We start from the raw sequence: 137,243 nt of genomic DNA on the forward strand, positions 1-137,243 counted from the left end.
TTCAATATTCAGAAAAGAAAAAGGAAATGGAGAACAGATATATTTTGGTAAATTTTCTAGAATGAAAAAGAACAGGTTATTTTTGAATTGTGAGTAATTTCAAGTTATATGTTACTGTTGGATTGTTCCTCTTCAGTTGCATGACACGATAATGTTATTGGATGTCATCTTACCTCGTGGAATTAATATAAGCGTTAACTGCTTCTGCATCATCGTAAGAGATTTCCAAAGCAGGAAGAACATGAGCATCACTGATAACTTCATCCAAGCCCTTGTAATCGGCAAGAACCAATCCTACAGCACCAGCCATAGCAGCAGTTACGCCCTTGTCCAGCCTTCCAATTCCCCCACCTCGCAGGCAAACCAAGATCTTTCCCTTTGCTAGAGTAGGATCCAGTGCTCCATCCTTACATATATCACTGCAAGAAAAGGGAAATATCAAATATATTGCAGGTTATGAGGGAATCAAATCACATTTAGGAGTCCTAACAGATTCAAAAGCTTACGCGTCTAGATCTGATGCATTGGCAGCTTTAACAGATCTGGCAGGAACAATTGGAAAGAACGTGTTGTTTGGTAATACTTTATCCGAGAAGCTTTCTCCCTGTAGAGGATAATTTCTGATCAACGAATGCATCATGCAAACTAATGCCTATAAAGATTACTGACAGTTACAAAAGAACAGAAAAGAGAAAAAGAAAAAAAAACACTAACTCTGATTCGCAAGTTGTTGCCAAGGACAAGATAACTAGGAAACTGTCGATCCATGGTGCTTGCCCCAACTGTGATTTGCCAGGGTGCATCATTGTCTAGTGTATCAGGATTAGGACCATCATTACCGGCTGCAGCAACAACTACAATGCCACGCTTAACAGCATGAAGCGAGGCAATCGCAATGCCTCTAGTATAATCAGAGATTATTCCCCCTCCAACTGACAGTGAAATCACATCAACACCATCGTCGATAGCCATGTCGAAAGCAGCCAAAATATCTGCCATTTGGCAGCCTTCACCTTGGCAAGCCCTGTAAGCTGCTACTCGAGCTCTTGGTGATCCACCTTTTGCTGTTCCATTTCCTAACCCAAATAAATTTGCTCCGGCTACAAAATTACCACCAGCTGTGGATAAGGTATGGGTTCCATGGCCTGCAACGTCTCGTGGTGAGTTAAAAACACTTCTATTTGCATTTGGTGTCAGCATGCTAAAAAATCCTTCGCTGAAGTATCTTGCTCCGATGAGTTTCCTTCATACATAGTTGGCAACAAAGTCAACCAGAGCATATTATGTGGAAGTTAATTTTGACTTCAAGTAGGCTGAGGCCTATGAGATTGGCTTTCGTGAAAGCAGAAAAAGTTTTATTAAAGTAGAATGCGTTATTTCTTAACTCCGAACTTCTTTTAGTTGTTTGAGTCCGATATGGAAGTTCAGTCCCCAAATTTTAGTGCAAAGAAAGGAAACCAATTCCTTTGAAGAAAACCAGAATATTTACATTGGCAATTCCTTGAATCTTCACTAATTGTGCATGATAAAAATAGGTAATGGTCAAATTTTGAGGTACCAGTTGTCTGATACAGAAAAAACAAATATTTAGATTTTTAAGCAATCTTAGTGGAGGATCCTTTTAGGAATTATCTGTTTAGGAGGAAACCATATGGTTCAACTTGAAGATGACTTTCGGTAAGAGTAGAGACTAACTGACTTTACAATTTACTATGATTTCTGTTAAAGGTTGAAACTTTTTTATGTTCTTGTAGTAATTATTTCAATTAATCGAGACCAAAACACATTGTCATTCAAGTATAAGCATCATACAGAAGTATAGATATCGAGACTTCAGGCAATAAAGTTACTCCTTTTCAAGTGAAGGATCAATTGTAGTTCAAACCAAGAGTCTTCTAGGACTCAGAGAAAATCTAGTTCTCTTCAACTTCCTATAATGTGTTTTACATAGGATCTGCAACTAATAAGAAATGAAAACCTTTTTAAATTTTCAAAGGATATGAAATAAATAATTTCTCTGGATCTTTAAAGGAAAAAGAATTGTACTGTGATGCTTTGATAGATACAAAGTAATTAATGAAAGTTAACAGATAAAGAGATCAAGGTGAAAAGAGAAATCTGACCTATTGCACTTAAAGGTTGAATCATTCTCATTTTGACAAATTCCTCTCCACCTTGCTGGAATCGGTCCGTATCCTTCATCACTGAAGCTTTCTGATTCTGGCCAGACACCTGTTTGAATCCCGTAAAAGGAAGAATAAGGGTGGACAAAGCCAGTAAGAGACAGCAATTGCTAAACGGAAATGAAGAAAAAAGTAAGAAGAAAGAAGTCTGATCCTTCTTTCTGGTTTGGCTCTATCGCCAATTAAGTTATCTTTGATTTCATCCCATCTTGTTGAGGCCTGTGAGCTAATGTCTTGTACTCTTGCCATTTTTCAACTTATGAGCATATTAATCCAGCCAATTAGCTATGCAAATGCACAAATGCGGATGCTATGATCCATCAAAAGGTTTGTTTGAGATGAAACTTTAGACTTTGTGACCTGCAGGTACCGTTCCAAACTGAAAATGTTGCATCTGAGGAAGTCAAATTGTTTTCTGCCCAAGTACGAGGATGACAGAACAATGCGCCGAGCCAGTTACAGATGCACATGCTGGATACTCTTTTATTTTTAGATATTTTCAATGTTCAACTCTGATGGCCTCAACTATTTACACTTCACACCAAATTATTAAGGGTACAAAAAACTAGGTAGGGAAATCTGAACCAGTCACAGCTAAACAACCAGGCTACTTCTGCTACGAGCTTCCAAATTGTCACTGCCAAATCTCCTCCTGTTTTGTCCCTATGGTAATGCAGAATGCGACTTCAATTTTTAGAAGGGGTTACAGTGCCAATTGCATTTCTCAAACAAGCAAATTTGTAGTGACTGCACAGTCAACCATGCTTGACGATGACTACCTAGATTAGATGGTAGGTCATTCCAGCACCATAAACAAGATTTAGAAAAACGAAAATCATATACTGTTGATGATTATTATGAGTAACCTTTTTGCGTGCATCTTTGGCAAAAATGAGATGAACGTAAGAAGTAATTCTGTTGTATAATCAAGTCAATGTTCTACGTGCAAGTTATTAGTTGCATACTCTGATTGCACAAGGAAAAAGACAACACAAGAATCTTGAGAAAAATTTCTGCCTATTAACTACACATCAGGCTGCTGATTTGGATACATCTATTGATCAATTGGTAAGATACATGACTTGCATTATTCCAGAACTAGATGGTTTTTCCATTTTAGTATTCCCAGATGAATTATGAATAAACTCAGGTTCAATGACGAAGTCATCAAGAATGCATTTTGCTGAAACAAATTTTTAATAAATCCAAGGGAGCTAATCAACTCACCAGAGTCAATATTGGCAATGATGGTGTCTTCACCAAATCTTGCCTGAGCCCATGATGGCTGGATTTGGCCATTTTGCTCAAGCCCCAGAAACTCCCATGACCTGGTTGTGTATAATTTGATTTGTTCGCTCAAGAAAACTGATAGAACATCCGGATGTTCTGAATTGTCATGAAAGCCAAGTCAACCTTTATGCACAAAAAGTAGAATAAAAACAGCTATCCAATAAACAATAGCATAAGAAGAAGCACTTCCAAATTTCGTACTTGATATCTCAGCAGCTTCTGCCTCATCAAGTATTGCAGCAAAGCCATTAATATGTCTTGTATAAGAGTAGAAAATTGCGTCTTTTGCCTTTTCGCTGCTGTTATTAGTGGAAGTTAAAACATAAAAAGCAGCACATTAGACATTGAATTAAGGGGAAAAAAAGAAAAACAAAGGACTTCAGCTTCTTCATGAGAAATACACACTTCCATACCTCCCCAAGAATGATCCAAGAAGCGAATAATGGGATTCTCTTGTTCTATCATATTCAACAGCTGAGACTTCTACATTTTGATCACGTGAATGAGATCCCAAGTAGACTATGTAAGGCTGCGAAACATAAATTAAAAAGAAGAAAATTATTTTGTTCAACAAAATAATTCTAACTGAGTTATATATTTAAGGCAAACAAATTTTGATTTTTTTATTTACCTTTTTTGTAGCAAAAGAGGGACTGAATAATGCTGAAAAAAGAAGGGGAAGTAAGAAAAGGGTTGAAGCAATAGTTCTCATTGCTTCCTTTTCTTGGAAACCTTAATTTCCTCCTCCTTTTAGTGCTCCCACAAGAAAGAATTGTTCAGGGATGCTCCAGTCCAGACATATGTAGCTATTTATAGTTTTTCAGTTATTATGTGGCAGTTATTATAGTTATTTGTTTTATAGAGAAAACGGAGGAGGAAACAATCGATTATAACTGTCCTGTCCTGATCTCTATATCTTCGTAAGAGAAAATGAAGGAGAAATCAACCAATTAGGATTCTCCTACTTGTGTAATATCTTCGAAGACAGAGTTGTTTATTTTTCCCCATTTCCTGATAATTAAGAAATGGAATCTTATTTAGCATGCAACTTTCAAGCTCGAATTTTCGCATTGTAAAGTATATATGGTGGTCCATCAGTCTTATCCATCTAATTTCCAAATTTATCTAAACTACGAACAACTCATTGCTTCACGCTTAACCCTGCCAAGATTTACACTGCTGAAAGATCCAAAACAAGATTTCAAGGTCTTCGAAATTAGGCCCCGTAGAAGAACAGTCTCATTCAAGTGTCCTGAAACAACTTTGTCACTAAATCCAGAAGTGTAGTACTTGTTCAAAATGAAGCATCATGATTTGAAATGCCCCTGGACACACACAGGCTGCAATATTGACTCAATGAATCTTTTCCTCATCTCAATTTTACCGGTTGATTACAGCAATACACGAACTGAAATGGCAACAAGTAAATGTGGTGTAGATAGAGAAAAAAATCTGGTGCCAATTTTGTAATTGTTTCTGCGTCAAAATTGTTATTTTATCGGAGAGATATGCAAAAGATTCTTGCTTGTATCGATTGCAATATGCAAGTGATTAAAATAATGAGAAAATGCAACTTAATTGGAACTGTGATTTTTATACATCTTATTTACAGACACTATTTATAACCCATAATATTACAAACCTATGTGACAGTAACAAGTCAATCACAGGGAAACAAATACAAGACTCCAAATAGAGATAAAACTAAAAAAAAAAAAAAAACAGAAGAGGTTTAGGGGTCTATCTTGATCATCAAATTGCATCTTCCTGTGTTTTTGTGATAAGATTAGCAGCTAACTTTCTATCTATGGAAAGAATGTATTGTTTGGCAATTTTTTATCTGAAAAACTCCCTCCCTGTAGGGAAGAAATATCTAATCAGGAAAAGCATCTTGTAGAATATGCAAGGAAATTAAACTCAGAACACAAAACTTAAAGATAGAAAACAAACTGTTGTGCTCATATTGTTGCCAAGGATAAGATTAGCAGCAAACTTTCTATCTATGGTGCTTGCCCCAACTGTGATCTGTCAAGATGCAGCATTGGAAACAGTAGCAGGATCAGGTCCTTCATTTCCTGCTGAGCAGACCACTACAATTCCATGCTTAACGGCATCAAATGAGCCAATTGCAATACTATCTTCATAATATTTGCGAGCATCTCCTTCAAGTGATACTGAAATTACATCAACTCCATCAAAGATAGCCATATCAAAGCCAGCCAAAATATTAGCATCAAAGCATGAGCCTCCATTCGGTATTCTAGGCCCACAGACCTTGTAAGCTGCAACTCGAGCTTTTGATGATCCACCTTTTGCAGTTCCATTTCCTGATCCAAATAAACTTGCCCCAGGCACAAAATTACCCGCAGCTGTTGATAAGGTACGGGATCCATGCCCTTCATAGTCTCGCGGTAAGTGGGTTAAACTCATACTCACAGGATCTCCACTTCCAGCTAATTATCCTTTGTTGAAGTATCTTGCTCCAATGAGTTTTCTTCATATGCAGTTGGTAATTATGTCAACGAAAGCACATGAGTTCTTAATTTCCTATAAGTCTATAACTTGTTACTGAGAATTTTCAACTTCTCCATGTTTATGAAAAATATCTCTAGATCTTGAAGGGAAAAGGAATATATAAAAGCTGTTGGATGAGATGAAAAAAATGGACAGAAATATGACCCGTTGCATTTAAAAGACGGATCATAGTCATTTTGACAGATTCCTTTCCACTTTGCTGGAACTTGTCCGACCCTTCCACTGAAGCTTCTTGATTCTGGCCAGACACCTGATTGAATCCCATAAAGCAACAAATGTGGCTGATGCTACTCTTATAGTCATTTTCCAGCTTCTATGCATTTTATTGCAGCCAGTTGGATATAGACGTGCATGCTATCGTTGTTACAATCATCAAAGTATCTAGTTTGGATGGTTAGAGGATGTGGCATGTACCATTGTACTAGTAATTTCCTGTGCTGGCGTGACCTTTTAACGGTTTGTTTTTCTCTTTTGAGAAAATATATACTTCTAAAACCTCTTGCATTATGATTCAGAAACTAATGATTTCAATCTCCCTATGTAACTGAAATACATTCCTCTGCGTGCAATTGCTGGCATGGAAGCTAGAGCAGTTTCCGACCAAAGAAGATACTATCTGACAGGCTTTAGTGGACTAGAAGACCTTTTCAGAGTTAAATCTATAAGTTTTCAAGGATCCAAGATGATTACATAACTATGTGCTTGTATATGCCTTTCTGTGACGCAAATGTTAAAAACTGAATTGCAAATCCCAATTTCAGCATTTTAATGATAATAATAATTGACTCAAGTCCAACGCTGAATTCACCAATATTGCATTTTTCCAAGAAGGATGCCTAATAAATTTAAGGGACCCAAGAAAACTCACCGGAGTCAAGGTTGGCAATGATGGTGTCTTCACCAAATCTGGCTTTAGTCCATGATGACCCGACTTGGCCATCATGTTCAAGTCCAAGAAAGTCCCATGACCTGGTTGTGTGTAACTTTCTTGGTTTGTTAAGAACACTGATAAAACATCCGGATGTTCTGAATTGGAATGAAAATATTAAATCCAGAGTTGCGCACATTATTGAATTTAAAAAGCAGCCCACACAGAAGACAAGATGCAGCACTGCAAACTGCTCACTAGATATCTGGTCAACTTCTGCCTCATCAAGCCATCAATATGTCTTGTTAATTGCTTCTTTAAGAACATGGACTTAAGAAACGTACCTTCCCAAGAATGATCCAAGAAGCACGTAATGGGAATCTCTTGCTTTCTCATAGTATTCAATAGCTGAGACTTCTAATGGTGAATCACGGGCATCAGATCCTAAGTACACCACATAAGACTAGTACACATAAACAGCCACATCATTTAACTTAGCAAATCATCTTTGATCAATTTGCTAAAGCAGTTGTTGAAGGCAGACAAAGTAACAAGAATACAAAAGTATCTATGATCACCTGCTTCTTAGCATAAGTGGGACTAAGTAATAATGATGCTAGAAGGAAGACGAAGCAAATGACTGAAGCACTAGTTTTCATGGTATCTCCTTTTGGTATTTGCTCCTTTTCTTGGAAAAAGGAACTCCTTGCTTCCCTCCCCTTCTTCCGAGTTCTCTCACACCCAAAAAAAAAAAAGAATGATTTTTAGAAAAATATAGGATTCTCCCATGCAGACTTAACATTTTAATTAATGGTAACTTTGTTTCGAAAGAATATGAAGGGGGAACGATGACTTATAACTGTCCACAGTATCTATCTTTATCTTTCAAAGTTAAAAGGGCAAATTACATTTTAGCCCCTTGTGGTTTTCGCAAAAACCACATAACCCCCCATCGTTCAAAAAGCTATACATAAACCCCCTGTGGTTTGGGTTGAACTGGCAAATAGACGGAAAGCACCCACCGTAACGATTCGTGGGCAAAACGCGCCTGTTCTTCTGGTAGCAGTAGGAAACATACCCATATTACCCCTGACCAATTTGACGTACCCAATAAAGCCTAGATGGGTGCTCCTCATCTCTTTCCATCTTCCGAAATACTTTATTGCTGACTTTGCACTGAAAGTTGGTGAAGGAACCCAAGATAGAGAACAAAAGAAAAATAAGAAGAAATGCCGTGAAGATAGAAGCTGAACAAACCTGCAATTTTCGTTCAACTGGTGAGGCAGTGATGATAAGGTTTTATAAATGACTATTTTATAAATGACTGTTAAGGTTTTATAAATGACTGTTTTAGTTCTTGGATTGCACCTTACCTCCAAAATTTGGGAATTTACCCAAATTTTCCATTTTCTAATATTCCTACAAATATGCAAAATTATGCATATCCCTCAAATCTACCCAATATTAATGTTTTGTTAAACTCTAAATAACAAAAATATGAAATATATTATTTAAATATATTTTAGTTACACACAAGTTGGACGGGTAACTAGTGTGTCAGAGAGTTGACATAATCTCCTTAAACCCGCATGCGGGTTTAAAGAGTATTCGGATATTCTCATATGCACCTATGCAAATCGAACCAACCGGATATCTTATCCGTATCCCATTTTTTAAAATAAAAATCTTATAAATTTGAAAAATAAAATCAAATTTAGATGTATTAGGGTTTTAAAAATATTATATAAGTGATAAAAATTTTATAAATTGTAAAAATAAAATCAAATTTAAATAATTAAATGTTATATTTGCATAAGAAATAATACAATAATCATAATAATGATAATACAATAATATTGGTGTAATAAAACTGCCATTAATTTAAATATTTACTTATAATGCCCAAAGAGCCTAATTACCAATTTTTTCTTCTCGCGCTCAAATATAACATTAACCCGCATGCGAGCTAACCTTGAAATAGAAAAAACACAGAATCCCGCTTGCGGGTTTCAACGTTATTATGCAGGCGGGATTTTCTTTACTCCCGAATGCAATTTTCTTTACCCTAATCTTAATGCATAAATTCAATTCTAGTCGATAAAATATTCTATGCTTAAATATGATAATACAGATTGTCCCAAAGCAGCAAAATTTTAAATTAATCAACGCTTAAGCAAAATAATCACTGATTTATTAACTTTCCAATGCCCGATAGTTTCTGTTCAAAAACCATGCAAGTGCATCTTATATGCTAAAATGATGTCAAAAAACTTACCAGATGCAACAACAGCTTTCGTGATGCTCTTTCACAGCTACTTTTTGGTCTTCAATGGTAGATCTTTGTGGGTTAAATTTCTCTCCTTCATTCGGTGGTCATGTTTTTCTCTCCTTTTCTCACGACAAAGACAGAACAAGGAAGAATCTGACTCATCTGCTTCCTTTTTGTATTTATATTAGGGTAATTTGGACATTTTGCCCACGAATCGTTACGGTGGGTGCTTTCCGTCTATTTGCCAGTTCAACCCAAACCACAGGGGGTTTATGTATAGCTTTTTGAACGATGGGGGGTTATGTGGTTTTTGCGAAAAGCACAAGGGGCTAAAATGTAATTTGCCCAAGTTAAAATGAAGGAGTTGAGCAATGGTATTCGTCCTCCTGATTGAACTTTTAGGACTTTACATATGTGTAGAAGTAGAACACGCCCTTTAATTATGTCGCAATTTTGTCCTAGAGGACTCCCCAGTCCAAGATGTAACCAGGATTTCCTTACAGGCGAACAAACTAATGAATATGGACAGGAACATATTGTTAATGTCGGTTTGAAGTGGTCTAGATTTTCCTTGAAAAAGGAACCTGATTACTCTAAAGAATCTTGCTGGAAATGGCCGAACTAGAATCTTTTTGAACATATTGTCTAAACATTCAGGTCTTAGCATCTATTACATGTCTAAGAGGAATATGATCTAACTAGTGCTAATTGGTATTAGAATGTAGTAATTAAAGAAAATGTAAATTATCTTTTAGCTCAATCATGCTTTAGCATTTTTTCACTCAATTCTCTTGTACATTCAATAAAAACGGCACTAAAAAATTAAAAATAGCGCCCCCTTCTTTGGACTAAAGTTGCACTGTTATTTTTCTGATAAAATTAACAATAAAGGTAGATTTGGTATTTGATTTTTTTCCCCTTTTTTGACTTTTAAAATTTGTTTTGTACATGTTTTCTCAAGTCAAATTGCTAGATTTTTACAAAAAAAAAAAATGAATGGGTCAGTTAGATTCTTCAAAAGTTACCGGGTCAAGGTGATACCTTTCAACAACTTCCGTCTCGTCTCACCCAAGCTCCCCTCGTTCTCTCTCTTCACCTTCCTCATCTATTTTTCTCTGAATTCTTCACTTGCTTTTCACCCTCTCTCCTACCTTATCAAGAATATTAATTGATGGTCAGATACCAATATTGGTAAGGATAGAGTGACATTACTCTGAAAGGAATATAATGTGTGGGATTGAGGGAAAGGATGGAAAACAAAGGATTTGATCAGGGGAAAGAGTTCATAGATCAATTTTCTGGGAATTTTTCAAGGAAAGAAAGGAAGGCAAATGGGAAAATCTTAAATACAACATTTGTCCCTTAAACATATTTCGAAAAGATTAAAAAAAAAAAAAAAAGGAAAGGACACATAAAGTCCAACATCAATGACATTTTCTATCCGCAAAACACTTGAGAAAACTTGGAGAGAATCCCTCCTATCCTTATCATTTACAAAGGAATGTATAGTAACGATGATATTCCATAATCTAGGCATCATTACCTCATTCCTGTAAAATAATGATTTCTGATAGTCTCAACTCTTAATCATTGTTCTTGTAATGGGATTCTTTTTCCTTACTGGACTTGTGATGAATCTGCAAAAGTTTTTGTTGAATTCAACAGCATAGAAGCTTAATTAGGGTACACGTTGGAGGTCTTTCCTCATCCTGGATATTTGCCCAAATTCATATCACAAGCGGGATCATAGATTATCTTGTGTTCGGTTGTCCATGTTTTGAACTTCTAAACGTTGAAGTAGATTTACAAGTCTCTTTGTAAAAGAGCCCCGCCTATTCGTGTTACGACCTCCAAAACGGTTCATGGTTTTACGTAAGAAAAAGACTTGCTCAGGGTCGATGCATGAAACACCTTAACTTACTAGCTAGCACCTCCCAATTCCCAAAAGGCCCAACTTTCATATCAAGAATTAAACAAGCTCATCGTTAACGATGGGAGATCGGTCACCTTAAGCGAGACCTCCTAAAACACCAAAAGTAATGCTACAGAACAAACTCTTTTTTTTTTTTTTTTTGTTCACACAGAAAAGAATATTTGAGCAATGAAGAGCGAATATAGACAGAATTTTCCCATTAAAGACTGAGCTTTCACTGAGGACTATGCTCCGAATTTAATGTTGCTGTTTAATTTCGAAGCTTGACAAATTTACGCTTCTTTTATTGGTGGCCTTAGAGACTGCTATTGTCCACCAGTTTTACTATCAATTGGTTCTTCCTTCTGATCAAACCTTGTCATAAAATATCTCAAGTATCCATTGCTGAGTTACGCTATATGTGCCACTAGTGCCAGGATATGACAATAACCCCTGAAGACTAAGAAGTAGTTTAAGATTTGTGGAGTAGATATTGTTGCAATGAAAGAAGATGCAATTTCTTAGAAAATGTAGCTGCCCTTTTCAGAAGAATATTCAAACCGGCCAAGAGAAGCAACTGTGTAGTTTATCCATGCTTACAATATCATAAACCAAAAGATTACGTCCATGCTTACAATATCATAAACCAAAAGATTACGTCCATGCTTACAATATCATAAACCAAAAGATTACGTTTCTTACAAGCAAAGTTGACTCTTCATAACTGACAGTGAAAACAAAGGCTCACTTTGACATAGTATATAAGGATGCATATTTTAGTTGTTTCACGGGATAAACAAAGAAACATAGAAAGATTCAAAATGGCTAGACACTTGTTTATGACTAGTATTGGCAGTGCAGCTAGTCAAGTTGCTCTGATGCAGCATGAGGGTTCAGGGCTCATGGTCATGCTCGGCATGATTGTTATGTCTGTTTCAATTATGTCTTTGATCATCTTTGGTTGTGGAGATTGCGCAGACGGTAAGCCAAGACGACATTATGGTGGCTCTGGATGTGGTTCTGCTTGTGGTGGAGGTGGCGGTTGTGGTGGCGGGGGAGGAAGCGGCGGTTGTTAAATGATCATTTACTAACTTGGATTCGGAGTACTTCTTTGGAGTGTGAAGGCGTATTTTGCTTCATTAATCAGTAAGAGTTGTAAAACCATCTATGTTGTTTATTAATCTTAGTTTATTGTCTAGTAATAAAGGCATTACGTAATACTAATATATAGTGTAATTCCTGTGTACAAACTGCTTGTTCTATATTCCCAGAAACACGCATCTACATGGTTTCATCATTTTGTGTCTTACTTTCAAGAACATCCAACTATCTAAACGTGCAATCAAGCACATCAACAAAACTCACACGAAACCCTGTTTTGTTGTGATTTATATGAAGCAGTGATGCGATCAAGATAGTCTAAATAAGGAGTCAACTTTTTCCATGAGCTCATAAGTAACTTAAATGAAGAGTTTGACAATTTATACACCAGCTGCAGTGTCCTTTCAAAATGAAAAAAATAGTCTGGTATATACTAGTTTAAAATTTGTCACCCTTTGAACCCAAAAGAAAAAGAATAAAAAAAATAATAATGTGCTGCACAAAGACAGTTGCTGGTCCGGATATGAACACGATAATTTTCCTGTAAGTCCTTGCCTACACTATTTAATTGTCCTTTTGCAACAACTACAAGGAAAAGTTAGGTACAGGATGGGTCTCAAGACTCAGGGCCAAGGAGATAATATAGAAAGAATGTCAGATGAGTTGAACTGTGGGGATGTTCAATTGCAGGCTTGACAGTATTACACTTCTAATTTTGGCCGTAGACATTACTGTTCCACCAGTTTAGCCAGTTCTTCATTATTGATTATTCCTTCCAATGGAACCTTATCTCCAAACCCCGGAAAAATTCGTTGCTTAGATACAGGGTATCATACTACTAGACAAAAATGACAACCTCCAGCTAAGTCTAAAATTTGAAATAGTAGAAATAGTAAAACAAACGATGCATTTCCTTGCTACTTGTCAAAAGGTGTGCCTTCGAAGAATTGACCATGAAGAGCAACTATATTTTTTCATCACAAACTAAAGTGGTAATAGTTCTTTACAAGCAATGGTTAGCCAACTTAGCCGAGTCCGATACGATTCGATTAACTCATAATTGAAATGAAAGATACTGATATCCGAATCATGAATAATTTTATATTAACAGTAATTTATTCTGACTCAGTTAATATTGACTTATTTGAATCTGTGATACATAGAATTTACCAAACTCGAATATTTTTTTCTATTTTTAGTAATTTTTTTAGATTTTTTGAAAATTTTTATGTGCAATATGCATATCACTCAATATCTAACCGATATGCCGGTGGAACAACCATGACGGCAAATAAGACTGTCATAACTGAGACACATGAACCGAGGTTTTTACAAATTAATTATATAAGGATACATTTGCACGGCAAACTAGTGGAACAGAGAGATTGCAAAATGGGTAGATATTTAGTTATGAAAGGTGTTGGCAGTGCAATAAGTGAAGCAGATATTATGCAGCAGCATAAATGTTCAGGGCCAATTTTCATGCTTGGCATGATTGTTATACCTGTCTCAATCATTTCTCTGATCATGTTTGGCTGTGCAGACGGGGCTGGTAAGCCTCGCAAGGTTGACAAGCCGCAAAAGACCAAGGAAAAGTGCAGAAAGAGCACCAACCGTGGTGGCGTATATGATGGTGGGATGCCAGCTGCGGGTGTTTATGCTTCTGCTTGTGGTGGTAGCAGCACTGCTGGTGGTGGTGGCTGTGCATGTGGCGGAGGAGGCGGAGGTGGTTGTGGTGGCGGAGGCGGAGGTGGTTGCTAAATCAGTTGATTACTTGGAGTTGGGAAGAGATCACTTCACTAGAAAAACCATCATAATATCTGCACGTTTATATAGTTGGAAGTTATTATCAGCTTTCAATAGCAAGAAAAATCCTAGTACTAGCCTAAGTAAATACTAGGCTATTAGCTCCATATGTGATGATCCATGTGTGGATGGGGTTCCACAAGTTCCCTGTATTTATATGATCCGAGTGTATACAACTATACATGATCAACTACATAACATAGCTCTATCTTTACTAGTACAATTGAGTCTATTCAGCAATCGGCAGTGATCCTTAGCATGCAAGCATTACTTGTGCACTTGAGTTGTCAAAGAATCTTGGAAGGACGCCTTTTCTTTTTGGTTGTTGGGGGGGGGGGGGGGGGCGCATATTGGCTTCAGTTGCTGGAGTTTAGTAATATTCTTCCTTATACAGTACTATTTGTCTTGGCAATTTAGACCTGCTTCGTTTTTGTTTTTAGATGTAGAAAAAAGTCTCCAAACATTAATAATTGTGGATAAATAAAAGATCTAGCAAAATTTTCTGAATCTAATTAACTCTTGTAAATTTAAAATTTTGATTGACTTTGGTTCTCCAATCTGATACCTTAAGGGTAAAGGGTAATTTAACCTACTACTAATTACTAATCTAACTATCTCGAATATGAACAAGATATTTTTCTTGGCATGCTAGGAAAAGTAAGTCGACGGATCTGGGGCTGGACTTGGGATAGAACCTACATAGAATGTTCCCAGCAATTACTCATGAGGTTGACCATTTTAAACCGACGAGTCTACGAAAATTCTTGAAGTTTGAACACGGTAGAGATGATAATCGGACAAATGCATTTTCCTAACATATACGACTGTTTCTCAAACGAAAATTCAAGTTGACCAAGATGTCGAATAATCGATCAACTACAATTATTCACACGGAAGCAGATTAGCAGAAACGTCCCTCGCAAGTAACGAAGTTGACCGTGACAACGATTGTTTCTAACATATATATAGTATATAAGGATGCATATGTTCATTCGCAGTGCAAACAATTGAGCAGCATACAGGAAATATAAAATGGCTAGATTCTCATTAATGACCGCTGTTGGCAGTGCAGCAAGTGAAAAAGGTTTCATGCATGAAGGTTCTGGGGTGATGTTGATTCTGGGCATGATTGTTATGTCTGTCTCGATCATGTCCTTGATCATTTTTGGCTGTGCTGACAAGCCCCGAAAGAGTGGCGGCCGTGGCCGTGGCCACGGTAGATACAGTGGTGGGGTATTTTATGGCGGAGCAGCTGGCGGTAATGGTGGTTGTGCTTGTGGTGGTGGTGGTCATGGTGGTGGTGGTCATGGTGGTGGTGGTGGTTGTGGTGGTGGAGGTGGAGGTGGAGGTGGAGGTGGCTGTGGTGGTGGGGGTGGTTGCTAAATGAGTTTACATAGCGAATATATGTAAAAGGGTAAATTATTTATAATCCCTGCTTTTGCATGACACCGTATTACCCTCTGAAGTTGCTTTCCCTGCATTTTTCCACTTTACATAAAATTAGAGGAGGAAGGTGATGTTCATATTATGCAAAAGCAATGGGGAACTATGAGTAATTTACCCTATGTAAAATATGCAGAATACAGCATATTACGCTTAAGTATTAGCTAGAATGCTTAAGCAATCAGCAGTTACCTATTTGATGATACATTTATATGTGGCAATCATGTAACACATAAATTGTTTGATTTTTAACCATTTGTACGCTTTAATCATGTTTTGCTTACAATAAAGAGCCTTGGAGGGCAGCCTAGATTTTGGAGGCATGGCATCATTTTGTTGTACGTGCGATTTCTTATAATCTCATTGTATCAGTTCAAACTCTTTCTTGTTTTACATATTTATAATTTGTAGAATTACAAGTGTCTATGATCCCACGAGAGTACTGATGGTTCAGAATATTCGTTTAGCTTGTGATGGAAACGGCCTTGGTATGATTCATCTGTTACATTGTTCTTATCATATATACTACTACGTATTTTTCCGGACAGATAAGTACTTGCTGTGTTGGATTGAAGTGACCCCTCAGTCGTCAAGATCAGATTAGTGATGAGTACTTGAATTTGGATAGAAAGGGCCCTCAAAATTCAATTCTCCGGATGGGATGAGATAGCCAGGGGGCGGTTGATGATGTCCTGCTAGTCATATGTACTGATAATTTCTAGGAAGTTACATGACAATAGTGCCCAAGATGCGACACCGTCATACAATTAACAAATTAATCTACAAATGATGGAAATTACAATTATCATAATTCTATAACGCTACGATCAAATCCAAAGTAGGAGAATAAACTCACTTGAATGCAGGACTAGGATCTCAACCTTAACCACTATTTTCTAAAAGAAAAACAAGGTTTATTCCTTTTTCATATCAAGACGTGCTAAACCACTGGCATACAAGTTGAACACATTAAATTAAATGTGGTGTATATTTTGAAATTTGAACGCCTTCTTTCTTGTATGAATTTTAATAACTGAAAAGACCATATGTATTAAGAGGGGGGGGGCAAAAATATCCACTCATTCGAAAATCTGCCATATCCGATCTGATCGAATTTGAAAATTAGAATATCTGATCCGTACAATTTGACCGGATCAAAAGAGGGCCAGGTACTCATTTAGATGCGAAACGGGTTAGGGTCACATAATTAAAAATTCATAGATATCCGACCCGCACCTGTATATATATATATATATATATATATATATATATATTTTTAAATTTTTATACACATACTATAAAATAATATTTTAGATTTAAGTAAAAAATTTCATTGAACAAATTGCATCACAAATATGGGAGACTATAGTTACAAGATTCATCTGTAGAAGTCATGATCTTATGTTTTTTAGAAAAGAGTTTAATTTATAGTATACCTATTGATATACGGGCGAATAAATGTCTAAAAATGATGGAGCCAATGGTGCACGAGGCAGGTACCCAATTCATGCCCACCCCTAACGTGCATAGAAATTTATTGGAAAATCATCTTCTTGTTATGAATTACAATCAACAGATATGGGAATTCATTGTTTGCATCTCCAAACTAATGATTGGGCCCTGATAGTTTGGAGGGTAAATTACTTATAACCTCGCATGATTTTATACATCCTTGTTTGCATCTCCAAACTAATGATTGGGCCCTGATAGTTTGGAGGGTAAATTACTTATAACCTCGCATGATTTTATACATCCTTGTTTGCATCTCCAAACTAATGATTGGCCCCGACAGTTTGGAGGGTAAATTACTTATAATCTCGTGTGATTTTATATAATGGTAGATGATCTTTCTAAAGTTTCAAAATAGCTACACAATTCTCAAAATAGTATTTAAGTAAGGATACTATTGATATTTCAATTAACAGCACGTAGACTATTTTTCATCAAATTTTCATTTTATATAAAACTATAAAAGATGAAGTGGATATTTTAAAACGTTAGCAATAGACGAAACGACAGGGGTTATACGTAATTTACCCTACTTTGGGATGACCTTTGCAAATAAATTGGTATTTGTACTTGATTTGAATCAGACAATAATGATGCTATAGCATCTTAATTTGATTAAGGAGATTGTTATTTTTCAAATTCATTTCACCTTGAAAAAATGAGACATAACTCTTTTTTTTTTTCCCTTTTTGCTTTTCATAATTTATCGTTCAACCCATGATCCAACAGGCAAGGAAAAACAAAAAATCCCCTCCAACTTGGCTCGAATCCGTACATTCATTTCTTAATTCAAGCGCGCCCAGTCAGCACAAAAAACAAAAGGGAAAATGGCCAATTTAGTCCCTATACTTTTTTCTAATGTCAATTTAGTCCTTATATAATTTTTTTGGCCAATTTAAACCCTACACTTATTTTTCAGTTCCAATTAAGGATCTCCGCGGCCGCGCCACCTTGTAATTGCGGTGCAACGTCTAATTGACCACTTATGCGGGGGCATTTCTGGTACTTCACTGTTGGGGCTCCTCTTCAGAATTAAGAATCAAAACCAAAAAGTTACCGGTGTAAAATTATATCACCACTGACAAAAATCCAAACCTGAAACCTCAACTTTATCTTGCAAAAACCGACCGAAATCGACTGAAATGGTGATGAATAAGGAAATGTAGTGGCGCAGGAAGTCGAAGGAATCTGAAAAGGGAGCAAGTGACGAAAGGCGCGAAAGAAGAAATTTTGAAAAACAGGGCCAACAAAAATGGGTAAGTTTAGCCACTTAAATCTGTCTAATTTGTTGTGGTAATAGCTTAATGAAGTTGGGTGTGGGTTTGTCTTGCCCTAAACATCAAGTATTGTACTTTAATAGCAAGATGGATTGAAATGTGGTTGGAAAAGGGCTCTGTTTTCTGTTCTTCCTTTTTTTTTTCCTGAAAAGGGGTTGCATGGCTGTAAATCTAATTTATTATCTTCGGTGTGGGTTTGTGTTGTTGTGAACAGCAAATATTGTACTTTAATAGCAAGATCGATTGAAATGTGGTTGGAAAAGGGCTCTGTTTTCTGTTCTTCCTTTTTTTTTTCCTGAAAAGGGGTTGCATGGCTGTAAATCTAATTTATTATCTTCGGTGTGGGTTTGTGTTGTTGTGAACAACAAATATTGTACTTTAATAGCAAGATCGATTGAAATGTGGTTGGAAAAAGGGCTGTGTTTTCTGTTTTCATTTTTTTTTCTGAAAAGGGGTTCATGTGGTCCATGGCTATAAATTTAATTTGTCATGTTGCTTTCATGTCCCTCAAAAAGCAGACAATGACTGTAAATTACAAATTATGGTAGTAATTTTTTAATTTGTTTGGAAAATAAAATAGGTGATGACTCAGATGTATTCACTCTATATATCTACTCTGGTGGGGCATACATTGAAGAACCAGAGCCAAAATATGTGGGGGGTAACATGGAGCATTTTGATGGGGTTCTAGCCTCCAAGATTAACGTAGCTTTTGTGTTAAGCTTTGGTCATTTACTTGGATGTGATGAAAACGCCAGCTATAGATATAGGATCCCTACCATAGATGGGAGCCTGAGAGTTAGACAAATAGACAGTGAAGAGGACGTCATGGACATGGCTGCTATAGGTATACAAACTGGAAAAGTTGAACTATACATTGTCCAAGAGTTTCATGTTAGATCCATAGAACCTACCAACAACATGGCAGTTTTTGAGAGAGACAGTGAGAATGAGGAAAAAAATCTACTGTATGTGGACATCACATTTGATGAATTCTGTGGGAATGAAGAAGTTGCAGAACTTCCAGTTGATGTAACTAAAGTAGATTGGGGGAAAACAAAAAAGGGTAAACAGAGAGGTGCTAATGTGATTGAAAAAGATGAAGGTGCAGATAATGAAACTGAACCAGAATTAGAGGAAACGGATGGTGGTGAAAGTTTTCATGATAGTGACTATGATTTTAGGGAAGACGAAGATGACATAATATACAAGAATTGTGCAAATACTGCTGATATCGAAATTGATGGTCAGAGGAGTGTATATGATGCTAGTTATGGAGGGGAAAATGCCACTGGTGAAGAGAAGAAAGGTTCAGATCAGCCACAAAAAGCCAAAGCACAACCAAAAGGAAAAGGAAGTGTTGCTGCTGACCATGACTGTGATATTTATGATGGTGACCAGATTCCTATCCAAGAGGAATCTGATTCCATAAACACAGAGGAGTTTAGTAGCTGCTCTAGTAGCTCGGATGAAAATACCTCAAGCAAGAAACCGAAATATACAAGGTTCAAGCCAGATGTGGATATGAAGGACCCCAAATTATATGTTGGTTTATTGTTTGACACTAAGAAGATGTTTAGAAGAGCTGTTGAGTATTATTCTGTGCAGTGGGGCAAAGAGCATGGTTGGCAAAAGAATGATAAGAACAGGATCAGAGCAAAATGCAAGAAAGAGAAATGCAACTGGTTTGTTTATGCTACAAAAGAACCAGATTGTGATGCATTCGTGATAAGAACGATGGGGCCACAACATCAATGTGGTAGAACTTTCTATCACAAGCATGCAAATTCTGGTTTTTTGGCTAGGCATTACATGGAGTTCCTGCGGATGAATAAAAAGGTTACAGTTGGTGCATTTAAGGACAAAGTGCATCAAGAACTGAATGTGAACATCACAAAAGATCAGGCTTATAAGACATTTGGGAAAGCCAAAATTCTGATCCAAGGAAAATATAAGCAGCAATACACAAGAATTTGGGACTATTGTGAGGAATTGTTGAGCTCAAATCCTGGTTCCACAGTGCATGTAGAGACGGAGGCTGATGAATTTAGCGGAAAAGAGAGATTCAGAAGACTATACATTTGTTTTGCAGCCTTGAAAAAAGGTTTTAAAGAAGGATGTCGGCCTGTACTTGGTGTGGATGGGTGCCATCTAAGAGGACCACATCCGGGAGTGCTTTTGACAGCTGTAGGGATAGATGCTAATGATTGCATCTATCCTGTTGCATATGCAGTGGTTGAGACCGAGAACAAGAGTTCTTGGACATGGTTCATTGAATTCTTAAAATTTGATCTCACAATCCAAGACCAGAGACAATGGACATTTATCAGTGATAGGCAAAAGGTATGGCTAAGTAACATAGAAATTTGAAACTGATTTTTTGTTGGAAAACTACTTTATAGAAATGACTGATTTCTGAATTTTTTTGTTTTTTTATATAACAGGGTTTGGGTTCCGCCATCCAAGATATTCTTCCTGGAGTGGAGCATAGACACTGTGTTAGGCATTTACACAACAATTTCAAAAAGGTCCATCCTGGAGAAACACTCAAGGGTATGTTTTGGGCTTGTGCAAGATCCTCGTATGTCAATAAATTTGAAACTGAAATGGATATGTTGAGGCAGTATGATGAGAAAGCACACAAATGGCTAGTGGACAACACATCACCATGCCATTGGTCCAGATCACATTTTAGGATCACGGCTAAATGTGATATTCTTCTCAATAATGTGTGTGAGAGCTTTAATTCTGTTATATTAGATGCAAGAGAAAAGTCCATCCTTGGTATGCTTGAAAACATTAGGATATATCTAATGGAAAGACTTAGGACAAAGAGGGAATGGATGAGAAAAAGAAGTGATATTATTTGTCCAAAAGTTCAAAAAAAAATTGAAAAGGCAAAGGATGATGCTAGATCAAATATTGCCAGGTGGTCTGATGATGACAGATTTGAGGTGACACATATGTATGGGGCCAAGTTTGTTGTTGACTTAAAGGCGAAGACATGTACATGTAGAAAATGGGAACTCACTGGTTTACCGTGTTCTCATGCTATAGGCTGCATTGCTTTGACCGGAGCCGAGCCTGAAAGTCTAGTGCATCCATATTACTCAAGGGATTCATATCTAAAGGCTTACGAGCCAGCTATTAGTCCAATTAATGGACCTAATAACTGGAAAAGGTGTAAGAGGGCCCCTATGTATGCACCTAAGAAAGTAAAACTTCCCGGTAGGCCTAAGAAAGTAAGGAGGAGAGAGCCGGATGAGCCACGACGTGACATGGCTGGATGCACAAGACTGTCCAGAAAGGGTACTACACGTATGACTTGCTCTCTTTGTCATCAAAAGGGCCACACTAAAAGAAAATGTCACCTCAACATGGAAGGAATGGACAGCAATGAAAGAATACCACCTGTAAATAGTAATAGGTGTGGAAAATGTAAGAAACTTGGACACAATGCAAGAACTTGTCCATTGGATGCCAAGGGAAAAGACGGAACTGTCGGTGAAATTGGTATGACTGAACTCATATTTTGTTTCATGTTGCATTATTTTATCTAGCGGCTGCTAATCTGTTTTAATTGTTGCAGCTCATTCTGTGGATGGTAATGAGACATTTGAGGACTGTAATGAGACATTTCAAGACTGTGATGAGACATTTCAAGACTCTCCTACATTGCAAGAAGCTGAAACACATCTGATATGTTACTATATTTTAAGTTTTTTAACTACTATTCTAATTGTTGTTCAAATCCTGTTTACTGTTTGATGAACGCATCTGATATTTGTCATGTTTTTATAATGCAAGTTGATCAAGCTCCTGAAGAAATTGATGTTCAACCTACTGCTCCAACTGAAAGCTCTCAGAAGCTCAAAAGGACCATGTGTTGTTTTTATTGTCATGCCTCGGGCCAGTCCAAAAGAACTTGCACTTGCTGCCAAGCACAAGCGTGGAGAAACAGGATGGGTACTGTGAAAAGAAGAAAAGAAAAGGTAACTTTTTTGAGGCCACAAAATCGTATATAAATTATTGATTTTAATTTACTCTTGGAGATTCTCACTATGTATGTATTTGCAGTGTCATAGGATAGTCGATGAACTGGATGATCAGTGAAAATGATAATATTTAGATGATGACATTGCTGATGAAGTTGTTTTTGAATTGACTATTTTTGGGCTGATGAAGCTGGCTAATGAAGTTGCTAGATGAAGCTGGCTGATGAAGTTGCTAGATGAAGCTGGCTGATGATGTTGCTAGATGAAGCTGGCTGATGATGTTGCTAGATGAAGCTGGCTGATGAAGTTGCTAGATGAAGCTGGCTTACTGTTTTTTTGCTGATTAAGTTGCTGGAAGACCTTTATGTCATGGGATTCACTTTCTTTTGTAATGAATCGAGCTATTGAATGTTTTTTTACTGTTAAGACTGCTAATCTAATGAATTCTGGATTCTGGACATTCTCCTGTGTGTTGTGTTGTGGTGTTGATTCTAATCTAATGGATCGGTTCTAACATTTGAGATGTTGATTAGTAGTATGATTTTTGGAAAAGTTGATTCTGCAGCATATGTGCTACTGGTGTTGTCTTTTGTTTATTTGGTAATTAAAGACTAGTGAACTATTGTTCCCAACTCGTGAAGGTTGCAGGTGCCCTATATTTCATCTTTAAGATTTGCTGGGGGCTTTTTGCACTTGTCTGGGAGCTAAGTTTTTAGCTCATCTAAATGTCTATTGCATGATCAGAAAATTTTCCCCTGCCTAGCTGAAGGAATTGGGATTGAGTTCGATTAATCAATTGACTCGTTGATTGCTCAATTTGGACAGAGTATATGTTGGTAGATTTAGGAAAGGAACTGATGGCATTAGCTCCATTTAAGATGCAGTGTTTGGAACAAGGAATGAACATGTAGATTGATGTGGGGATAAGGGAAGACAGAGTCAAGTCACAGTTCATATTGTGTGTAGTAACAAGTCACAAGCCACAGTTTGATTTCTGAGTACATCACCAAAAACTCACTAGAGACTTAAGAAAGCTGCTCTCTTTGATATTCAACCCCAAATTTGTAAACATACAACTAGGAACTCAAAACTATTACAAATTCATAACAATCCATATCCAAAAGTATTACATGAAACCTCTGCAATTACTTCATTCCAAGAGGGCAGCATTACATGGTCAAACAGAGCAAGAATAATGAACTTTCATACAATGTCCAGAACTACTGCAACATCTTCAATTCACTGAAGCTACCATTTTGCCTTTGAGTGCACCCGAGTATAGCAACAACTAAAATGCAGCAACAAGTACAAGCCAAGAACAATACTTTCACTTTTGCCTTCAATTTGCTGATTTCAATCTTCAGTGCTACATTCTCCCTCTCGGTACTTCTCAGTTCCCTCAAAATTGCAGCTAGTGTGTTCTTCATTTTTTGGGGTATGGGTGGATCATACCACAAAAAAAATTTACAAGCCCCACGTTTCTGCATTCACATATGTTTCATAGTCAAAATTCAAGCAATAACTCAACAAAATCTAACATTTAGCACACAAAATTACCCCATAATTTCTGCAACCATGAAATCTTCTTGCTGGGTTTGCCTCCGTCCATGCTGTCACGATTCTGCATTGTTCACGGCAGTGGCATTGCACCATTTTGTCTCCATTGTAATATTCATCATTTCCTTCGTAAATCAGCCTTTCACTATCTGCACCATGAAACCCGACACCGACGTTCTTCAGTACTCCATCACTACTTCGTGAGCTTGACCTTGAGGATGCTTTGTCCCAATTCCTACTTGGATGCATTTTGCTGCAGTAATTTCGTCCAGCGCCACCGACCAGATCACATCTCCAGAGTCACTGAGCTTTATCTTCAGTGGTGATATAATTTGGGAAATTTTACACCGGTAACTTTTTGGTTTTGATTCTTAATTCTGAAGAGGAGCCCCAACAGTGAAGTACCAGAAATGCCCCCGCATAAGTGGTCAATTAGACGTTGCACCGCAATTACAAGGTGGCGCGGCCGCGGTGATCCTTAATTGGAACCGAAAAATAAGTGTAGGGTTTAAATTGGCCAAAAAAATTATATAAGGACTAAATTGACATTAGAAAAAAGTATAGGGACTAAATTGGCCATTTTCCCTAAACAAAATGGCTGTTTACAAAGTAGCTAGGTGGTTACGTCTACGGTGGAAAGTTCACTTTTCTGCCCATGGTAAGCAGAAGCAATGCAAGGAGGCCATATGGGGGAGCACAAGGACAAACAGCCAAAAAATGCACCGTGCACCGGAGAAAGCCGGTTTTGAGTGGATGAAATAATGTAATATATTTTAAAATTATAATAAAAATCCTCTTATTCATCATCTAATCTAATGCTCAATGCTTAGTAAATATTTTGTGAACACTCTAGCCGAAAATGCGGGTTCCAATGAAAGGAGAAGAACAAAAAAGTGAATGTCAAAGAAACATGGAACAAAAGACACGGAAATGTGGACAAGATTATTGTAATTGAAAATTGGTGAAATTTTTAACATTAGTTAATGAGTTTTCTACATGTAAAAGCAAATGTTGTGGTAGTTTTTCTTTTTCAATTGAGTTTGATATTTGAAATAATTGAAGTGTAAATATAAAAGGAAGAGTTGGAAACTCAAACATGATTAAAATAAAGGGATATGTGTAATTTTGATCCCCTAATGTTTGGTCTATGAGTTAAATTAGTCCCTGATATTTCGACTCAAATAAATATGGTCCCAAATTTTATTTTAGGTAAATTTAGGACAACTAATAGAAAACTACAATATCTAATGGTTAAAATCAAATTATAATTATATTTTTTGGTCCCTAATATTTGAAAATTTAATCAATATGGCCCCTTATATTTTAAATAATTATATTTCAAATGAAATAAAATGTGAATTAGATTAAATGCATTAAAAATGTGTTCTCAAATCTCATAAAAATCCTTAAAAGTACTCCACGTTATCAAAACACTATCATTTAGTCTCAAGAGCATCTCTTCGTTAAATTAATTACAAACAAATGACAACACATGAATCACATATAAAAAAAATTAGTGGAAAAAAGAGAATTTTTATTTGAGTATATAGTAACTTTAATTCTAAACAGTATAACACAAACTGTTGTATGGTCAGACATTATGATTACATTAACAAGTAAATGTGATTACCAATATGAATGACTCATATGAATTTTTAAAACATTTATTGCTATTTCTTATTTTCTTTCCTTCATATTAAATCAAATATTTTAATAATACAATTTAATTTATTTATATTTACATTCATTTGAAATTGATAATTTTGTTGACAATTATAAAATCTTTCTTTCAATTGAAACTTAATTGACAACTAGTTGAAATGCCAAAAAAATTATTCAACCAATTCAATGACATATAGTTATCATATTATAATAGAATATTTAATTAACTATTTTAATTTATCAAATATAAATATTGGGCATTAGATGATGAACAAATTTTTAAGAGAGCTTTTATTGTGATTTCAAAATGTATTGCATTATTTCACCCCGTACAACTGGCCAGTGCCCGGTACATCCTTTTGCTGTTTGTCTCTGTGCGTCCCCACATAACACAGTTGGCCCTCCTTGCAGTGCTGCTGCCCACCGTGGGCAGAAAAGGGACATTTCCACCGTAGACGTGGCCTCTGCATATTCTGATATAAATGATTTAATCTCATACTTTAAGGAGCTGACTATATATTTTGTATATCGTCAATGTAATTAAACTGATTTTATGGCTAATTATCTCAATAGGGTGGATAAAGTTATTTTTGAATTAAATTTTTTTCCTGATTTTTTAGAATTGTAAAGACAGATAAGACGAAAAAGTTGACAATTAAAGTGTAAATTTTTTTTTATTATATAAAACTCGCCAATTCTTAAAAAAAAAAAAGAGTTCCACGAAAAGGAATGAAGGTGACACTTAATATGGAAACCCATAGGAAACCCAATATTGGCAGTCAATTTTCATAAAAGAGTTTGTGTTTGTGAACACTTTTAGTTTGACTATTTGTGTAAGAATCAAAGGCAAGCACGCACATTTGGAGTTGAACAGTGAAGAAGGACTTCAATTGGGGCACCAAGGAAGAAAGAAGCCATTAGCCATGGTTGAAGTTGAAGAAACTGAAGAACTAGCCTCTCCTTTGCTCGCAGATGTTCCATCATCATCATCTCGAAAATCCCATAGATCCTTTAAGAGAACTGGTTAGTTGAAGAGTCATTCACCTTTACTGAATTTTCCATACTATGCATATCAGTTTTTCTTGTCTTTTTTCCTGCTACTATGAAGTACCAGACTCGTCAAATTGATTTTGTTCTTTTCAATCAAGAAGGCCTTGGAATTAACAGACAGTTTCTATTTTCAGTTGAGTTTATGCTGCCTAATATGTGGTTGATGTTGCAGTACAGAACATTACTTGTACTTTGGAGCATTGTCCTTGTTTTAGTTTTCTTGCTTTTCCTTGTAACTCTAAAATTTTGGTGTCCTCTTTTTTTTTCCCCTCAAAGGGACTGTATGGACAGCAATAGCCCATATAATAACTGGAGTTATTGGGTCTGGAGTGCTGTCCCTGGCATGGAGTATGGCTCAGCTGGGATGGATTGCAGGTCCTCTAGGCATTCTGGTGTTTGGAGTCATCTCCATTATTTCTTCTTTGCTTCTCTGTGATTGCTACAGATATCCTAATCCTGAAGTTGGCCACATCAGAAATAGGTCATATTCTCAAGCTGTTAGGTCCTACCTAGGTGAGCAATGTGCCGTTTTATTGAGGGTTATTCAGAGTAGTATTGATATTTTTATTCTGAGGTTTTACAGGATATTGATAGTGTCATTTGGTTTCCACGAAAGTCTCGGGGATGGGATGATAATATTCCTATATCCGTCCGATCTGCTACAAGGATTCATCTAGTTTACAGTAATGAATTTCCAAATACTTATCTTTTAAAAATGTTTCTATTGGAATTTATTACGTTAAATGGTTATATAAGAAAGTTTAATACAGGTTAGAAAGGCATTCTTTTGGCTTCAATTTAGGTCTTCTAACTTCTAAGGCACAATACATGAATTGGACGACTTTGATCATAGCAAAGAGCATATCATATTTGAGCTTCAGTGCCAGTTTGTTAAATGAATGTTGCAGGAAAGAAGAGTATGTATGTGTGTGAAATTTTTGTTCAGGAAAGCTACTATGGATATGGGATTGCCTACACCATAACATCAGCAATCAGTATGAGGTACACTGTTTTAAATCCCTGTGCGCTTTTAGTACTGATAAAGTTTAATGCTCTAGTGCTTAAAGCACTTCTTTTGTGCACAATACCAAAATATCCATGATGATGGCTGTCTCTAGCTCTTCTCATCTCAATCTTGACACTGTCTTGCTGCTCATCTGTTTCTGAAACTTGATATTACCCCTGCTCCATATGTTATAGAAATTCCTTCTTTGTCATATGCTAGAATCTTCTTCTTTTCTTTTCTGTTTTCCTTTTCTTTTTTCAGAAAGGAGATTTTAGGTTCAACTCATGTAAGTTTTGATCTTATAGGGCAATCCAGAGATCTAACTGTTTCCACAACAAAGGCCACGATGCTCCTTGTGAATTTGGAGATAACTTGTATATTCTGCTATTTGGAGTAATTCAGATTCCGTTCTCTCAAATACCCAACTTTCACGAGATGGAGTGGCTCTCAATATTTGCGGCAATAATGTCTTTTGCATACACCTTCATTGGGACAGCACTTGGTTTGGCAAAAGTAATAGGTATGTTCAAATTTTGCATGCATGTTTTGCTCAGGTCTCACGGAACAATTTGGAATTTTATTAGGAAGAGCACGACCTTCTGTATCTTTGTCTTCAAATAGTTTAAGAAGATTAATTAATGGAAGGAAACTAATCCCCTGTGTTAGCGAAACCACATAACAGCTCCTCTCTAACTTGAACGCCACTATCATTGCTCATCTGCCTCCACCCTGAACCCCTGAGATAATAGTGGTTATATTAATTGGAAGAGGGGCTACAGAAGAAATTGAGATAAAGTGGATTTTGTTAAGATTGAAAAGTGAAACTTTAACTCTTTAGAGTTGCCAATGAATTTTCCTACCTGAGTGAAGTATTTAGTTCAGGAAATCAAACAAGAGGTCCTGTATTGGGTTGTACTGGCAGCCAGTTTTCATCTAAGGTAAGAAGTGAATCTGTATGCTGCCCATTGGATAAAATAGATTCTATAGGCATGACCAAAGTAACATGTTGACTTGTAGGATTAACAGGAAAATTGTTTTGACCACCGCGTCTTTGCAAAGAATATATGAGAAAAGTTTAAAATGATGCTGTACAAATAATGTTGGATTACCTTTTATCATAGACAAAATTTGATCAGTTATGAGCATGTCTTGCTTTTACTTATTCCTATGAGTGTTCTGAAACTGAAATTGTAGGAGATCGAAGAATCAGAGGAGACATTACTGGTGTTTCTACAACCAATGTAGCAGAAAAAGTGTGGTTGACCTCGCAAGCAGTTGGGGACATTGCTTTTGCTTACACATACAACATAATCCTATTGGAAATAGAGGTGCAAGACTGATGCTTTATATCTAGATAACATGCTTCTGATGAATGCCCTGACAATTTCATGTTTAATACTTCAAAATTTTCTATCTAAATTTGCGAACATGAAATTTGTGCTTTAAGGATACTCTGAAGGATCCGCCACCACAAAACAGGACAATGAAGAAAGCATCAACGGCAGCCGTCCTTCTGATCACTTTCTTCTTTCTTTGCTGCGGATGTTTTGGATATGCTGCTTTTGGTAACCAGGCTCCTGGAAATATTCTCACTGGCTTTGGGTTTTATGAACCATACTGGCTTATTGACTTTGCTAATGTCTGCATAGTTCTCCATCTTGTTGGAGGATATCAGGTAGATGTATTCTCTCAATAAACTGGCTGAATATTCTGAAACTTTATTATAAGTTCGTAAACTTCTTCATGGTTGTCATGCTGTCCGCTAACACTGTATGCAACTATTTTGTAGGTTTACAGTCAGCCATTATTTGCTGCTGCTGAAAGGTGGATAGCTAAGAAACTCCCCAACAGTGAAGTGATCAACAAGAACTACACCTTGAAGCTCCCAGTGCTGCCAGAACTACGGTTGAATGTCCTACGGCTGTGCTTTAGAACTGCTTATGTTGCATCTACAACAGCACTTGCCATGCTCTTTCCTTATTTCAATCAGGTTTTAGGTGTGCTTGGTGCTTTCAACTTTTGGCCTCTGGCAATATATTTTCCTGTGGAGATGTATCTGGTGCAGAATAATGTAAGAGCTTGGACAAGACTCTGGGTGGTTCTTCAGACTTTCAGAGTACTTTGCTTGGTTTGCACCATTTTCGCCTTTATTGGATCGCTTGAAGGGCTCATAAACAGCAAACTAACCTAGAGAATGTTGGTTTCACTGCATTCTTTGAACAAAACATTTGTAGAAGACTAAAAAATTCAAGTAAAAGAGTTTCTTTGGAAGTGTGAAGTTTCAAATATCTGAAACTCAGGAGCATCCTTCCTTAATGCCTTCAAAGGCTGAAGGCATTGTGCTATTCTGTGAAAGGTTAATGGTAGCAAATCTACTTTCGCTCAGATTTTCATGCAGTAAATAATTACTCCATCTTCTATTGACGTAAATTTTGTGTCATAGAAGGATTTTGTTGTATTCGCAGCATAAAATAATTTGGTGTTCAGGACACACAGAGGTTTATGTATATTTAGCATTAATTAATGATCTAAAATTCTTCCACTGATAAATATTAAGGTTACATCACAAAGGGGGCAAAAATTTGTGACCGAAGACAAAATGTTGAAGGTACAACTATGAGATGGAGACGGAAAGTTCCAGCGCCCTTGTTTGGATTGTCATTTTTTTTTTCAAGAAAATTTTACTTTTTCTGTGAATGTATTTTTTAATTATTTTTTTTTACCTCGCATTAGCAATCCAAATATCTTACATCAAATGTTATAGTATATTTTTCTAAAAAACTCTAAAAAATAGTAATCCAAACGAGGTTAAGCATTGACATTTTGACATTATTAAAATTTTGAAATCCAATTAGTTATACACATTTTATTTATCATCCGTTAGTGTGGGAGAATTGGATGATAAGATTATAAAACAATCAACAGGAGTTGGTTTAGGGATAAAATAACCAAGATTAACACTTCAAAAATTAGGTATATAAGGTCAAACTCTACAATGCAATGTTGTATTAGTTTTCATTCCACCATTTGTGGGTAAATAGTTAAAATTTTCATCTTTATACTTGTTACAGGTAACTAGATGTGAATCTTATCCAGACTAAAAGTGGTAAGAAACAGAATAGAGATTAGTCTACTTTCCATTCGATTAAACGTATCATAAAGCTCTTTAATACCATTTTTATGTAAATGTCTCTTTGAATCTTTTTCTAAACTATGCACACTACAAATATGAACGCTAACATTATTATTATTCCAATATTGCATAACAAGTTACAATAATTAGAAGAACATTAATTGTTTACCTAAATTGAATGTTATTCACACAAATACTTAGTCAGGAAGAAAAAAGTATTTAGAATATTTGATTGACGAGATATAGGAATGATATTGTGAGATATGATTTTTTTTTTTTTATCTAAGTGTCTCAATTTGACCTACAATACAAACACTAAATAAATCATTCACTAATGCAGCCTGTACTTTTTTTTTTTTTTTTGGCTAGATATACACCATCATAATTTGATTTTGCTATAATAAGGGTTCATTTAAACAACATCCCATCATTTAAAAAATAAATTTTGTTTGATTAGAAACATGTTTTTTAGTCATTTCTTTTTGCCAATCATTTTTTATTATTTTAAGATATTTTTCTAAATAATATTCTATCCAAACATAGATATTTTTTCAATCATTTTTAAATAATTTTCTATTTTTTATAAATAAAATTTCCAATCATTTTTTATTATTTTAAGATATTTTTATTATTTCTAAATAAATTTCTATCTTGGTCACCTGTGCGGAAAACTTCTCAGCCAAATAGGACGCTGGTTTTTAAGCCAATGCCAACTCATCAAGTGGCCACGTGGCACATCAACCAAGTACTAATAGGCTGATAGTCACCGCTTCGGATTCTCTGCTTCTGTACTTCACTCCAGCAAAGCCAAGCCCTATTACCAATCCCCAATTCCCAATTCCAAAACCCTAATAACTTGTGTGCCCCTTTCCAATCTCAAATTTTATCCAATTATCGCTCTCTCCTTAACTTCTCGCAATGACTTTTAGTTTTAATTTGACCAATTTTCGCCTCTGCTTCATGTGTGTACATATATAGGTTGAAGTGAACATATGTAGTAGTACTCAAAACGCGGCGCTTTTGGTGCATTAATATCTGAAAACTTGAAATTTTGCTGCGATTTGAAGTGGGGTTTCAGTCATCTGACAATGGTTAGTTCTCGTCTTAGTCCAATTTTAAATCTCTTGTTTTGTAAATTTACCATTTTTTCTGTCCAAATTGTTGTATTTCTTTTCTTGTTTGAAAATTTATTATCTTTTATTGTGTTTCTTGGGAAAAAAGGCCTTTTTGTTATCACTCTGAAAAATTTTTCTGGGCTGTTGAATTGGGCAATTTTTTTTGCAGTTTACCTTTTACAGTTTGTGTTTTTCAAAAATTTTCTCGTCGATTGTGCTGAAAGAACGATAGCTGCTTAGGAGCTTACTATTTGGAATTAGAAGACTGTAACTGAGGTGTTTTGGTTGGCTTTGTATTTACAATTGGAAAGAGTTGCAGTCAAGTATTAATTGAGTTCAGAATTCTAATTTGGTACGCACGCAGGTGACTTCAAGTAAAATTTGTACTTTCTAAGCTTTTCAGTGTATATGAAGATAAAAACCTAAGCTCATCTTTATCACCGAATATGGTAATCAAAAAAGGAATCCAGGATAGAGAGCGATAGAGCGTGTAGTGGAAAAGCTGATATATTTGCTGAAAAGATTGAAAATACTGTTTCCTTTCAGTGTTTTCTTTCTAAGGTTCATGAAATCTTTTATTTTGCCAAGTTAATGAGCTGACATCCATGATGTGTATACATATGTGTTTAACCAATGGGTAAAAGTCTTCTATTTCTTGGGGACTGGGAAAGGGGTCATGGTACACAGATAGAGCGCCTTAAAAGTTTGGGGGGTGCTTTTGTGTGATCTTTTAAATTATGTGAGATGTGGATGTTTCTTTTGCAGAGTGGCAGAGGAGGGAGGGACAGATTTCGTAGGGAACATCCTTTGAGATCTGAAGAGAAAAGCCATCATGGTCGCAGTAATCCTCCATCAAGACATCTTTGGGTTGGAAATCTTTCGCACAACCTGGACGAGAGTTCTTTGACCCATCACTTCTTACAGTTTGGTGAGCTTGAAAGTGTTGCATTTCAACCTGGTCGAAGCTATGCCTTCATTAATTTAAAAAATGAGGAAGATGCCTTTGCTGCCATGAGAGAACTCCAAGGTTTTAGTGTTGCTGGCAATCCACTTAGAATTGAGTTTACAAAGGCGGTTAGTTTTGTCAACCTTTGTCTGATTTCCTTTATGGTGCTCCTGTATAAAGTCCACAGTAAGACATGTTCGTATATAATATCAGATTTTAACAGATTCCCTCCAAAATTTGAGAGTTTCCCTGCTATCCAAAATTCATATGAATTGGCCATATTCAGTCTATAACAAATTCAGGAAAATTACCTAGATGATGCAGGACCGTACCTTAAGCATGTGCAGATATAGCATCATATATTTCAATCTTATGAATTATCTTCCCTTACATTTCGTTTGCAATCTGCTTCCACTCCATAAGCAGGAGCTGCATACTTTGGTCGAACAGTAATTTGGGTTAATATCATGAAAGGACTCCAAGACTTAAAAGAAAAGAAAGAAAAGAAACTAAAATGTTTCCAGAATTCATTTGATTAGTTTCTTCAAGTGTGGCTATCTTGAGGAACAGAAAACTCAGAAAAGGAAATAAAGTTATGATGGTTTAAATGTTGCACACCTTCTATCATCCATATTAACTACGTTCTACTTTAAACATACATTCCATTTCCAAGCAAAGGATCCTATACTATCATTGTCAACGCTAGTAGGAGTTCTCCAATCATGAGTGACAAGTTGCACCAATACTTTATCGCTACCAAAGAACTAAGATAATTTGAAGGAAGAATATCTGGAATCAAAAGCAAAATTCCTTCATTTTCCATCAAATGTTTCACTCAACTGTATCAGAAACAACTACTTGTTATCTGATTATTTTTGTGAATTTTTGTAATTGTGTTATCAATTGTTAAAAATTTGAATGTGGAGCTTTATCACGTTTGAAGCATCATTGACACGTAATTTCTCTTTGGATCATCTGAAATGGTGACCATCTTCAACATGAAATTAAGTCTCAGTTAGTAACAAGTGGAAAGGTAAAAAGAGCAAGTGAAAAATTTTACTTGCACTGCTCTTTGTAAAGAATTGCACTCACCAACACCTCCCAATTCAACATCAGCGGCATGATTGTCAACATTAGTCTCATTGTTATGCCTCGTGATCCATTTGGTCTTTGCAGCTGATGGTTTACAGGTTTAGTTTGTTTGTTTCATTTGGTCTTTGCCGGTGGAGGCATTGCTATGTCTGTATATCCTTTGCAACATATACCAGTTCATTGGTTTGCTCTTCAGCACTGAATCTCAACTGTCTTTCTATAGCATAATAAATTAATGTAATCCTCAGTGATATAAGATTTGTGCTGTGCAATGGAATTTTGAATTGTAATTGAGCACCAGTCTAAGTTTAATATCAAGCTTTTTGCTTTCAATGTTCCACTCTCATTGTAGGTTTAGTTGTATTTGGTCTCAGATTAATCTCTATTTCGCATGCAAGTTGGTTAAGGTTCCCGACGTTTTTCGGTTCACTGAATCACTTTTAGTTTAGTTTCTTGGAGAAGAATAACTTAAATAAGATTTAGAATTCTCGTTTAGGTTTAGAATTTTTGTTCACCAGTCTAGTGCCATTTACTTTCCAACAGCTAACAAAAATGGTTTCTTCCATAAATTCTCATAAAACTGGATATCTGATTTAAAATCAGCCCTTATTCAAGGTGTTTTTCTCAGTTTTCACCCAGAACCCTGATGTATGTAGTAAGTCTCTACTTTTTACACTTTCACATGTGTCAGGTTTTTTTTGACAACTCTGCCAGTACGGAGCTTGTGATCTGTTTTGGGTGTAACTTGTCCTTCTGCTTGTTGACTAATTTCTTGAACAAATGTAAATATCGACCAACAGATTCTTCCATTTTTGTTATGAGAGTAGCAATTGCATCATTTCTGAGTGTCTGACAAACATTAGAAGTAACCAACAATATGAGCTGTATTTCTTTACAGCAGGATTTCATAGTATTTTAGTCGATTCTAGTTCCCTTGTTCTGGTGTATTGGGTGCCATTGCCTGCAAATGCGATTTGATGGGTTTAGTGCTGTTAAGTGCAGAGGGATGATATCAAAAGCTTGTATTTGCTTATATGTTCCACGTCATTTTGCTATTCATTCAAGTGATATTTCGGGAAGTACATCTGACTTTAATCCAGTTAAGAGTGACTATATTAGATATTTGTACAGGTTCTACTTTTAAGTCTTTGATCTCGAAGGCACAATATCAATAGCAGTCTCAGAAAACTGTCTTTGTGATGATTAAGTTTAAAATGAGATTCACTTCTACTGAAAAGCAGCCAAAACATTTTAATTTACCAGAGTATGCAAATAATGTACTTTGGGAGGCCCAAATACCATTATATGTGCAACAAAAGGAGCTGTTTCATTATTTTGACAGATTATCTCCTTAAATGGAGGACAACGACAACCAGGCGTATGCAGTTTCATGTGAATGAAATTTTGTTGCTCTTCTTGTTATGTGAAATAGCCCCAAGTACAGCGGTCGCTTCACAGATATTATTCATCGATCTATAAGCTTATAGTCCAAAATGAAAATTGCAAACAGCTTCAGTCCTATAAGTGATGCAAAGAATTTGTAAGACATGATACATTAGACGGAAACCACCTTGGTCGATGAAGAGGAAGAAGAGAGTAGAGAACTGTGGGTAGTTTGAGTGATTTAAGCAAGTCTGCTGTTCCATTTCCAAATATAGTCCTTACAAGCTTCAGAACTTCCACATTTTGAATAACCAAGATGTACACTCAGTGGGAAATATCATTTGAATTTGAAATGATGAGGCATGCATGAACTTGCAAGTTGGTTGTCTTAGTTAAAAGTTGATGCCCTGTTACACGTATCTGCTGCTGATATATTTTCAAGGAAATTAAAAGGAGCTGTAATGACCTCTGAAGATCTAGATCCAAATATAGGTAGGCTATACAGGATGGTGGACTTCGGTGTCTGTACTTCCTTTGTCCTTGGATATTTCTGATGTCCTTCACGATTCAACAATTTGGACAATTGCTCGTTTATCATGATTTAGTGGAAGTTAGCTGCCTTACACATCACATTTTTGTTGCTTAATGTATGGGTGACTTTGTTTTCTTCCCAGAGGGCTCAGCTGGTAAGAGACTTGCTTCCGTGACAACTACGCAATTTCAAGTCTCTGACCATTGGCCTTTGGCGTAGTTGTGAATATATGAACCCAAGACCGTGGGGTACATGGCTCAATTGCCATGCAGGGTATCACAATCAACCAATTACCACATCCCTGTTTGTAACATAACAAGACATCCTTTCATGATGACTGGTGCCTTCTCAGTGGGAAATCTCAGTCAGTTCTCGCTAAATTGTGGTTAGAGAATGATTGGCTTTATAAGTCAAACCATCCAAATCAACAGTGGCAAAGTTTGTTGCTATAATGCTGCTTTGAAATGGGAACCTTCTAGTTGCTTCTAGAGTAGGCGTACTAATATCAATTAAATGGTACAATGTATCAACCTGTTCAGATATTTTGAATGCAAGGTAGAATACTTCTACCTTGTTCTTTGCATAATATTGAGGCTTGGGTAGTAAATTCGGCAGTTGCATTGTTCTATTTTCTGGTTATTAGATAGCAAACCCTAACAGTGGGGTAGACTGTGGCTAATGAAAGCATAAATTGGTTACTACCAAACTTTAATCCAGATATCAGCATCATTTCTTTCTTGGAAAAGGAGAGATACTCTGTGCTGCATAGAACACGCAGTTTGAAAGTAGAAAAGATCAACAGCTCTCTCTCTCTCTCTCTCGTGGGGTGGAGGACTGTAGGCAACTGGTGGGCAGGTGTTGCAAACAGATAGGCACAGATATTCTTGGATTGTCTAGTAGCTTATTTGATGCTTATGTTGAAACAAAATGCTTGTATAAGATTTCGACCAATGCTTTATCATTTTCCAGTATTATTCTTTCTGGAGTGTGCTTGGCCTTTTTCCCACATTTTGGGAGTTAGACATCCATGCAAGGGGAAGGAGATTTAGAGATTCTGTTCTATAGATTGATAGTGACATTGTAAAGGCAGATGGTGTAGCTTTAGTAATGATCTTAACGTTCTAAAAGCAGGATAGCCATTTTGTGTTCAACTTCATATCTTTATCTGAAGCTTGCTTTTGACTGTGGAAAATCTGGAAATTCTAATCTCCACGCCTACAATTGAGATTGTACATGCTTTCTTTTATAAGTTATCCTACCATGTGAAGTAAGCATATGTTTGTTTTTTGTATTGGTGTTTTGTTGAGCTATATAATTCAGGTACTGTAGGTTGATGTTGCTTATGAGTTACTTACCTTCAGAAATAATAGCTTCTTAATTGATGGTTTAAAGCATAAGTATGTGATGGATCAACCTTATTGGCACTTTGTACTTCCTACTATCAGCATCATGTAATTTATGAAGCATTGGATCATTCAGGTTACATTGTGGTAGTTGCTTAGAAGTGAGATAAGAATATGTCGGATTTATACTACATGTATCCTCTCTGGTTAAGCAACATCCAGGAAAAGGGTTCTTATGGACTGTAGGTAGGACAATAAGAAGTTTTTCTTGAGTTGAATTGCTTGTCGAGTAACTACTTGGCTCTTGAACGATCTTTACCTTTTTTGGTTGGGTAGGTAGTTTAGTATTTTTTGCTTATCCTTGGATTTGTGAACTAGTTCTGCATGGAGATGGATCTTATGGTTAATTGTTTCTATGTTCTATATTGGTTGTCTTCCATATCTACCAGTCAGCTTCAGTTATTGAACCATCAAGTTGTAAGGTGCATCAGACTATCTGGAGTTTGCCCTAACCTTTAGAAGATAAGGTCTAAGGCGTATAGCTATTTCAGAACTGACTGTGGGGTAGTTATGCTTTCACCTAGAATGAAATAAAACTTAGAATATGTAGATTGTGGTGACTGATAAAAGATTTTGAAGGAAAAGAGACCCTTGTCCAAGGAGATGCAACAAAGATGGTGAAAAGAAGGGAGGTTTGAGCTCTCTATCATATGGTTGAAACTTTTTGCTCCAGATCGTGACTTAAAATTGAGCTAGTATGTTTTATGAAGTCCCTGTTGTCCTTAACGTTCATCAAGAGCAAAAAAGAATCCACTCTGTGGCTATAGTCAGAGGTTAGCAATAGCCCTTTGGTTATCCAAATACCCCTTCTATAACTGCTATTCTGGTAGCCAAAAATCTGAGTTTGCAATGACTATTGTGCTTCTGCCAGATTCATCTTGAATATTATGGAAAGGATGATTATTGTGAGGATGTTCGAAGGTGCAATCATGTCAAGGACAGTTTCTGCTCCTTGTAGAGAATATTGGTGCCTTCTATAACTGCTACTCTGGTAGCCAAAAATCTGAGTTTGCAATGACTATTGTGCTTCTGCCAGATTCATCTTGAATATTACGGAAAGGATGATTATTGTGAGGATGTTCGAAGGTGCAATCATGTCAAGGACAGTTTCTGCTCTTAGTAGAGAATATTGGTGACATTTATATCTTATTTAAGGTTAACCAACTACGAAGAGAAACACTAAATTTACATGTGCTTTATTGGTTAGCCACTATTTGAAAGTTCTTTGGGCAATAGTAGTGTGTTGCATATATTGTCCGGTCATATGGATGCTTGAGAAATAAAGAAATGTTGTATGACCCAACATTTAAGTCCAAAAATGAAATCAATCTTTGCCCATTGATTAGGAGGAGTGCATTCTTGAAACTTCTTCCCAGATGTGACGTCAGAAAATGGAACCATGGGATGGTCTTTAATGACATGTTCTAATGCACTTTGGAAATACTTTACCAACTTGTTTCTATTTGTCAACAGAACATGTTTCTCAATAAACCTTTCTTCATTTTTTTAAATTGTCATGAGATGGCAAAATATTTCTCTCTAACCTGATGATAGGCAACTAAAAAGAGAATTTAACCTTTGAAAAAAAAAATCCATTACATTCCTATCTTCAAAGTGTGTAAGATTCGAATAAATGTTAAATTTCACCAATGTAAAATGGTTTTGTAATCTATTTGGAGTAATCCTTTAATCCCAGACTCTGTTTATGATGGTTTGAGAATTTAATCTAGAATGACTCCTTAATCCTAGGATGCCTGTCTAGCAATCCAATTGCTAGTGGCAGATTGATTCATGTGTTTATGTTCCAGTTTACATCTGTTCTCTGCTCCTTAGATCCAAATATGACAAATATTATGTTTAGGATGGCAAAGCAGATCACTTTGTTTGGCGAGGAGAAAATGCTCAGTAGATGATTCTCAATCTTGTTTCTAAGTAGTCATATTCAAAAAGGAGAAACCAAAGCATTGCAAATAATGAGGTGTTGTTGGTGGGGTGGAGAAAAAGTTTGAACTTGCAGAGTGGTGGAGCGTTCCTGCTAAAGTTTGTATGTCCTAGTATTTGGAGTAACTCCTTAATCTTTGGTTCTGTTTATGATGGTTTTAGAATCTAATGTTGAATGACTCCTTAATCCTAGGATGCCCTTTTAGCAATCCAAATGCTAATGGCAGATTGATGCCATGTGTTTATATTCCATTTTACATCTGCGCTGCAGTCCTTGTATCCAAATATGACCAGTATTACGTTTTGGATGGCAAAGCAGATCACTTTGTTTGATGAAGAGAAAATGCCCACTAGATGATTCTCAATGTTGTCTCTAAGTAGTCATATTGAAAAGGAGAACACCAAAGCATTGCAAATTATGAGGTCTTGTTGGTGGGGTGGAGAAAAAGATTGAACTCGCATAGGGGTGTATCCTGCCTGCTAAATCTCGTATATCTATTTTTTTAAGATGGTAGCCACATTTTAATATTGGTGGCAACATTTTGGGCTTTATCAACACTAATGCTTAACATTTGTTCGGTAGCTTGAAGATCATCATGATGTTCATATCTAACGTTCATTTGGTTGCATGAAGAGTATTCTGTGTGTTCAATATTATTGGACTTATAACTGTAAAATTTTTTTGTATTGTCTGGATTCTTTTACGTGACTTGCATTTGTCCTCAACAAATCATGCTTCTGCAGTTTTATCTCATTTTTCTAGTGGTTGGTAGTGCACCTAGTCATTTATTATCAGCCTATTTGACATATGAATTCCTTCAGCAGCCTTTTCAGTTTATTCAAGAAGTGTAGATGGATTTGTTTTAAATTGGTTCTTCTTTACAGGAAAAATCAACCCCACAGCGTGATGACAACTACTCACAACGTAGGGATGAGCAGCGTACAGCAGTGAGAGGTTCCCCTTTTTCACAGAGGGACTCAAGAGTACGTCATTCTAGTCCTGATTTTCCTTATCCAGACAAATCTAAAGTGCATGATAAGAACGTGGAACCCAGTGAGGTGTTATGGATTGGCTTTCCCGCTCAACTGAAAGTTGATGAGTTCATTTTGAGGAAAGCATTTGCTCCATTTGGAGAGATAGAGAAGATTACAGCATTTCCTGGCCGTACTTATGCTTTTGTTCGTTTCAGAAGTGTTAAGGCCGCCTGTCGGGCAAAAGATACTCTTCATGGGAAATTATTTGGCAATCCCCGTGTACATTTATGTTTTGCCAAAAGCGAATCTGGAACATCAAATAGAGAAAGGAACTCAATTAATGCTCCCCAGTCTCCACAATTCAGGTCTCATGGACATGCCTCTGACAGCAGCCGTAAGGACAGGGATTTTGGTGGCTTAACGGGAGATCTCAATGTCAGATCTCCTAGGTTTATGTCAAATTTTGAGCCCGGTGACCCAGATATAATGAGTTTTGGCAGTAAGAACGATGCATGGGCCGGTGGGAATGGTGCTTTTGAGCAGAGGTTCTACGACTTGAGCTCTGAGCAAGGAATACCAGGAAATGCCTATGAGCACCGTAGTAGTCCTCCAGGGAGCAGGGGTCCACACTTTCGTGAGTTTTCTCCTCTGGAATTTCCTAGACAAGGTCCATATGATGATGATCCTTTTGATTTGCCTGAAGATTCCTTGCTTTTTCCTGGAGCTAAAAAACTGAAAACCAGCTCCTTTGCTCCAGAAAATGAGTTGCCAGAGTATCCTTTTTCTGATTCAGCAAAAGCAAAACGTGTTCCTTCTGGAGTCTATATGGATTTCCAGCCTGATGCTTATGAAAAAAGCAGTGATTCTGAACCTTTTGGTTATAAGCAGATTCAAGATCACCCTGTAAAGTCAACTCAAAATTATGATGTTAGAAATGATCATTGGAGTGCACCTTATGATGGTTTTCAAATGGTCTCTGCTCCATTACCTTCATACCCCGAACGGACAAGATTGGCACCTGAATCTCAGCAGTTATATGTTAATAAAGAGTGGAAATGGGAAGGGACAATAGCTAAAGGTGGAACTCCTGTGTGTCGTGCTCGCTGCTTTCCTGTGGGTAAACTTATGGATATGGTGCTGTAAGTATTAAACTCGTCTTTCCATATTTTTGTGGCTTTATTGTTGTCAATAGACCTTCAGATTCAGAGCTCATTGAATTATATCTTCCAGCCTGGTCTTCAACTTATATTGCGTCCCATATCAATGCTCCTGCACTTGCTGGGGTGTGTTTTACCTGCTATAGTTTGTCTGCATCAAACAATTGCTGCTTGTTTTTCTGGCATTGAAGATTTGATTGTTAAATTCAGGAAATGAAATCAGTGATGTATTTTCATCTTGAAGATCAAATGAAATTTCAGAAAAATGAAATTAGTGATTTTGAAGTTAAAAAGAACTGATTATTGTTGAAACTGACAACTTGATCAGTGTAAGAAGAGGACACTTTCAAGGAATGGTGCACACCTGTAATATTTCTACTTGTGCATATCAGTTCATTTTAGTTGCTTTTTCCATCAAATTCTAGAAGTTTAACAGTCTGGATAATGGCAATTGTGCAAGGCATAATTGAATGTTGGTTCTGTAAGAATTGTGCATGTGTTTCCTTCTTTTCCACATGCTGGATTCGTATAACATTCTCATCTGATATCATTGTCTCAGGATTTTGTATATAAACACGTCAGTTGCTTTTTCTGGATAATGGTAATTGTGCAAGGCATAATGAATGTTGAGCTCTGTGACAATTGTGCAGATATTTCCTTCTTTACCACATATTCGACTCGCAGTATAACATTTCTTATCTGATATCCTTGTCTCAGGCCTGAAATCTTAGACTGCACAGCAAGGACTAGCTTGGATATGCTTGCAAAGCATTACTACCAAGCTGCTGGTGCTTGGGTGGTTTTCTTTGTTCCTGCAAGTGATCCTGACATAGCTTTGTATAATGAATTCATGAATTACTTGGGGGAGAAGCAGAGAGCAGCTGTTGCCAAATTAGATGATAAGAACACGTTGTTTCTTGTTCCTCCTTCAGACTTCTCAGAGAAAGTACTGAAAGTACCAGGTAAATTGAGCATCTCTGGTGTTGTTCTGAGATTAGAGCATCCTGGTCCCAGTTATGGATCTATCCATCAGCAAGAGAAGAAAGAGGCGAACTTTACATCTTTACATGGTAGCACATCCGTTGTGAAGCCAATATCACCCTCAGGGTTGTATCCTAGTATGCCAACTTTACCAGACATTGATAGACCTCCAGTAAGAAATACATCTTTTACTGAGAATTTCTCTTCAGGACCTCTACCTGCATCATTTTCAAGATCTGATGTAAGAAATACATCTGGCAACTTGTCAGACTCCATTGGTGACACCAGGCATGTTAATGCATTTCCACAGCACAAAACTATGGTAGGTCCAAAATGGTCTCCTCATGACATGCAAAATTTAAGTTCAAACATCCGGAATATTCGATCACAGACAAATAGCATGGTTAATTCCATCACTGAGGGGTATAACCCACAACCTGTGAGCAGAATTGGCAACCAAGCCCTTCAAGAAAACTTTCCCGCTCTTTCATCAATGCCTCCCACCGCTCTCCAGCCTGAGCAACTTGTGCAGTTGGCTACTACTATTCTTGGACAGCAGAGGCACTCTGGGGCTGTATCTACAGGCTCAGACTGGGCACAGCAAAACAATGCACTACCAAATTATCAAGTTGGTCCTGAGACTTCATTGTCACAATATGGACAAATACAGCAACTGCAGCAGCAGATTCCAAATTTGCCTGCAATGCCTCAAAGAGAGCTTCAGCCTGGTTCTCTGGTGAATCAACAGCAACAAAATGCTGGACAGGGGGAAGGTGACACAGAGAAACGCTTGCAGGCAACTTTGCAGTTGGCAGCTGCTCTTCTACAGCAAATTCAACAGGGCAAGGGGACCTGACAAAGTAGCATCTGTATTAGGGAAAGTGTTGAATGATATATATCAACTGGAAGTATATAGTGAAAGTATTTCAGCTTGAATTAACCTATAGAAATCGAACCAGCCAGATTTAAAGGCTATGTTGATATTACAAGTTTTGACATTTTCAGGTCATATTCTGGTTTAGCCTTTCTGTGTATATGCCAAGTGTGGTTCTTGTCTACAGGTGCAGTTGCCTTGCTAAGGGCTGACCCAAGGAATGTGATTTTCTTTATTGGTTCTTGTTCACAGGTGCAGTTGCCATGTTAGGGGCTGGCCCAAGGAATGTGATTTTCTTTACTTATTTTCTTGTCCACCTATTATTTATCGGACAAATGTGGAGATCTAACAAATACTGTCGAAGTTACGTAGCTTTTACTGAAATGCTTCTTGAAATTCGGTGAAGCTTCGTTAAGACAGGTACACAGTACTACAAACGTAAACTGCATTATGTTTGAATATACTGGACCAGAATGCATTATTCTTAAAGTAAGGTACAAGGTAGAAGTTGTGCTAGCTCTGTGTCAAAAAGAACAGAATTTTAGTTTGTGATTCCAAGATAGAGAACTGTCACATAAACTGCAACCAGGCATTTTCCTCAGAATGGAGCAAGGATAAATTTATGGTGATTAAATTCGTTGTTTAAGTAATGTAGATGAAAAAAGAAAAGGGTTTCTTGACTTGTAGTTTAAATTTAGCCACTTAAGATTTGTTTTGCCAAAATTTGATGGAAAAGGATCTGGGAACCCTTATCCTCCTCCAAAGGAGATATAATAAAAGAGTGAGAGAGAGAGAGAGATTTTTACTACACTTTTGTTACCACTATAGACGGCAAAAAGAGAGGGTCATATTGCAGAATGTAGACAAAGGAAAACTTTTTGCTGATTTTTTCGTTGTTCAACATTGCTTTACAAAAGAATCAACAGTTTACCTACAAAAAATTGTTAACAATAACAGAATTGTCTTTTGACTCGTATTCAGGTAGTGGTATGCTACAAAAACTCTGGGTTACCAATTATGGTCGGTATAGCTTGAAGTCTGTAAAGAGGCATAAAGTGAAAATGTACATCTGGAAGTACAAATACGTGGACGAGTCCATCCCATTTGCTGTGTCTCGTGAAAGAATTGATCGAGCTTCAGTTATGGAGCGAGGGGGATCAAGATCTTTCTCTTGCAAAGCATTTCCTTGCAATCTTTGCATTTGGGAAGCAAATATATCATCAAGAACCTAAAAGATAAATGCAAAAGAAAAATGGATCACTCTTCTGATTATTCCAATCATTGGACAACAAGACAGTCGTCCAATCAGACCATTCTAAAGGCCTGAAGGAAGATGAATTGACATTGTAGATTTGAAGACCTAAAATTTTTGAGTTTGGGAAAGGGAATTGTTGTCTCATGAAGGATTTCTGCTTACCCCAAGAGCATGATAGGATCCACTGTACCAGACTCGATTTTCTTTCCTCCCCTCCAAAAATTTCACTACAATCTAAAGAAACAGAAAGTTCCAATAAGTAATTAGAAGCGAGAAGATTCTTAAAGGGTAGAAAGTCAGAGGATTGTTGAATTCACCTGTCCCATTTTATCCCAAAATCCACGACAAATTGCAACAAATATTCGACTAGTGAACACCTCGTGCAAGTTGGATATGGACTCTGAGAGTTGTGAGCTCAACACTTGCATTCTTTCACGAATTTCGGCTTCTCCATCTGTTACTTTTGTTTCCTCTAAGATCCTTTGCAGCCTTGTGTTCCGACTAGATTGCATCTGAAATAATCATTGATTTGCATAGTTTCAACATTTGCATATGTTTTTCAAGTCTAAAACTATAACAAACAACCTCTGTGATTCTACGAAATTTTAGTATGATCACCAAATTCTGAAGTACTGTGTAGGGCACCAGAACAAAATTATGCCAATCAACCCATTACTGATCCTCCCCCAACCAAAGAAGACCAGAAAGAGAATCTTATTTATCCATTCTGGAAAAGTTCCCTGATTGTTTTTTGTTGTCCTTGTATGTTAGATATCCACCATAGACTTAAAAAACTTCAAGGTGAACCTATACTGCCAGCTGCAGGCACATTTGAAGACAAAAACTCTTTCCCTTCTTCCCAGTTACAATTTGATGACGGGGTTTCAGTTCCACAATATAGGACATAATAGCTAACTCTTGAAGAAGTAAACTGCAAGCCTAGTAATAAAGTATCATGCATTTCATGTTGAGTTGTTCTTTGTGATTTTGCTTTCTACTCTCATTCATTTCTTATGTTTATGGTTAAGTGGATGACTATCATTCACGTTGTTCAAAAAGAAGTATTCACCACGATCTCTGTTGAAGAGAAAAGTAGGCATATTGTGCTTACATTGCTTGCGAGCTTCACCACAATTGCTTGCATGTAATTCTTGTATTTAGTTCTGAGCAACACAGTAACACCATTCATTTGTTCTCCAAAACTTGACTTCTTCTCGCCGTTGACAGGAAGATAGGACGCCCATGCCTTGAGGATATCTTCAGTGCTAGGGTGTAGGACATCTAAAACTCTCTTAAGCGTGTTTAGAAAGGTACCCAACTACCAAGAGAGAGAAAGAGAGAGATGTTATTTTAAATACAAGTCTTGTCCATGACCAAAATTTTGTTAGTTGTTGCAAAGATATCAATTCAAACTAAACCGTGATAACTAGTCGTGAGTGATGGTTCTAATTTATAGCAGCTAAAACAAACCAGCCTAGTTTCAGCATCTGGTATTAACCTTAGTAGAGATGCTATGATTACTAATATACTTCATTTAAAAGTTTAGGAACTTTTGGAACCTCTAGCTGCATTTTAGTTAGCCAAGTATGAAAAATATTGCAAAATGACTATGTTATTAGAAGACTAGGCATCAGTGTGCACTAACTTGCAGTGGGGCAGAATAAAGTGCAGTGGATTGCCTTCTTGCTAATTTCTGAACTTGCATCCCAAGCTTTTTGGGAACACTATCCTTCAAAGGAGTCAAGATATCATTGTACTGCTTTTCCAGTGCTTTTATAATTGCTCTTTCGATATTGGCAACGGCCTGTGGAAGTATGAAAAATGAATGTTAGCAAATACTAGGAAGCTAGTAAGTCAATTTGTTATTACTTTTTAACAGTTCACAGTTTAGACTTAGTGATATAAATGCATTAAATAGCGGATCATTTGGTTACAACACAAACAGATGCATGCAGTTGTGATATTAGCAATTGTTTGATTCCAGAAACAAAACAATAAGTATAACTTACGCTCTCCAAAACCATTGTGTACTCAGGCCATCTGTTGATGACTACTTCATACTCATGTAACATAACTTTGAGTTTCTCAAACATTTCCTCAGCAAAGGGAGAAGTAGAATAATTTGTAATTACGCCAGACCAAGGCACCTGCCAAATAGATGTCAAGTTATTGAAATCACATTTTTACAATCCAAAAAGAATCATTGCTTGCAGTAGCATTATTTACCCTCAATAACTCAACTGCACCACATGAAAGTTAAACAGCACTTAGGAAAATTACCTTTTCTGCTTTGCATTGATCAAGGAGGCTAAGTTGCATTTCTTGTATCCAGACCATTATATAGTTATGGTACAGATCTCTTGAGTCCACACCACCCCGAACTGCACTGTCAAAATCAAAACACACAACTTCAGGATGAAATTGCATCTTTTACCAATGAAAACTAAGTACACCTACCAACTCAGCTGGCAACTTGAATCCAAAAGGCATTATGTACTTAAATAATATCAAGGAATGTGGAATATATGTACCTGATGTTCCATGACTCAAGATTTCTCTCAAAATCAGCAGTTGCAATCAAAAGTCCATTAACATATGGCATGGGACTTGAAGGAGGCCATGCAGAAAGAAAAGCTCTAAGCCTTGAACACAGCTCGGTACTGTAAACTGTGGCAGTGATATTTGCCAGGTCAATTGAACTAATAAAAAGGAAAAGATATCAGATATGTGCTTGTTAGAGCTGCTAAATGCCCACAGATCAGAAAAAGAAAATTCTACCAGTGTTTATCAAATATCCATGAGAAAATAATATAAGTTAGGAAGGTAACAGGTAGTTGTTACTGAATAACGACCTAGTTGCAAGAATTTCTTGAAGCTATTGCCATTCCATAGGCATAATCAGTCTAAGAATTTATAATATCTGATACATAATCCTGAACTTGTAAACCATTGACAAACTTGATGAAAAGTAGAGGATCTTGTACCTTGGGAGTATGTGCTGATTGTGGATCTTAAGATCAGCCTGAATCTCACTGCTTATTTTGAAGCAGAGATTTTTTATCTTCAAATATGCTGTGGTCATAGTCATGGAATCTATGACAAAACCCTCAGAGTTACTTGACAGAAATTCATCTGTCTCCAACATGTGTTTTCGGCACCTTTTCATTGCTGCTGTCTGTTAGAAGGTGACATTCAATCTATTGTTCAGTCTTAATAATCAAATGAACTGAAGCAAGACAACCTACTGTCCATTTACTATCCATAGGTGTCATACCAGGGGAATTCATTGTATAAACAGATGTGGGTGGTGCATTATTCAACTTATGATTCATTGAGCATAATAAACCTATCTCAGTCTAAATGGTAATATATAAAATACTGATTGATTTTAGAGGTACATAAGACTCACTTGTAAATAGTTTCTTAAGATTGTCTGAGAATCTTCAGCCAGTATATCATGAAGAAGTTTGTATACTTGCACAGCAGGAGCTAGAGATGGGGCTGCAGATTCTAATATTGGAGCTGACATGTCTGCTATACCCGTTGGAGATTTTTCATCTAATGACTTGTAGTTCTGGAACACATCTGCTAGGAGACCCTCAACTTGGGTCTCACAGTTGAGCAACATACTTTTCTGCAGCAGAAGAAATTATTACTGTCAACAGAAAAGTAACATCGGAATCTACTTATCACATTAGTATGCATGTATGGTTACACCTCCTTGTACTTCAGTAATGCACTTTAGCAAATGCATATCAATGAGTCCTCAAACTTGATGTAAACATGAATATTATGCTTCACATTTTGTTAAACTTTACAAATTTAAGGTTAAGCCAACCTAGTTGTGATTATTTTAGAAACAGTCTCCTTCACTGACCCACAGAAAAGATATCAAACTGGAGAAATCTAAAAAGCTTGAACATTTAACTCTGAATAAAGCTCTAGAAAGGTGGTGTAGATCAACTCTTATAAACTTTTTAAGACTGCTAACTACTGCTATCTTGGAGGATGGCACATGCAAACCCTGATATGCAAAAACAGTTTTTGGTGATTACCTCCTGTCTAGTCAAACTTTTCTCATTTCGAGCCTTGATAACAGGCGAAAGCAACTCATATACAAGCTCTATACAATCTTTGGTTGGAGTTGCAACATTCATCACGCATGAAAGATACCTGTAAATATTTGATAGTAAGTCTTGGGGAAAGTAATCACAACTGACAAGGAAGTCCATTGGAGGTTTAAAGTTTAAGCACCTGAGTTTGGTATATGAATTTGAAACTCCATAATACTCAGAAAACTCAATGAGTAGCCATTTCCAGGGTCCATCTAGATGTAAATTACGAGCATGAAATTTTTGTGCAAGCATGGCAGCCTCCATCAGTAGATCATATGCAAGGGTTTCCACAATAGGTCCATTCTGTTGCACAAAGGTGAACTTAAGGTGATTTCAACTTTTAAAAAATATCTTTTTAAATGAAAGGAATATGCAACAGTAATTAAACAATATTTCAAATCAATAAGCAATTGATTTCATTTAAAGATTCTTTTTTAAGAAGTTGATCTTACATATTGATTTGCAATATGTATTCAGCAGGCAACAAGCTTTTGATTTCAGCATATACTTATCCCATTTGTTGAATCTGAATTTCTTAATTTACAAGCAACAAACAAGATTTCACCATGAGATTCTATACTGCCCCAATACGGTAGTTGATAATCACATACCTTTAACTGAGTTGTTTCATCGTACGTAAAGGCACACGTAATAGAAAGCTGAACCTTCCCAATGCACTCGTGATCATCATGGTAAATAGGCCACCATCGAATTTTGTCAGTCTGCATGTTCAAGAAAGATTAAAGGATGTATTGATTGAAAACCAAATGATGTATAGGTGTCTCTCCTATAAGATAAAGGTACATACTGGATTGTCTGTCATTGATGAAACTGGAATTGTAGCTTGACCTTGAATGTTTTTTTTCAAATCCTGGACTTCAAGTAGAATAGAATCTCCTTGGTGTTCTGGAAAACTGAAACAGAGGTTTACATGAACGCATCAACATTAAATGGGAAAGATGTAAGATCCCCATAAAGGTCATTATTATTTCCCAGTATGGCAGACCACTATAGGTGAACAGAGCATCAACAGTCAATAAAACATAAGACAGATTCAACACAATTCAGCTATTTTACATAGCACAGGAGGTCTAGGAATTATTTTTTGTACAGAGAAACCACAACTTTTATATATAAAATGATAAATGGGAAGAAAGTTAGAAAATGTCATATGTACAATCTTAGTTTTCTTTGTGGAAAGAGAGGAAAGTTTTCTCATTTGTCTTAGTAAATCTGCCACAAAACATACTCTTTCTAGAACCTAGAGTAATAATAAACACAACTACAAAGACCTTTGATTCTTTCTACTAAGACAGATAATAGTCATTAGGTATTTGGCCTTCTCTTTTCATCATAGAGAGCCATTGGTACCCACTTTAAGCTAGCTACATATGCTTCTGAAAGATATATACTCTACAAACATATTGAAGTTGTAAATGCCATAAACAGAATCCCCAGATAAGCTGAATATACACATCAGTAACTTACAAATCATGGTAATCACCAGTTCCGGGCTGCAATGAAATGGTGGAACCTGTTTCATCTTGATTTTCTTCCAGAGAACTTTTCAACTTAAGTAAGCATGATAGTGATTCTGCAAACAGTGAAGCAATCAGTTAAACTAAGTACCTCAGAGAAAATATTAGTTTAAGGAAAGCAAATAGATGTTGTCAATTATATTGCAAATGATAAAAGCTGCATAAGGCTTTACAATTGATTCCAAACTTTTCATGGAGAGCTGATGTTAGTTTTTTTTTTTTTTTTTTCTAGTATTAGCTTTGGAATTAATTGTCTTCCAAAACTAGTAGAAAGACTTGATTTCATGACAAACCTTCAGTTGGCAAAGAAAATGAAGCAAGTCTCAAAGAATTCATGCCACTCTTTACTAGTGATGAAACATGCCGGACATACTCAGCTCCCACTTGCATGTACATTGCACCTCTCAATGAGTTTGTGCTTTTAAGCCTCCTCCTTGGTATTATTCGGAGTTTTTTTACTGCCAGAAAACAATTACCCATATCACAAGAGAATTTTCATCAGTGAGTTCTCAGACAAAATAAATAACATTGTCCCTAGATATTACGCTGCATGACAAGGTAAATTTCATCTTTCAGTAGAATTAGTTGGCCCATATCACCAAATATTGAGAATAAAATTTACCAAAAGATCCAGAGATATTTAACTGATTATTCACAAGTAGCATGACATGTACTTATTATGAAACAATTGATTTAGAGCAGGTAAACATGAGTATATCCTATTATTAAATTTGTTTGATGATTAATTTCTGTAAGGAGTTGGTGAAAGGAGCCTGTCCAACATAAGAAGCAAGGTTTTCTTCTTTCCTTGCTCAATGCTAACTTCAATCACCTACCAGTAGGGATCGCTCCCAGAAAGCACATAAAGCAAGACTTTGTTGCAACAATCTGAGTATAAAAATTACTGAAGAAACTAGCAGTTTAACTTAGAATGATGAAATATTGCCAATCGAATCTGTTCGGAAAAACCAACACACGGTTTGAGGTTCTTCAAAGTGAGATGCATCTGCTTTGCAAATAATTAGCTGAAAAAATCATTGTTCTGCTCATTAATTAGAAGAGGTCAGAGTATAAAAATTACTGAAGAAACTAGCAGTTTAACTTAGAATGATGAAATATTGCAAATCAAATCTGTTCTGAAAAACCAACACACGGTTTGAGGTTCTTCAAAGTGAGATGCATCTGCTTTGCAAATAATTAGCTGAAAAAATCATTGTTCTGCTCATTAATTAGAAGAGGTCAGAGGTACCTATCTCATTATCCATGAAATTATAATACTAATAAAATCAAATCAACCAAAATTCTTTTAGTCAGTGTGCACCAGATACAGACCAAGTCTACAATAGCAAACCTGACTCTGTCGTCCATCATTATCTCAGCTAAAAGAGAACAAATTGACCCTCAATCTATCAAGCTAATGGATAAACCTTATAAAAAGTATAGATGCCATACCTTCCACACGAATCTTTCCAGCAATCTTTTTTGGTTTCAACGGCAAAGCTTGTTCTATTTTCTTTCTTGTACTTTCTACTGATTGTGTGCCTTGGGGTTGTAAAAGGAACTTGTGCAGACTAGGAATAAGAAAAAAGCAGAAACTCATCTTTTAGAAACAACAAGTGACATGGATTTTCTTTATTCTAGTGACATAATATGGTGAATGTGGGATTGACGGAATGCATACATACCCAAACGCATTGCGTAGAAGCAGACACTCATCTTTTAGAAATTCTGGTGCTTCTGCACAACCTCTTGCCCATGCATTTAAGCATAAGCGAATGCATGCATCATAAGCTATCAGAATTTGCCAGGCATTTTGATCACTGTAGCCAAAGGTTTGATTTTTATTAGATATATAATTGGTTAGTGAGCTTATTAAGCAAAGCCCCCAGTATTCAGAACTTATAAGAATGTGCAAAACATGCAGCCTACTGCTATATGCATAATAATTAGATAATCAGTAGTGAATCAACAGCTTAAGTGCACTTCATTGCCAAAAGATGTGATATGTGCTAGTGATACAAAATTGTCCTCTATCTACAAATTTGTTCAAGCTGCATCAGGTTGCCCATTTACAATAACTGTACTGATCATAAAATTTCTCGACATCTATTTGCATACTTAGAAGTTGCTACTGATGCAAACATCCAACAACAAAAAAAAAAAGAAAAGGAAACATATAAATTTCACTTGTAGGAATCAGGTATGAAAGTTATTAGTATCATTTACTAGCCTCATCTACTACGCAGTAGTAAAATATTGAACTAGTACAATTGGTTGAGGTGATATTAATTGACTATTACCTTGCATCATAATATGGAGAGCAATTCCTTGGCTTTGTTTCCCAAGTACCCTTCAATGCTTCCATTTCCGCTGGTGTCATCCCATTCTTGTCCCTGCAGCTAAGACAAATATTAGGTTTACTTGAAGTATCATAGAGGCAACAATTTCAAGCTGCTCTTTCATCAGAAAATTGGTGGTTACTGACCAAAGTACGTTACCTTTCCCCAACTTCATGTTCAAAAGATTCTTCATTTTGATCTGGAAAGACATCTTTAATACCAGCATGCTGCTTTGCTGATTGTGTAGACACCTTTGAATCCTCATTTGTCTGATCAAATTCTCGCACGGTACCTGAGCTTTCACTACATTCACTTACAACCTCAGAGCTCTGCCCATCTCTTCTAATCTCCATAATAGGTGGAGCACTAGGAGTTCCTAAGTCCACCACATTACTTAACTTGCCAACTGGTGTAGCCTGCATCCTCAAATAAACAACAATCGCTATTAGCAATAGAATCATTATCAAACAATCAACAACAAAGAGAATCTTCCAACTCTAACAATTATTTCAGTTCAAAGGATTATCCAGTCTTACATATGTGCTGTGAGGTTGAACTACTACTTTTCGCAAATGACAACTTCCACTGGAAGCTGCATTTCTTCGGCCACATCCATCAAAACCCAACTCAGTATCAGTATATCTTCTAGTATTTTCTGGCACTTCAATCCGAAGACTTTGTTTCGACAATCCTCTGTTCAACATAGCCCTATATCGGACCCCTGTTTGTGTTCCTCTAATATGATCCGAAGTTGTATTTCTTTGCACAGTGAACATTTCTTCATTACACTGCAGTGGAATTGGCTTATCAAATTCTTCTTCATCAGAACAAATTCCATCAAACTCGTCAGGCACAGATGCCACACTTTCGCTGTCAACATCACCATATTCATCTTCACTACTATCCAAACTTAGTGCCACAGGCTTGTGGGGCCCCAGAAGGCCAGAATGGAACTTCAAAGGGGGCAGTGCGTGAGAACTACCAGAACTGTATCCCAATGGAGATCTGGGAATTGGGTATGTTTTGTCATACTTTTCAGTTAATGGTGATCTCATCTGAGATTTTTCAGCATCTGATCCCTGCAGACACAGTTCTTAATCTTGAATTGCAGTTGAAACCAATACGCAAGTATACACCACCTCGTGTTGGGAAAAGAAGAATTATAAAATATTGGAAAATGGACAGTACAGGATAATATTTATAGGAAAGATAAAGACAGAAGCAACAAAAAGGGAACGAAATTTCTCGTGTGTATCAAATAAAAATGAAGAAAAGCAGCAACCTTTCTGCAACTATTCCGTTTAAAATTTGCATAGTTCAGAAAAAAAAAAAAAAAGGCAAAGTTCAACTTCGTGCTAATTAAGTTAAGAACTTGAGGAAAAAATGAACTCTAGTTAGCGGTGCATTGGCAAAAGAAAAGAGAAAAGGACCAAACTTTACACTATTCTGACAACGCATAAAATAGTTTACGTTCTCACAAGATAATCAGCAAATTTAATTCTGTCAGTGGCTAATTCAAGAAATTGAAAAAAAGAAGAAGAAGAATCTGGATTCTGTTTAGCTGGGGGCATTTTACCTGCTTGATCCAGTTGATTGCAGATTCATCCAACCCTTCAGTAAACATCATTTCAACTGAAATACACACAGACACGCACTGAAGCTGATGAAAAGCAAGATTGACGAAATGGGATTCTGGAAAATGGTGAAATTAAGCGAGCGATAAATGATATACTGATAGTTTATAAGCTTTTGGTGGCTGAGAAATGCAGACAAGGAGGAAGGAGCGCTGTTTTCAGGTGGACGAGGCCAGCAGCACTTTCATAACGGCTAGTTTTGACGAAATGTAGGAAGGCACGATTTGATCAAAGGTCCGAAATCCAAAACATAATACGGGTTGTCTAGAATGCCCGAACCGTAATCCAAACCCAAGTCGATCTTTGATAGTAAAAATAAATAAATAAAATAAAATCGTCATATATTATTCATCATGTTACGTGACATGATTTAAATCTGTTAGTCGTAAAGAAAATGAAAATTGTACGCTGATAGTATATAAAAAAATAAATTATAATTTGATATTTTTCAACATTTTGTTGCTAGTACTACAAGATGAGCCATTGAGCTAAGATTTCTAAACTTGAATTGCTAACTTTTGCCTACATTTATCATTATATATATTATTCACGCCCCACTAATTTTCTACAAATGCATTTCGGGAGAGTTTTAGGCATTCAAACATTTAAAATTTGTCTAGCTGTGTTTTGATCAAGGGGTTTGTTTGAATTACTCGGGAGATATTTTGGTTTGTAATCCATTAACTATTTGATACATTCAAAACCTAAAATAATTAGAGGAGTACAAATCCAAACATATATCTTCCAAATTATCTACACAATTTAGAGAGATTTGAAATTTTTGGTCAAATTTCTCAATCCAAAACACAGCTAGCATAAAGTAAAATATCTTTAGCTATTTTTTTTTTGGGTGCGATTAATTTAGCTAATAAAACGTTAAACAGGGTGGCAAATCTAATTTCGCTATATTAAAACTCTCTGTATGTTTTTAAAAACATATAAGTTGAGCTTCTAATCATTTGACATTACCAAGTATTAACTTTCGTGGGTTAAAGCTATGAAATATTTTGAGAAGAACCTAGCTATCTGGATCTTTTCATTATTATTATCTTCTTCTTCTTCTTTTTTTTTTAAGTTTTGACTCTTTCATTTTTAAAGTGTTTAACCTAGCTATAAAAAAAATTTTTTTGAAAGAGCAGGAAAGACTAAACAGAGAATTGTACTATAGGTTAGAGGAAGGTTGGGTTGGATGGTGAAGTGGGAGGAGTGGTAAGTAGAACGTTCTGATTCAATCCTTCTACTTAAAAAAAAAGACAATTTCGTATGCATTTCATGAATTAGAACATTAGTAGTGTGTGTAGTTTTTTCGATGAGTTAAGAGAAAGGTAATTAATGCATAAAATCTTGGCAACTTATTAGTGAGAAGAAAACGAAATTTACATAATTAAGCAGACCATCAAGATTAAACCCTAGACGAAAATTGATTACCTTCACTTCAACATCATCAGATCAGTAGTTGCAGACATGCAGTTGCTGTATATTGTAGATAACATGTTTGATAACTAATGTGAAACTCCAATTTTTGGTACTGAAAGATTTCTTTCGTTCCATATCTTTAATTTGTTGTATTTAAAAGCTAATAAGCTTCATCTAATGTTATTTTCTTGCTTTTCCTTCAACCCCAAGAAAAAAGGAAAGAAAGAAAGAAAGAAATAAGAAGCTATATATGTTTTTGAATTTTCAACTGTCTTCAAAACTCACAAAGCTTGCACGGAGAAAATCTTTATGAACTTCTTTGGACTAGATGATCATCATTGCAGCTACTCCAGGAAGGATTTAGACAAATCATATATCATTAAAAGTAATTAAGTAATCATCGTCCGGATTAATGATATATATATGCATAGGATGGATTTTTCATACCACATCAAATTTGATGAATAGGTATAAACAGAGGAGAGAGCCATTTCACCTTGCTGAAAGAAGTCGAATAGCTCATTCCTTGACGCCCATAGGTCATACGTACAACGAGATAGCATGAAGGGCATCTTTCATGGTTGATTGCTACGTCAACCTTCGTGGTACTTCCCCAATAAATTATTTTCTTGTGCCCTCCCATCTTTTAATCCCGATTATTCAAGCATTGGTCATAGAATTAATTTGTATTACAATTTTTTTTTTTTTTTTTGAAAAAAAAACCCGCTAGTTGCACGTGGAGATTAATTGTATAGGCTAAACATTGTGAAGCCAATATGGAATTTTTTGAGATCTTTCTTTCAACAATTGCAATTGAGCATTTGACCTTCAAATAAGTTGTCATTTTCTTGTACTTACATTTTTAATGTGAAGTAGTATTCGACGAAATAAAGAGCATACTTTTAAAAGTTTATAGTGATAAAATGTGACGGTCCAAGAAATCACGACACAAAATGTGATTAACCTAGCTATAAAAAATTTTTTTTTTGAAAGAGCAGGAAAGACTAAACAGAGAGTTGTACTATAGGTTAGAGGAGGATTGGGTTGGATGGTGAAGTGGGAGGAGTGATAAGTAGAACGTTCTAATTCAATACCTTCCACTTAAAAAAAAAAATTTGTACTATAGGATGATTTTGTATGTCTCTTATTCCTTAGTGGGAAAGCTATAAGTATCCCCAAAAAATTGGACGTTCAAAATGATAAAAAGCACCTTTTTTTCTGCTCTTATAAAAAAAAATCTCCAATTCTCAAGAAAAACAAGTTAAAACGGCTAGAGGTCAAACAACAAATTATATTGCATGTCGATCTAGGCGGAGGAGGAAAACAAAGGTACTCTTGCAAAAGTAGATAAATTTTTTTTTTTCCAAGGACCTGCAAGAGTATATTTGAAACCATTTGTGAGATGCATGCCATCATTAATTAGGTTAGTCGGCAATAAGCTTGGATACCTTGCATTTTGCGCAAAGACACAGGATCTGATATGACCTTCTCAGAAAATGGTACGCATCTCGAGATAATATCCTAGACCGTCTCGTCTCGTCTCGGTTCCTCTAGTCGACTCTAGTCACGCCATTGGAGGCATACAATTTCAGCCATGCAAAATTTTCGTCAAAAAACAATTAAGTGAATACAAAATTAAATGCCATAATTTACTAACACTTTCGTGCCCGCGCACAATTGAACTGCCAATTTAACAAAAAGGTGCCATTTACAGGAAGTCACGAATGCTTTGAAGATTGCTGCTTCATCCCTTTCAACAGTTGCAGATAGATTCAAACGACTTCGGTTACTTTTACAGCACAAATGAGAGGACATCAATATACGATCAAAATGGGAAGATCCAAAAAGGACTACAAGGGGTGGGGAATAAGTAGGGCAATTAACAGACATTGGCAGTACATATGAGAATGAAAAATCTAAATCACAAATTTGATACTTCCGAAACCCTAGCCTCAACAAGCACGTGAAAAAGTTATACGCCTTCAAGGCACTATAATGACAACATGAGAGCCTCCTGGTATACAGTATGGTGCAGAAAGATTTTGTAGAAAGAAATACAATGAAAAAAGTCGAACTTCCTCCAGCTACAGTACTACTACAGGCCACTGTTCTCCAGCTGCTAGCAAATGATGATCGCTCCAAGGTACCTCTTCAATCAATCTTCACTGATGAGAAGAGATAATGGACAAAATAAAATGATGTGAGGAAACCAATTGTACCAGTAGCCAGCATGACTGCAATTGCCATGATAAGGGAATAGCCAAGATAAAGTATTGCTGATACTGGTCCACTTAAACTCTTCAGGTCAAAGACCAAGTAATTGATGGAGTACAAGAACACGTACAGGGCAACAGAACCTGAGGCATAGAATGCTTTCCACCACCACATCCAGTCCTCGACACAGAGATGCATATAAGTGAGTACCACTGAAACTTCAGCACAAACAACTACTAGCAGCAGTAGAACAATTAGGAGAAAACCAAAGACGTAATAGAACCGTCCAAGCCAGATGCTAGAGAGAATGAAGAAAAGTTCAATAAAGAGAGTTCCAAATGGAAGAGTTCCAGCACCAAGAACCAGAAGCCAAGATGGGTATTTGCGAGCAGGGATTTCCCTAGGAATCTGGTTAGTTCGCACTGGGTATTGGATGGGCTCAGCTCTAGTACCCAGGAAACCTCCCAAAAGGGTGAGGGGGACTGAAATGCAGAACCAGAGTGACAAAAGAACAAAATACAAGGAAATTGGAATAGCACCAGTACTATTACTTCCCCAGAGGATGAAATTCAGAGCAGTGAGAATAACAAAAACAATCCCAGGGAAGAAGCAAGCAATTGACCAAGAAACCGACCTCCACCCTTCTGAGGTACCCTTAATAGTTCTCCAGAGACGTACACCAGCATACCCAGCAGCAATTCCCAGGAAAAGATACAGAAGTATCATTCCTGTCAGCAGCATACCTCGTGAAGCTGGTGACATAAACCCAAAGGCTGCAAAGACAATAGTAACAACTGCCATTCCTAGAATCTGAACCCCATCTCCAACCATCACAGAGAGTAGTTTGGAGTGATTTGGTTCCCTGAACACATCACCCACCACAAGTTTCCATCCAGAAAGCTCTTCATTCATTTGAGCCTGAGTTTCTTTATCCAATTCCTCATACCTGGTCAGATCCCTCCTAACAGTCCTCAAGAAGATAACAAAAACAATACCAGCCAAGAAGAAGATGACCATCAATGAGTTAAGGATTGAAAACCAGTGAACACGGGCTCCTTCCATCTTCAAATAAGCATCCCATCGAGAAGGCCATCTAGTATTGCTTTTCTCAAATTCGACCTCATAAGTAAATGAAACCCTTTCTTGCTGCCTTATTATTTGAGCCTTATCAAGCTCTGATGGACAACTTGTAGGTTCTATACTGTCATACATATGAAGCTTTTCCATCTTATCAGGATCATACTTAATACTGCAGGGAATAACCTCAAAACCAACAATCTCATACCCAGAGGCCTTCTTTTTATCTGCCTCAGAAATGACGCCCATACCTTCTTCCCCAGTACCAATTATCTGCACACCAGCTCCTTCATATTCATGAATGAAAACCTTAAACTTGAGATGATTGATGATGTAATCATTTTCACTACCTAGTGGCGTGTAGCCAACTGGAAATCCTGTCCACTGGATTCTAACTCCATTTTGGGTGGCATATCTCAGAGCAGGTAAATTGTCCAGAATAACATTCACTTGATATAGATCACGAGTTCTCTGTTTCAAAAGCTTGACCTCATGCTCGCTCAGCGGGGGCGTAGTGCAGAGGTAAAGAGATTCATTAACGCTCATCTTGAAACGGTAGGGAGAATTATCAATCTGGTCTCCCAGAAGTAGTTCACCAAGATTCTCGGCACTTTTCTTAATTCCACCTTGAGGAGGGCAATAAGGAAGACTATAATAGCTGAAAGGAAGCTCAGTCTCAATTGAAGTCAATGAATTAACCTTGACATATAATACTTCTCCAGTTGTATATGTATGCATGTAGGTACCCGGCAGATAAAACCCATTACAGATATTTGATACCAGAACCAAGTAAACGAAAGCAGCCCAATACTTCCTTTTAAAGATCGATGGCAATGCCATTGTTCAATAAAAGGAAAAGGAAGTGGAATCCTTCAAGTTGCACCTGTTCTAATCCACAATAAATGGATTAGAAAGCATCAACCCCTACATGCACAAAAACTTATTTGAGTTAGCTTTTGCTGCCATATCTTCCAACTTCAGGATTCATCTGACTGACTTGCAAGGCAACCAGTTTGGCCAGATTCTTCGATGAACAGGTAAGCACAATCAGGTTCATCAATTCAAATTCTTCCAGCTCAAAGACCAATCAACAAACTAAGTCTGCCTAATGAAGCAATAAAAGAAGATGCTAAAGTTTCACAGTTAAAAAAAAAATCAATAATTCCGTTTTTCTCAATTAACCCTCTTCTTGTCCAATATACGCAGCTAAGAACTCGCCTGCTACCATCGATACAAATCCACATTTGCTTTGCAGCTCAACAGCTTCAGATCTATCTCTTATCTGCAACAACACTACGCAGACATGCAAATAAATGTACCTCCTAATTGCTACCCTGCCTATTGATCATCCATCCACATACCGCTACAACCAACTAAAGCTTTTCCATTGAAATAGTAGAAAAGTAAAATTAACCACGTCGCCAGCCGCATTAATCCAGATTTCAATTTTTTTCAACAAGTTAAATTTTACACACAGCTATAGCTAACTAACACTATGCAGGGCAGACAAAAATCAGTCATAATCGAATAAACATGATCACAAGATCGATAGACTGAATCAGTCAAACTTCACATACTCTGATAAATCGGAAACAAACTAAACAAACGTTCTAAAATGTAAACTTGACATAGATCTATCCATTCAACCAAAACAAGAACTTCCAAGCTAACAAAAACACAAATAGTTTTATCTACCGAAGGTCAAGCCACATCTTCCTAAAACGAACAACTGTAAAAATTATCCATTGAAACAACATTAATTTTTAAAGGAGACAAAATAAATAGTACTAACGAACGACTGAGCAAAAAAACCTTGTCACAAATCAATCAGGAATTAACACAGATCTGATACTCAAATTTACATGCATACCAGTGGCGGATCTGGAAATGAGACGAGGAAGTTTGAGCGAGTTGAGCCGGAACGAGTGGCGAGTTGGATCGGGAGTTAGGGTTAGCCAAGGGAAATGGACTGGTAACTAAATTGGAGCAAAAGAAGAAAGGAGTTGAGTCGGTACATTGGGATGGGCGTAGGCGTATATCTATATGTTGCGTCGAGTCGATGAAAGGCTGGTGGTGGGTTTAGTATTCTTTAGATTTAGATCTCAATCGGGAAATCCTTTTAGGCTCTTTTTTTTTTTTTTTATAAGAATTGCACCCTTGTGCTACAAACTAGAAAAAGAAAAATGGTGCCGGTTAGAGCTATTAATAAACCGAGCAATTCGGGAATATGTTCATTTGAGTTTGAAAAAAAAGATCAATCATTTAAAAATGAATAAGTACGATTACAATATTAGACTCATTTAATAATAGAGTTGAGCATTAACATATTTGAGAACTAGTCGAATAGTTAGTGAACACATTTATAATTATAAAAATAAACGAACATAAATATAAATACATTTACTATTATGAAATATATATTATATTTTACTAAAAAATGTAATTAGACATAAATTAGTATTATTTATTTTTTTAAAACCAAGAAAATAGAATTACACCTATTCTAAATAATATATTATTTATTAAAAATATAATTAAATCATCTTTAAATTCGACTTCGAATTCAACTTTAGCTCATTAAATTACAAATAAACGAATAAAATTCAAACAATACTTAAAGCTCGTTTACTTAAATTCAACTGAAACGTCAAGTATTCGATTTGAGAGCTTTACTATTTACTTTTTTACTCTCTCTTTTTCCTAGGTGGAAATTAAGTTGGATTTAGGCATTAGAGCCGGAGTCTCTTCAAATAGTTTTTCTTTTTCACATTTCTTTTTGAGAGCTTTTTCCCTTTTCTGTTTTAACAAATAAGTTTCATGTAAACTTAAATATTACTACATGTTCTCCATTGATTATTTGAACTGATGTTAGGTTTAAATTGTGACGTCAAATAATCCTTTTTTTATAATGTTCTCATTTGCTTTTTGCATGTAGATATGAAAGTTTTTAGATATTAAAAAAAAAACTAAATTCTAGAACTTACTCAAGAGTAGTTTTAATTGATTCTGATTTTTATTCTATATTCACTTCTGCAAAATTTAAGAATATTTCGCGTATTGTTCAAGTAGGGTAAAAAGGTACTTTACAATTAAGGAACGTGATCACAAACAACGTGAAAAATTTTCTGCCGAAAACACAATCCAAACAAGGCCTTGGGGACTTTCTGGCATTTGGGGCTTATTTGGGGTTTTAGCTCTTCACACTCGCACCATCGCTTCTCTCCCCAAGTATTTTAGTCTTTCTGCTACACTTTTCTCATTCTCTTCCATTTTGTCTTTCTGCTAAAGTCAGGTTTCTTACTCTCTCCTTTCTCGTCTCTCTCTCTCTCTCTCTCGCACACAACATCCACTCACTCAAGCACGCCAGGCTCATAAAAACAGAATAACTAGTCCACTCAGGCTGTGTTGACCCTAAATAATTTATAAGGCAAGCATCAACTTTTCTGATATGTATTCTTCCATTTAAATGATTCTGTATACGTGTATTTGTAATTCTGTTTCTCTTACCCTCCATTAAATGTATATATGTCTACAATATGATTTGCTCATGAATATTCTGGCTTTGGATTTGCATTTGCTGAAACTAGCTCCATGAAGTTTACAGCTTTTTTGTTTTAGGGAATTAAGAAGCTGTGTTCTGTTAGTATAATGGCTCAATTAGAAATACTGAAGGCAAATATTTACTTTTTCTTTGTTTTATTGTCTTAAAGAAAAAAATGGACTTGTGGATTGAGGGATGAAATGGAAGGGGGGAAGGGGGGGGGGCGCGGGGGAAGGTGTAGTTTTGGTTATCTTAATTTAGTTCTCCATTTAGTAGATTTGTAAGTCTCATTTTTTTTATTTATCAAGGAAAAGAAATGAGGAGGAAATCATATGCCCATTTTATTTATCCTTGTTTATTTTTTCTATTTGAAAACCAAATACGCACTAAGCAGTTTGTTGTATTGCTACAAGATTCAGGTAGTGGTAAAGCGCATTTTCTATTGTAATGGCTTTTGTTCGTGGTTTGAAACGTCCCATTGAGATCTTCTGTAAGAGGAGGATGAATACCCCTGTTCATTCTGGACTTGGCTACTCTGCTATGGCATGTAAAGGGGCTTACTTTGCTGATTTTAGAGAGAATAAATGCCCATTTGGTTGTAATTGTGCCAATGCATTTTGCAGTCACTGCATTTCTGCTAGAAGATACTCTACTGAAGTATCTCCTTCAGAACAAATGAATCTTATAAAGCAGTTGAGAGAAAGAACAAGTGCTCCCATTAAAGAAGTCAAGTCAGCTTTGGTTGATTCCAACTGGCATATTGGCAAGTTTATCACAGAACTCTTCTTTTCAATTTTCCTCTTGTTTGGTTTAGCTAGAATTCTCCATGTTCATTGACAAAAGATGGTGGAAATATGCAGAGTCTGCCCAAAAGGAACTGAGGAAAAGAGGGATTGTTCTTGCATCCAAAAAGGCTTCTCGAACTGCTGCCGAGGGTTTGCTGGCACTGGCACAGAATGACAGGAAGGCTGCTGTGATTGAACTTAATTGTGAGACAGATTTTGTTGCCAGGAATGAAATTTTTCAATACTTGGTCAGTCTGATAAGTCTACTATTTTTCCTTTTATTAATTTAGGTGCCTTTTTTTCATTATTTTATGTACAGTTTTGAAAAGCTTTTGAAAATCTAAGTTGCAGATATTCCAGTTGTGAAACAGATTTGTGATTGTTCCCGAGCGAAATAGATGTTTTCAAGTTCTGACAATTTTGGAACCTCTTTTTTAAGCTCCTACTATCTTGCCCTGCTCTTGCTAGTCATTATATTCTTCCCTAACTTGTGGTTTTCTGCAGGCCCTATCTTTGGCAAAGGTAGCTTTGTTGGTCGATGGTACATGGCAGCCTTCTGGTGCTCTTCATGTTGGACCTGAACTTTTTGAGGTGCTTAGTCTTTTCAGTTTGTATTATGCAGAGAACTAAATTTAACTTTTGCTATTTTGAACTTTTCAACTGCTCTTGGTTCCCCAACCAAGTTAATCATTTGAGATTATCATTCAGGTTTATATGTTTCATAATTTTAAGGTGTAACACTATGGGTAGTTCTATATTACTGATTTATCTTTACAAATTTGATAATGTTATGCAGCATGATAGCCTCATTGACAGTACTATTTTCCCCCAGTTACTAGAAGTTAACTACTTATATTACTTCTTCTGTACAATTGTAGTATAGATTCTTTATTTGTTAGTTGATCTTTCTTTGAGAAGCTGATGTTATGTCTCGTGATCCTATCACTAATTGAACTACTCCTTGGTTTGAAATCCCAATATTGATGCTGAAGTACATGCTGAAACTCCACTTGGACTGGGGAAAGGTGATAGTGATGGTTCAATTTTGTTGTGGCTGCATGCTGTAAAATCTTTGTAGCAGCGATGAACTAGTTCATTTATGCTGTCATGCATCTTGAAATCTATTTCCTTCTAAATCCTGTGTGTGGAACTTGTTTGTCTGTCTAAATAGAACTTGTTTGTGGAGCTTGTAATCGATTTATGTACACATGTTGCTCCACTAAGAATTCAGATTATGCCAACTACCTTATTTATTTTGCAATTTCTTCACAGGAGTTGAAGATAAACTTTCACCATCCCAAATTAAGTGGAGAGAGAACTGTTCAAAATGCAATTACAGAGGTTGCTGCAATGATGGGAGAGAATGTCAAGCTTAGAAGGGGTTTTGCAATGTCTGCACCTTCATATGGCATCCTGTCTACCTATCTACATACAAGCCCACAACCAGGTAGAGTTAGTTTCACGTTCACGACTTTAGTGTATTGGAGAGAGAAGGGTAATGGTTGCGCATGATAATTGCATCTTTGCTTATCATGTATGTTTATCTTTAAAATAGTAGCAAGTTTCTGAGAGATGTTCTGTTATTTTCTTGGGCTAGCATTTGTCTGGCAAAGAAAATAGCGCCTAGAGCTATATCTTGATGTTAACCATTAAGCAGGTGTGGGCCGGATTGCTGGGCTTTTGTCCCTTGAAGTGGAGGATCAGAATGCTTCAGTGGATGCTCTTCAGCATGTTGGATCAGAACTAGCAATGCATGTGGTGGCAGCAAAGCCTTTGTTCTTAACAAAGGATGATGTATCTACCGAAGCAATGGAGAGCGAACGTGAGATTCTCAAATCTCAGGTACTCTTTAATGCCATTAAAGCACCCCCTTTCGCTACTGAAAGAGATCCAGATAAAGCTATAAAGGCAGCCTGGCTGCATAAGTCACTTTTTAATTTATTTGTGCGAACTTCCTTTTAATTTGTCGATCCTTATCACGTCCTTAACAAATGGTAGATTATATGATTTAGATCATATTTTTCCACTGTACCAGAGAGAGCCCAAATGATGGTTGGGAATAGGGATATAATCTGTGGTTATGTTTGTCAAATGGTAGATCTTCTATGTGCTAATTTGAAATATAGCTTTCATAACTCCAGATTAATTTATTGATCTAGTTATCCGTTGTCTTCTTTAGGCAGAAAGTACAGGGAAGCCTCAGATGGCTGTAGAGAAGATGGTTGAAGGACGCCTACGCAAGTATTTCGAGGAAGTAGTTCTAATGGAACAAAAGTTCATTGTCAATGATACTCTAAACGTAAAGGTATAAGAGTGTCTTTCCTTTTAGGCTCCGAATTTTCTTACTCTTTTCTCTCAACTTCTAATCAATCTACTGTCTTAGGTGGTCCTCAAGTTGTTTGTTATAAGATTATATTTCTATCTTCTTATACCTGTCAGGCTACTTTCTTGTCTCAGGGTAGTCCATGCTCCTACCAATATTTATTGTCATTTCTCCGCATCTTCATTCTATGATCATCATCTTCTACTTTTCATCTCGTAATTGTCTTCTGAATTTGAAAATGTTAGTTACTAAAGTTTGTGAGAGGTTCTGCAAAACACCACAAGCCCTTTATTATGCTCGTATCCATCAGAGAACTTAAAGTTATCTTTTCCAGTAATCTTGATGGTTTCTAGACAATAGAATTGTAATCAAGCATATACCTATGGGACTAGGGATTAAACTTCTCGTCTTGGTGCCACTCAAGGTTGTGCAACATTTAGTGTATCCGAGAATAGTCATGGGTAGGATTATGTGCTTGGTGTTTTCTCATGATAAGCGACAATATGTTGTGCAACAATATTTCAACCACCTGAACCTATGTAGTTGCGTAAATTCTGCTAATGTTAAGTGGGTTTAGGTTCATTAGTTTTTGCTATGGCTTTAAAATAGACATGGAGACTCTGCAATAACTTTTGCATATAGAAGCTATAGCACTTCCTCAGCCCAAAGTTGTAATTTAGATGTGTAGTTAATACTTGGATGTGGTGGTATATATTTCAGCTTTATTTAACTGAAATGAAGCAGCTCCTGAAATAACTTCTACCATTTTATACATGCTCATGCAGACTTTATTGAATAACCTGTCAAAGGAAGTGGGCTCACCTGTGAAGGTTGGAAGCTTTTTAAGAGTGGAAGTTGGAGAAGGCCTTCAAAGGTAAATGCTATGAAGATATTTACCAACCTATGTTATAGTTATTCTATCTGCTGATACTTTTGCTTCAAGTAATAATTTGTGTGGACTCTTCTATGAGCCACGTTCTTGTACTAGTACTTGAGAGACCCCTTTTGTAATGGTTTAATGGATTTTAGAGCACTGAGAAACGTTGTTAAACACTACAAGCTGTTTTAGTAAAGAATGACATTCCTCTTCCTTGTTTTGGGTTGCTTGTTGGATAAACAGACTTTCTAGTTTCCCACGTGGCAAGGTAATTGATATCCTTGTTGCTGTGGCTAGATTGTTTGTGGGTTCAGAATCAGGATGATACCTGTTTGATCATTTATAGGATTTTTTGTTGTGTGGAAATTTATCAAAGATCAGTTATTTCTCAGAATGAGGTACTGTAAGAATAAATTATAGTCTTTTTGAAATTCAGAACAGCGGGTGAAAGGTTAAAACATTAATAGTGAGTGTTTGGATCACTTAAGTTAATATTATCTTGCTCATAAGTAATTATTTCTTCCCTGAGGCTATGGGAGTTGCATTAATAGTTCAAAACTTTGGATATGTTGCTTGTTCGTCCCATCTCCTACCACCAAAGGAGCTAAATAACAACTAGGGGAAACCAAAGCTAGTCTACTGGAGAAAGCATTGCATGCACAGTTAACCAAGGGTGCTGCGGAGATTAATTTGGCTTGTTTGATGTTATTATGACCTTCAACAAGAAAAAAAGTTGTGTTAATAGTTTTGAAGTCAATGCGAGTTTCCAACAGCACTCAAGTAATTATCTAATTAATGTGTCTCATAGCCCTAATGCAAGATTGTTGTTCCTATGTGTTCTGATATGAAGGATCAGTGATACTATTCGTGAACAAAGGAGTGAAATCATGAAATTCCTGATACTCAATACTTCATTAGAGTGCGAATCTTCAAAGACAGGTCCAACGAAGAGCGAACATTTATGGGGAGGGGCATGTGAATTGAGTTTCTTGACGGTTTCCCATTTCAATTTTTTTTGTTGAATTTGGTGTATTGCCGTGAATGTGCTTGTACTTTATTTTTTCTCATCTCTTTTTTGTCAGTGCTTTTGATTTCCCCTTGTTTTTCCAAAATTAATCGATGTTGTGCTGGTACCTGGACAACACTATTGCTTGCTTTATTATTTGTAGTGAGTACTTCATGTTAATACTTGTATTTTCTAATTTCTCGTTGCTTGCAGGCTTGAATCATCCAACGCTGGTGAACCGTTGGCTCAGGCTGCTTAGTTTGGCAAGTTGCTTTGCAGGCTTGAATTATCCAGTGCTACTGAATTTTTGGCTCAGGGTGCTTAATTGGGCAATGTTGCGCAATCTTAGGAAGCCACCATTAACACAACGAGTATATATTGAATTGAGTTTTTGCTTTTCACCGGCTAGATGATCAATTGTCTGTTCCTTTATGTCTTTCAATGTGGAATTTTGTAAAATTCCCTTATTAGGAATGGAAACTAATTTTCATTGCATATACTTCAGCAAAGAAAAGAGGCATTGTAGCTTCAAAATAATAAGCATGAACTTCTTGATGTCCAACTGTATGCTGTGTTGTCATATTCTCTGCAGTCAGTCAGAATGTGGGATATAAAAGTAACAACTCTACATACAAATTAGGATCCTCAATACTGGTTATTCTATTCTATTGAAAGCTGGATTACCTCTTCTTTTTTTTTGTTCTTTTAAAATGGTTCTTCTTTTATTTTTTATTTTAAGCTACTATTAGCTTGGATTTGCAGATACGGTCTTATTTATTTGTTTAATTAATCAGAACTCGCCATGTAAATAAAACATTTGGTTATCATTTTGCAGCAGTATTGCTATGCTAAAAATTTCTGGGAAAAAAAAAGGTAAAGGATTATATATTGTTTGCTTCGGACTCCAGGAAAGAGAGAAGATATCAACCTTCCCAGTTCCCATGCCTTGTGATGCCTGTAGCGAATGAATGAAAATTCCTCTTTTTTAAGGACTTGTATGAGGTTTATCGTGTGGTGGCCTGCACATGCATTTAGCTACTCTAAAACAGGCTTTCGAACCAATTGAAGTTTCTCTGAGCTCAATGGTTTGGTTTCAAGGTTTTCAACATGTACTCGGTACAGATTACAGATGATATGCTAAATACTTTCTGCACATGAAGTTACAACTCTGATAATATAGTAGAAAAGGTTGTTTGGTGTTTGGGGGTTTTGGGGGGGGGGGGGGGGGGGGGGGGGGGGGGGGGAGAGAATAGAGGAGAAATGGGAGCAGATGAGACTCTAGTGGAACTTGAGATTGGTCAATACATTGTTGTTCACGGGGTCAGACAAATGATCAAGAAGGTTTTGGTATGGTCCTACTCCTGTGACGAGACCTTGAACGAAGTAACCCACTATTGCCAACATGGCCAATCTTCCGTTCTTAATCTCCTTCAGCTTTAAGTCCCTCAAGGATTTCTCATCTTTTCCGAGCCCAAGAGGGTTGAAGAGGGGGCCACCAGGGTATGGAGGATCACCGGAGCCTCCCAAGTATTTCTCGAAACCTAAGAAGTACTGCTTGCCCAAACACCCTGGCTTACACCAGTCCTGGAATCTCCTGTGCTCAGCGAATCCCATGAGTGCCAGCTCAAAGACAAATAAGGTGTAGGGATCTGCCCAGTAGTCATATGTACCAGCAGGAGGAATCACTCCAGTTTTGAACCAAGGAAGAGCTGTTTCAGGTGGAATGAGACCAGCTTTTCCGAGGATCTCAGGTGCAATTGCTCCCACTGCTCCCAACATGGCATATCGTCCGTTAATGACTTCTCCATATGCGAGCCATCCTGGCTCAATGAAGCCTCCAGGACCATCGGGATCTGAGAGTCCCAGCGGATCAAATCCGTAGTCTCCAGGAAGACTGCAAAAAGTCAAGAATCCATCAGCTATTACGTCCACTTCTTTGTATCTAGTTTTGTGTGTGTGTGTGTGTAGAAACTGCGCAGGCAAGCGCCTTAAAAAGGAGATATTGGGATCGAGAACATTATTGAACCCCATAATCTGCTAGTGGTGAACTATGTGTATCAGATTGCTCTGAAGCTTTAGTATTCACTACTGCTACAATCCTTGGATTCTTTACCTGCCATCCAAGTAAGAAAGGCTCTGTTTGGAGGCAAACCACAGCTGTCTGTCTGCTCCTTGCTGAAAGATAACATAAATTCAGTAAGCGTGCATGGAGGACTAAGAAATTGAACTCCTCAGAATGGTATATATAGAAAATGAATGTGTACTCATATAATATGTCCTTATTATGACTAACGTTCTTTGTCAGGTTGAAATATAGACTGCTGAGGATGATATACAACTGCAGAGAATAAGGGTTTTTGTGCTGGGTGGGGGGGGGGGGGGGGGAGGGGTGTTGGAAGAGAGATATGTACCTTAGCAGGGGGAGTAGCTTCAGCCCTTACAGCAAAGGACACCTTCCTTGGAGATGAGTGGAGCGACCTTCCTCCTAGAATCTGCCTAGCAGCCTCTGCTGAAGCAGTAATAGATGAAGAGGAGACCAAAGCTTGTGTTGCCATTTTGATGGTGGAAATGTGGATGGTCTGCAGCTTGGCTACTCTGAATAAGAATAGCCTCCAAGATCAGACCTGAGTATGAATAAACAGAAGCCTGGGAAGTAAGGTGCAAGCTAGACCACTGAGCTTCTTGTGGGGCCTTGTGAAATGCATCGAATTTGTGGTGGAGATCAAGAATGCTGAGTTTCCTGATAGAATTCGTATCTTCATACCAAATAAAAATGGCACAAGTGGCATGGTTACTTGGATAAGAGATACTATTGGCTTGGTGGAAGTAAAATCTAAGATACACCATTGCCATCTGGAAACTGCCTCCAACATTTGATGCCACGAGGCCAATAACAACAGAACAGTGGAACTTGATCTGATGCCGAAAAAGTATATATATATATAAATTTGTTTTGTTTTTTTTTAAAAAAAAAAGAAATTTGCACTGACGGATTAATCATAAACTGATATATAGTAGTGTTAATGATGGCAATTTTTAAATCTGGTAATTTTCCTGTTGAGATGAAGAGCATGGTAAAACACAGTAGAAAATAGTAGTAGTATTTAATCAATAAAGAAGTTGTTTTCCTTTTCCTCTCCTTTTCTTTTGACCTTTCTTTTATTTTTAATAAAATAAGTGTCCACTAAACACAGTGCAACCCGAATTTACCATCCGGGTCTGCTCATATCCGTCGAAGTTTATTCCAAAATTCAACAGAGATCTCTCGATTCTTCGTCCAAAACTTAAATATTTGTATTTTATACAGTTTGCCCAAAAAAAAAAAAAAACTACTAAAAAATGCAAAGGCTGATAAAGTCTAAAGCGGGTCTTTCAAGCGGGCTGACCCGCCGATGGCTGACCACCACCACCACCACCAGCGGTGGAACCAAAACGACTGTAATGTGCTTTGGAGACGGAAGCCACGGGGCGTTGGGCCTGAACTCGTCCGTTATGGGCCTGGGCTCCGACGCCTACGAACCCACTCCAATTCAAGGTCTTCCGGATAATATCTCAAGCATCGCCGCCGGCCATTACCATTCCCTCGCCGTCACCTCCGATGGCCATGTCTGGTCTTGGGGCCGTAACCACGAATCCCAACTCGGCCGCAGCCCTCTTTCTTCCAGGTTCTCCAAATACCCCCTGCCCCCCAACTCCATCCTCTTTACTATTCCTGTAACAAGATTCGATCTTTTTTATGCTACTTAGTATTTTTCTGCATCATCATTTCTTGTATCATCAGAATACGTGTCTTTTTTAAAATTTTCAAATATTTTGTTCTTTTCTTAGGCTTTCATACTATGTATTAATCCATTTGGGAAATAGGAATCAAAATATGGGCATTCTATTAAACTTAAATGATAAAAATTTACTAAGATTTTCTCTAGAATGGTGCTTATTTATTGCATTAGACTATGACTGCGTAGTTTAATAACTCTTTAAAATTGAGTATTTAGATTTTTTTTTTGGGGGTATGATGAGCTATTCAAAGAATTCTTTTTTTTTTTTTTTTTGCCTTTTAACTGGACTTATATGTTCCTTTAATACTCGTACTCAACGATACATTAATATAGAGCTCATACTCTTATCATAACCATGCAGAGATTTTATGCATCGAATATATAAAAAGCTTGAGTTTAACTTGAGGTCCTTATGCATTTTCTGTCTGCTCAATAGTGAGCTTTTTCTTGCCCCTTCCTCGTATAATATGTTGAAAATTTTGTAGAGAGACGTGGAACGAACCTAAGAAAGTAGAAGGGTTGGATCAAGTTAGGATTGAAGCCACATTTGCGTCTGGAGTCATTTCTGCAGCTATTGGAGAAGATGGTTCACTATGGGTCTGGGGGAAGTCCAAGCGCGGGCAGCTTGGCTTAGGAGGAGGAGTTATTGATGCTGTTTTACCTACTAGAGTTGAAGCACTTGCTGGAGAAGATGTTGTTAAGGTGGTCTCATCATTGTGCTTAAGGTAGAAGGATAGTGATTCTTAACACTCAAATAATATTCTAGACCGGTTGTAATCTCATGACTCTCCAGGTTGAACGAAGTAGCTTGATTTGTCTTCTGCAGATTTCATTCTAATTATTTGCCTTATGGGAAAAGTTACTTATTGACTGTCATATTCTATTTGCAGGTCTCACTAGGTTGGGGACATGCACTTGCACTTACTCAACATGGAAAGTTGTTTGGATGGGGTTACTATGCTGATGGAAGATTAGGGAGAATTGGGAAGTCATTTGAGTCCTCTCCATTGGATTCAGTTACTGGTAAATTTCGACCTTCGAAAGAAATTTCAAATCCAATGCTTGAAGCTGCTGAGAAGCTGGTCTTGGAAGGTATTGAGAAAGAAAAGGACATGCCAATCATTTGGGAACCCAGTTTAATTGAAGAACTACGTGATGTTGAAGTTGTAGATGTGTCATGTGGGCTTGACCATTCCCTGGTTCTTTGTGGTAAGTCATACAAATTATTTGTACATTGGTGAATATTTGATGCTACCTACAAAATAATAATAATAATAAGAATATCTGATGCTGATATATATTGATCATGTAACATGCTTTTGCAGGGGATGGAACTCTTTTAAGTAGTGGGAGCAATGTGTATGGCCAGTTGGGTAGAGTAAACCAAGATTCAGGGATGCATCCAGTTGACATAAAGTTCCGTCCTCTTTCTATAGCATCGGGTATGGGGCATTCTTTTGCAGTCTGTCAGAATCACGCATCAGACGTTACTGAAGATTCACCAATCGTTGTTTCATGGGGATGGAACCACAATTCTCAACTTGGGAGAAATGGTCCAGCAAATATCCCGCTGGTGGTTGAAGCACTTTCTAGCGAGACACCTATTACAGTATCAGGGGGGCGGGCTCATTCAATGGCTATCACAGCTAGGAAAGAACTTTGGACTTGGGGCTGTGGTAGAAATGGTAGACTTGGCTTGGGCAGCTCGGCTGATGAACCAGAACCTATGGTAGTTGAAGATCTGGAAGGTTGTGAAGTAATGGAAGCTGTTGCAGGTTTTGATCATAGTCTTGTTCTCATTGGGGAATGAGGTGTGTTGAGAATGATTTCAACTGATTCTTGCTAGTGCTCTTATTGTACTAGATCTTCCACTGATAAATTGTGGAATTTCCTCATTCCCATTTCAAAAGTCAGAAGTTATTTGCTACTAACAAGATCTTTTTTGATTGTCCAGTGAGTTTTGTTTCCCTTGGCAAGAGTTAACAAATCAACTTTCGTGTAGCGTTAAGTCTGCAAACCCATCACTTCAAGAAGATCCATCCATTAACATACACAATTACACACAAATGTATGCAGGGGTGCATTTGGAAAGTTTCACATTAAGGTGGCTTAGACCTGTCAGCGTGCAGGAGACAGGAGGGTTTGCCGGTTGAAGCGATCTTCTTGAGCCTGCTGTTTTGCAACATGAACATATGAACATTAACATGTTACTCTGTGCTGGGGATTACAAGGAGGTGATTCTGAGTTAAGCTTTGTTTCTTTTGAAGAGAAAGATCTGGTGTAGAAAGACAAATGCAATATTCTGTCTCATGACATACCATGTTTGCTGGAGTTCAGTCAATGTTAGAGTTCCAAAAAAGTTTCTTGTATCCGGGCCATGCTTTCAAACCTCATAAGTTATAGATTTCTCATGGTTTATGGTATATTCGAGTGTAATGATAACTTCTAATTTTTGTTTTATGGGAATACGCTATATTTTCTTGGGAAAATGTGTATTTTTGCCAAGATCCTGTACAAATCTGAAACTGAAAATTAATTTGTTGGCTTCTGTCGTTGAAATGGAGCTCAGGAACCTTGTTGGCTTGGCAGTCCTATGTGAAACTTGGACAAGAAAGTTAGAAAATAGTCGGTGCTCAGTTATAACCTTGAAAAGAGCATTTGAACCCTATGAAGCTATTGCAAATCAAACAATCATTCACTCTGTATCAGTGAGAAAATACATGTCCAAGATTTTGCAGATGTAAAAGACCAAGAGCTAAAGACATTCAAATAGCGGCAACGGGCGTGTCAGAAATTTTCAGGGCTATCATCCAACTGCTTCTCATCTTCTATGTCTACCTCCAAAATTTCCTGAGAGCAAACATTTTTATAAATTCAGACTCAGTTAAGCTTATGGGCAATGAGTAGCATATATTACTGATTCAGTATACCCAATGGAAGTGAGATAATCCCAGAAAGAACGAGGAAATATTGACTTACAGGAATCCTCTGTTTCAAGTAATTCCCCAGTCTAGCTAAAACGGTGGAACGTTTGTGCCAAAATTTGCCCCTAAGACTAATCTTCACGTATGGTCCATCCAGGTCTGTTAATTCTGCTTGTCCTGCATATACATCTACTTGGTATCAGAGTATTACTACAGACTCAATATTTCATCGGGAAGGGATGCATTAACAAAAATAACCTGTCATTCCAACAGAATCGTCAAATAGTTGTCCCAGCTGCAGAAGCACACACACACGCACAATCTCAATTAACTGAGCACAAGAAACTAAGCAAGCACGATAGTAGGAAAACAAATAGCAGAATAAGTAGGAACAATGCCTCGACTCTTGCATCAGCCAAGACTTGCTTGATATTATCCTCAGTCAAATCCAATGGCGAAAGTGATGCTGAAACTGAATTGTACTTTGAACTGTTGAGAAATAATGGCAGCGTCCTCCTCCTCCGACTTTTTAACGCCACATTTGGACTTTCTTTGAGCTTTAATGCAGAGACTGCTCGGAAATTTTTGAAGGGGTGATGTAGAATTTGAGGGACTGAATGTTGGTGATGATGAGTATGAACATGAAAGTTCATCGTTCCTGTTTTCTTTTGTGGGGAAGAGTCGGAACTGCTGTGGCTGATATCCCGCTTCCTACAGTTGATGAGTGGAATATGTATGTGGTTGGTGGCAATGGTGTTCCATTCGGATTGAACCGGTCGGTCCAACTGATTTTCTTGAAGAGAGAATTGCGCGAAATGTCACTAAACTATTTCAAAGTGCCGGTTCTGGTCACTAAACTTTTTTATTAGCGCGAAATGTCACTGAACTAGTAAATCTGTACCGTTTTGATCACTCCGTGTATTTGTGCCGTCAGGAGAGACGGAAATCAACTTTTTGAGGGGCAAATTCATCTGCACAGTCTTTTCTCAAAATGTTGAGGGGTAAAATGTTGGTAAACCACCCTTTCTCAAAATTTTTTATCAAATCCAATCCTGGGGTACCCATAAAAAATGGGGAATCAAATTTATTCTTCATTTTCTTCCATTTCTTCTCCTGTTCTTCCATTACCTTACTTTTCAGCCCCATCTTTTCTCTCTCGGCTTCCCTAGCTTTTTCCTTAGGCTTCAAGAATCTAATTGGGGAAGTCGAAGCCAAGCACTCGTCGACCAATTCATCAAATTCGGATTTTCTTCTGGGCCCACCATCTTTCTGATTCGAATCACCCGACCCAGTTCCTTTCTTGGTTGTTACCTACGATCTCTTCAATGGCTGTGCTCCTTTGATTTTAGATTTCCCTTTTGCAGTTCCGCTGACTAAGCATCTTTGCAGAAATTGATAACTCAAAGACTCCAGACAAGCGTATGATGAGCCCAAAGATCTCATTTTTCTAGCCTCAGCTATTCGCATCATCCTTTTGCAGTTACAAAAGGTCCAATTTTCTGGCTCTAACGGCGGCGAAGGGGATGAGGAACGGCGATTTAGTTACCCGAGTCGAGGTTCTCTGAGGCAGCCGAAACCCCTTCCCATTCGGCAAAAAGTTTGCCGCTTCATAAAACCCCTCGCTTCAGTCCCTTCAAGCTTCAAAAACCCCTTGCTATTGAGGACCGAATATTTTAGGAATTCTGTAAATGCCCCAGTGCAAATACCTTCCTTCGCTTCAGCATACACAAAATTCCCTAATGTTAAAAAAAAAAGTGTGCCGTTTACAAAGCATAATTTATATTTCTCACGGAAATATAAGAGAGCAGAAGTGTTAGCAAAATAGTCTGGAGACTAAAAATATGTTAATTTCTTGAACTATCAATCTAAACATGAAAATAGTTGGTTTGATACGTGAACTTATTTTCACGGAAATCAACCTGTGAAATTGCTGGATAAAACCACCCTTTCTCAAAATTTTACCAACATTCCAAAGCCCCACACTTAAACCTTTCACTTACCAGATGAAACTCTTCCCACTAAGGCTGTGCAGACGAATTTGCCCCTCAAAAAGTTGATTTCCGTCTTTCCTGACGGCACAAATACACGGAGTGACCAAAACGGTACAGATTTATTAGTTCAGTGACATTTCGCGCTAATAAAAAAGTTTAGTGACCAGAACCGGCACTTTGAAATAGTTTAGTGGCATTTCGCGCAATTCGCTCTTTCATGAAAGTTGGCAGCTCTTTTTTTTTTTTCACAAAAGACAAAATGTCAAAAAAAAAAGAAGATAAAAGCTCCCTGTAATTTCAATGATCCCTGTAGTAATACCCTGATGTAAATTTGGCCCAACAGTGTTTTTATGAGTGTTTTCCTCCATTTTACTAATCTCTTTCACCTGGAACTATTATTTTGTTATAGGGATTCTGCATTTCAGTCCGGGAAAATAGTCAATTTCATCCTCCAACTTTTCACTAGTGTTGATTTAGTCCCTAACTTTTATTCCTAACCAATTTGATATGTGAACTTATTTTACAGTTCCAATTAAGGACTTCCGTGGCGGCTTCACCACCTAAAACTAATCTGGCTCTTAATTAACCTACTAAACAATGGTATTTTAAGAACATCACTTATGGGGCTATAATAAATCAAATAAATTGTGTAAAAAATTACAATATTAAACTTTAAAAAAGTTTTACCTGATGATTTTTTATACGATTTAAAAGTTTTATTTGGTGATTTTTTATACGATTTACTTGTTTTATTACAGTCTCATGATAATACCCCTGTTTAATTAGTCAATTAGGAACTAGTTCAATTTTAGGTAGTGGTGCCACTGCGAAGGTTCTTAATTGGAACTGGGAAATAAGCTCAAGTATCAAATTAGTTAGAAATAAAAGTTAGAGACTAAATCAGTACTAACAAAAAATTTAAGGACGAAATTGACCATTTTTCCTTTCGGTCCCTATGTATTATTTCTTGGGTAATAACATGATGCTGATGATGGGGTGTTGCAGAACCAAAGAGAAGACCCTAGAGATGGACCAACTCCTAATCCAACCATTTCCCCCATCAAGAATCTAACCATTGGAATTCTTTAAAGTAGAAAAAGCTGTTTTTCCTTGTTTGTCTCTTCAGGCCAACTATTGTATGATTATCTCCCCAAGTACTTGAAGATTTGAATGCTCAACTAAAAGGGTAGGTACCATGTCACAACCACACCAAGACAATTATAATGCTTTTCTTCTCAAAAAAAAATGTGTGCCACATTTCCTGATCAATCTGCTAGATAAATTTAGTCCACACCTCAAAATTTAATCACAATCAGGTTAAAGCAACTAGCCTTTGCAGTGGACATGCAGACCCATCAACAATATGCTCCAGAATATCTCCTAATTAACCTCTAAATAGGAAAAATAATAATATTTAGGACCCACATTCATAAGTGCATCAATTTTCCACAAGCAGCCAACTTTGAAAAAAGAGAGTAAATGAATCCAATTGCAGAAACAAACTAAGAGTCAACTATTCTCACATGTTACTCTTGAAGTCAATGCTGGTGGACATTTCTTGAATGGTAATCTAGTAGTAACTTTTCATAGGACTATTAGAGCAAAATACACTCTTATAGATTATGCAAGAGTCCTGTATAATTGCACATGCAAGGAGACAAAATGGTTGATTGTGAAAACTTTGCAAGTCTCACCTGTTAACGGCTTGGTCAGCACCTAAATGAAATCATAAGACAATTAATCAACCTCCAAAGAGGAAGACTTGAACAAATTGAAGACTCATTACGAAGGAGCATGTAACATGCATCATCAGATTGTTGTAATTATTAAGTTAGGACTCTATCAAATTAGATTATACTCTGCATTAATTTCAAGACTACAATCATGAGTAATTCCCGAACAAGAGGACTCAAATAAATTGATCACTGCCCAATGGAAGTAGTACGGTCACTAGTCTAGAGGGTTTATCACACAATTTACACGATCTCAACTATTAAGTACAAATCCAATTGCTTTTTTGGTCACCTAAATGTCCACGTCCTGAGGAATCAGAATGGCCCCGTTACTACTTCTGCTGAATTGTTACGGTATACAAACAACTATATATGTATCCATGACTGTTTCCCGAATGCCAAAGAGATTAGATGGGATGAGCCTTGGGTTGGGGATTATTTAGTCATGTGTGAGGGAAAGAGAGATTGCACAATCGCATGGGAAAGTGTGGTTAGCTTTGATGAGCATTCAATGCAGCACCATCTACCCATACGGCCTTACCAAGGATTCATTAATAAGTAGTACTGAGAAAAGCCACACAACCACCTCCCGCAGGCTCATTCTCTTCCCTTCGCCAAGAACATCTTGGTTGGAGTCAAAAGAACACGAGAAAGAACAAAAAGGGGAATATAAAGAAGATTTATTAAGATGGAGGATAAGAGGGAGAAGGGCAACAATATAATAGTTGGTCATCAGTCTCCAATGGAGAGGGGAATGGGATCGCCACAAGATGATGATAATGGAAGCCCCGGAATGCGCACTGCTGAGACTTTGCTCAGACTGTTGCCTGTGACCCTCTCAGTTGTGGCACTCGTGGTTATGCTCAAAGACTCCCAAGCTAATGATGATTTTGGCTCTGTCTCCTATTCTGATTTAGGAGCCTTCAGGTAAACAAATCATTGCTCAAGCTCTATACAGTTTAATTTACAACATCTTGAATTTTTTTTACTTTTTAAGTTGATTTCATTATTTTGGGTTTCTGATAAGCTTGAGTTTCTGAATAATTCCAGAACAAACTTGGATTTTTTTTTTTTTTCCATTTTCACTTCTTTGCTTGATATGATAGAGTTATCTGTTCTGGACCAAGTAAACAATCCTGATACCTTCCGCTGCTCTTGCTTTGAATCTGCTCAATAGAAGAAAATGATAGGAAAAAGAGATACTAGTGGTTAATTCACTTGCTTGCCCTCCATCAATTGAACCCTGGTTTCCCCAGTGAAGTTAGCTGCTTCAGCAACTTGTTCAAGATTGTAAAAGGATTCATGGATGTTGAAGAAAATAGATGTTTCTACGTCTTTTCTTGGTAAATGGGAAGGAAAAGGGCGGTGGTTATGGTTTGAGCCCCGTCCCCCGTGATCTCATTTACTTTTAATAGGGCTTTGTAAATGTTCTTCTTAGACTATCTCGTAAAATCTAATGCCGCTGGTTAATTGAAACTCCTGCAGGTATTTGGTACATGCCAATGGTATCTGCGCTGGTTACTCCCTCTTGTCAGCCATTTTAGTGGCTGTACCTCGCCCATCAACCTTGGCTCGAGCATGGATTTTCTTCCTCCTTGACCAGGTTTGCACCTAAACCATGTTCCACCCTTCATCTTCTTTATAGGGGATATATGATTACAGGATTTCAAATTGGACTTAGCTGCTGCTGCTGCTGCCCTGTACATGCAGGTGCTCGCATATGCAATTCTAGGGGCAGGTGCTGTGTCCACGGAGGTGGTGTACCTGGCCTATAAAGGAGATCAAGCTGTTACATGGAGTCAAGCTTGTGGATCATTCAATGGGTTTTGTCGAAAAGCCACAGCTTCCGTAGCCATAACATTTGTCGTAATGCTGTGTTATGCAGGGCTTTCACTGATATCCTCTTACAGACTCTTCAGCAAATATGATGCACCGGTTGGCTACAATAACAAGGGGATAGAGATTGCTGCTTTCCGGGCCTGACCACAGTCATATGCAATAAGCTACAATCTTCCAAGCCATTAGATCTTACTAGCTAGCCTTGTAAACAGCCTAGTTTAATAAGATGCGTACGCTGCATAGCCAGGAAAAAACTTGTTTGCTCAAAAGATTGAATCAGCCAGGCAGTTTGACTACAATGCTATGATCATTTAGCTAACAAATGTCATGTGTTGCACCATTTTCACTTTCTCAAGGTGTAATAGTGATGACCGTGCACTGGAACGAATCTCATGTATGGTACCATTTTCACTTTCTCAAGGTATAGTACTACTCCATACCTTGAGGATTCCCTGTCTGATTTTTAAGTTCGCCGACATGGTACATTGCATCTTCCGGAGCTCAGTCTTGATAATGACTCACAAATTGGCACCAGGTAGCATCACTAAATTATTCGAGAAAAGGACATAGTGCAACTAAGATTACACATAATTGTCGGCAAACAAGAATACCAACAAATAATTGAGTGAAAAACACATATAGCTGTCGGATACATTACAACCAACCAAACCCCCAGACCATCGTTTCTGACTAGGCAAAACATTCTAGTCCTAGAAAGCGCCCTTTAGTTCAGTATCTCATATCTGTTGCTTCCATTTGCTTTTTGTGTTTCCTTGTATTAATTTGCCCTGGGCAAAAAAGGAACGAGCGAAGAATACGCAAACACACAAAGGACGGTCAAAAGATAACAATAGAAAGTGAAATGCTCAAGATGCAAGAGCCTACAGCATGGATGAGACTTCCCTGGAAACTTTAGTCATTGTGTCTACAGCATAGGAGCAAGTCTACAATACAACTGATACATCAAGAGCAGACTCCATCAACAAGTAGAAAACATTAACTACAATCCATCGAATAAAACTACCAACATATATCACATCAGACATAAAAAATATGCAGCAGCAGCAGAAGAACTCAAAATACTTGAGATAGTGATGATGCACAGTTGAGATCAGCTCAGCGAGCTTCATACTGAACAACTGCATCAAACAAGAATACCCTTCAGTATTTTATCTATAGAATTCCTTCAAGATAGCATATTCGATATTTAACAGGCAAATACATGCATTAATAAACCAAAAACGAGTCATTATATGATGAGACAGAAAATCCCACCCCCACCAATCCATATCACTTTAGTAAAATCTAATTCTTGCATTAAAAAAATAAAGATCAAGCTCTATCTGAACATACACTCCATGTTTAGTATCATTCCGAACAGAACCCAGAGTCAACGGTATCTTTCTACAAACAGCGAAGTCAATACTCGGTAATACTTGTCAAATCACAACACTAGATCTCTGATCATAAGCACGACATGGGCTCAACTTTCAGTTCAGGCCTCAGGGACAAGGATTCCAATTGCAAAACTAAGGAACAACAGTTAGATTTCAGGATTTAAGAGACATTAACAAGTCAGCAGAAGATGTCTGTCCATCTTAAGATCAACATCAAGATCATAAAGGCCTCCACTCTTTCACAATCTCACAAGCCACTATACTCCACTCACATATTCAAATTATGTTTGAACAACAAACTTTATCAATCGAAAATTAGTGGAAATCCCATTAGAGCTAAGAAACATGTATTTCAGTTCAGGGACAAGGTTTCCAATTGCAAAACTAAGGAACAACAGTTAGCTTTCAGGATTTAAGAGACATTAACAATTCAGCAGAAGATGTCTATCCATCTTAAGATCAACATCAAGATCATAAAGGCCTCTACTCTTTCACAATCTCACAAGCCATTATACTCCACTCACGTACTCAAATTACGTTTGAACAACAAACAACAAACTTTATCGATCGAAAATTAGTGGAAATCCCATTAGAGCTAAGAAACATGTATTTCGGTTCAGGGACAAGGATTCCAATTGCAAAACTAAGGAACAACAGTTAGATTTCAGGATTTAAGAGACATTAACAAGTCATCAGAAGATGTCTATCCATCTGTCCATCTTAAGATCAACATCAAGATCACAAAGGCCTCTACTCTTTCACAATCTCACAAGCCACTATACTCCACTCACATATTCAAATTACGTTTGAACAACAAACTTTATCAATCGAAAATTAGTGGAAATCCCGTTAGAGCTAAGAAACATGTATTTCGGTTCAGGGACAAGGATTCCAATTGCAAAACTAAGGAACAACAGTTAGATTTCAGGATTTAAGAGACATTAACAATTCAGCAGAAGATGACTATCCATCTGTCCATCTTAGGATCAACATCAAGATCACAAAGGCCTCTACTCTTTCACAATCTCAGAAGCCAATATACTCCACTCACGTATTCAAATTACGTTTGAACAACGAACTTTATCAATTGAAAATTAGCGGAAATCCCATTAGAGCTAAGAAACATGTAGCATAGGCGAATGCAAAAACACCTAAGCATTATATACAAAAGTATAAAATAAGTTGCAAAACGAGATCTTTATGCAAATATCTATAGAAAAAAGCAGAAAATTTCCGGGAATTTCAAGAAATGTGCAGTGATGATTGTAAGTAGGATATTCCAGCAAGAACCCATAAACAGAACAAAAAAAATTAAAACTTGGAAAACAAAAGGTCCAAAAAAAACGTACTTCTACGGGTACGCTTCTTGTAAAGAATACGATAGCCGCATTCTCTACACTGAATCACGTCCCCTGGCTTCAACGTGTTCTCTTGTCCACAATCTTAATGTTCAAAAAAAAAAAAAGCTCGAATACATTAGTTACTTCAAAAACAAAAGCACCTGACTTTGTCTGCGAACAAAAAAGATAAAGATTTAAAAATTAAGTATGGTATACCTCCACAGATATAGCTGACTGGCTCAGGTTGAGGATCCATTATACCCGAAATTCGGTAATTTCTACAATAAAACAAAAAAAATCAGAAAACATAGACAAGAATAGCAAATACTAACGTGTAACAAATTTCTTAGATCAAGAAACCAAAAACTACCAAGCTCTGGAAGCTTCAAAGTCGCTGGGAAATGGCAGAGTTTTAAGCCAAGGGACGGAGACGACTGGGTCTGGGAGGGACGGGTTTAAGCCTTAAGGGTTTGGTTTGTATACTAGTATCTGTCACGTCCTATGTTGATACTAACGATTAATTACTTTACGGTCCTCGAGATTTCTCCATATTACAAAACTAATCATGTGGTTTGACTAAATTGCGATTAACCCGTTAGTAGAAATATCGTTTTAAAAAAAATGTTGTGAAATGACTAAGGTTGCAAATGAATCGAACTGCTCGCGAGCGGCTCGAGTCGAGCTCGAGCCGGCTCGAGTCAGACTCGAGCTCAGAATATTAAGCTCGTTAGCTCGCGAGCCGGCTCGCGAGTTTGAGTATATATATTTTATTTTTATTTTTATTTTTATTTAATAATAAAATTACGTATATTATATATATATTTTTTTTATTTTTTATTTTCATAGTAAAATTATGTATATATCTTTAATATTTTATTATTTATTAACAAAAAAAATATTATTTTATTTATTTTTTAAAAAATAAAATAATTATTTTTTATTTTTTTCGAACTCGAGCTCGAGCTCGAAAATTGCCGGCTCGTCGAGCTCGAGCTCTTGGTAAAATTCAGTCGAGACTCGGCTCAATTAGCTCAAAACTCGATTCGACTCGACTCGTTTGCAGCCCTAGAAATGACCAAAAGGCCTACTTAAAAAGATTTCAAAAACTAAAATAGAAAACACAACGAAAGAGCATTCTTTGGCAACAAGGCAAAAGGAAAAAAATTATTATGCTAAAGGGGGGAAAATATACCACCATAATGGTGTATCAGACTTTACGAAAAAGAAATAATAAAGTAAATATTGAAATAGTTAGAAGTAAAACAACTACTATGGCGGAGATCCTATCGTTTCAGGAAAAAAAAACACTACTATTATAGAGATATGGAAGTTACAAAACAAATAAAATACAAATAAAATAATAAATGTCAAAATTCAAGAATACGGCTTTAGTACTGGTCATGGATTGAATTTTCATGAAAGTTACAGTTATCTCTTAGGATTTCTTAGTAAAAATAGAAATACAATATCTAATGGATTTTTGGCTTGACTTACATTTTTTAGCAAGCGTTTCATCTTTTCAGAATTTTCTAGTGAAAATTTGTTAAGTTTTTTGGTGAGAGTTTTTCTTCTCTTCTATCTTGGATCCAGAAATTTCACGAATAATATTATTGATGTTTGAAACAATTAATTGGTAGATCTACCAGCAGATCTTACCCTTAATAATGGAACTCGAAACAAATCAAAGCAATTGAAGCGCACACAGATGCTAGGACCATAAGTGATATATTTTAAGTATACTCTTATCAATATTTTAGATGTTTAGCATCCGCTCTTCACATCTATTGTGTTTGGTGCCTTCTTCTCTTTTTTGCCTTCTTTATTTATTAAAGAGCAAATTATCTGAATGGCCACTAAACTTTTGCAATCATTGAGTTTTGGCTATTAAACTATTAAATGCTTGGTTTTGACCATTAAAATATCAAAAATTGTGACTCGAAACCATTCCGTTACATTTAGCCATTAAATATACTAGATCTAATTGCCCGCGCCATTCCCAAGACAAAACGAAAGGGCAAATTAGAAAGTTGAAAAGAGTGCTTGTATCACTTCTTCCTCTCCTATGCTTCTGGTTGCTCGTCTTCCTTTCATTTTTGCTTAAACCCAACATCAAACATTTGAGAAACGAAGAAAAACGAAACGACAAAGTGAATGGAGGAATTAAGAATCAGTAGGAAGGGTTGACGAATAAGATCTTCATTTCCTAGAACGATGGATTGGGTGATTAGACTAGCAGCAGCAGCAACACCAGCAATAGCAAGTTCAAATTGGTAAAGTGGCGGAAGAAGAAGTAGTACTGACTTTGGAGGCAGAGGTATGGGAAACCGAAGAAGCGATGGTGATAAGCTTGTTGAGGCAATCGGAACTCGTCAATGTTGAGTTTCCAGGAGGAGGAGGAGTCGTCATGGTGGATGGAGGCAGTAGGTTGAAATGGAGGAGAGATCAATTCTCTCCTTGAAGATTCCAAGGAATCCGATCCTCCGCCATAGGCATCTCTACTAGCCAAGGCAGCGGGGCTGGGGCTTTTCATATTCTTCTTCTTCTTCTACTTGAGATTCTACTGCCACTACTATCCAATGATAAAAGATATTCTCCAGCCTATTAATCACCACTAGATAATTTGCCCCTTTTTCTTGCGGTCTTGAGAGTTGCGTGGCAGTCAAATTTTGGCATACTTAACGACTAAATCTAACGAAATGATCTCGAGTCTTAACTTTTGACATTTCAATGGCCAAAATTAGACATTTAATAGTTCAATGGTTAAAACTCAACGATTGCAAAAGTTTAATGGTCATCCAAATAATTTGCTCTTTATTAAATTCCAACTAGCTCGTCTTTTTTTTTTTCCGGACCCAACTAGCACTTGTCGTTTAGCTGAATTTTATGTTAGTACTTGCTCAAAAGGGAAAATGATCATTTTCGTCCCTAAACTTTTTTTTTCCGTCGATTTAGTTCCTAACTTTTATTTTTGGCCAATTTAATACATGAACTTAATTTTCGGGTCCAATTAAGGCCTTCTATAGCGGCGCCACCACCTGAAAGTAATTTAGCTCCTAATTTAACATTAAACAAGGGCATTTTGGAAACTTCAGATATAAATTGTAATCAAAGCCCTCTTCTTGCCTTAGAAGCAGATGAAGGAGATGAACAACCCCCAACAAGAAGATGAACAACTTTTGAATCTGGAGAAGCTTTTGAAAAGCCCTCTTGTTGAATCTGTAGAAGATGAACAACCTCTTGTTGAATCTGTAGAGACTACACTACCATTATTATTTAAATCCCTCTGATCAATAACTGGGCACTTCCCACTCCTGCTCTTCTTCCAGCATAGCATCCGGGTAACCTATGCCTAGCTCAGCTAAAACCCATCCATCCAGCTCCTTTTGCGTTGGTCTATCAGACCCTCCAACAAAACCTGCTACTCTGATGGTAATCCTGTCTTTTGCCAAAATCCCAAATTAAGTAACAAATGCACGCAGTTTTCCCTTTTTGTTGCCCCAGTAATGAATGCTAACCATTGTTCAAGGTAACTAATTGTGTGTGTTACTATATTCAAGACAACAAGAAGTTCCCAAAATGCCGAGCCAAAATTCCTAAGCTGGTGCCAGACACTTTTGAAGTTTTAAGACTCAGATATGTCAAAATTAGGTCAGGGAAAGGGAAAGTGACGCCGCCATGGCTGCAACACTGGTTGCAGTGTGATGTGAGGAAAACATTGAAAGTTTAAACAGACAGAGGACCCAACCCTAGAAAGAGCGATGGATCCTCTCAAACCCCTCCTCTCCCTCTCCCCCTCCGCCTCACATTTGCATCCGGGTTGTCTAGCCAAGATACGGGTCAGACTTGCCTCAAACACACTGACCCATTTGCTCTACAAGTTAAATCATCATAGCCCTCTTGTTGCCTTAGAAACAGATGAAGAAGAAGTACAAGGGTCACTCATGTCAAAAAGAAGCAAGACGTTAGAGATCATTAAGGCTCCATTTGGTTCGCCGAAAAGTCACATGGGAGTATTAAAGTCAGGCTCTTGAGAAAGCTCCTAGTCAGGCTGGAGAAGTTGGTCAAGCGCGAGGGGTTTAGGGCCAAGGCAACCGTTCTGCGGTTCATGGGATCCGTGATCGAATCCGGCGGGGCTCCTGCCGGGATGATGCTGAGCAACTTGTTGGCGTGTCTGGTGCAGTTTTTGAGCAGTGAGGATTGGGCAGCGAGGAAGGCCGCCCTTGGGCAACGAGGATTAGCTGAGAAAATAACTGTTCCACGAAAGAGGAGTGGGTAGTTGGTGGCAGAGATTGGTAATAGAGAGGAGATAATTCAAAGTTCCCCAAATGCCCTTGTTTAATGTTAAATTAGGAGCTAAATTACTTTCAGGTGATGGCGCCGCCGTAGAAAGCCTTAATTGGACCCGAAAATTAAGTTCATGTATTAAATTGGCCAAAAATAAAAGTTAGGGACTAAATCGACGGGAAAAAAAAGTTTAGGGACGAAAATGACCATTTTCCCTGCTCAAAATTTCTAAACATAAACATCGTTTAGAAAGCCCAAGGTGCAAAGAAGTTAATAATAGCTACGACCCCAACATCTCGCAGAAAAAATTAATAACATGAAATGGTAAGTTCATTTCAAGTTGATTGCACAACATAATTGAGTTATATCCGAAAAGTTCCGACAGACATATGAAAAAAAAAAAAATTCACGTCGTCTTCAAATATCACTAATACCAACCACTTAAGCAGTAGCAAAATTACTTGGAACGAAGAAATGCTGTTGAGTAGCCCAACAATCTATTAGCTACACTGATGACTGAACCGGCTCATTCAACTGTGAATAAGTGTTATCGACATTGCTGAAGACTTTGACTAAACTCTTTTCCATCTGTTGTGGACTTGGATCTCCACCAACATAACAGCACAAGGCACTGCAAGAGTGAAGCGAAGCCAAACGTCACAGTAGTTCTGCAAAAGATCACAGGGCCTGGAGATTTAGTAACCGCAACTGGTTGCCTATCATATATGACTACAAGCAACAAAAATACAACAGAATCATAAATCAAGGAAAGCAAAAATTTTCTGTTCTCTGCCTGGTTTCCAGATAATACTTTTGGTGGGTCCACGCAATTGGGTCGTAAGACAATAGCTTTACTTCATTTTGAACACGTATAATCAGATGAGCAAATAAACAAATGCTTATAAGCACAAGATGCCCATAGAATGGTGCAAGGCCTAATCTTTACATCTTTTTATCTTGTGGTGGTGGTCAGTGGATTTGGTGGGTGAAGTAGGGGACTGTAGCCTGCTCGGACGCTACTATCAGTTCAAGAGTGTAGAATAAGATTATTTAGGTTGGTTAACATCCTTGGATTAGGGTCCATACCTCAAATGGTTAGTAACTTACCGGTTTGTATTAGACTTCAAGATCTAATTCAGCTTTGTCCATGACTTTTGCTAAATGAGTGATGTGCCAAGAGTTTTCGACCAGGTGCAAGATGATCATCCTGTAAAAGCTCATTTCGTTAGCAACTGCACATATTTACATATCCAAGTGAAAGAGTGAGAGAAAACCCACACGAGACTTGGCAACAGACATAAAAGATACTGTCTAGAATAGTTTTATAAAAGCATTAACTATAATTTCCTTGTACATTTAATACTTCGTAATACTAAACCAGACTACCTATAGTTACCATCCACAAAATCACTTTCATCTTTCATGAGGAAAGCGAGTGATGATGCCATATTAATTCCAATCAGAACCCAGAAAAAAGATGACCACTCATAAATAGAGATAGTCCTTTAATGAGTGAACTCAAAAGAAAAGGAAGCAGGATGTCCCTAGCCATTGAGGTCCTGTAACACCACATGGGAATGAAGACATTTGTACTTGAAAACGCTCATAATGGCCCACAATAAGCCATTGCACAGCCAAATTAACCGGGGGACCTAAAAAAAAAAAAAAGATTGCGCTATTCGTTATAATTCAAAATAGCTTAATGTCACTAGATATATCTAAAATTTTGGCTTCTTACCATAATTTTCAGATAGTTCATCTCGAGAACATAAAGATTCAGATTCATGCATGAACCACAAAAAGTCCTACCGTTACCCTTATCATCACTAATATTGCAGTTACCACAAGTAGTTTGCACACAACCACCACCTCTATTACGTGAAAAGCTACTGCAAATACAAAATTCACAGATCCCGATGCCCACTGCAACCCACAGGTCCATATTCTAAATCAAAATATACTGAAACCTAAGAAAGACGAGCTCTGGCAAAGCAAGATAAGATGAAAATGAAGGTAAATACAAGATACTACGAAAAGGAGGCAGATAGAAAACCATAAATTAGAACTAATGAACCTTGTACAGGGAAGCCGCTGATTCAGATTCCACAGTTTGAATGGGAACATTTCCAAGTGACTGAAAAGCATCGAGAGCATCTAAAGTCAGCTGCCAACCACAGACAGCCAGAGCACCAGCACTGGAGCCAGAACCACTACTACTACTGCAGCCTGCTGCAGCAACATTTCCATTAACCCATGGACAGAAGTGATTGTGATGCTTAATTGGATCAAACTCAATCGTCTCTTCATAGTTGCTTTCTCCATTGGGAGGGCCTGAACAACATTTCATTATCAGTAGATCACCAAGTGATAATAACAGAAAATCAGTCAATTTGGACTCCACAGATGAAATCATAACACCAGTAGCACTGGAGAGGTTCTCCCTTCATCCCATTTATACAGTCATGCATTCCTTTTCAAATCATCCAAAACTTGTCATTCCCATAAATGGTGAAAAAACTTTACCCCATTTCCTATCTATACCTTATAACGTGAGATGAACTTCCAGTTGAATTAAGTGCAACAAAACCTCATCCTTGTAAGTGCAACAGAGATGATGACACTTAAAAGTGCCCAGCACCACTGGAACTCACAGATAAACTTTCCAGTGAAATTTTGGGGACATTATTTAAGATTTGTACTCGTGTTATATCACTGCAGCATTAATAGAGCAGAAAATGAAGGCAGCATGGATATGGGTTGAATCTATAGTAAAATCTAACCATATCTTTGCACTTTCCTTAAACAGCTGAGTTACCATGATCAAAGTAAAACTTTTGCATGGTGAGAGAAGCTGATTAACCATGGACGAGATCGCTATAATGACCGGATACTTTACCCTCTGAAAATTAAAATAATGAACTAAAAGATCTGAAATTTTCAAATGTTTGAGACTAGAGAAGAACAAGAAACCTAATTTAGACATCTGTCAGTCTTCTTTTCACTTTTTTTTTTTGGTGTGATTTTGGCTAACTTGTCCCTTCAGAGAGCTGGAAGCTTACTGAATAAGGATCTCAGGGTTAATTCAGCAACACTCAGAAGTTAGCAGCACCCTCTTGCCTAATGAATGTAGTACGTAAGCTTTATGCTTTATAGAACAATGGCATGTAAGCATGCACATCTATTCACATACATTTGTACAAACACATACACATATACAGAGACACATAGACACCTGCCGAGCCAAAGAAACATAGAGATGTGCTTTATATACAGAGCACATATCTATACCGAAAGACAGACATGTTTTGTCTGGAGAGAGAGATAGAAAGAGGGGGGGGGGAACGAAGCAATAAAATAATGGTTACCTGTCCCATTCACAACCAAATATCCTGATTCAAAAAATCCACATTCTTCAGAAGGCGCTGTTTTCCCAGCCTGAGTAACTTCTTCTTTTGATGCATCAAAACCAGAACATAAAATGGCATTGCAAGAAAGAGAAGGATGAATCCTGTTCTCCTGGGGGTTTAAGTGCACGTTACTTGTCTTCTCACCACTTTCAAAGGACTCTGCCTTGGCTGAACCAATAATTTTTGAGCCACTATCTGCTCTTCCTACCGAGCCAGACATCAGATCTTGACTATCACCATGAGCATCTTCTCGGTCCATTTCTTCAGGGACAAAATCACCCATAAGCCCTGGATCTGGTGCAAATTCACCAGTCATACCCTGATTTTCAGTGATTTCAGCTATTGGTTCCACATCACCCACAACACTATCTGCTCGGTGCACAGAAGCATCTGTTCCATGAATTTCAGCTTCATGACTGGCACCCATCCCTACACTCCCTCCACTAATCCCAAAACTGGGGCCATCTCTTCCATGAGCAGTGGCAGTATCTGCATTCACCACTTCTTCATCATTAGTGCTACTCACTCCCATTTCACCAACATTTCTCATTCCACCCGGACAGGTACTCTGTTGTGCTTGGTTGCTGTAGTTCAGTTCTGATGTTTCATTCAGATCAGTGAATCTTAAATATGATGTAGAAGGGAAATTGACATCATCCACATCTACAGGATAGTTTTCAACACTTTCCATCGAATCATTATCGGGACTGCGGCAGACTGTATCCATTGCAATAACTGAGGAAACATGTGTCGAATCTCTAGTAGATTGAATGCCAAGCATTAGCTCATGCCCTTGGTTGAAAAGATCATCTCTTGGAGCATCTGATCCTATCTCAAATCCAAATTGCTGGCTAGGACCAGCACCAGATGAGTCCATTTGATATGATGAATGATGAGTGTCAAAAATATCTAAACCACGGGCACGTTTTGAAGGACCAGCTGAGTACTCTTTACCATCATCAACTTCATCACCATCACGATCAATAACAGTTCCTTCAACACTATCCGCCTGTTGCATCACTAGCTGTGGCCTGTCAACTGTGCTTCCACCTTCATCTAAGTTCCGCTTGCGAGAACTAGGACCTCGAGATTCATATGAAGCTGCACGATCACCAACCTCGCTACTAGAAGGTTGCCCAATTATGATATCTCTTCCTCTATGCACATCTTGGTAATTTTCAGATGTCACATTCATGCCTAACTGTGAAGACGGTAAACCACCAGCCATTGAAAGGTTGAGATCCACCCCCATGTTCGACAACGATTTCCCTTCATCTGTTGTGGCAGCTTCATCACGGTCCTCTGTCTGCTCCTTTTCCAAAACATCAGTTCCAACCCATCCGCTGATTCCACTTGCCGCACTTACTCCACGTGTCAATTGCATCTTCTTGCTGGTTTCAGGAACATCAGTGCTATTGGGAGCAAAGCCAGATGGACGTCCAACAGTGAGGAATTCCCAAATTCTCACTGTGGCTCCACATAAGCTACAATCCAACAAAGGTGATCTAGATTCACCTTTGGAATTAGGGCCAAGAACATCATTTTTAACAAACTTTTTTCTTGTCGAAGTAGACATTGCCTTCTTGCCACGGCTAGTATCTCGCGGAGGACCATAACATTTTGCTGGACCAACAGAGTGCCCATTCCTAGCAGACTGAGCAGAATGTTCTTCACAGTCTTGAACATTTGGAAGCCATCTTGGCTCCCATCCACACAGACTTATCAACTTTTGGGCCTATATTGCACCCAAGAGAAATAAAACATGAATTTCTTAGAAAGTCAGAGCATAAATGAATAGGTTGAACATAAACTACAATTTCAGTCTTACGCGAGAGTATGGAAAGAAGACATCATCTCTAGCATTCTCATTTCCAGATGTAAAGTCAGACCTAAAGCCAGATTCACCACCAACAAATATCAGCGGCTGAGCTAAAAGGCGGTCAAATTCTGAGCCCCGAGATACCCTTATCTGCTCAACTGCAGATGCAGCCACAACAGGAAGGGAGGGGAACTGGAGCAGTCCATCACATCGATCCTTAAACCCACCAATCAGAGCTGAAGGAGGAGTAGGAGGGAACTGCACCAAACTTTCTGCGCAGCAGTTTCCCCTCCATGGACAAGTGACTTTGTGCCCTTCATCAAGTTTCTTTGAAAAATCTTCCCCAGCACAGTCAGCTACAAGATCATTATAGACTTGTTGCAATGAGCAAGTGTCTAGTACATTATCATTGATCCCAGAAGGTAACTAGAAAAAGTCTAAATTTATCTTACGGTAGACAAAAGAAAATAAACTGCAATGAATATCATATGGCTGGATTTCTCCATGCACAATATTAAAGTACTAAAACTCAAATAAATGCTAAATTAGGACTTTCTTCTCCTTTCTATTCTCCATGTCCCTCTCCCGCTAGACATTATAAAGGACAGAAATTTATAGTATCCAACTTGGAGCAAATTCGGGATAAAAATGATTTATATATATGCCGCAACTTTTATAATGATTTATACTATTATCATGATTTATATATATGCCGCAACTTTTTACCAATCATTGCACTGGCTACTTTAACAATTTAAACACTAACCTATTTTGCTGGGATACAAATGCCTCACTCCCTCTTAAGGCAAGGGCTGAAAGAAGCAGGAAACAAAAGTGTTATCATCCTGGCCAACTTTTTGCAATACAACATTTGCCTGTCAACCTTTCTGACTAAACTACCACCTCATCTATCTCATCACCTTTTCAGGAACCACTTTCTTAACCAGCTCCAAGAAACTCAAGGGAAAAACAACAGGACCTTCATCTATTGTTTCTCCCACTGAATGGTGTATTTATAAATCTTATGAACTGTTTAAAAATTCATTGACCAAACTCTAACTAATGCTAGTACTTGACATCTCATTTCATTGTTTTTTATGTGTCATCCATAGATTTAACAATGATTAATTTCCTATAACTTTTCGAAAGGACCAAAAAAACTCAAAAGATATTATTGGCAAGTGCAAGTAGAGAATAAATATCACAACATCCAACTCAAATATGAAATGCAAATTTCTTAGAATACACCAGGAAAGTCCACATCCAAGCAGACTAGCGCACTCCCTAATTCCAGTTACATGACAATTGAACATCTGAACCCACAAAATATGATGGGAGTAAAACTCTCTGATGTCTGACAGCATCTATAAAGAAACCTCAGAACATAGTTAACCCAAAAAATAAAAAAAAATTACCTTCAGAAGGAGTCCAGGTTGCTAGGGAAATAAAGTTCAGATTAGCACCACAAGACTCGCATTCAATTGTATCAGGATTTGTGTTTACCCAGCCTCTTCTGGCACAAGCTAGTGAACTTGCAGCCTGCATCAGCATTGATGCTAGGAATTTAGAAATCTAAAGATGTTATGCTTCATGTCCAAGTCTAGCAGTAATGTAACAAATAAATTATATAAAGACGGAAGGAACATTATCCAAGACATTCATAACTCTGATAACAATGAAGTCTGTAGCATCTTTTACATGTTCTTCTATCAGTTAACTGACAGCGATTGTGACCAACACTCCAATAATAAAACATGAATAAAGGAGAAGAAGAGCAAGAAAATATGAAAAACAAGATTTGCATCAAGGAAGTCAGTACAAAACCTTGGGCTTTCCGAACCAATTTTCAGGTTTAAATGTAGAGAGACGCCTAAGTAAATCACCCCTTTCCCAGGGCCTACATGAAGGTTGTGATGTTCCTAGTGCAGAACCACCAGCACTGGTGCTCAGTGAAGTCCACATGGGCTGTGACCCAATGCGGGACAGAGAACCCCCTTTAGATCCTTGTCCTTGACCCAACCAATCTGTGCTCCCAGCATTGGTTGGAAGTGCAGGAGAAGATGCCCCTGCAGAACTGATAGAAGAATAGATTGATTGACTAACTCCCGTGCAAATCAAAGAGGAACCAACTAAAAGGGAGGCAGCAATACTTTTGATTCCAATTATCATGAAAAATTCGTTAATTAAGAACAAAATACCACAATGACCTAAACTACAGACATTACTCTCAAAAGCCCCTTTGCTATAGCAGCTAAAACAAATCCACAGACAAAAATCCTAAGAAAAAGATAATGTCAACCTCAATCTGTACATTTCAAGCGTTTGCTCCTATACGCCAATCCTCGCAGTACTATCTTGTGTATATCCAACCACAAAGTTAAATAAACATATATAAACTCCAATAATACATAAATTACTTACTGCTATAAAGAAAACAAAATTGACTGAAATTCTCTAAAATAAAACTAAACATCAAAATTCAAATCCCACGTTATAAAATCAAAAGCTAGCAAAAAATTCCCATCAAAGCAGAAATCATTTACATTTCCCCCAGCTAAACAACATAACATAAACTAAAGGGAAAGGAACCCCAACAAATATACAGAAAAAGGAATGACCTTGGAAAATGAACTAAAAATAGAAAACCTAAATTTACAAAAATGATTGAAAACCTCAAAACCTAGATCAAAAAACAGACGAAATTCTCCTTTCCACCTTTTTCCCAAAATACCAAACACTTAAACCACAGTCCTGAAAACCAATTGACATCAATTCAAAAAACCCACGTAGGAAAACGCAACCAATTAACAAGAAAATGCATTCATGGTTAATTGGAATGCAATTACAAGCAGAAATAAAATTGGGAAGTAGGGTTTTGTGGGAAGCGGGAGTTTACCTGGCAGCAGGTGTAGGAGTAGGGGGAGGAGAAGAAGATTTACGGGGTATAATAGGGTCCCGAGATGAGCTCACAACTTCGTCTTTCATGATCTTTCACTCTTTCTTTCTCTTTCAGCAGGTGTCGGTACGAGTATTCTTCGTCGATTTTGGGGATTTCAGCTATTCGGGTAAATGGGATTTTTTTTCCCCCCAAGTGGAGGGGTTCAGTTTTCAGTGCCCAATATGGTAACTAGAGGCACTGATTCGTTTCTGCTGGTCAAACAGCCGTTTTGGCTGTTTCGTATTTCCATTTTGTTTTTCTTTTGCCTTCGTATTGGTTCTTGTACTCTATGGTGCGGGTTGCAAACCAACCTAATTAAACTGAACATCTAGCAACTGTTTGGATTCGCCATTTTTTTAAAAAAATAAATTTTTTAAATATAATATTACGGTAATATATAAATAAAAATAATTTAAAAAATATCTTATCCATATAATATATCAAATATTTCAAAAAATATTTATAGTAAAAGTTTTTCATGTACACTGTTACAGTAAAATTTTTTAAAAACAACCTAAAAAACTACTAATCCAAATGAATAATGTGTAAGGTTCTTGCACTTTACTCGTGTCGTGCAGGGTGTAAACGAATCTAATTAAACCGAACATTCTAATGTTTAAGGTTATCTAATTATTTTAACGAATTTGCAATTTTATTTAAATTTGACTTGTTTATTTATCAAGCTGAGGTTGAACGAGGGTTTTTTTTTTTTATCGAATTTGAATGTTATCAAACATAAAACGATATTCAAATTTGTCTTGACTAATTAGTGGATCAAGTTCGAATGAACTCTTATCAAATCAAACTCGATTAGAAGATCGAGGAGTTTGGTTCAGCTTTTAACCTTACGTGCCAATGTCGAATTGGAACAATTATTTAAGTACTTCTGATTATGCATTCTAAATTGTCATATTTTAAAATATTTGGAAAGTTTATAAAAATATAAGAAATTGGACTCATTTAAACATTAAATTCACCCCCTGAATTCAAAGAAATTTTGTTTTTTAATTTTTTCTATACAATCCACACTTCGGATCTACTTCTTATCATGCGTCCTTAAAGCACATAATGGAAGAATCCTTTTAAGAATGACTAAAAAAATAAATAGCATAATTTGACTCATCTACATTATCAATGCTTCGATTAATTATAGTAGTATAATCTACTGATATAGTTCAAATCCTTCAATTTCTTAAGTCATGTTTAATTAATGACAGTTTCATTTTAACCATGTAAGTATTTGCAGGTTAATAGATCGGATAAGTCCATTGCTTTGTATATTAACACATATCTGCCACAAGTAGATGACTTAATTTCATTATGTAAAGAACTAACACTGGAAATACCTACCTAGCACTTGTCAGACAAATCCCTATCAATACTAGATCCATATATTTGATTAAGTCTCCTGTACAAATACATGTACAAATTTATGTATTTGATGAAGCCCCCCCCCCCCCCCCTTTTTTTTTGGGAAAACAATAATAATGGTTGCAGTCTTTTTCTTCCTGGTATATTATAATCCTGCTAGCCCAATAGAATAACCTGCCCGAATTGTCAACAGAAGAAAATCATTACCCAATCATTCAGATTTGCGTGATCATGCTAATCAAGGAGATAGCAGAAGAGATAACAATAAAGCCAGGGTCAGATTATGAATGTTTGACACTCCATATTCTTGTTTCAAAGTTTTCATATTTCATTGTAAATTCAAAAGAAGGTTGCTATTCAAGTTTGTGACGATTTTGTTGAAAGTGTCTAAATTTTTTTTCTTTCTGACATTTTCTTACAGAAGTAAGAATTTACGCAAATAAACCTAATCCCCACAGGAACTTCAAAAGTCGGCAACTTTTGAAGTCCTGTGAGGGACTTATCTACCGATGTGGGATAGAAAACCAACAGGGTGCCCGCTGCTAAGAGATAAAGACCCCCAAGTTGAAAGTGTCTAAATGCAAGTACACCAAACGTAAAAATGTATGCAATTAAATAGTACAAAACTGAGCGCAAATCAAGTCAAATGACTCGTGGGACACATCGATGTGCAGATTGAGTGCAGATCACATCAATGGGATCATTTGACAGCATTAGAAAATTCTTGTCCAAATCCAAGGTTTTATCTTGAGACAAGGGTCTATGGCTTTGCCAGGCTCTACGTTTCAGTCGATAACTCGGTACAAGTCTCTTAGAGTCATTAGAGTAGGTAATCAACTACAACTGTTTGGGGGTTGAACCAAGAGCTGAAATCAACCAAATTCCCACGGCCATGGTGTAGCTTTTTTTTTTTTTTTGTCAATACAATAGATTTCTATACTAGAGGGAGAGAGAGGACCTAAAGAGATCCAAGAGATACGAAGGAAACTGAACCACCACCGGACCAAATAGATGCGTAATGCACCCGTCTGAATTTTTTAAGCAAAGCCACTTTTTAATATAACGAATTGGTGGGAGACAAGGATTTCCACCTCACCAAGTTTTAATGCATTGGTGGTGGCTACCAACCTTTGGACTGGTGGTTTTCCCACGGCAATGGTGTATTTTTTTTTTTTTTTTTGTCGATACAATAGATTCCTACTGCAGTGGTGTAGTTGATCGAATGAATACTGACATATACGGAATTGAGATGGGGGACATGGTAGTATTGGTGGGATGGGGCGATACAGAAGAAAGTATGAGCAGCCTGCGACAATAGAGAACAGAAATCCCGACCAGGGACATAAAGTACGGATACATATTAGTTTACAATCTGTAGGAGATATCGGTTTCATACTACGTCAATACCAAATACTAAATATTGACAGAGCCAAGCATCGTCAACTTGAGCGTATTCCACCCATGAAGGTTCTTGGGTCCGGACAACTCCCACTGAACTGAGCTTGTGAGAAGTCAAAGCCAGGGTTCTGCATAAAGGATTTGTTAGTTAAGATTTCTGTGAAATAACAAGTAGCCAAAATCAGAGATAATGTTGCCCCTATTGAAATAAGATAAGAGGTTTGCTTTAATACAAACCAAGGGAAAAACCAGTGATATATGTGTAATCTTTCCATTCTCTTAGGCATTCGATGCGATACAGTAGGATAATGTTAGATGTTCAAGGTAGCAATTCTTAAGGATGTCAGTTTATATAGATGAATGTAATGCACGACTGACATAGTGATATGTCACTCAGTTTACTAGCTATCAGCAGTTCCCAAGGAGAATCAGAAGGCAGCATTACTCCCAACGCATATTATCAACAGTTAGTCTAGCTGCAAGAAAGCTGAGAGTGGTGAAGGTAGATGTACTTTTTAATTTATCACTCTAATATACTATTATAACAGGTGCAAAAGCTAACTTGGCCAAAGTAACAGTAGCCGGGGAAGAAAAAAAGAATGCGAGGAAGTTCTGAAGAGAGAAACTCAACCAGTTGCCTAGAGATATCCTAGTTTAATTGAAATCTTGGGAATTTGGATAGGTCATTCTCGCACTATCTGATTCCGTGTTAAAGCTGTTATTTGCTCCAAATGCATACCATGTCTTTTAAGTCTTGAAATACTTGTAAATTCTTAAATCTAATAACAGAAATTAAGTGAATTTGTAGTTGTTCTTGTAAAACTCTCTGCCCAACACTTGAAAGACCAGATGTTCCATGACAAAGTATAACATGGAGGCTTCTTTAGAAATAGAAGCAAAGAACCAACTACTCCAGTATTCAAATTTTATAGTTTAACTGTTTCCTTTAATACCTCCACAAAACTGAACCAGAATCGAACTTCAAGATAGTAAAATTATTGGGCTAAAGCTACCATAGGAAATGACAGATAGAAATTTGGTCCAATAATCAGCTTAATAAACATCAAGCTAGACAAATCACCAACATGCATGCACTGAAACATACATGTGTTCTAGATGCATGAAAAATCTAAACAGTGAGTTAGTATGAATATGCTAAGTTCATCAGATAAAACCAGAAAAAAAGCGACAATTTAAGAATTAGCAGTTGTGTAAGATTAGAGAGTGCATACCTCCTCTTGAAATCTCTGAAGCATAAGGCGTTTCTGTTCCATGTCTGTGGCGTAAGGATCCAACTGGCCTTGTCCCATTATTGGAGAAGGCCATGTCTGACCTATATCCCTTTTCTGCAGAGTTATGTGCATTGTGTCATCCTCTGTCACAAACCAATTCTTCAGTCACCACACATATATAATCTTTTAATTTATAAAATACCAGCAATAGTAAAACCAAACAATTAGATTCCAGAACATTAGTACACATCTACAGAGCATTTGGATATATTGGCTCAAGCTAAAAGGCAAGTGCATGAATCAAACTCAACATCTTTTCAAGCCATTCAGATCAAATACCGGACAATTAAAACTCTAGCAAGACATCTGAGCAAGTACCCTCTGTATCAAGCTAAACTCAACACAATTCAAGAAATCACACATATGACAAATGGGCACTAGAACCAAAAGCACGAATTCAGTAGCATATTATAAAACAGAATCTCCTTATGCACTAGAAAATATATGAAGAAATTACCTAGAGTCCAAAATGAACAATCAGTCTTCACTGGGTTAGTAAGATCATGCTGAAAAAGAAAAGAGAAAAAGAAATCAACTTTGCAATCACTTTACAGCCATATTCTAACTTAAGTTTCTTTTTTGGGGCTAGAACAAGCAAATTCCTAATAAATAATCAAATTCCTCAACTAACAAAAAAATGGTAAGGCTAAAAAGAAAAAAAAGAGAGGGCTGACATTAAGATAAGGAGGGTTGCCTTTGATCCCAACTTCCAAATGTTTAGATTCAATCTTGCTGTAAAATAGCTTCTTAGGAACATTTGCTGGAAGTGGGATGTAAATGTTAACTTCTTCAAGCGTTTGATCCCACTCAAACACCTTTTGCCCTGCAAAAATTTAATCACCCAATAAAAATCAGCAATTTCTACACAGATAACCAGTTAGAAATTGAAGAATCATCAAAAACACAAAACCGTTGTGGGTGAAGCTATGGCGCTTCTCAGGGGCCAATTTCTCTGCCATCTTCTTCTAGGGTTTCGTTTGCTGGTTTTAACAAAATTGATCGGCCAGGGGATTATGGGGAATTGGGGCACCTAGGTTCCCGGCAGAAAAATGGAATGACTGATTTTCCCGGGAAGAAGAATGCTTGCAGATTACTATAACAACGAGAATAGAATGAAGAACTAAATATAAGGAATTTTCTATTTCTCAAAAAAAAAAAAAGGGAATTTTCTATTTCTCAAAAAAATGGATTTTTCTCAAAAAAAAAAAAGGTACAATGTGCCTTAGAACCTGTTCTTTCAAGAAAAAGCAAGCAAATTACCTGACTACCCCCTAAACTTTTAGAAGGATAGAGTTTTGATCACTCAACTTTTATGAATATATTTTTACCCACTAAATTATATATATATATATATATATATTTTGTCAACACATGGAGTATCCCAACATAGCCGGACTAATCTCCCTACGCTTGTGCACCTCGCCCCCCAATAATACACAAGCGTTAAGAGGGATCGAACTTGTGATCTTGGGACCGAATGGCTACCCCAAGACCAGCAGGCCAACTCCGAAGGGCTCTTTTACCCACTAAATTATAGAAAAGTATAAATGTTGGACTATTTTGTCTATTCTCACAATCAAGTCTATCAAATCTAAGGAGCTGCACTAGCCACGAGATATAATGGCAAAAACAGACAAAATAGCTCAAAATTTATATTTTTAATAATTTAGTGGATAAATACATGAGTGGCCAAAGTATTACTATTCGAAAAGTTTAATGGGTAACCAAATAATTTACTCTTAAAAATAAATGTACAAGTATTTGGAAACACAATTTCTTTAAATAACTAAAAAAAAAAAGAGAAGATTCTGCAGACTACAATATCATTTCACGTTAATCCCAGTCTTGAATTTAGCATTGATGAAACTTTTTTATGATGAAAATGGAAATGTAATTCAATAGATTAGTCTTACATATACTCTTCATGTATAACAATTTCTCCTCTTTTGCTTTTTCATTTTGTCAAAATAGGTCTCGATTTTAGTCACGTGTAAAATTCTAATAATTGACCATTTGCTTCTAAAAGACATTAATGGGAGACTCTAAACCCGCTTGTATATAAATTTACATTTCATTCATAATGGTCATACTCTTAAATACTAATTTTTGAGATTGTTATGCAACATTTATCCTAATTCATATGCCATAACTATAGAATATATATATATATATATATATATATGTATAAATATATTTTACATAAATTCATCCATAGTGACTTTGCAGAGGGACCATATACAGAGGGACCATATAACCATCTCAATTAAGCTGAAAAAACAATGATTTAAATACCAAGAGGGACATGACAGAGACAGATTCATCACGCTTTTCTTGTAATTTGCGGAGGGCTGAATGTTGAAGAGTATGCTATATCACGCTTTTGGCAATAGAGAAACTAATTCAAGGGGCTGATGGGATATCATATAACCTGTACGCCTTTGGTGACAGAGGATACAGCAGAGTAGCTGTTGAGAAAGCGTGATACAGTAGTTTGACGCCTTTTCTATTATAGATAGAAAAACATGTTATCATGCTTGAAAAAAAAGTTAAATCAATCACCAGCTGAAATAAATCAGAGTAATGCAGTACACAAAAAGTAACACCTGACAAAAGCTATAGTCATCTAAGAAAACTGACAGAATGAAATGATGCTAAGAGAAGGAATGTAGCAATTGATCAGAACAAAAGACCAGTTTGGTAGATAAAATAAGACACAGAAATAGAAGGTACAAATCCAAAGGTAGAAATAATCATATTTACACGTTCAGCCTTCAACCAGCATACATTACTACAGCAGGTTCTTCAAGAAATCTCAAGGAAGAGCATCTAAAGGAGGGGAAGGAACTGGAAAGAAAACTATGCTGATCCATTGAGATTCTTGCCCCGGCTAAACGCTATGATCTGTACGTCAGTCTGCCTATCAGCTCCCTTCTCAAAGTCGACGATTGATGGGACAAATTTCTTCCGGCACCAACAGTGAACTGAACATGTTACATTGTTTCCTTGCGTCCAGCATACCGCTTGAGAGGTCAATCCCTTCTTGAACTCGGATCCATATTTTGCGAGCAGCATAATATTACGAGTGAAATGGCCTTTACAGATAGATTATGACACCGCTATCCCAAGTTTTTACGACTGAAGGTATGAGAGTAAACTGAACACCCAATTTTGATGCAAGGACGAGCAAAATTTCAGAAACATATGCACAGAAAGTAAGCAACTAATACTCTCTATGATTCCAAATATTGATATGTCTGACGTGTAAAGGGGGACAGAGATATATCACCCAAAAGGCAGAAACCTCAAGCAAGACTAGACGCGACATCCAGGAAGGGTAATCAGGCCCTCAATGTGTTTATGAACATCAATCCCTATATATCTTCTGGTGATATAACAATCGAAGCAACTGTCATTCAGATCACAAATTTTCCTGCAACTCACTTGGTTGATGTCATAATACATAGCACAACCAGCAATGTAGAACACCAATTCATCTTTTTGATCCACTCTAGGGATGAAGGACAACACAAGATATGGGCATTTATCAGAACCAGCCCTCTCCCTAACCATTGAGGGACATGCACCCAAAACTGCATCCATATCAACAGAATATTTGAGAAGCCACCCCGAACAACTATCCTCCATCTCATGGACAAAACATTGTGACTCTTGATGCACAACATGATATAAATGACCGCCAGACTCCACAAAAAATGAATTGCAGTACGGCCAAATTCCATTTGGAGGCATGGGTATAGACTTTATTGATTCTTTAGCTACATCAAAGCACAAGGTAGTTCGACGACCAAAAGAAGGCCAATAAATTATCCCATTCAGGAGTACCCCTCTGTAAAAGTTAATGGACAATTTCAAATCATCCCCTGAAAGTATATCATTGTTGACTAACTTCCACAGTCCTGTCTCTGATGAATAGATTTCAATACTGTAACGATAGCAACTAGACTCAAATTTAGGCCTAGAAAAGTCAATGATCTTATAGGAGGATGATTCAAGAGGATCAAAAGCCAAATTCCAATAATGCTCATTTAAAATATCATAAAGTAAGTCTCTCCTCATGCCTTCAGAACTCGGGATCTGAATATGCCAACCAAGAGTAGGATTATATAGGTAGAGACTGAGGACGACATTCCAATTGCTCAACCAAGTATCACCACAAAGCAATAAGCCATTGCAAGAGTGCAAAATTTTCATATCTGGGCTAATGTGAGGAAGCTTTGCTAGAGGGGGTTTAACTGATACAGAATTACCATGGAGAGGAATGAGCTGACCTCCTGCTGTTGTGGTGAAAAGGAAACCAGAGATGGCACTGGGATTGAAGTGCAGAAGAGCAAGTCTGGAACTCGAGATGAGAGCATGCCATTGTCTTGTGAAACTTTGAATTGTAACAGTTGACTTGCTGGCAATTTTGACAGTATGATTATCAAAAGATCTTCATTGCCTCCCACAATCTCAGCAGACATTGTTACAGGCGCTTTAAGCAGATTTTTTGAATTTTGGCTTTTCGATGAAGCTAGCCGCAATCTCTTTCCTGCAATAACGTTAGCAGATTCTCTACAATACTACGACTCCGGAAAAGGAAGTATCATTTGCGTTATGGGATTGATGGCTGCATTTGCAATGAAAGAAAAATGTGGCAAAAATGAGAATGGTGGCTGCATCTGCAATGAAAGAAAATCAGGCAATGAGGGATACAAGAGGATTTTAAGGACTGCCAAAATGTAGTAATTGCAATATCTTTAGATTCCCAAATGTTTAGCGGCTAATAAAAAATTAAAGAAACAGAAATTTATGAAGAATATCTCGTAAGTCCTAAACTGAGGGACTAAATCAACAACCATTTATAGTAAGCTAATGCCCTAACTGTATTCAGAATCAATTGAAAATGCCTATTATGATAGTAAGACCCCTTACCGCTAATTGCACAAATAGTAAGCTATAATTTTATATTTTACTATCTTATTGGCCTCGTGCACTGATAATATTTTAAAGATATCATCTATAAAGGCTAAGATGCTTAAATGCAGTAAACTGACAGAATAAATATTAAGCAACCAAGATGTGACTCTAATGATATTCCCAATCAACGGTAACAGAACCTGAATCAGCATCAAATGATTTTCACAATCAATGGTAATTAGACACTGAATCAGTATCAAATTAAGTATAGAAGAGTTAAATTCAACATTATCAAGATTATATGGTGTCACAGGATGAGCAACAGGCTAAAGGGCACTCACTGCCAGGCGTCTCTTAGAAAATAAAACACCAGTTGAAATAAGATATTAACGCACCTAGATATATACAGTTGCACATTTCTGGCTTTCAAGTCTTCCATCAAACTCCTCAATCTGCAGGTGCCAACTTTTGAACTTGCACCGCCACCAATATTTGGTTCCTAAACAACCTTTCCTTTGTCTAGATCGTAAATTGACAAAAAAATTTATCAATCAGTCCTTGGTAACATAATTGATAAATGAAAGATATATTACACCCACATTTCAGAATTTTAAATCCCTTTCATTTGAAAATCGCAAAATTAGCATCTGCCAGAGGCAGGAATAATCATGTTATACAATCGATTTTCTGGTGATAGACATAGAAAGGCAGAAGAGCCAAAAAAAAGACAAAGAAGGGTGACTCCACTTCTCAACTAGAGTTGGGTTTCAGACCTGTTGGCATAATGCACACTGGAACATACTACTAAAAACCTACATTTTGTTTTGTTTGTGAAGAAACCATATCCGGTCAGGCCCATGAGTGGATCCTTTTAGAACTATGGCCCGGCCATTCACATGAGCATAGGGAACCTATACTCAAGCGTTCAACTGGGCCCTTGACAGGATGGGTGAGGAATCACTCTAGATCTAATTTATTGGGGAATCACCCTAGACATTTTTATACTTATCATAGTATAATGAAGGCCTAATTCTTTTTACCAAAAAAAAAAGATGGCCTAAGTCTAAAAGTAGCTGTTCGCAAAAGCACATACATGCATTGATTTTAACGTAGGGAAACTAATTATCCAAGTTAGTAAGGCTACACATGATTCATAGTGATTCAATTGCAACCTGCACAAAACAACAAGATATACAGAAAACAGCCTAAAATCAGCTCTTACACAAGCAAGCCAAACACATGAGGAGCAATCAAATTAGTCCCCATGCATAAAAGAATAACAGCTTGGCCTTATTGCAATTCCACAGCCAATCGAAAGCACCAAGAAGCCAGAACCCAAAAACTTACTAAGACCAACAAAGTAATCTACCAATTAGCAGCATCCAAGAAAACTATCTATCATTCATCCTATAAGTTCAATCACCTAATTGTAAACTTATACATCCCAATTGCCAAGGCTAATCACTGCAATCATTGTTTTATAACTACCAGCTATTGAGAAAAAGCAAGAGAAAAGCAAAATCAGGGAAATTGAATTACCAAATGTTTTTTTTCCCTTACAAAAGACAAAAGCTTCAAAGATAGCTTGTTGAAACTTCCATTATGTCTTTGCTAACAGTCATGCGAAAAGTTGAACTTACTACAGCAGAACACCGACACAACACCGCAAGAACAGACCACAGAAGTAAAGCTTAGTGGATCATATCACCATGTAGAAACCGCATTATACAAAAAACAGTAAGAGGGGAAAACAAAATGACTGAAATTTCTTTATGTCATGATTAAAATGTCAAAACACAAAACAGAATTAACAATAAAAATTCCTTTAACAAAAAATGGTTCTTTTTTCTTCTTTGAAGCAAGCATATGAAGATACCTAGGATTCACTTTTGAACAAATTGAATCTTTTGCACTACTAAAATATCTCGTGCAAAGTGCAACACCTCCCATTATAGCTAGTTAGAATTCAATACATGCCTAATTCAAGTGGTGCTCATAGCAGAGGATTTACATGATCAAGAGATGACGCGGCCTTTGGCCCCTCGAAACTCCAATAGAAACAGTATCGCCCTCAAAACCCTGGCCACACCAGCAACAATCTGCACTCCCTCAGTACCAAAACATATGGCATGTGTTTTTTTGACAAAGATAAAAACATTCTCAATCAACACCTGAACCAATCTTCCATTAAGCTGAATAGTGTTGTAACTATTCAGTAGTTTAACTATTTAATGCTTTTCAGTAGTTTAACCTAGTATTTTTCAAACAATGCTTTTCAGTAGTTTAACTATTTAATGACGACATTCACACATCCAGTTTCGCTTTTGGAAGATAAAAATAAGAATCATAAAGACTTGAATTAAAAAGCCAAGACGTCATTTTTAATTGGAGAAACAGTCGTAAAATTTCCCCAAATTTGGATTGGGCTTTATTTCCCCAAATTTGGATTGGGCTTTATTTCCCCAAATTTATTTGCTTACATCATCATTACAATTTCCAATACACCTTTTTACCTTCCCAATTACCTTTTTATCTCACATACATCACATCACAAAAAGTGCTACAGTAAAAATATCTCTAATAATTCACAATCCAAACAGACCCTATTCATTAATAGTAATTCAGTACTCGAGCTCTTTTTGCCAGATATGACATCCACATATGCATTATCAAAAATATTGGCTCATCATCAATTTACTATGTTTTGACATTAGCTTTCCTAATAAAACCATGACCATCATAATACCACCAAGGAAAGGAAATCCTATATTGGTATACAAGAGTTGAAAGTGAAAAGTAAGATGATCTAGAGAAGTCCACACCAACAATACCATCACCCATGCTAGAGTCATTTTTATCATCATCAAAAGCCATGTTCTACAATGATTTTTTTCCAAAAAAAAAAATCTTTACCAAATATATGCACATAAGATTTTTGCTATGGATAAATAAAGGCAAAGCACAAGGTCTAGACTGATTTGCATTGGGAAAAGTCAATCCCCCACTTCCCTGTGCCTCACCCTTCAATGTATGACAGAAATATAGTCTGAATTTTGTAGAATATCCATAACCTGCAGTGCCACCTAACTCTCGCAAATTAATTAGTTAGTCAATAAAGCAGGAACAAGACTGTAAATTGATTGAAGCAAACAACCTCGAAAGGAAACCAGAATATGGAAGCAAATTAACAGACAAAGAAAATAAATCAACCAATTAATTAATCAATCCAATTAAATACCACAAAAAACAGTAAAGAGGAAAGAGAGGGAAAAAAAAAGAAAAAAACTTACTTTGGGCAGAAGAATGGTGGTCGAAGGAGCCCAACAAAGGAAAGGGAAAGAGGATGGAGGGTCTCTGCGAACAAGAGTTGGCTGATTCACGAGCATTCTCAGCAAAAATCAAAGCAGCATCACATGGTCCTTTTCTCTTTGTCAGGTGAGAGTAAAGAAAGGAGAAGGCAGCGGTAGTGGTGGTTGTGGGTATGGGGTAGGCACATTCAGATAGAGAGAGAATTATGCGGATTTTGGAGCATAGTAGTCGAGAAAAATATGGCCAAAGCGCAATCTTCACCACTGCAGCAACAAAAAGAAATGCACATTGTCTTCACGCTGATTTATTGCCAAAAAGACACCTATGCCCCCCAACAATAAAAAAACCCCCCTAAATGCATAGGGAATGATTGGGTACTGTAGCTAGGTGTAAGTCCCACCTTTATATATTTAGGATACCATCAAAATCTTTTCAAAACAAACGGAAATACTTATACATGCATTTCCTCACTAATATGAAGAATAGAGATAATAGAAACCATCTTACTTGCAAATGTCATGCAAATGGAGGAGTCAGCTTTCTTTACGGAGCTCATTAGAAATTGCTCCTATTTGCCTTTTTGTCAGGTTTTTACAATAACTGCAATGATGGGGGCCCCAATTACTTCCCCTTCTTAGACACTATGTTCCTGTAGGAAAAGAAGGTTCAATGCAACACCTTTATCAAGCGAAAGCAACTCAATGAGTAATTAACATGCCAACAAGTTTAGTTTACAATCTTATTACAAGTTTAGTTTACAATCTTATTCTCTAAAAGGCACTATGAGGCATCCAGGATATTAACACGTGTAAAAAGTAAAGGCAACTCAATGAGAGATTTACAACATGAGTACATCTCGTATAATTAACTTACCTCAAACATGGTTTATAATGGGTCTAGAACAATAGTATTGTTTAATTTCCATTTTGAGTATTATGACAATGATTAAAGGCCACATTTGCATATAATAGCATAAGGAAACCATGATATCAATGTGAAGTTAAAGATGCAGTACCAGAGATTGTGAGCAATAACAAGAAATGAATAATTAAGAAAATTTTGTACGGAATATTTAAAAGAAGAATGATTTGAGGAAACTTCAGTCGAACAATGCCATTGTTTGAAAAGACAAAGAAATTGTTCCAGCTCTAAAAAATGCATAAAGATGAATTTGTTAATTTATATTTCTCCATTCGACTTGCCTAATTTTATGAACTACACTCTTCTAAAGTAGTTGATGAATACGGTATACAACTATGATGCACATGTACTCACGTGGCCGCAATTTTGAAAAAGAAAAACAAAAGCAAGCTACATAAAGCAGAAACTTTTTTGTTTCTTGAAGAGAATTTCTAAGTTAATAGTCAAATTTGCAAGAGCTACTCCAGTCCTAATCATTAGTGTACAAATAATATGAGATAACGGGAAGTATTTAAAGGGCCATTGTAGCGATGCACACACTTATGATATGCAATGGGTCTGATTTCCTCAGACAACAAATTTACAACATAATGCAATATCTTGGTAGTCTCTAGTAGTAATACTTATGGTATGCATTATGTTGCATAATGCAACATAACGGTAGTCTCTAGTGGCTAAATTGCATAATGCAACATCATTTTCAAGTCGAGAAAAGGAAGGGACTGAGCAAAATCCAATGCCTCATTATACTGATGGCTAGAATTGTCAGCTCTCTACTTATAACAAAAATATGCAAGCACATCATGACAGGAGTTCCATACAGTAATTATCTATCACAAGAATGCAAATTTATAACATATAGTCAAGTTCAGAAAAAGATTTTAGATGGCACTTCACAGCAGAAGAATAACTGTGAGATAAGGTGAAGTGACATGAAGCAGCATTTAGAAAAGGGTACATATTCAGCGAATAAAGACACCAGAGAGAAAGGTCGAATTAAAAGAAAGAAGGATGGGGAATTTGGAGTCTGAGATGAGATAGAACCATTGTTTTGAGAAAATTTTGAACCTCTGCAAAGGTTTAATAGGATTTCCTGCTAGTGTGATGGTCAAAAGCTTGGGGTTGCTGCCTGTAAGTTCAGCTGATATCAGTGCTTGTACTTCTTCGTTAGTGGATTACTGCACCTTTTGCTGCCTCTTTGAGGTAGTTTAATTTTCAATTTTTCATCATCAATCTGTCTCTCTCTCTCTCTCACAAAGATCCTACAGTAACCAACAGTGGAAATCTAAAAACAAAAATTGCAAAGAAAAACTAAGATAATATGGTATAAACAGGTAAAAATTCTTATAGGAAATACTAATTAAAAATGCATCACGCTGATGGCATCGCAAAAGCAAAAAATTCCGTACTTGATTAAAAAAAAACAATGTTTCTGTTTGTTTTGATATTGCAACTCTTCACGCACTCAAAAACTATGCCAAAATGGATTATTTCCAAAATCAAACATCAAGAAAATGGAAAGCCAACCATAAAAATTAAACAAGTAAAATACACTGAGATTGCTGCTGAGACATTAAAATTCAAGGTATTGTGCAACTCCAAAACCCACACACTGCTATACACATAAAGTTTACGTGACACCAGCAATATCAATCTAAAGTAAGAAACTTCTACAAGGGGCTCCACTCAGCTGTGGCCCCATGAACTGAACTTTGTTACACTATTACAAGCAGCACACAAAAACACACTCTGTTGCAAGTCTTGCTTCAGGGCAAGAAGCCAAAGAGAGACCAGCAGAATGATTCATTTGGATGGGTGTGTGTTTTCAGAGCACAAACTACGAAAAATTGGAATGTCTATCTATCCACAAACAACTTAAGTAAAGCCATTTGAACCAAGCGCAAATTAAGAAAAAGAATATATTGTACGCACTCAACATAAATTTCCTCCAGGCTCAAAGTTTAAAAACCTGCTTTCTTCTTCGTTTGCCCCGTTATTTCTCTTTTCTTCTACTTTAAATTTTTTTTAATTGTCATTGACACAAAGTGTATTCAACAATGCATCTGCTCTCTGCCATTAGTGAAGTAAAGTAAACTTCAGGGTCTGCAAAATTCCCTGCCAGCGGGCACCCAATGGCTCAAGGTTGTAATTGGATTACAGGTTTACAAATTCCTTCTATTGGAGCCCCTAAAAGTTCATAAATACCACAAAATGTGTATCTTCGTGTCAGTAAATCAAAAGGTGCAATGAATCACGAAAATCATTAAAGTCTGATAGATCTACCACATTTTCCATGATATAGATACTACAGCTATAAATAAACTTGGGCTTCCCAGACTCCTAGTGTTTCAATTCAGAATAAACTATCTTGCAACAGGTATTCAAAGAGAATGACATCTTCATGCACCACTTCTTCTCTAATCTACATTCCTTGGAATATTTATGCACTTAAGAGCAATAGTACAAGCAGCCAACCACTTGTACCTTCTAAACTGCCAAGTTGCAGTCATTCATGTAAGACACGAGGAGATATTCCTCAAAACATTGATGGAGTGATTCACTTCTATGCCTTTGGATCAAGTCAAACAAATACCTTGTAATTGTTTGTCCTGGAGGTCAAGGCTTCATATCATACTATACAAGCTTAATACATGCATAAAAGTTCATGATTAGTGCTTTATGTTAACTTTCAACCATCAAACTGATATTCTTGAGAGATTGTAAAACCTTCTCAGAGATTTTCCCTTGTTCTTTTCTAACAAGTTAACTTGCTAGAATAAAGTACAAGTGGGGATATAATTCATGTCAATGGTGCTGTGTGTCATTTTTTCTAAGATTAATTGAAATCCTGACTCTGCCATTATTGTTATTACCATTTTATGCGAGGACAAAAATCAACATCCTCTAATATTGTTCACATACTATCTTTTGATGTAACAAAGATTGTTTCTTGATGACTTTCCTCAAGTACTTACATCAATTCATCATGTTGATGCATCACAACGTTGCCATACTAGTATTACATCAACAGACTATTATCAGTAATCAAAGTCACTATATAAAAAGAACATCTTTTGCTTAGAGCTTCAAACAAGACTTGCAATAGCAAAGGCAGGAACCCTGAAATTGCAAAAATTCTACTAGCCCTCATCCTAAGTATATGAAAAGTTGAAAACATTGCATTAAGCTTGAGAAAAAGAACAAAAGGGCAAATTTTAGTCTGCCTTCTTGTAGCTACCATGGCCTTATTTTCTTGGGAGGGGATGGATAGTGGAGGATCACACACCTGGGAGCAAAAGGGCTTTCTTTTCTTTGACAGAGAGTTCTTCGAATGGGGTCAAAAATCTGTATGTCCACTTGGTTGCTTGGTGGGGCGTTCTGGGAAATAAAGGAACAACGGGTTGTCGGGGGCTCCGGCTGCGGAACAAGAATTTGAAGGGGAAAGGAGGGGAGAGAATGGGGACGTGCAACCGGGCAAGAGAGACAAAATTTGGGCCTTTCAGCATGAAATGCCCGGCAAATTAGCCAAGATAATTTCTAGTTTACCAGTCAACTACTACTAGTCTTCTAGAGCACTAGTCTCTAAGGAATAGCGTACTGCTCCAAGGTCGCCAGTGGTTGATGAAACCGGAAAACAATATGATGAAATTGTTGGCCACAAAATCATTGCATGAGAACATGGAAAATGTGGAAGATTTTCTATCCTTATAGTGATATATGAATGCTTCTGCGGTGAAATTGTCGCTCAGCTCTAGCTTTTTTCGTTTGAGTGGATGTTCTGAAACTGTGAGTTAAATCTTCTCTATTGTAAAAGGGTTATTAGTTTATGATTAGTGGGTTTTTTTAATCAGTTAGAAGTTTTTATGTAGTTAAATTTCATGAATTATTCCTTTTTAGATCAAGAAAGGTTTTTTTTTTTTTTTGGCAAAAGAGAAAGGTTAGTTAATTGGTGTAAAAAGCGCTTCTATTTATTTGGAAATAAAATACATCAGTCTACCACAATTACAAATAGAAAATAGAAAAAAATAGAAAATATTTGTAGGGATATGTATAAAAGCATATGAAAATAGACTGGGAATAAACCTTAGCCAGAAGCCTATCACACGGTGAATAATATGACAGGCAGAGAGACAGCCACACAAGCCAGTGTCCCCAGCCTAGAGATTTCCCACTTCTGTCCACCCCTCTCGGCTCACACTTCTTGAGTTCTTTCCCCCTTCAGCCACACACTTCTCTGAATTTCCTTTTCATCATTCTCATCTCTCTCCCACGCGCTCTCAAAAAAACACACATTATAGCTTGAAGTAGCAAAAATAAACTCAAGGGCAGTCCCAATTCAACTCTTCTGGACAGACAAAGTTACAATTTTGTGAACCAAGGTGAGAACTTTCCTCATCCCCTGAAAACAGTGCACCTTTTGGTATTTGGGTTCTTCGATATTTGTCTTCATGATAACAAGTTTGGTTTCAGTTCTTCACTTCAATTCACTTCTATTCACCAGCCCTTTCCCCACCTCCCACCTTCTTTCAAAACAATTACAGGAAATTACCCTTTTGAGGTGAAGAAATTGTTGGACTTTTTTTTTTTTTGGTTTTTTTTTTGTTGTTTTTTTTTTTGGCCCTGCAATTTTGGGGTGAATTTTGTGAATTCAAACAGGTTACCTTTTTTTTTCAGAAGATAACTGTTAAGGGGTTTGTGTGGATTGCTGCATTGGAGGGGTGTTATTATAGAGGTTGTAAAGTGAAGGTCCATGATAGGATTAAGATAAGGTTAAAGAACAATGGCTGCTGTTGCTTCCCTAGTGAACTTGGGAAGTGGTTGCACTTGCACTTGTTCTTCTGGGAAATTTGAAGGTTCATTTTCATTGATTAAGCGGGTTTCTTACTCTAGGAATTACAGGGCTTCTCCAAGAATTTGGGTTGGTAAGAGATGGAGATATGTGTCGGTCTGTAGATTCTCAGTGACCACCGACTATATTGCTGATCAGGGTACGTCAATATCCCTTGATTCCACATTTAGAGGAAGTAATAGTGATGATGCTGATCTTGTCCTTAAGCCAGCTCCAAAGCCTCAGTTGAAATCTGATTCTAGAGCTGAAAACCTTTTAGGAATAGATTCTCTTGATTGGGATGGATCCAAACTTAGCTCGGATTCTGAAGATGAAAAGGTGAACAATGATGAAGAAGAGAGAAATAAAGTGATTGAGTCACTTGGTGAGGCATTGGAGAAGGCTGAGAAACTGGAAACAAGTAAGAAGGTTAGTGTTTCAGTTAGTAAATCACCAGCTAATGGTGGTGCTAACAAAAGTGATGGTAATTTAGTAAATTCGGGATCCAGTTCCAATAAGAAGTCTAAGACATTGAAGAGCGTGTGGCGAAAGGGGAACCCAGTTGGCAGTGTACAAAAAGTTGTGGAACCTGCAAAGCAACGGCCAAAAAATGATGTTGCAGGGAAGATTGAATCTCAAACTGTTTCTCCTCTAGGAACCCCTAAGCCATCACAAAATGTTCGACCAAGGTTACAAGCAAAGCCTTCTGTTGCTCCTCCCCCTGTGGCTAGAAAACCTGTCATTCTGAAGGATGTTGGAGCTGCTCCAAAGCCGTCATCTGCGAATGTAACTGACTCTTCCTCTCAGACCAAAGAAAGAAAGCCAATATTGATTGACAAGTTTGCTTCTAAGAAACCAGTGGTCGATCCTTTGATTGCGCAAGCTGTTTTAGCCCCACCTAAACCAGGAAAGGGTCGTGCACCTGGAAAATTGAAGGATGGAAAGTTGAAGGATGAAAAGTCCAAGGATGAATTTCGTAAAAGGGGTGGTCCATCTGGAGGCCTACGTAAGCGTATAGTTGATGCTGATGATATTTCTGATGAGGAGATTCCAGAGCTTGATGTTTCAATTCCTGGTGCTGCCACAGCAAGGAAAGGAAGAAAATGGACAAAGGCAAGTCGTAAAGCTGCACGACTCCAGGCAGCTAAAGATGCTGCGCCTGTTAGGGTTGAGATCTTGGAAGTTGGCGAAGAAGGTATGCTAACAGAGGAGTTGGCGCACAACTTGGTCATCAGTGAAGGTGAGATTTTTAGATCTTTATACTCAAAGGGAATCAAACCTGATGGTGTGCAAACTCTCAGCAAAGACATGGTGAAGATGATCTGTCAGGAGTATGATGTTGAAGTTATTGATGCTGACCCTGTGAAAGTGGAGGAAATGGCAAAAAAAAAAGAAATTTTTGATGAAGATGATGTCGACAAGTTGGAAGACAGGCCTCCTGTTCTGACCATCATGGGACACGTGGACCATGGGAAAGTAAGCAACAAAATTTTTTCTTGTAGTTGGTTTCAAGAAGCATTATGTGTGTTGCCAGTTAATGGATCTTTTTTGAAGTCATTATGATCTCATCCCATGAAATAATTTTACCTTTCTTTGTTTGTTGCCTATGAACATTTTGTGTGCTTCCAGTTAATTGATCTTTAGGAGAGTCATTCTAGATTTATCGTCCCATAACAATCTTTAGCTAATATATTACCGGTTTTCTTTTGGGTTGGCAGACCACACTTTTGGATTACATCAGGAAAAGCAAGGTATGAATTGATTATTTTTATTGATGTTCATGTTGAGGTACATTTTTTGTAATGCCATTATGATTTGATGACTTTAGAAGAAGTACCTTATTCTTTCTTGTGGTATGATACTTGAATAGTTGGGAACTGAACCTTAGACAACCTACTGTAGGTGGCAGCATCTGAAGCAGGTGGAATTACTCAAGGCATAGGGGCATACAAGGTACAAGTACCTTTTGATGGCAAGCCACAGACTTGTGTTTTCCTTGACACCCCTGGACATGAGGTAATTAATGATGTAGCACTGATTCTAACTTTTAACTGCTTATTCATGCAAGTTTTTTTTTTTTCTTTTTTAAAATTTTTATGTCAAATGCTCTTCTTGGAGATTTTGCAGACATATCTTAAAAGGCCTTTGTCAAGATGAATTATCTAACATAACTGTACGAATGGTTGGATAGGCATTTGGAGCAATGAGAGCTCGTGGAGCCAGAGTAACAGACATTGCTGTTATTGTAGTTGCTGCTGATGATGGAATTCGACCTCAAACAGAAGAGGCCATTGCTCATGCCAAAGCAGCTGGAGTGCCAATTGTTATTGCTATAAACAAAGTGCGCATGCATTTATTCTGAGATTTTCCGCTGTGTGTTGGCTTGTATATCATTTAGTCTCAATTGGTGTTTCCAACTTACAATAACGAAAATTTTCCGTCCACGTTTCCAGATTGATAAGGATGGAGCTAATCCAGATAGAGTCATGCAAGAACTTTCTTCAATTGGTTTGATGCCAGAAGACTGGGGTGGTCAGACCCCAATGGTTAAGGTGCCCAAGCTGCAACCTGAAATTTGTCCTGATATTTCTAAATAATCCTTTGGTAATTGAGTCAGTGCTCATTTATTTCTTCCTCTTTAACAGATCAGTGCTCTTAAAGGCGATAACATTGATGATTTGTTAGAAACTATCATGCTTGTCGCTGAGGTAGCCTCCTAGACTTATTTCTTTGCAGTTTGTTCACTTTGGTACTCTTTTCAGTATTATCATGTTTACCTAGAACTCTATCCACACTATTTTGTTTGGAAGTACATTAGACTGATTAAGGATCTCCATCTGATTAACTGGCAATATGGTCTTGTGAGTGTTGAAAGTACATTAGACTGATTAAGGGTCTCCTTCTTATTAACTACCTATATGCTCCTTATGAGTTTGTTTTGAGAGATTGTAGAGTTTAATATGTTTAAAGAAACCCTGATAATTAGTTGTTAGGATACTTAGCTGATGGCTTTGCTACTCAATTATCCTGAACTTGCCCTTGTACTCTGCACTCTTCTTGCCTGCCGGTCTGAAAATGTAGTTGCCTCTTCAGCATATGTGGTGCCATATAGTCATATACCCTGTTTCTGATTTTCTGCCATTTCTTCCACAGTTGCAAGAGCTGAAGGCTAATCCTCAGAGAAATGCAAAGGGCACAGTTATAGAGGCTGGCCTTGAAAAATCTAAAGGATCTGTTGCCACATTCATTGTGCAGAATGGCACGTTAAGAAGAGGAGATGTAGTAGTTTGTGGGGAAGCTTTTGGAAAGGTTGGTGGGCATTAGACGGAAAGTTTGTGCCATTGATTAAATAAGATTTACTTTTTCTTTTCTTGTTGTAATGTTTTGCTTTCCAGAGATTTAGACAGATACATCTAATTGTCTACCTCTATCTCAAAAAAGTTCCAATTCTGTGCTGTGACAGGTAAGGGCTTTATTTGATGATGGTGGGAAGCGAGTTGATGAAGCTGGGCCTTCTATACCTGTTCAGGTATGCATATTCACCAATTTTGTTGGATGTCATCTGTTTGATAGTTATCATTAATTTCCATGCACTGTGTGAGATTCACAATCAATTCAAATGTAAGATGCACATTTCATTATTTCTTGAAATAGCTCTTAGACTACAGTGATGAGTGTGTAAGTTCTCACTGGTTTCAAGTGCCTCCTCTTAAATGTATGATTTTAAGTTCTAATATGTCGGGATGGCATGTATTTTGTACTTTTTAACCATAGGTAATATGTCTATGCTATAAAATTTTGCTTCCCTGCTTATATATGTATGCTTGATTTTACTAAAAAAGTTCTAGTTTTTCATTGAAACAGATTCTATATGAGGTTTCAAATTTGCTTTGAAAAAGCCAATTTAGTGCTTAAAAAGGCAAAAAATTGTAATCTGCCTTAACTTGTCATTCTGTTAATTCTGTCTGAATTTTTTGATGTCTTTCTTCAATGGTTGTTACACCATCCTGCATCTGTCATCAGGTCATTGGATTGAATACTGTTCCTTCTGCTGGTGATGAGTTTGAAGTTGTTGAGTCTCTTGACTTTGCTCGTGAAAAAGCTGAGTTATGGGCTGAATCATTGAGGAATGAACGCCTGTCGGCAAAAGCTGGAGATGGAAAAATTACACTTTATTCCCTGGCTTCTGCTGTTTCAGCAGGAAAGCAGGCTGGATTGGACTTGCACCAGCTGAATCTAATTCTAAAGGTTGATCTTCAGGTATGCATATTCATTTCAAACTACCAAAGCAATGGTAGTTCTTGTACATCGATGTTATTCTGATACATTAAAAGATATTATATTCCGGAATTTTGTATTACGAAGTGATAGCAACAATGTCTCATCCTATTTTTTTGTCCAGCACTCTGCAAACTGGTATTAAAGTCTGTATCTTTCTGGTAGGCTGCATATTATAAATATGGTGATGTTTTATGTGAATTCTTTATGAATTTTTTTGATGCTTAAAAGTTCTTCCTGCTAGGGCTGTCCTATAGTCATTACAGTCTCTCTTAGAGCTTAGTGCTTATAGCTGTTGGCCTAAATGTACTTGCGTGGTTATGTCCACAAGTGTGCATGCAAGCATATTAGTGTGCCAACTTTAGTGGAAAATCCTTCGCTTCTCATTTAACCGCATTTCATCGGCTATATAGGTTTTGCTCATATACCGAGGATTAGTGTATTAATGTAGATGAACATTGTTAATTATGAATAGGGATCCATAGAAGCTGTTAGACAGGCCCTTCAGGTCCTTCCGCAAGAAAATGTGACTTTGAAGTTCCTACTACAAGCAACTGGGGATGTGAGCACCAGTGATGTTGACCTTGCTGTCGCTAGTAATGCCATTATATTCGGGTTCAATGTGAAAGTCCCTGGTTCTGTCAAGAGCTATGCAGAGAACAGGGGTATTGAGATTCGGCTGTACAGAGTTATATATGAACTTATCGATGATGTGCGGAACGCTATGGAGGGACTACTGGAGCCTGTTGAGGTAAAACAAACTTGTTTAGTCTATACGAGGATATGATTTTACCTTTTCTCCCCAATTTTCGGTGAGCAAGTCAACATTCAATATGGTACACAATATGCCTTCTGTACTTTTTTTTTAAAGAATTAAGCATTCATTTCGGTCTTGGTTGTATGCCTTGGGGGCAATTAACTTCCAAGTCTTATGAAATGGAGGCTGAGACCAAAAAAATCCCCAATATCATTTTTTCTTGTAAGTCGGGGCTATGTGTTAAGTATAATTACTTGCAAAGTAAGAATTGATTTGTCCTAGAGGAATTACCCATTAAATTTGATTTTTTTAGTTTTTGTACTCTAAATCGGGAAATTAATGGATGGGTTCTATTGGCTTTTCTATGCTGATATTGGTATTCAGTAACCTTTAGGCAAAAGCTTCTGCTATTTGCAGGAACAAGAGCCAATTGGTACAGCTGAAGTACGAGCTGTGTTCAAGAGTGGGAGTGGGCATGCTGCTGGATGCATGGTAATGGAAGGAAAAGTTGTGAAAGACTGTGGGATTCGGGTTGTGAGAAAAAGAAAAGAAGTCTATGTTGGCAAACTTGATTCACTACGACGGGTTAAGGAACTTGTGAAAGAGGTATATTGTCTTTCCTCTAAAAATCGTATTTTCTGGACGAGGAGGAATTCTGCATAAAATGGGAAAGTTAAAACATGAGATGGAAAAGATCTCTGGGATAAAAAGCTATGTGAAATAACAAATTGGGAATAGGAATGGGATTAAAAATAATAGATGTGCTGTTTCAATCACAGAATAGGACATAAAATTATAGCTATACCATTTCTTTGGCCAAGTTTTAACATACATCTTTCGCCTGCATGGACAGGTAAATGCGGGACTAGAGTGTGGAATAGGAGTAGACGACTTCGATGGCTGGGCGGAAGGGGATGTTATTGAAGCCTTCAACACCCTGCAAAAGAAAAGAACACTTGAGGAGGCATCAGCCTCAATGGCAGCTGCTCTTGAAGAAGTTGGAATAAAGCTGTAGAGAAGGTATCAATTGTTGGTTTTAGCTGACCTGCAATCTTGATTTTGTCAAGACATAGTTTCTCCCCTTTTCCAGAGGTGAATTTACCACGGTTTCAAGTGCACTCGGCCTGGGAGTTGGGTCTGTCTTCACTAACTGACAAGTATACTCAGATGCCTTGGACATGAGCTTGGGATTTGGCCATCATGGGTTGTTGTTGCATTGTTTGTAAATAGTGGTATATATTAGATTTGAGCTCCATTTTGTAGAGAGCAACCGAGCATGATATCCACCATTGTTTTGAACTGCTCAGATTCAATGAAGATACTATACTAAGTGTAACACACCAAGTCATGAAAAGAGTAAAGATCCAAAAGGAAAAAACGAATACGATGCAGCCTTTTTGCTGCCACAGCTTGTTCAACTGAGCAATAGACTCCCCTCTTCTGGGTGTAATTTCCTTCAGGTTGTACCACAGCTACTCTTACTGGAATGCTGAGATGAAAATACAATATGACCAGAATTCAAGTATTTATTTGTGTTCCTTGTGTCTCAGCTATCGACTACAGCATCTAGGCTCAGCTACTAACTTAACCATTCGACCTGACTGAGGAAAAGGAGGAATTTTCTGTACTTGCTCTTTTGTACGCCAGAATTTTAACCGACTCAGAATTGCTTTTGCCTCGGCCATGATATTGTTACGACACTATAATATGTTGTTTTCTTGTGGAAATCTCCATAGTAACGCAGATGTCCTAAGCTAAATGGATCCTTACTATCCTTTTTTAGTCGAAAACTTTTGATTTTTTGTGAGACAGAATATGGCACAAAGCCTTTGCTTGTGCTCCGTTTGGATTTAACATTTTTTTGAAAAATTGCTTTTGTGTTTCACATCTATAGTAATAAACTCTGAAAAAAATTTCAAAACAATTCAAAAAATACAACACATTTCAAATACTTTAAAAAAATAAAAAAAAATTTCTCACTTTCTTTTTTACACACTACCCACCACCCATCACTGTCCACCACCACTACCACCATCCTCACACTCATGACCCTCTCTCTCTCTCTCTTTCCTTCCTTCCTCCGTTCTCCCTTCCTTTTCTTCCCCCCAATCCCCCCTCCCCTCCACTAACCACGATCAAGAAGGTCACAGCTACAGTGGCACTACCTACAAATGGGAGAGGGGTTTGGGGGCAGGGGGAAAGGAGGGAGAGGAAAGAGGGAGGAGAAAGGGGAGAAAAAAGTGGGGAGGAGGGAGGGGGGGGTGGTGGTGGTGGGTGCGGTAAAATTTTTTTTAAAAAAAGTCTCAAAAAAGTGATAAATTGTAAAATACCCCAAAATGGATTTTAAAAATACTTTTAAAAACATCTCTAAAAATATCTCCAGTAAAAATTTTTCATTTATATAACTACTGTACAGTTTTCGAAAAACATTTTAAAAAATACTAATTCAAACGGAGCCCTTGTTTGTGTTCCAAAATAATGTTTACACGGTACGCTGGATGGTTCAGCGTACTGGGACTTGAGAATCTCTAGTTGCTGAACAAACTCCCATTTAGTTGGATGGATTAAACTCTTGGCTCATCTGAAGGATGCAAATAATCTTGGATATGTTCCTACTGTTAAGCCTGGATTGTCGGATACTATGAACATATTGGTATGTCTTTGTTGGGGTTTTTTTTTTTTGGGTGGGGGGAGTAATTACCCTAGTTCTTAAGCACAAAAGCTTGAAAGCGAGTTTAAGGAAATTTTCATGTTATGAAGCTGAAGCTTGAGATCTTGACAATACCAAACACGGTTTAGATTCTGAGTTTAAGGAAATTTTCGTGTTATTAAGTTGAAGCTTGAGATCTTGACAATTCCAAATACGGTTCAGGTTTTATGATATCATCAGAGATGACATGCACCATTATTCAGTAATACTCATTTTTCCTAGCTTAGTATTATCAACTGAATCAAATCAAAGTGTAAATTGAAATTGCAAAAAATCTGGTGCAAGTTCTAAGACCACATACGCATCTTATTTCACTGCTTAAACATCAGGTGCTTCTACTACATAAAACAAAAGGTTCCCTCGAAAACTAGAAACCGAACACAAGTACACACTACTCTTTCGCACCGGCTAAAAACATGGTGGTGAAGAGGGTTGAACGGAAGTCAAATATCTTGGGCACTAAAATCTTCCACCGCCAAAAAACTGCAGTGAAAATTCAGCCCTCAGAAAAGAAAAGCAAAGAAGTTACAAGCTCGTACATATGAGGAAACCTCTTCCAACATGATTCATCTCTAGGAACCGTCATATCATCATGCTCAATCTCTCGGTCTATCGGAGGAGGAAGAAAGACCGGAGACGTGATCTTCTTCTTCATTAATAGTGTCCAAAATTTTAATCAATGGACGCTTGATCAGAGAGATGAGCTTTGGAGGAGCAACTTCCGTCACAAACCTTAGTTTCTGAAATTTGGCCATTTTTTCCTTTCAAGTGTAGGCCAAGAAGACCATAAATCTTAGCTGAAGTGAAGATTGAGATAAAGAGAGAAAGAAGTAAGAAGAATTTATGAGAAATGGGTTGCTGAGGAGAACACCAAAATTGATGATTAATTTATAGTGCTTGAAGTATTTGTAACGTGGTCCACACGTAGTCGCCTGAAAAGCTACTGTTGAACTGTACTGCCGCCTTCTACTTTTCGCATTAATTGCATGGGGGGTTTATCTTTGATAGTACTACAAGAAATTGACTAGACCATAAGGATCACGACACAGGAGTACTCTTGCATGGTGTTCAATATTGGAGGGGACCAATAATCATGATAAGATTTGCTTTTAAGTTCATTCTAATCTTTCATGGTCTTCATGAAGCATCATAAATACTTGAATTTTCTGTGGAATAAAAAAAGTTTAATCATTATCCTTCATCACTTCTTAGCCAAAAGAATAGTTGATTCGTGGTCTTGCCTGTTCAAACAATACTACTGTTATCAAAAAAGATGCAGACAACCATTTGGGATAATGTATACACACCATTGTAGACTCTAATCCGTTTTAACTCTAAATTCAAGCTCAACCGTTCAAATATTAAGCTCGATTATCCTAGCCATTAGCTTTTGGATTAAAGTAAATTTTCCTGCCACTTTCTTTTATTTTTTTTCCATATATACTTTATATATATATATATATATATATATATATATATATATGCCCATTTTTTCTCGATTCCAAGAATTTTATATGATTGTGAACAACTTATCAGCTGATCCTACCATCTTTAAGCAACTAGGGTTGTTTAGTTGCTCGAGCAAATTAAGGTCCTCTTGTTGTCCATTGTTGTACTGAAATTAGTACGTAGAGAACTCAGCATTATTTGATGCTGAGGGGCAATGGTGACGAGAAATTTCTTTCAACGGGGCTGCTGGACCATCAAAGATGTGACCAGAGTTCCCTTTTTCTCACAACCTCAAGAGTGATCAAAATGGGAGATGAGAGGGACAATGCAACTATTTACTTGTAACTTTCTATGTAAAGTGTGTTATGTCCTTTTGAAATTCTCTAAAGGCAACCCTGGCGCAATTGACGGTTAGGATAAACAATTTCCACACAATTTACAGTCACAATGAACCATGTTATCTACAACAATTATATTATTTTCTCGTTTGGCTAATGTACACATTCAATCGTTAAGGAAGTTGCGATCTTTTAGTCTGTCCTTGCGACTTGCGAGCAAGTTTTATTGTTGACTTGCCTCAACCCGTGTGCATGTTCAAATACACGAACATTACTGCTAAAGAAGTCTTGATCCTTGATCTAGTGATTAAGGTTGAGATTTCAAAATTTAGAGATCATGCTTTCAAATCTTTCGATCCCTCTCTGTTTCTTAAATCTCACCCTTCCCTTGTTTGGAAAAAAAAAATAGTGGATGAACATTACCTAATATCTTCATACCTTATGCATTATTTTTCAGTTCTGATGAATGTTTAGAAGGCACTTGTACAACCTATATCTCCATTACTGAAAACTGAGTAACATGACTTTCAGTACATAGAATTGAATCTTCATTCAAGTTTAACGAGCATGTACAATCTTTCAAGATGATAAAAATCTTTCGGTTGCATGTCAACAAAAATCATCATGTGTTGCATCCTAAGCAGAATGAGACATAATTGCATCAAATTTGAGGACAGAATGACATCAGAATGGCTCTGAGCTTATCCTATGGAACAGTAAGCATTTTGCAGCTAAGCATTCGTGTGGTCAGCAATCACCAACAAATCCATACTCCTACTGCAACCGCCTTAGCCATTTGCATTGAAGACCAAAAGAGAAATCATTTTCAGTTGCTACTTTCCGCAGTAAAAGTACCCTTCTTTATGTAAAACTGAATTAATGCAAAAGTTGTTACCTCTGTCAGAGGTTAAGCATGGTCTTCATCTTGAACTTCAAGTTGAAGAATTGATAGAACGAAATTGCTATGACACCTTTTTGCACTTTTGTCAAAAGCAAAGATACGGAATTGCAGAATTGCTATTGATTGGTCTTCTCTTTGAAAACGTGCAAGAAAATTGGCGGTCTGATACTAGTAAGAAAGGCCAATTATAGCCGATTCCTTGTGCTTCATCATAACCATTACGGTACTATTTAGAAAGCTCAAGTTAACTCAGTGATATTTTTAAAAAAAAAAAAATTTTTTTTTTGGGACAGGGGACGAGTATGATTTAAGAAACGCAAAGGGAGAAGAGGAATTTGAACTCATAACTTGTAATTCTTGGAATATCAACCGTATATGCCAAGTTAACTCAGTGATAATTAATGAGTAACGGATTAACTATGTAATGTGTTAATCAAGCTCTAAAGAATCAAACCAGATTTTCTTCAATAATTAACTCTTGCCTGTGGTTACACAGATAATGGTAATAACATGTTCAACAAGCTTCAAAATATCTCTTGCAAAATTGCTTCAAGACAAGACAACTAATTTGGAGTTGTCATAGGCTCTTGTCGGCGTTAACGCTGATGAAAACCCCACATGTGTCAATAAATGGTAGATGAAGATCAGACTCCTGGACCCAAAATTGTTATTCAGTTCAGCAGCCTGAAGCTCCCAGAAAGCGCACACAAACATATCACTGTCGTTGTGCGTCGATGGGATTTTGTGTATGGATGGTAGAAATGCATTCCAGACGTTATTAACTATACGTAATGTGTCGACCGAGCTCTAAAGAATCAAACCTGCAGATTTTCTTCAATAATTAACTCTTGCCTGTCATTACACAGATAATGGTAGCAAGATAATTCAACATGCTTTAAAATATCTCTTGCAAAATTGCTTCAAGACAGGACAACTGACATGGAGTTATCATAGGCTCTGGTCGGCATTAACGCTGCTAAAAACCGCACATTTGGTAGATGAAGATCAGATTCTTGGACCCAGAATTGTTGTTCAGTTCTGCAGCCTGAAGCTCCCGGAAAGCACACCCGAGCATACCACCGTCATTGTGCATTAATGAGATTGTATGCATGCTGGCAGTGGGTTCCAGACTTTATCAGTGGCGGATTTACGCTAGGGGCACTGGGGCCCCCTTAAATTTCTACAATTTCTATAAAAATTTGATGTAATTTTAGCTGTGCCCCTAGAGTTTTGTGTATTTATTGATTTATAGGCCCCCACTGTTCCCCTTAAATTTCTATAATACTTATAAAAATTTGATGTAATTTCAAGTGTGCCTTTTGGAGTTTTGTGTATCTATTGGTTTATATGCTTTTAAAGTTGTCTTTGATTTTATCTATTGTTACAGCTACCGTAAAAAGGGTTTTTTCAATGATGAATATGATGAAGAATCGGTTACAAAATAAAATGGAAGACACTTGGATAAATAATTATTTAATTACTTATATTGAGAAAAATATATTTCGTGAATTTCAAAATGAAAAGGTTGTAAATTGTTATCAAAATATAAAAACTCGTCATGAGCAATTGTAAATGGTTTAGTTTGCTTTTGAAATAAAATTATTATTACATTAATAATTTTGAGTTTGTCTTTTGATGTTTTTCATGAAATATATGCATCATTTGTACTTGTTGATGAATTTTTTTTTCTTTAAAAAACTAAAAAAAAAAGTAGGTAAAAAATTTTAAAATTACTTTTGTCCCCACTAAAAAATTTTTCTTACTCCGTCAGTGGACTTTATTAATGTGTGCATTTGCACATGTGGGGAATAAGAGACTTTAAACATGGCTCTTTTTGCCAGTTTCCATCTAGAAGAATTGGCAGGGAACAGCCTTTGTAAGAGGGTAGATTAGTGAATTAGATATCATATATTGCTTTTTTTTTTTTTTTTTTTTTTTGCAATTTTCTTGCTAGTTTATCTAACCATTTTTAGGCAAAATATAGCTCATTAATGATAAGCAAAGAAAAAGGTCTCAAGCAGCAAAGTAATACATCCAATATAGTCTCAAGTGACACTATAACAAACTACAGCCACTCTATTAGCAAACAAAACAAGTGCCATAGCAACTACATGCTTATCTAACACTTGATGCAACATTTGTATGACTGGAGATACATACCATGAATGTTGAAAAACTTTTGAAACCTCAGTTGATTATACTTTTATGTTTGGAAACATGATAAACTGAATATTGAGTTGAAATAGAGAAATTCTAAATCAAATGATGTTCAAGCATGTTAGACATTAGTTATTGCCTTGTACTTTTACTATCCCATATAACAAAGAAATTTTAATTATACGTGAAAAAAAGATAATAAATGTGCTGATACACAATAAAATGAGGATAGAATATAACCCATCTTTTGTTTTGCTTAATTGTAAACTTTCCCAATAACTCATTTCTGTGCTTAAAAAATGCCTACTCTCATAATTTATTTATAATAGGTCAGACACTTTTTTTGAAAAAAAAAAAATCATCTTTTTTTTTTGGAAATGTTTGGGACTAATATACACAGCCTTGAGATTATGAGGGACCATTCTAACAATTTTTCCTTCATGGCACTCCCGGCTTAGAAATTTCAAATTTAAAAAGATCAACGGTCGATTACATCGTAACGGAATCGAGTCGGAAACGAAATCAACGGCCTCTCAAAGGGAACTTTCTTTCTTTCTTTCGAACCTCCGTCTCTCATTTCTCTCTGTTGAAAAGCAATTGAATCCCTTTTTCTCTTTCTTCTTGCATTTGATTACCACTTACTCTTTTTCAATTCAAACTGTTCCTTTATTCCTCCTTATAACATCTCAAATCCATGGAAGACAATCAATGGCGAGACCCACTTCTTATAACTGACGTTTGTACTCAAGAAAAAGAACAACAATTCAACTCTGCAGGTGGGTTAGCAAAAAATTGATCTTGTTTTGCTGTACACTTTAAACTTGAAGTTTATTGAGTTTTTTTATTTGGTACTTGCAGACCCTTTAAATCAATTGTGCAGCTCAACAACTTCTGTCATGGCTGATCCTGATGATTGCAGTCCCAATTCAATTCAAGGTAATCTGTACTACTATTTTTGCTTTATGGACGCCAACTATTTGATAAAATGGTAACGTTACAAAGTAATCTGGCAATATGCATGGAATTACGACCAAGAATGTTATCAAAATTGTTCTTTTCCCCTCTCTTTGATCCTTTTAGGAAGTTGAACTAAGGATCTCATTTTTTGTAGTAGGCGTTTCTTGGAGAAAACGAAGCTTAGATGACATGTATGGAGAGAATTCTAGTAACTCTGCAGTTAAAAGGGCTCTTGATGGTATGGATTATTGAGATAATTGAGATTGTTTAGGCTTGTTGAGCTGTTGGATTGATTAAAGATTTTCATTGAACTCTAGGGCGGGCAATGTTGGGGTTTTCATTAACCTCGCCTGATTTGGTTATCTGCACTGGGTCACCCGATATTCCTGGACAAAATTTTGGAGATTCACCTCAGTTTTTTAAGGGTGCCTCAACTGTGGTTTCTCTGGAAAATGGAATCAATGGTGAAAATGGTTCCCCTGAGAACCCGGATGTTACAAAATCATCAATGTTGTGGCAATCATCCACTGATGGAAATGTGCCTCAAGAAGCTGAATTTGAGCTTCCTACTCCTCCGATGACTGAAAAGGAGTCACCAGAGACCTCAATGCCTTTGATGAGCATTAATGTTGGTTCAACGGATGTCATTGTCTCTCCTCAAGGGGTGAAGTTCTCAGAGGACCAGTATTTCAGTGGAGGTGATACTACAAACACTAGGATTGCAGTTGGGGATGGTGAAGATTTTAATCTTTACCAAAGTGCACGACTTGGAAACATTACATATAGTTTAAAAACTATGGGGCCAGGGTTCTACAGAGTGGATTTGCATTTTGCTGAGATTGTGTTCATTGATGGTCCATCAGGAATGAGGGTGTTCGATGTTTTCATTCAAGAGCAGAAGGTAAGAAATCTTATAATCTCAAGAAGAATAGTCTTGAGGTTCAAAACGAATTAAATATTGTCCTATGAATTGAACACTGACTCGCCGCTGATTGAGTTCTTTTGCTTAGGTTGTTTCCAGCTTAGACATTTATGCACGGGTTGGTGGAAACAGACCCCTTGTTCTATTGGATATTGAAGCTCGTGTTGAGGGTGAGGAAGGATTATCGATCAGATTGGAAGGAGTTGTTGGAAATCCAATACTTTGTGGGATTTCAATAAGTAAGGATTTTGCTGTTAAAACTTGATTTTTCCTTTGCACGTATTTTATATTTTTGAATATTTTTGTCATTCCAAGCTAATAAGCTTTCTCAAGCGCTGACTATGTATTCCACACTTAACTATCAGGCTGTAGAGATGTCAATTCACTGGCTGCTATGGGCATACCCCACATTCCACAATGCAAATCTCTGAAAGTACTAGTCAAAACTTAATTGAGTATTGGAATATATTGCTGAGGTGATTCATTTAATTTGTCTTGATTCTCATGATGATCATTGGCTAGGATACTGGTAATGACACTGCAGATAAAGAATTCCAAAGATTGTACCTCAAGTATGAATGCCAACAGAAAGAGCTAATGGAAACAAAGCAGGCACTTGTTCAGCTTCAAAAAGAGAATGAACTGAAGCAGAGAGAGTGTCAAGAAGCCTGGAGATCTTTGAAGGACCTTCAAAATGAGCTCATGCGCAAGTCAATGCATGTTGGATCATTGGGTACAGATATTTTATAATGGATTTGTCCTAATTCATGCATTTTATGTGTTATAAATGTGTTTTACGTTGTTCACATTAGCACCAATGGATCAATTATTTACTTTACTGGGATTTAAAAAACAAATTCTGTTGGAAGTAGAATTTTTATACCATTTGTTTGGAACTTTTACAAATCTGATGATGGTTATTATTCCCTTGCAGCTTTTGCCATTGAAGGACAAGTGAAAGAAAAGAGTAGATGGTTTTCATCATTGAGAGACCTGACAAGAAAGCTGAAGGTTGTAAAAAAAATTGTGCTTTTTTTTTATGTGCATATGTGTGTTTAATATGTCCTCTTTTGCTGCCATTATTATTTTCTTATTTGGTGTAGAACTTTTCTTTCTGCAGATTCTTAAAATGGACCAGATCAAACTTGCCGAAGAGGCTTTAACATATAAGGGATGCTTGGCAGAGTTGAATCACATAAATTCTGCAATTCAATCCAAAAGTAAATTCTTTTGTTCAGCAGATGGTTTTGGACTGACAACCTATATGCATAAGATCTTGATTTGTGTAATTCTGTTTACAGTGGAAGAACATGTACAGATTCATGAGGACCTTAAGGTCAGATTTATCAAAAGCTCGAAGGAAAAAAAAGAGTTATATAACAAAGTTCTGGAGTTGAAAGGTTGATCCTAGATATTATACGAGTTCAAGCATCATCATGTCTTGGGATAAAAAATCTAATGGTTTGCAATTTCTTGCTTTCCAGGAAATATTCGGGTCTTTTGTCGGTGTAGACCCCTGAATGGTGAAGAGGTTGCTTCAGGAGCTTCAATGGCAATAGATTTTGAAGCTGCCAAGGATGGAGAGCTGACTGTAAAATCAAATGGGCTTGCGAAGAAAATATTTAAGTTTGATTCTGTCTTTAGCCCCCAGGCAGGACAAGGTAGCCATTAGGATTAGTACATTTTGCAAGTTCTTTTGCAGGGATTATTCACGATTATGTTGATATTTTTGTTCTAAAAATATTGACAGTTTTATTTGGTTTCCTTGTGTAGAAGTCAATTTAAAGTCAACTTATCTTTTTTTTACTTGTCCATTTTACTTTTCCATGACTGATATATCCTCATATTTTATGTCGTTTCTTATAACAGTTGATGTCTTTGAGGATACAGCCCCATTTGCCACATCTGTTCTGGATGGATATAATGTGTGCATATTTGCTTATGGTCAAACTGGAACTGGAAAAACTTTTACCATGGAAGGTACAGAAGAGGCGCGTGGTGTAAATTATAGAACGCTTGAGGCTTTATTTCACATAATTGATGAGCGACAAAGCACTTTCTGGTATGAGATATCTGTGAGTGTGTTGGAAGTTTACAACGAGCAGATTCGAGATTTACTAGCGTGTGATTCAGGACTCAGCACAAAGAGGTAATTTAAGATTCAGATTCCTATTCTATCTCGGCTTTTTCAGTCTTGGAATATCACAAACGTTGCACATTATATGCATAGTACGGTATCCAGATTACATTTACTATTGGAAACGTTTTTACAACATTTCTTATTAATCCAGACAAAATAGGGGCAATTGCTTCTGCAAATTATGATAAGAATTCAGTTGTTTGTCTCCTGAAGACAAAGTAATTCACAATTTTGACTAACCAGTATATCTCTCTTACCATGAAATGTTCTGAATAAATATCAAGTAGCTTCTGAATGATAAGCAACAAGTGGTCATTCTCTTTTACAGCTAAACCAAGACAGTAGGCAGCATATAATGTCATTTAAGCACCTTTTGTTTCTCAGGATCTCTATTTTTAAGAAAATTCCTATTTGAAAATAAATATTATACGCTGACAAAACAATCTTTAGAATCTCATAATGATATTTTTGGATGGTTGCTTTTAGACTGGAAGTAAAGCAAGTAGGTGAAGGAATGCATCCTGTTCCAGGATTGGTTGAAGCTCAGGTCAACAACATGAAAGAGGTCTGGGAAGTCCTTCGAACCGGTAGCAATGGAAGGGCCGTTGGATCAACCAGCGCAAATGAGCATAGTAGCCGGTCACATTGGTCAGTTCCTTAATAGTGTTGTATCATGTACCAAAGAGTAGCTTTGGGGGCTAAAACTTGGTATCTTGTTTGTTATCAGCATACATTGTGTGATGGTGAAAGGAGAGAACTTGTTGAACGGAGAATGCACAAGAAGTAAGCTATGGCTAATTGACCTAGCTGGAAGTGAAAGGATTGCCAAGACAGAAGTTCAAGGTGAAAGATTAAAGGAGACCCAAAACATCAACAAATCTCTGTCTGCGCTTGGGGATGTGATATCTGCTCTTGCAACTAAAAGTCCGCACATACCTTTCAGGTATTAACCGAGGAAAATGTTCAAAAAGATCGAGGCTAAGATACATACTTCTAAGTATCTTCTGTTGTTTCTGTTTCAGGAACTCCAAGCTTACTCACTTGCTTCAAGACTCTTTAGGTATTTCATTTGCATTATCCTAACTATGAAAAGAGTGCAATATAATTATGATAGTTTTACTTGTTATTACAATGTTTAAACAAATCATCCAGACTCTAATTTATTATAAGAATCAAAATGCTGTCAACTAACTTATGCGTATATTTCCTTCCATCTACAGGTGGAGATTCAAAGACGTTGATGTTTGTACAGATTAGTCCCAATGAGAATGATTTGAGTGAGACTCTCTGCTCACTAAATTTTGCGAGTAGGGTCAGAGGGATAGAGTTGGGACCTGCAAAGAAGCAAGTAGAAAACAATGAGCTCTTGAGATGCAAACAAATGGTGTTGACAGAAACTATCCTTCTAGATTATTTCTTCACACTTAGGATACGTTGTGTAAATATTTTACAAACTGAAAAAGAACTATCTCCTTTTATTAGGTTGAAAAGATAAAGCAAGAAATGAAGAGCAAAGACTTCCAAATTAAGAAGCTGGAGGATACCGTTCAGGGCCTAGATATCAAGATCAAAGAGAAAGATATGAAAAACAAGAACCTTCAAGACAAGGTACCGTTATTGGAATATGTTTTTCTAGTTTTTTGGCAGATGGAAAAAGCCTTCCTAGATATTTAGAGATCAAACTAGTGTTGCATTTCATGAAAAGGTTCGAAGGATATTCTAGATTCTTTTCTGCATGTCACTGAAAAATACACATTGTCTGTTCTTTTTGTAGATTAAAGAATTGGAGTCGCAGCTACTGGTAGAGAGAAAGCTAGCAAGGCAGCACGTGGATACTAAAATAGCAGAAGAGCAACAACACGCGAGACAACAGCAAGAAGAGCAAAATTCTGCACTTACAAGGCCACCACTTGCATCCAGAACACTTGACTCTTTTCGAATGCTTGGTGAGAATAAAGATCAACAGTCAAATATAACTCGTCAGAATAACGAGAACAACTGCAAAGTTCCTTCCTTCCCTACCTTTGATGGCCTGACCAAACACAATGAGATAGAGAAAGAAAATAACCCTGAGATGACTGAGCAATTCCCATTGCCAAAGCGGACAGGCAGAGCTTCTATTTGTCCAGGTGCACAAAGGATTCCACCTGCACAACTTCCACGACGCAACTCTCTAATTCCTTTGCCAAGTGTGCCATCAACAGCCAAGATGCCTTCTTCACTTTTAGCATTGAAACCCATACAGGCTGACAAGATAGAAGATGCTCATGGGGTTGAATATGATTCCCCGCTTGAACCGACTCCATGGGACAGTCCTAAAGAAAATAAAATTGGAACTAAGAAGCTGAGCAGTTTACTGAGAAAAAGCATCCAAAAGAAAATGCAGATGAAGTCGCCAAAGCAGCAGCAGCACATCAGAAGAGCTGGTGTGAATGTGGGAATGGAGAAGGTGAGAGTCTCTATTGGAAGCCGAGGGAGAATGGCTCATAGAGTGCTAAGTAATGCTAGAAGAGTAGCTAAGGACACGCAACAATTGCAAAGTAGGAGAGAGAAGGAGAGAGGGTGGAATGTTGGAACAGCAGCAAGAGCTATTTTATGAAGCACGATTTCGACTTCTTCTTCCTTTCACCTTCTTGTATCTAGACTAACACGATATGTTATGACACACGTGATTTGCTAAGATTATTCAATGAATAGGCTTTGAGAGCGGAATTCAACTCAGGAAAAGGCAAAACTTGTTTATGTATCTTATGCACTTAAAAAAGAATGGTTTTTTTCCCTCTATAAACAAAAATGTTGATTGACCAGTGTTGATGGAGCGACACCATTTTGTCGGGAGAATTACAGGAGGAGAAAGAACAAAGTTCTACTGCCTTGAAGAATTTGAACCTCAGATCCGTTTTTTATTCTTTTGGGCTTAGGGGCTGCTCAATTTGCCAAAGTTTAAATTGTATGGGGGCATGATGGTGACTAACTTGCCTTGATCTACAGAGTATTCTGCAGCAAAAGTTATAATTTTCCGATCAGAAAAGCGCAGACTAGAATTTGCCTTGATTATGGATTCCATATATTTCTCAGTAATCCCAAAATCAACGTTATGGTGACTAATTTTGGATCAATTGTCTGAATCGGGAACGGAAAAACCAATTGGTGCAGGTTATGAATCATAATCTGTAATTACAAGTTACCATTGCCTAATGAGAAGCAATGAAACTTGTAAAATTGAAGAAGAGAAAACAGCATTCCCAACAGAAATTTGACGAGCAAAAAACCACATATGGTAGGTAGAACTCTTCATTATATTTATTTCTGACATTCAAAATATACAGTTTTTACATTTTACATTCCCAAAAATATGCCTCTATCAGCGTATAACTGATATTATACTCCAAAACACTGGCAAACTGCTAGTCCAGCCCTTGAAGTTCAACTGACTCAGTTGTATTGAGCTTTTACATTGTCTCCTAAACTAATTCCCGAACATCACATTGCCTCCAAAAATTGATGCTGAAACAATTGAAGAGGGCCGGTTATAGTTGAAGTTTCTTCAACCTAGAGATCAGAAGAGAAAGAAAAAGAAAAATACATTTTTAACAAAGCTATCAGCAACTCAGTTGCCAAGACAAGCGAGGAGAGTTAAATCGATGAAGCAAAACTAACGACGTACCAGAACCCTCCAACAGCTTCCCATATCCTTCTCCATGAGCTAAATTCCTCTGCAATAGGTTCCGAAAGCAGGCCGTCCATTTTCTTTTCAATTGAAGGACTCACTTCCTGGACAAATTTGATAGACTCTGATAGTCGATTCAAAAGGTTTACCAAAGCAATCACTTCATTTCTTTGTAATTGGAGCTGTCAAAATAAAGACAGAAAATAAAACAGAGATAAATATATTTAGATATGTTTTGAGTACAGCTGTTTTTATGGAAGAAAAAGCTATTTGCGATGCAAAGTGAAGCACATCAGATACGCACAGGCTGGTTTGATTGGCTATGACCATCAACAGAAAATAAAATCTTCAGTGCAGTTCCTAGACCAAGTACTTGAAGCTTTCCCCATAGACGACATTTTTCACATCCAACACAATCCATCAGGGCACTGCAATTAAGAATAAACTTTTACACCAAAAATATGAAATGATACAGTATATATTTTTAGTGATGAAGAAAATAAAAGGAAAAAATGTTGCACAACTCCAAGGATTGACAAGAATAGTTTTAAGTAAAACCTGTTCCTCATGTGAGCCTAGAAAAATTAAAGAGGATTTCCATTATGGATTAATTTAGTATAACTGGAAACAAATGAAAGATAGAAAGAAAAATAACTGTGCATGCCTATAGTAATTGCAAAGGAAGGGTGGAGAGAAAAGTAACTCTCATAGCATCAATAAAATAATCCGATCAAGAAATAGAAGGGTATCAACAGGCATAAACATAGGTACTGCTAAACCCTGCCTGCTCGCATTAGTGAGGCAGCTCTTCGTATTGAAGATAAGTAAGACAAATGATAGAGAGAACAGAGACCTTATGTTCCTGAATTGCTTCTGAATCTGCTGCTTTAGTTCAGGTCCACTTTGGCCTTGCCACAACTTTGCTTCATCGAACGGAAGTGGACAGGCAGCCTGCAGTTTTGGATTGTAAAGTAGCTGACGAATAAGAGACTGTGCTTTGAGGTCCTCATCATGGTTGCCAGTCTCATATTCAGCCTGCTCCAGGTAATTTTTTGCCTGTAAAATACCAAAAAGATTGACAAATGAGGATACAAGAAATTTCAGTCAAGAAGCATTATGGACAGATTCTACAAAAGTAAGACATGGAGCAGCAATTCTCACCTTTGTCACAGCTCGCAGAACAAAAAGATACGTAAAGTACAAATTTCTGACACGGTCAGGATACCTTAAAACACGGTCGTACATCAAATCAAGATTTTTACCCCACTGAAAAATGACAAGTAAATTAATCAGGCAACAGGAATTTATTTCTGAGTAGCCCAGTCTGAGCTGCTAATTTGGCCAGTCACACAAACATCTAATCTATCAAATGCAAGTGATTCAACACAAATATCTAACCTCCAGCACAAACACTTACAAAAATATGGCCTAAATATCTAATCTATCAATGCAAGTGATTCAACAGTGAGACCCTGAGTTACAGTCGCTTTAAGCAGGTTAGATTGATCCACATAACAAGCAAAAAAAATGGAAAAAAAAATCTGGCATATGAAGATAACTGAGGAAGAACAAACCAGGCTCTTTGCTTCATCAAGCAGGTAGTCAGATGCTATATGAATTGAAATCGAGGAGTGGAGTCCTGATATTAACTTGTACAAAACTTTCTTCTCCTGGCAACTCTCTCCAGAAGCATCTGCACCAAGCATAAATAACTCTGATGAGAAGACCCAAGAAAAATCATGTTCTCGAAGAACAAAAAAAAGTGGTGAAATTCAAGACAGAATAAGTCAGTAAAAACCTATTGCAGGACAACAAACATTGATATAGGTTATCATTTTGTTCTTTTAGACTAGTCTACAGATTAGGGGAATATTTGCCATCAAGGAGACTAATTCGATCAATAAAGGAAAGAAAATAGAAAACAATATATCTTTCATTACAGGACATCCAAGTTCCAATAAGTTAAACTGGCATCTAAACATGATTGCATGGAGCAAGGAAGTCAATCAGCAAGGATGAATTTTGAACATTTCATCGGACCAAGCAGAATATTTAATGAGCCAGAAGATAACAGATATTACAGCACAAAGCCCCAGATTGGAGTAGCTAGTGATGAGATTGGAGGTTTTAGTTGGAATTATCTCTATCATGACAGCCATCTAAACTAATTAATAATAACAAAGACTCAAAATTGTTCAGAAGGACAACCAACTCACATTGTGGACAATTTTCAGAATATACTGCATCCCAGATTCTTCTGGCCGATGGTCCAGTGTATCCGGTGTAACGTTCAGGGTTCAGTAGAAGATTTACGTACGTCATCTCACCTAAAAAGGAATACAAACAGATGATTAAATTGCAACTCAACAAACCACTTTTCCATCATGACATATTATGCTTATGTTGACATAATGACATTACCAATCCCTTTCCGTAAGTAATCAAATGTCCAATCATGAAATAGGATTTAAGAAGAAAGAGAAAAGAAAAATACAAATTAAGCGCCAAAGAAAATATGCAAGGATACAGTCAACTGAGGATTTGGTAAGGTGAATCCACATTGCATATGACATTATTTGTGTTTCATGAAATAAATAACGAAGAAAAACGAGATGTAATTTACTATTGTCAGTCTCGTCATCATTTGTCCATGGGTTGTCAACTTCCATCCAGCCCCGAAAAGCTTTAGAATCCAGGGTGCGATCTACAGCAGCCTCTGGTTTTCCTTCTTGACACTTCAAATCATCAGATGGCAGGGCATATTGTGATGGCTTCTTAAACAGTTCAGGAAATTCAGTTTCTGGACACTCGCATACACTACAATCCCGCAACTTGCACATACCATCATCGGGCCAAAAAGGGCAGTCACACCACAGCTTAACCTGTGGCAAAGTTTTCGTCTGAAAGAGTTACAATGATATTTCTTTTAACATTTGAATTGCCTTGAAACTTTCAGATCTTTGTTTAAGGATGAACAAAAGATAATCCAAACCAGTAGAGCAGATCCACTTCCCTTTGTTGGAATCTATGAAATATTACATACTACAAGAGATATTCAGGGATTGGTTCCAAAATGAGGCTTCTAATAATAATTATTTGCAACCTAAGTATGTTCTTTTGCCTAGATCTGGAGATACAGCAAAGAACATCAATGGTCCATGCACCCTTTGCAATTATACCTATGAACCATTAATGATAGCTGATCATAACATATTATGCAGTGAAGACATGATTCATGTATTTATCCTCCATTGCATAGAAACGTGTAAACAAAGAACCAATACTTTTCAATACCAACAAATACCATTAACTTATACTGGCATTCTGCAAGTCATCACTTTGATTTAACAACACTTGAATTTTTACAACTTCTCCGTCAAACTAGCGTTCTTCTTTAGAGAAAACAAAAAATAGTTTGCGGATACCTAAAAAGTCAAATTTATCCATATAAGCATCCATTTAAATGTCCCAGAAATGTCAGTCTCTCTCTCCAGGTATCATGAGCCATTTCAATTTTGAGGAAACTAGTGAAGTGGAATTTGACTTCTCATGTGTCATAGTCCCGTCTATTCGGTTAAAATGCCTTAAATTCTCCTAAATCTGCAACAGTTTTGCTATCTATGAGGAAAAAGTCTTGATCAATGTATTAACAGATCATCAAACTTAAATAAGTGCATACAGCCCCATCAGATATTCTGTCTAGCAGCCTTATAACAAGTTACCTTTCAGCCCCCTCTCTTTCCAAAATGATAAAAAACAGAAAATTTCACAGTATAAGATTTGCTATAACAGCAGTTAAAATCCTTCCTCTTCTAGGACACTTACACTCAAACCAGAATATAAGCAAACATTGTAGCCATAACACTTCTAGATGATTATACAGACAGCTACTGCTTGAGGATAACACAAAACTGCATTGCACCTTAAAGTATCTGAAGAATGGAGTCGTGACAAGTTCTTGGAGTAAAGGGTGCAACACTGCACCATTAATACTGTCTACCGTCTCATAATCACAACAGCAGTCTTCAACTATGCCTGTATATTTTCTAGAGTCCTGCAGCACCAGAACAGGAGTCGTGGAGTCATAACAACTTTAGTTAACAAATTTAATACCGTCAAGTATCAAGCAGTCATTCTTGTAGATTTAAAATGTGCAGAACATGTAATACACTTTGATCAAGAAAAGAACAACGAGCATTACAATTACAGAACTAAAAACTTATTGCATTTTCTAGGTAGGTATGACTTCTACATCTAAAAGCCAAAATTAGTTGGCAATTGGTCCAGTACCCAAGTACAAGGAATTAATAGCAGCTGATTTTCACAGAAAAATGCAATACAAAGCACAATCCAGCTCCACAA

The 137,243-nt window shown here is 37.1% G+C and overlaps 18 protein-coding genes, 1 long non-coding RNA gene and 1 pseudogene across 39 annotated transcripts in view; 8 read left to right on the forward strand and 12 right to left on the reverse strand.

The window, feature by feature from the left end:
- The window catches only part of LOC113689558 (subtilisin-like protease SBT5.3), a 10,972-nt gene extending 1,536 nt beyond the window's left edge, over positions 1–9,436 (reverse strand). Inside the window, exons 1-11 of one of the 2 annotated variants that reach the window (XM_072049007.1) lie at positions 9,152–9,436; positions 7,455–8,133; positions 7,221–7,320; positions 6,877–7,034; positions 3,887–4,002; positions 3,675–3,772; positions 3,411–3,569; positions 2,124–2,232; positions 715–1,243; positions 507–604; positions 174–419 (exon numbers count right to left, since the gene is read on the reverse strand). In XM_072049007.1, the coding sequence (XP_071905108.1) occupies positions 174–419; positions 507–604; positions 715–1,243; positions 2,124–2,232; positions 3,411–3,569; positions 3,675–3,772; positions 3,887–4,002; positions 6,877–7,034; positions 7,221–7,272 (1,565 nt within the window). In that variant the 5' untranslated portion in view covers positions 7,273–7,320; positions 7,455–8,133; positions 9,152–9,436. Of the gene's footprint in view, positions 1–173; positions 420–506; positions 605–714; positions 1,244–2,123; positions 2,233–3,410; positions 3,570–3,674; positions 3,773–3,886; positions 4,003–4,104; positions 4,915–6,876; positions 7,035–7,220; positions 7,321–7,454; positions 8,134–9,151 lie in introns of those variants that run through there. The other variant, XM_072049008.1, reaches the window with a different exon arrangement.
- On the reverse strand, positions 5,048–6,311 carry LOC140006346 (subtilisin-like protease SBT5.3; annotated as a pseudogene).
- A 2,398-nt stretch (positions 9,437–11,834) lies between the features above and the next one.
- On the forward strand, positions 11,835–14,187 carry LOC113689562 (uncharacterized). The gene is made up of 2 exons (XR_011814395.1): positions 11,835–12,203; positions 13,702–14,187. It is a non-coding gene; the product is annotated as an uncharacterized lncRNA (long non-coding RNA).
- Positions 14,188–26,220: 12,033 nt separating this feature from the next.
- Positions 26,221–29,848, forward strand: LOC113690871 (probable amino acid permease 7). The gene is made up of 7 exons (XM_027208970.2): positions 26,221–26,430; positions 26,734–26,970; positions 27,366–27,459; positions 27,769–27,983; positions 28,658–28,791; positions 28,911–29,138; positions 29,253–29,848. Exons 1-7 carry the CDS (start codon positions 26,331–26,333, stop codon positions 29,652–29,654), a joined length of 1,410 nt encoding a protein of 469 aa, XP_027064771.2. The 5' UTR covers positions 26,221–26,330; the 3' UTR covers positions 29,655–29,848.
- A 1,510-nt stretch (positions 29,849–31,358) lies between these two features.
- LOC113690782 (flowering time control protein FPA) lies at positions 31,359–43,299 on the forward strand. Its single transcript, XM_027208848.2, has 4 exons — positions 31,359–31,687; positions 32,477–32,785; positions 39,894–41,122; positions 41,858–43,299. The coding sequence occupies exons 1-4, from the start codon at positions 31,685–31,687 to the stop codon at positions 42,975–42,977; spliced, it is 2,661 nt and encodes an 886-aa protein (XP_027064649.2). The 5' UTR covers positions 31,359–31,684; the 3' UTR covers positions 42,978–43,299.
- A 556-nt stretch (positions 43,300–43,855) lies between these two features.
- Positions 43,856–54,059, reverse strand: LOC113689466 (uncharacterized). The gene is made up of 22 exons (XM_027207236.2): positions 53,819–54,059; positions 52,779–53,321; positions 52,402–52,658; positions 52,204–52,296; positions 51,589–51,723; positions 51,356–51,474; positions 50,197–50,361; positions 49,854–49,959; positions 49,174–49,279; positions 48,977–49,087; positions 48,505–48,668; positions 48,306–48,423; positions 47,660–47,884; positions 47,235–47,425; positions 46,782–46,949; positions 46,531–46,636; positions 46,260–46,397; positions 45,896–46,054; positions 45,362–45,568; positions 44,568–44,762; positions 44,413–44,484; positions 43,856–44,223 (listed from the first exon to the last, which is right to left on the reverse strand). Exons 1-22 carry the CDS (start codon positions 53,867–53,869, stop codon positions 44,011–44,013), a joined length of 3,642 nt encoding a protein of 1,213 aa, XP_027063037.2. The 5' UTR covers positions 53,870–54,059; the 3' UTR covers positions 43,856–44,010.
- A 2,980-nt stretch (positions 54,060–57,039) lies between these two features.
- LOC113690863 (transmembrane 9 superfamily member 12) lies at positions 57,040–60,756 on the reverse strand. 3 transcript variants are annotated; one of them, XM_027208954.2, is made up of 2 exons: positions 60,454–60,756; positions 57,040–59,507 (listed from the first exon to the last, which is right to left on the reverse strand). In XM_027208954.2, the coding sequence occupies exon 2, from the start codon at positions 59,421–59,423 to the stop codon at positions 57,444–57,446; it is 1,980 nt and encodes a 659-aa protein (XP_027064755.2). In that variant the 5' UTR covers positions 59,424–59,507; positions 60,454–60,756; the 3' UTR covers positions 57,040–57,443. The 3 variants fall into 3 exon arrangements, with proteins under 3 accessions (XP_027064755.2, XP_071905110.1, XP_027064756.2); XM_072049009.1 differs by having other exon boundaries at positions 57,040–59,522; XM_027208955.2 differs by having other exon boundaries at positions 57,040–59,607.
- A 973-nt stretch (positions 60,757–61,729) lies between these two features.
- LOC113689879 (elongation factor Ts, mitochondrial) lies at positions 61,730–67,826 on the forward strand. 8 transcript variants are annotated; one of them, XM_072049013.1, is made up of 9 exons: positions 61,730–61,875; positions 62,544–62,887; positions 62,985–63,157; positions 63,414–63,500; positions 64,182–64,356; positions 64,567–64,751; positions 65,089–65,214; positions 66,018–66,106; positions 67,329–67,826. In XM_072049013.1, exons 2-9 carry the CDS (start codon positions 62,572–62,574, stop codon positions 67,372–67,374), a joined length of 1,197 nt encoding a protein of 398 aa, XP_071905114.1. In that variant the 5' UTR covers positions 61,730–61,875; positions 62,544–62,571; the 3' UTR covers positions 67,375–67,826. The 8 variants fall into 8 exon arrangements, with proteins under 8 accessions (XP_071905114.1, XP_027063476.2, XP_027063474.2 ...); XM_027207675.2 differs by having other exon boundaries at positions 61,731–62,010; positions 62,538–62,887; XM_027207673.2 differs by having other exon boundaries at positions 61,732–62,010.
- A 340-nt stretch (positions 67,827–68,166) lies between these two features.
- Positions 68,167–69,746, reverse strand: LOC140006683 (chlorophyll a-b binding protein 8, chloroplastic-like). Its single transcript, XM_072049018.1, has 3 exons — positions 69,527–69,746; positions 69,229–69,290; positions 68,167–69,009 (listed from the first exon to the last, which is right to left on the reverse strand). The coding sequence occupies exons 1-3, from the start codon at positions 69,668–69,670 to the stop codon at positions 68,394–68,396; spliced, it is 822 nt and encodes a 273-aa protein (XP_071905119.1). The 5' UTR covers positions 69,671–69,746; the 3' UTR covers positions 68,167–68,393.
- A 631-nt stretch (positions 69,747–70,377) lies between these two features.
- On the forward strand, positions 70,378–73,383 carry LOC140006682 (ultraviolet-B receptor UVR8-like). 2 transcript variants are annotated; one of them, XM_072049011.1, is made up of 5 exons: positions 70,378–70,780; positions 71,380–71,596; positions 71,785–72,103; positions 72,220–72,705; positions 72,971–73,383. In XM_072049011.1, exons 1-4 carry the CDS (start codon positions 70,455–70,457, stop codon positions 72,702–72,704), a joined length of 1,347 nt encoding a protein of 448 aa, XP_071905112.1. In that variant the 5' UTR covers positions 70,378–70,454; the 3' UTR covers position 72,705; positions 72,971–73,383. The 2 variants fall into 2 exon arrangements, with proteins under 2 accessions (XP_071905112.1, XP_071905111.1); XM_072049010.1 differs by having other exon boundaries at positions 70,380–70,780; positions 72,849–73,383.
- A 126-nt stretch (positions 73,384–73,509) lies between these two features.
- LOC140006684 (uncharacterized) lies at positions 73,510–75,545 on the reverse strand. 2 transcript variants are annotated; one of them, XM_072049020.1, is made up of 4 exons: positions 74,217–75,545; positions 74,077–74,113; positions 73,874–74,007; positions 73,510–73,744 (listed from the first exon to the last, which is right to left on the reverse strand). In XM_072049020.1, the coding sequence occupies exons 1-4, from the start codon at positions 74,469–74,471 to the stop codon at positions 73,682–73,684; spliced, it is 489 nt and encodes a 162-aa protein (XP_071905121.1). In that variant the 5' UTR covers positions 74,472–75,545; the 3' UTR covers positions 73,510–73,681. The 2 variants fall into 2 exon arrangements, with proteins under 2 accessions (XP_071905121.1, XP_071905122.1); XM_072049021.1 differs by having other exon boundaries at positions 73,874–73,995; positions 74,217–75,532.
- Positions 75,546–78,011: 2,466 nt separating this feature from the next.
- On the forward strand, positions 78,012–79,841 carry LOC140006685 (CASP-like protein 2A1). Its single transcript, XM_072049022.1, has 3 exons — positions 78,012–78,469; positions 79,028–79,145; positions 79,253–79,841. The coding sequence occupies exons 1-3, from the start codon at positions 78,231–78,233 to the stop codon at positions 79,523–79,525; spliced, it is 630 nt and encodes a 209-aa protein (XP_071905123.1). The 5' UTR covers positions 78,012–78,230; the 3' UTR covers positions 79,526–79,841.
- Positions 79,842–80,234: 393 nt separating this feature from the next.
- On the reverse strand, positions 80,235–82,596 carry LOC140006686 (DNA-directed RNA polymerases II, IV and V subunit 12). The gene is made up of 4 exons (XM_072049023.1): positions 82,489–82,596; positions 82,335–82,396; positions 82,128–82,220; positions 80,235–80,520 (listed from the first exon to the last, which is right to left on the reverse strand). Exons 2-4 carry the CDS (start codon positions 82,372–82,374, stop codon positions 80,498–80,500), a joined length of 156 nt encoding a protein of 51 aa, XP_071905124.1. The 5' UTR covers positions 82,375–82,396; positions 82,489–82,596; the 3' UTR covers positions 80,235–80,497.
- Positions 82,597–86,698: 4,102 nt separating this feature from the next.
- LOC140006687 (uncharacterized) lies at positions 86,699–94,757 on the reverse strand. Of its 3 annotated transcripts, none has more exons than XM_072049026.1 (8): positions 94,525–94,757; positions 93,453–93,702; positions 93,044–93,167; positions 91,638–91,984; positions 89,768–91,544; positions 88,477–88,733; positions 87,510–87,609; positions 86,699–87,033 (listed from the first exon to the last, which is right to left on the reverse strand). In XM_072049026.1, the coding sequence occupies exons 1-7, from the start codon at positions 94,611–94,613 to the stop codon at positions 87,538–87,540; spliced, it is 2,916 nt and encodes a 971-aa protein (XP_071905127.1). In that variant the 5' UTR covers positions 94,614–94,757; the 3' UTR covers positions 86,699–87,033; positions 87,510–87,537. The 3 variants fall into 3 exon arrangements, with proteins under 3 accessions (XP_071905127.1, XP_071905126.1, XP_071905125.1); XM_072049025.1 differs by having other exon boundaries at positions 86,699–87,070; XM_072049024.1 differs by lacking the exons at positions 86,699–87,033; positions 87,510–87,609 and adding an exon at positions 87,746–88,054.
- A 2,394-nt stretch (positions 94,758–97,151) lies between these two features.
- LOC140006688 (uncharacterized) lies at positions 97,152–99,835 on the reverse strand. Its single transcript, XM_072049027.1, has 5 exons — positions 99,538–99,835; positions 99,302–99,450; positions 99,085–99,133; positions 98,568–98,710; positions 97,152–97,463 (listed from the first exon to the last, which is right to left on the reverse strand). The coding sequence occupies exons 1-5, from the start codon at positions 99,584–99,586 to the stop codon at positions 97,377–97,379; spliced, it is 477 nt and encodes a 158-aa protein (XP_071905128.1). The 5' UTR covers positions 99,587–99,835; the 3' UTR covers positions 97,152–97,376.
- Positions 99,836–101,299: 1,464 nt separating this feature from the next.
- Positions 101,300–111,595, reverse strand: LOC140006689 (uncharacterized). Of its 2 annotated transcripts, XM_072049029.1 has the most exons (7): positions 111,061–111,595; positions 109,707–109,961; positions 107,361–107,502; positions 106,835–107,116; positions 105,556–105,643; positions 103,940–104,063; positions 101,300–103,306 (listed from the first exon to the last, which is right to left on the reverse strand). In XM_072049029.1, exons 3-6 carry the CDS (start codon positions 107,407–107,409, stop codon positions 103,940–103,942), a joined length of 543 nt encoding a protein of 180 aa, XP_071905130.1. In that variant the 5' UTR covers positions 107,410–107,502; positions 109,707–109,961; positions 111,061–111,595; the 3' UTR covers positions 101,300–103,306. The 2 variants fall into 2 exon arrangements, with proteins under 2 accessions (XP_071905130.1, XP_071905129.1); XM_072049028.1 differs by lacking the exon at positions 109,707–109,961 and having other exon boundaries at positions 111,061–111,594.
- Positions 101,940–103,108, reverse strand: LOC140007093 (F-box protein At5g07610-like). The gene is made up of 2 exons (XM_072049803.1): positions 102,896–103,108; positions 101,940–102,722 (listed from the first exon to the last, which is right to left on the reverse strand). The coding sequence occupies exons 1-2, from the start codon at positions 103,106–103,108 to the stop codon at positions 101,940–101,942; spliced, it is 996 nt and encodes a 331-aa protein (XP_071905904.1).
- Positions 111,596–111,968: 373 nt separating the features above from the next.
- Positions 111,969–119,162, forward strand: LOC113737850 (translation initiation factor IF-2, chloroplastic-like). The gene is made up of 13 exons (XM_072049030.1): positions 111,969–112,153; positions 112,449–114,078; positions 114,321–114,353; positions 114,505–114,618; positions 114,794–114,943; positions 115,056–115,154; positions 115,248–115,310; positions 115,756–115,911; positions 116,066–116,131; positions 116,626–116,862; positions 117,356–117,631; positions 118,055–118,243; positions 118,491–119,162. Exons 2-13 carry the CDS (start codon positions 112,555–112,557, stop codon positions 118,650–118,652), a joined length of 3,069 nt encoding a protein of 1,022 aa, XP_071905131.1. The 5' UTR covers positions 111,969–112,153; positions 112,449–112,554; the 3' UTR covers positions 118,653–119,162.
- Positions 119,163–125,678: 6,516 nt separating this feature from the next.
- Positions 125,679–132,018, forward strand: LOC113690459 (kinesin-like protein KIN-14Q). Of its 2 annotated transcripts, none has more exons than XM_072049031.1 (18): positions 125,679–125,968; positions 126,051–126,128; positions 126,304–126,387; positions 126,467–127,050; positions 127,160–127,310; positions 127,437–127,504; positions 127,594–127,804; positions 128,006–128,082; positions 128,192–128,291; positions 128,373–128,471; positions 128,556–128,732; positions 128,941–129,220; positions 129,698–129,859; positions 129,939–130,154; positions 130,234–130,271; positions 130,432–130,595; positions 130,694–130,819; positions 130,986–132,018. In XM_072049031.1, the coding sequence occupies exons 1-18, from the start codon at positions 125,887–125,889 to the stop codon at positions 131,808–131,810; spliced, it is 3,522 nt and encodes a 1,173-aa protein (XP_071905132.1). In that variant the 5' UTR covers positions 125,679–125,886; the 3' UTR covers positions 131,811–132,018. The 2 variants fall into 2 exon arrangements, with proteins under 2 accessions (XP_071905132.1, XP_071905133.1); XM_072049032.1 differs by having other exon boundaries at positions 126,307–126,387.
- A 471-nt stretch (positions 132,019–132,489) lies between these two features.
- The window catches only part of LOC113690458 (endoplasmic reticulum oxidoreductin-1), a 5,389-nt gene continuing 635 nt past the window's right edge, over positions 132,490–137,243 (reverse strand). Inside the window, exons 2-10 of one of the 5 annotated variants that reach the window (XM_027208366.2) lie at positions 136,804–136,935; positions 135,505–135,763; positions 135,098–135,208; positions 134,456–134,574; positions 134,043–134,147; positions 133,735–133,937; positions 133,186–133,309; positions 132,879–133,063; positions 132,490–132,763 (exon numbers count right to left, since the gene is read on the reverse strand). In XM_027208366.2, the coding sequence (XP_027064167.2) occupies positions 132,742–132,763; positions 132,879–133,063; positions 133,186–133,309; positions 133,735–133,937; positions 134,043–134,147; positions 134,456–134,574; positions 135,098–135,208; positions 135,505–135,763; positions 136,804–136,935 (1,260 nt within the window). In that variant the 3' untranslated portion in view covers positions 132,490–132,741. Of the gene's footprint in view, positions 132,764–132,878; positions 133,064–133,185; positions 133,310–133,734; positions 133,938–134,042; positions 134,148–134,455; positions 134,575–135,097; positions 135,209–135,504; positions 135,782–136,803; positions 136,936–137,243 lie in introns of all 5 variants that reach the window. The other 4 variants (XM_072049033.1, XM_072049034.1, XM_027208365.2 and 1 more) reach the window with 4 other exon arrangements.

The sequence above is a fragment of the Coffea arabica genome, chromosome 5e (genome assembly GCF_036785885.1).
Source record: "Coffea arabica cultivar ET-39 chromosome 5e, Coffea Arabica ET-39 HiFi, whole genome shotgun sequence".
Lineage (NCBI taxonomy): Eukaryota > Viridiplantae > Streptophyta > Magnoliopsida > Gentianales > Rubiaceae > Coffea > Coffea arabica.

Excerpts from the sequence above, each read along its gene's own strand:
- LOC113690871 (XM_027208970.2), top strand. The coding sequence starts at position 26,331 with ATGGTTGAAGTTGAAGAAACTGAAGAACTAGCCTCTCCTTTGCTCGCA. Across the intron at positions 26,971-27,365 it reads AGCTGTTAGGTCCTACCTAG|GAAAGAAGAGTATGTATGTG; the intron begins GTGAGCAATGTG and ends TGAATGTTGCAG. Across the intron at positions 28,792-28,910 it reads TAATCCTATTGGAAATAGAG|GATACTCTGAAGGATCCGCC; the intron begins GTGCAAGACTGA and ends TTGTGCTTTAAG.
- LOC113690782 (XM_027208848.2), top strand. Across the intron at positions 32,786-39,893 it reads GAATTGAGTTTACAAAGGCG|GAAAAATCAACCCCACAGCG; the intron begins GTTAGTTTTGTC and ends TCTTCTTTACAG. Across the intron at positions 41,123-41,857 it reads AAACTTATGGATATGGTGCT|GCCTGAAATCTTAGACTGCA; the intron begins GTAAGTATTAAA and ends TCCTTGTCTCAG.
- LOC113689466 (XM_027207236.2), bottom strand. The coding sequence starts at position 53,869 with ATGATGTTTACTGAAGGGTTGGATGAATCTGCAATCAACTGGATCAAG. Across the intron at positions 48,669-48,976 it reads ATGAAACAACTCAGTTAAAG|AATGGACCTATTGTGGAAAC; the intron begins GTATGTGATTAT and ends TTTGTGCAACAG. Across the intron at positions 44,763-45,361 it reads TGGTGAAGCTCGCAAGCAAT|ATGCAATCTAGTCGGAACAC; the intron begins GTAAGCACAATA and ends TGATTATTTCAG.
- LOC113690863 (XM_027208954.2), bottom strand. The coding sequence starts at position 59,423 with ATGGCATTGCCATCGATCTTTAAAAGGAAGTATTGGGCTGCTTTCGTT.
- LOC113689879 (XM_072049013.1), top strand. The coding sequence starts at position 62,572 with ATGGCTTTTGTTCGTGGTTTGAAACGTCCCATTGAGATCTTCTGTAAG. Across the intron at positions 64,357-64,566 it reads ACATACAAGCCCACAACCAG|GTGTGGGCCGGATTGCTGGG; the intron begins GTAGAGTTAGTT and ends ACCATTAAGCAG. Across the intron at positions 66,107-67,328 it reads GTTGGAGAAGGCCTTCAAAG|GCTTGAATCATCCAACGCTG; the intron begins GTAAATGCTATG and ends CGTTGCTTGCAG.
- LOC140006683 (XM_072049018.1), bottom strand. The coding sequence starts at position 69,670 with ATGGCAACACAAGCTTTGGTCTCCTCTTCATCTATTACTGCTTCAGCA. Across the intron at positions 69,291-69,526 it reads AAGCTACTCCCCCTGCTAAG|CAAGGAGCAGACAGACAGCT; the intron begins GTACATATCTCT and ends GTTATCTTTCAG. Across the intron at positions 69,010-69,228 it reads CTTTCTTACTTGGATGGCAG|TCTTCCTGGAGACTACGGAT; the intron begins GTAAAGAATCCA and ends GACTTTTTGCAG.
- LOC140006682 (XM_072049011.1), top strand. The coding sequence starts at position 70,455 with ATGCAAAGGCTGATAAAGTCTAAAGCGGGTCTTTCAAGCGGGCTGACC. Across the intron at positions 71,597-71,784 it reads CTGGAGAAGATGTTGTTAAG|GTCTCACTAGGTTGGGGACA; the intron begins GTGGTCTCATCA and ends TTCTATTTGCAG. Across the intron at positions 72,104-72,219 it reads CCATTCCCTGGTTCTTTGTG|GGGATGGAACTCTTTTAAGT; the intron begins GTAAGTCATACA and ends ATGCTTTTGCAG.
- LOC140006684 (XM_072049020.1), bottom strand. The coding sequence starts at position 74,471 with ATGAACTTTCATGTTCATACTCATCATCACCAACATTCAGTCCCTCAA. Across the intron at positions 74,114-74,216 it reads TGGCTGATGCAAGAGTCGAG|CTGGGACAACTATTTGACGA; the intron begins GCATTGTTCCTA and ends GTGCTTCTGCAG. Across the intron at positions 73,745-73,873 it reads ACTTGAAACAGAGGATTCCT|GAAATTTTGGAGGTAGACAT; the intron begins GTAAGTCAATAT and ends GTTTGCTCTCAG.
- LOC140006685 (XM_072049022.1), top strand. The coding sequence starts at position 78,231 with ATGGAGGATAAGAGGGAGAAGGGCAACAATATAATAGTTGGTCATCAG. Across the intron at positions 78,470-79,027 it reads TCTGATTTAGGAGCCTTCAG|GTATTTGGTACATGCCAATG; the intron begins GTAAACAAATCA and ends AAACTCCTGCAG. Across the intron at positions 79,146-79,252 it reads TTTTCTTCCTCCTTGACCAG|GTGCTCGCATATGCAATTCT; the intron begins GTTTGCACCTAA and ends CTGTACATGCAG.
- LOC140006686 (XM_072049023.1), bottom strand. The coding sequence starts at position 82,374 with ATGGATCCTCAACCTGAGCCAGTCAGCTATATCTGTGGAG. Across the intron at positions 82,221-82,334 it reads AGTCAGCTATATCTGTGGAG|ATTGTGGACAAGAGAACACG; the intron begins GTATACCATACT and ends TTGAACATTAAG. Across the intron at positions 80,521-82,127 it reads CAAGAAGCGTACCCGTAGAA|TTGTTCAGTATGAAGCTCGC; the intron begins GTACGTTTTTTT and ends TGTTTGATGCAG.
- LOC140006687 (XM_072049024.1), bottom strand. The coding sequence starts at position 94,613 with ATGAAAGACGAAGTTGTGAGCTCATCTCGGGACCCTATTATACCCCGT. Across the intron at positions 93,703-94,524 it reads ACTCCTACACCTGCTGCCAG|TTCTGCAGGGGCATCTTCTC; the intron begins GTAAACTCCCGC and ends TTCTTCTATCAG. Across the intron at positions 91,545-91,637 it reads TCTTCTTTCCATACTCTCGC|GCCCAAAAGTTGATAAGTCT; the intron begins GTAAGACTGAAA and ends GGTGCAATATAG.
- LOC140006688 (XM_072049027.1), bottom strand. The coding sequence starts at position 99,586 with ATGGCAGAGAAATTGGCCCCTGAGAAGCGCCATAGCTTCACCCACAAC. Across the intron at positions 99,451-99,537 it reads CCATAGCTTCACCCACAACG|GGCAAAAGGTGTTTGAGTGG; the intron begins GTTTTGTGTTTT and ends AAATTTTTGCAG. Across the intron at positions 97,464-98,567 it reads TTCAGAGATTTCAAGAGGAG|AACCCTGGCTTTGACTTCTC; the intron begins GTATGCACTCTC and ends TCCTTTATGCAG.
- LOC140007093 (XM_072049803.1), bottom strand. The coding sequence starts at position 103,108 with ATGTCTGCTGAGATTGTGGGAGGCAATGAAGATCTTTTGATAATCATA. Across the intron at positions 102,723-102,895 it reads TCAGCTCATTCCTCTCCATG|ATCCCGAGTTCTGAAGGCAT; the intron begins GTAATTCTGTAT and ends TGGCATATTCAG.
- LOC140006689 (XM_072049029.1), bottom strand. The coding sequence starts at position 107,409 with ATGAGCTCCGTAAAGAAAGCTGACTCCTCCATTTGCATGACATTTGCA. Across the intron at positions 107,117-107,360 it reads CATTTGCATGACATTTGCAA|TGGTGAAGATTGCGCTTTGG; the intron begins GTAAGATGGTTT and ends TTGTTGCTGCAG. Across the intron at positions 105,644-106,834 it reads CCACCATTCTTCTGCCCAAA|ATTGTTGCTGGTGTGGCCAG; the intron begins GTAAGTTTTTTT and ends GAGGGAGTGCAG.
- LOC113737850 (XM_072049030.1), top strand. The coding sequence starts at position 112,555 with ATGGCTGCTGTTGCTTCCCTAGTGAACTTGGGAAGTGGTTGCACTTGC. Across the intron at positions 115,155-115,247 it reads GTCAGACCCCAATGGTTAAG|ATCAGTGCTCTTAAAGGCGA; the intron begins GTGCCCAAGCTG and ends CCTCTTTAACAG. Across the intron at positions 115,912-116,065 it reads GTGGGGAAGCTTTTGGAAAG|GTAAGGGCTTTATTTGATGA; the intron begins GTTGGTGGGCAT and ends GTGCTGTGACAG.
- LOC113690459 (XM_072049031.1), top strand. The coding sequence starts at position 125,887 with ATGGAAGACAATCAATGGCGAGACCCACTTCTTATAACTGACGTTTGT. Across the intron at positions 126,388-126,466 it reads AGTTAAAAGGGCTCTTGATG|GGCGGGCAATGTTGGGGTTT; the intron begins GTATGGATTATT and ends ATTGAACTCTAG. Across the intron at positions 129,221-129,697 it reads TCAGGACTCAGCACAAAGAG|ACTGGAAGTAAAGCAAGTAG; the intron begins GTAATTTAAGAT and ends GGTTGCTTTTAG.